The 132,606-nt window shown below is 43.7% G+C and overlaps 1 protein-coding gene across 1 annotated transcript; it reads left to right on the forward strand.

Moving 5' to 3' along the window:
* Positions 1-6,241: 6,241 nt before the first annotated feature.
* Positions 6,242-97,662, forward strand: mindy4b (MINDY family member 4B). The gene is made up of 15 exons (XM_063044814.1): positions 6,242-6,358; positions 6,458-6,569; positions 7,768-7,898; positions 8,913-9,091; positions 16,700-16,727; positions 22,640-22,810; positions 39,184-39,303; positions 42,153-42,250; positions 42,931-43,096; positions 71,285-71,350; positions 73,632-73,702; positions 74,666-74,738; positions 81,625-81,801; positions 93,672-93,852; positions 97,520-97,662. Exons 4-15 carry the CDS (start codon positions 8,979-8,981, stop codon positions 97,660-97,662), a joined length of 1,407 nt encoding a protein of 468 aa, XP_062900884.1. The 5' UTR covers positions 6,242-6,358; positions 6,458-6,569; positions 7,768-7,898; positions 8,913-8,978.
* The last annotated feature ends 34,944 nt before the right edge of the window (positions 97,663-132,606 follow it).

Consider the following 132,606-nt stretch of genomic DNA (forward strand, 5'->3'; position numbering starts at 1 on the left):
GGTTTCACGTGACCCTGATCAGGGGCCTAAGCAAGTGCCACATCTTGCCCAACGGTGACCTGCGGGCTAGCGGAGGGAAGGAGCACCTTACACCTCCTTTGGCAGAGACATATTTCCACCCCGCCACCCAACCCTGTCAATAGCCCTCATAACTTTTCTTACGCAGCTTGCCGGAAAGTCTGTTGAATTAATATCCCACTCTCTTTGATGTACCCCCATATGCAGACCAGTCCATGGTAACAAATGGGTTCCAGTTTCACAGAGGTCCATTAGTTGATTTTGACTATTAAGTCGAAAAATGCACAAAATTACTCAGTATGCTATCCGTTCTGCCAGAGCATTGTAATTGGAAATGTATAAGACTGATAAGAAAAAACAACTAGCAAGAGTGGAGAGAGTGTAGAAAGCAGTTCAGCTGTCCATAGGGAAAAAAACATATTTATGTTCGTCTGACATTTGAATGTAATAATTGTGTTGAGGGGTGGAATGCTTCTCTAACAAAGGAGGTGTAAGGTGCTCCTTCTCTCCGTGAGCCTGCAGCTCACCCTTGGGCAAAGTGTAGCACCTGCTTGGCCCCTCCCGATCAGGGTCACGTGAAGCCATGAGAGCAGGTGGTGGATGGTCGTGTGAGCAGCTGGTGCGTATGACAAGTCCTGATTATGCAGCCACTGATGCCAGACAATCTCTGAAGGGTATTGATAATGTGGGTGTGATTGGGTGGCCAGGGCTTGTTGGGCCGGAAGGATCTGTTGCCATGCTGTATCTCTGAATAGACAAATAAACTGTCTGATGCTTCCAGGGCACCACTTAATACTGAACCCACTTTAATACACTTAAAGCAGGGTCTTGACCTGAAATGTCAACTATCCTGAGGTAATGTTGCAGCTCTATAAAACCCTGGTTAGACCACTCTTGGAATATTATGTACAGTTCTGGTTGCCTCACTACAGGAAGGATGTGGGAGCTTTAGAGAAGGTGTGGAGGATGCTACCAGGATTAGAGAGAATTTCTTTTGAGGATAGGTTGAGTGAGATAGGGCTTTTCTCTTTGGACTGAAGGAGGATGAGAGATAACTTGAAAGAGGTGTACAAGATGATAAGAGGCATAGATAGAGTGGATAGCCAGAGACTTTTCCCCAGGCTAACATGTGGGGAACTAATTTTAAGGTGAGTGGAAGAAAGTATAGGGAAGATGTTAGAGTTGGGTTTTTCTTTACACGGGGAGTGGTGGGTGCATGCACCACTGATGAGAGTGGTCGCATAACCAGGACTTGTGACATGCACCAGCCACTCTCACGACCATCCACCACCTGTTGCCATGGCTTCACGTGGCACTGACTGGGGGGAGTGGAGCTAAACAGCTGCTACACCTTGCCTAAGGGTGACCTGCAGGTTAGCGAATGGAACCTCCTTTAGTAAAGACATATCTCCACCCCGCCTCCCAGAATGAAACAATACTCAACTTAATATGGCTTCTTCTTAGTTTCAGGGCATATAATTGTGAAGAACATAAGAACAACATAATTGCCCTGCCACTCAATATGAACTGTGTAGTGGAAAGTATATTGTCTGGCTGCATCACAGCCTGGTATGGAAACACCAATGCTCTTGAATGGAAAATACTACAAAAAGTAGTGGATATGACCCAGTCCATCACAGGTAAAGCCCTCCCAACCACTGAGCACATCTACATCAAATGCTGTCGCAGGAAAGCAGCATCCATCAACAGGGACCCCGACCACCCAGGATATGCTGTCTTCTTGCTGCTGCCATCAGGAAGAAGGTACAAGAGCTTCAGGACTCACACCACCAGGTTCAGGAACATTTACTGCACCTCAACCATCAGGCTCTTGAACCAAAGGGGATAACTTCACTCAACTTCACTTGTCTCATCATTGAAATGTTCCTACAAGCAATGAGTTCATTTTCAAAGACTTTTCATCGCTTGTTCTTGATATTTAATTGTATTACTGTTTCTTCCTTTTGTATTTGTTGTCCTCTGCACTTTGGTTGAATGCCCTAGTTGGACGGTCTTTCATTGATTCTGTGCCCGTTATTACTCTATAGATTTATTGAGTATGCCCACAAGAAAATGAATGTCAAGGTTGTACATGGTGACATATACGTTCTTTGATTACAAAGTTTACTTTGAACTTTGAACTTTGTGATAAAGACACCCCAGAACTTTCTAAGACTTGATATGTTCAACTTCTAGTTCAATTTCTTCTCTGTAAAACAACCCTCTCCTTGTTACATGCTTATCTGATCTGTGCACTGAAGGGTGTTGCCATCATAATAAAAAACGTTAAGAACAGTCAGGGGATCTTTTTATCTCACTCTGGCATAAACAAACTGTTGCCTGGTTACAGAAAACAAAAGGATAAGACCTCAGTGTGTAAGGAAGCGAGCCACAGGCAAGCAGACAACTGATTGATACGTCACTGTGCTTTCAGAACACTCTTTAGAGGCACTGTTAAAGTGCAGTAAATTTTGTCTTAAATTATTGTAAAATACTTTTCAAGAGTGGAAAATCAAATATGCTGGAAATCTGAAATAAAAACAGAAAGTACTGGAAACACAAGCATGACGCTGGAAATCTAAAGCAACACACACAAAATGCTGGAGAAACTCAGCAGGTCAAACAGCATCTATGGAAAAGAGTAAACAGTCGACATTTTTGGGCTGAGACCCGCCTTCAGGACTTACATACTGAAAAAACTCAGCAGGGGTGAGGGCTGTCAGAAATGAAATAATACCTCTACTTCTCCTTCTGTTGATGCTGCCTGAACTATGCAGTGTTTGCAGTATTTACTTGTTTTACTTCTATTTACTGTTTGCTATGTTGCTATTAGAAAATATGTGGTTGTCTCAACCACGGATTCAGCAGTGCAGTAGATACGGCAATTGAGCTTGTTGTCAGCTAATTATTATTTCATTGTGTTAGTATTTAACTCCATTCATTCCATCGTAGTACTTGTCGAGACTTGAACACAGCAATGCTTCGCTGTCTGCTTGCATTATGCCTTGCCTGAGAAATTGGACTGTCGAGTCAACTGACTCTGAAGACTAGCAGTATTCGTTTTATATTTAGTTGCTCTTTTCAGCTGCAGTGTAGGCTTCGTTTTCCATTTGAGAGTTTTAGTTAATGGCCCTGTTGGCCTAGTACTTATTGTTTTATTTTCCCTGTAACACTGTTTGCATTGAAGTCTGTGAATTATCGACCCACGTCAGTGTCTCTCACTCTGCTCTTGGGCCATGTCCGACCCTGGTGACAGTGGTACTGCTGTATATAATGGTGGTTTAATCAGAATCATGATCATTATCATTGACATATATCATCTATAGTCGTTCCTTGAAACAAGCCAAAACCTCTGAAACACTGGGTACGGGAATTGACATGTATGATGCACTTCCAAATAACTGAAGTCCAAGTCAAAAAAGGTATGTTCGATCTTTTATAATGAAACCAACGAAGATGAACGATATTAAAAATTAACAAAACTAAATTAGCAATATAGTGGAGTAAAAGTAATTAGCGTCAAATTCACATAATTAAATGGCCAACTAAATAAATCATCCCAGCTCTCTTCCTCTCCACCAAACTAAAACTAACTGTCTAGGACATAGCCCTCCACTACCTGTAAGAAGTTTATATGTTCTCCCCAAGACCGCGTGGGTTTCCTCAGGGTGCTCCGGTTTCCTCCTACAGTGCAAAGACGGATTAATTGGTCATTGTAAATTGTGCCATAATTAGGATAGGGTTAAATCAGGGGATTGCTGGGCAGCACCAGCTCAAAGGGCCAGAAAGGCCTATTCTGCACTGTATCTCAATAAATAAATAGAGTGTGACTACTTAACTGTATTATTCGCTTCTGCCATGACCCGACCCATGTGACAAATTACCGTGACCCATAATAAACGCGCAACTCGAAATACAATACAGACGGACAGAAAGTAGATACATAGCTCCTACCTCATGAAATTTATTGTTTTGCAACAACAGTACATTGCAATACATAGAGATTACTAAAAAATATTAATGAAAGATACAATAAGAAATATAAAAAAGTAAACCAGTGCAAAAACAGAGCAAGGTAGTGAGGTAGTGTTCACAGGTTCATGGACCGTTTGGAAATCTGATGGCAGAGGGGAAAAGGCTGTTCCTATGTCATTGATTGTAAGTTTTCAGGCTCCTGTATCTCTTCCTGATGGTAGTAATGAGAAGGAGGCATGTCCTGGGTGATGAAGGTCCTTATCTAGGAAAGGATGTGCGTGCCTTGGAGAGGCTCCAAAGAAGGATCAAGAGAATGATCCCATGAATGAAAGGGTTAACGTATGATGAGCATTTGATCGCTCTGGGCCTGTGCTCGCTGAAGTTTAGAAGAATGAGGGGGATCTTATTGAAACCTATTGAATATCGAAAGGCTTAGATAGAGGAGATGTGGAGAGCATGTATCCTATAGTGGGCTAGTCTAGGACCAGAGGTCACAGAACAGAAGGATGTCCCTTTAGAACATAGTGAAAGATTTTCTTTAGCCAGAGGGTGGCGAATCTGCGAAATTTATTGCCATAGATAGCCATGGAGGCCAATAGTTGGTTATATTTAAAGTGGAGGTTGATAGGTTCTTGATTAGTATGAGCACCAAAGGTTATGGGGAGAAGGCAGAACGGAGTAATATAAAAACTTCATTTGCCCCATCACTAAACTGTTCCCACAGCCTATGGACTCAATTTCAAGGACTTTTCATCTCATGTTCTCGATATTTATTGTTTATTTTTATTATTACTATTGCTATTATTTCTTTTTTATCTTTCCTTCTTATTTGCACTGTTTGTTGCTTTTTTGCACATTGATTTTTGTCCAACCTGTCTTCCATTGATTCTATTGTGTTTCTTGTATTTATTGTGATTGCCCGCAAGAAAATGAATTGCAGGGTTGAATATAGTGACATATATGGATTTTAATAATAAACTTTCTTTGGACTTGATGGACCAGATGGCCTATTTCTGCTCATATGTCTCATGGTCTTATGCTCCTATGAAGAAGTTTCCCCTCAAATTTCCCTTAAATATTTCACCTATCACCCTAAGCCTATGTCCTTTAATAATTGTCTCAGCCAAACAGAAGGGAAGAAGCCCGCGTGTATTCATCCCATCTACACCCCTCATAATTCTATATACCTCTCTATGAACTCCCCTCATTCTCCTATCAAGAGTCCTGACCTATTCAACCTCTCCCGATAACTCAGGTCCTCAAGTCCTAGCAATATTCTTGTAAATTTCCTCTGCACTCTTTTAAACTTGATGATATCTTTCCTGTAGGCAGGTGACCAGATTCTATCATCTGCTGCCCTTTGTTGCTTCCACCCATCACCTCCCAGTTTCTGTCACTATTTCCACTCTCTCCTCCTTCGCCTGCCTATAACCCCCAGCCCCACCACCTGGATTAACCTATTATCCGTCAGCACTTCTCCACATCTTCCCTGCCACCTCTTTATACTGGCCATCTCCCCTCTTGCCTTCAGTCCAGATGAAGGGACTCGACCTGAAACATCGACCATCCACCCATTTCCCTCTATAGATGCTGCCAGAGTCACTCAGATCGTCCATTTGTTTTTTATTGCTCCAGATTCCGGTATCTGCCATCTCTTATATCTTCAGCTATAGACTCAAAGAAAAGTGCAGTACAGAAACAGGCCCTTCAGCCCATCTAGTCAGTGCTGAACTATTTAAACTAGCAAGTCCAATCAACCTGCACCAGGACCATAGCCCTACCATCCATGTACCTATCCAAACTCTCTAAAACATTGAAATCGAACTCACATGCACCACTTGCGCTGGCAGCTCGTTCAATGTTGACACAATCCTCTGAGCGAAGAAGTTTCCACTCATGTTCCCCTTAAAATTTTCACCTTTCACCCTTAATCCATGACCTCTAGTTGTCGTCCCATCCAACTTCAGTGGAAAAAGCCTGTTTGCATTTACTCTATCTATACCCCTCATAATTTTGTATACCTCTATCAAATCTCCCCTTAATCTGTTGTGAGCAGGACAACGTTGAACTACACAGAACCCTTGGTGCCTGGTGAATCGATAATCACATTCTAAAGAGCCATGTTTCCAGTTTTACCAGGAATGTTGATCAGATTATATTTTTTCCTCTATTTTTCACATTGCTGTTTTTCCAATGCTATTTTCACAGTTCTCTCTCTCAACAGGCTCCAACTCTGAAACATGCCTCTTATTTCTTCCTTCATCACTGGATAAAAAAAAGATCTAAAAGGATTTGAACGAAACGCAAGCAAATAGGACGAGCTTAAACTGGCATCTTGTTTTTCATGGACTGGATGGGCCGAATGGTCTGTTTCCTTGCTGTATTCCTTTAGAGCTTCACTGATAACCATGGCATAGTTCCTTACCTTTCTCCAACTATGTATTTTATTTTCACTTCTTTACAGGTACAGCACAGTAACAGGTTCTTCCAGCCCAACAAACCCACGCCCCAGTGCGAACAATTAACCTGCTAACCTGTATGCCTTTGGAAAGAGGGAGAAAGCCCATCCAGTCATGGTGAGAACATCCAAATCCCTTACAGATAGTGGCGGGAATTGAACCCGGGTCACTGGCACTGTAACTGCTCTGCTGCCATGCAGAATAGCTTCCTGAAAGCTCAATGGTCCTTCAATGTAATGGCTCCTTCAAAAGATGGCGTCACGACAGTATAGCACCCCTCTGAAGCCTAGGTTATGTGAACAGGTCCTTGGAGTGGATTTGAATTCATATCCCCCCTATAGTAGTAGAGAGCCGTCAATCCCGGGGGATCATGGATTTGCACCTCTGGAGGACTGCTTCCTCTCCAGGGTGCAAGCTTGGGTGGGAAGATTTGAAGAGCCGGCTGTTGCCCATGCAGCGGGTTCCCCCTCTCCACATCACTGATGTAGTCCAAGAGAAGGACAAGCACCGATATAGCTCGGCACCAGTGTCGTTGCAGAGGTTGCCAGAAGTTGCAAACAACATCAAACTGCCTTAGGGACCCTGGCTCCAGATTTCTTCCTCAGGGTTTACTCCCAAAGCCTTTCCCATGGGTGGATATGGCCGCAAGGCAGCAGAGGTTTAAAAGCTGAGTTTTCCTTCACCTAACAGGCTGCCATCCAAGGCTGACGAGCCCCACCTGCCCAAAGCAACTGGTTTTGAGGCGCCAGTGGTTCGCCTTTGCCCCTTCTCTTGTCTGTAGGAACAGTTCTTCCGGGCCTAGTAGCTAAGCCACATGTAAAGACCAAGAGTTGGACTTGGTTGTCAGAGTCGCACGCCATTTGGAGCACTTTATCGGTAGTGGGAGCTTATCCCTGCTACTACCCCCGGCTATGACAGCCTTAGGAACCATAGATGTCAAGAAATAAACCTTTAACTCAACTTCAGATTCAGATTTTTTTATCCCATGTACATTGAAACAAGGGACGTCACAGTAGTGTAGCAGAAGGCATGATGTGTTTTGCCATTTGTGCAATTTGTTCTTTAGCATGCACTGGGTGTTTGATGTTATGTATTGCACTGTACTGCTGCCGCAAAGATAACAAATTTCAGAATCAGAATCACTGGCATATGTTGTGAAATTTGCTAACTTTGGGGCAGCAGTATAATGCGATGCATGATAATAGAGGGAAAAGCACTGTGAATTACAGTAAGTGTATATATATCCATCTGATGCACCATCAATAACTCCAAAAGACTGGAAGCAGAGTAAATACCGAAAGGCTTTTATTCGCAGTAAAATGTGACCTCCAGCATGCTGAGTATCTGCCCCTGGACTGAGAGGAGGAGCAATGGCGCAATCACCTTTATTCAGGGATCTGTGGGAGGAGCCACAGGAGCAGTCAGCAGAGGGGCGTGTCCAGACAGGTAACCCAGTTACAACATATATATATGGTTTACCACACAATCAAATAGTTAAATTAAGTAAGTAGTGCAAAACAGAAATAAAAAAGTAGCGAGGTGGTGTTCATGGTTTCTATGTCCTCTTAGAAATCCAATGGCGGATGGGAGGAAGCGATTCCAGAATCGCTGAGTGTGCACCTTTAGCCATCTGTACCTCCTTCCTGATGGTAACAATGAGACGAAAGATTGTCCTGGGTGCGGGGGGTCCTTCACAGCATATGACGGTGATATTAAACCCTGATTCCGATTCTGATGTGTCCTTCAGGTTCCATGGTCTTTGTTTTGTGGGAAGATGAATCTCAGAGTTTCATTCTATATACATATCTTGATAATAAATGTACTTTGACTCTTTGGAATCTTTGAATTACAGCTCAGAGCATCGGAGCTGAGTTCAATTCCAGTGTCCTCCACAAGAAAGCAGTTACGTTCTTCCCATGTGCACGTTGGTTTCCTCCGGGTGCTCCGGTTTCCTCCCACAGTCCAAAGACGTGCCATTTAGTAGGTTAATTGGTCATTGTAAATTGTCCTGTCGTTAGGCTAGGGTTAAGTCGGAGGGTTGCTTGGCGGCACGGCTCACACTGCGTCTCTAAATAAACTAAATTGACTGAAATGTGTTATTTGTATTAACAACCTCAGGATACACTGCGGGCAGCCCAAAAGTGTTGCTGCACATTGCAATGCCAACAAAGCATGCCCGCATGGTATGCTAACGTGCCAGGAGCACAACTTTAATATTCCCTGCTGTGACTCATGGGCTGAATTATTTATCTTGATGAGACCATATAATCTGTTGTGAATGAAAAATCTCTGCCTTCCTCTTAACTATTCATTTGGTGATGGCAGAGAAAAGGAGCAATTCTATGAGAGACAGTGAATTATTTAACGCAATGTGATCGAGTATCTGTGCTCTCAGAGCTGTCTTGATGTCAGTTGATCAGTCGCTCTGTTAAATAAATGGCCTGTCTCACCAACGTCCAGGCATTTCCTGCAGACCACGGGAATTGAGATCCTGCTCGTTGAGAGGACGGTTCCTGTAATTCACAGATGAATAAGGAGCGGAGCAGTCAGCAGCCCAAGTTCGGCGAGCAAGACTTGGATGTGATCAACAACAAGATCAGAAATCTCAGCAAATGGCGAGAGATCTTCAGCCAACGAGGGTAAAGCAATTTGTTTCCTTTTCCGTCCGATTTTCTCTAACTGCTTGGAAACTTTGGCCCACTCTACATGAGACCCTTTAGACCAAGAGTTCCCAACCTGGAGTCCACAGACCCCTTGCTTAATGGTATTGGCCCATGGCATAAAGAAAGGTTGGGAACCCCTGCTTTGACTGTGGCCAGGGGAAAAGAATACAAAAGAAGGCAGGTTTCACTTTGTCATAGAGTTATAGAACAATACAGACAGAAACAGGCCCTTTGGCCCATCTAGTCTGTGCTGAAATATTAATCTGTCTCTTCCCATCGATCTGCACCAGAATCATAGCCTTCCATACTCTTCCTATCTATGTACCTGTCCAAACTTCTCTTAAACATTAAAACCAAACCTGCATCGACCAGACTCTCACCACCTCTGAATAGAGCAGATCCCCCTCATGTTCCACTGAAGCACTTCATCTTTCATCCTTAACCCATGATCTCCAATTCTAGTCTCACCCAATCCCAGTGGAAAAAGCCTGCTTACATTTACCCGATCTATACCCCTCCTAATTTTGCTCCACCATTTCATCATGGCTGATCCAATTTTCCTCTCAGCCCCAATCTCTTGCCTTCTCCGTGTGTCCCTTCAGTTCCTGACCAATCAAGAATCTATCATCCTCTGCCTTAAATATATATAAAGACTTGGCCTCCACAGCTCCCTGTAGCAACAAATTCCACAGTTTCACCACTCTCTGGCTAAAGAAGTTCCTCCTCATCTCCGTTCTGAAAGGATGCCCCACAATTCTGAGGCTGTGACCCCTGGTCTCAGACTCTCCCACCATTGAAAACATTCTCTCCACATCCACTCTGTCAAGGCCTTTCACCACATGATAGGTTTCAATAAGGTCACCCCTCATTCTTTTGAATTCCAGTGAATAAGGGCCCAGAATCATCAAATGCTCTTCATATGACAAGCCATTCAAACCTGGAATCATTTTTGTGAACTTCCTTTGAACCCTCTCCTGTTTCAGTACATCCTTTCTGAGATAAGGGGCCCAAAACTGCTCACAATACTCCAAGTGTGGCCTCACCAGTGCTTTGCAAAGTCTCAACATTACATTCTTGCTTTTATATTCTAGTCATCTTGAAACTGATGCTGGCATTGCATTTGCCTTCCTCATCACAGACTCAACCAGCAAATTAACCTTCAGGAAATCCTGCACAAGCACTCACAAGTCCTTTTGTCTCCAGTGCTGCTGAAATGTCTTGCCTGAAACATCGACTGTACACTTTTCAATAGATGCAGGCTGGACTGCTGAGTTCCTCAGTATTTCGTGTGTGTTGAAAGTACTCCCATGTCCCTTTGTGTATCAGTTTTTTTTTATATTTTCTCTCCATTTAGAAAATAGTCAACCTTTTCATTTCTTCTACCAAAGTGCATGACCATACACTTCCCAACACTGTATTCCATCTGCCATTTCTTTGCTCATTCTCCTAATCTGTCTAGGTCCTTTTGTAGATTTTCTACTTCCTCAAAACTACCTGCCCCTACATCTATCTTTATATCGTCTGCAAACTTAGCAGCAAAGCTGTCAATTCCATCATGCAAATCGTTAACATATAACGTAAAAGGAATCAGTCCCAACACAGACCCCTGTGTAACACCACTAGTCTATGGCAGCCAACCAAACAAGCCTCCCTTTATTCCCACTCTGCCTTCTGCTAGTCAGCCACTTTTTTACCCATGCTAGGATCTTTCCTGTAATACCATGGGCTCATGGCTTGTTAAGCAGCCTCACGTGCGGCACCTTGTCAAAGGCCTTGTGAAAATCCAAATGCGCAACATCAACCAGTTCTCCTTTGTCTCTCCTGCTTGTGTTTTCTTCAAAGGATTCCAACAGATTTGTCAGGCAAGATTTTCCCTTGAAGAAACAATGCTGCCCTCAACCCATTTAATCATGATTCTACGGCCAGTTTTATTTCAGATTCTATTTTCTTTAGCCAGAGAGTGGTGAATCTGAGGAATTTGTTGCAGTGGAGACCAAGTTTGTAGGTATATTTAGGGCCGAGGATGATAGATTTTTGATTGATCAGGGAGGCTGCGGGCAGGAGATTGGGGCTGAGAGAAAAATACAGAGCAGCCATGATGAAATGGCCTAATTCTGCTCCTCTGTCTTATGGTAAATGCATGCAGGCCTTTTCCACTGAGGTTGGATGAGACTACAATTAGAGGTCATGGGTTAAGGGTGAAAGGTGAAATGATTAATGGGAGCAACACACCCAAACTGCTGGAGGAACTTAGCAGGCCAGGCAGCATCTGTGGGGAAAAAGTACAGCTGGTGTTTTGGGCTGAGACCTGATATGATTAAAGTGAGCTTGAGGGAGAACTTCTACAGTCAGAGGCCGGCGAGAATTTGGAATGAGCTGCCAATGGAAGTGGTGGATGTGGGTTGGATTTCAACAGTTAAGAAAGGTTTGGACAAGTACATGGTTGGGAGGCATATAGAGACCTATGGTCCAGGTGCAGGTCAGTGGGGCTTGGCGGAGTAACAACAGTTCGTCACGGACTAGGTGGGATGAAGGAGCTGTTTCTGTGCTGTAACGCTCTATGAAGCTCCGTGACTTGGTGCCTTTTGAACTTGAGTCTCCTCTGCAGCTGGAGACACACCTGGATCAGAACCTAACAGCTTGCTTAATGTCAGTACCTCCAGATGAACTCTGTCTTTTTGTGTGTTTTTCCCCCTAGCTGTCAGTCGGTGGTTTTGTATTGCCATGTGCTCCTGTCCCCGCTCCTGCTCTACTCCGGCCCCTGTATTACTGAGTACTCTGTCTCTCATCTGTTTCTCATTATTACCTGTATTGCTGCCCCCTGTGTCTCATTGTGCTCCACCTGTCATCTGCCTCTGTTTATTGCTCAGTGTATTTCAGTCCTGTGTTTTCACCTGTTTGTTTTCAGGGGTACAGGGGTTTTTTTTGTATAGGATATGATGGATAAACAGGAATAGGGTACTAGGATGGCCAAAGATGGGAGGATAAAGTATAGGTTTGTGGGTTTGTGTGTGTGAGAGATTGATTGATTGATTGGGTGGGTGAGGGGATTTAGAATGTTCGTCTATTGCACACTTCGGAGCAGAAAGTGGTGGTAATGCACCATTAAGCTGGGTGCCAACCGCCGTAAAACAAGACACAGACAGACAGACTGTTTGTTGTCAGATTGTGTCAGTGAATTTTTCTGAGCCTTTCCAGCACTCGTGTCTGCCTGTGTCCTGATTCTGGTTTTTGGATTTCTCTGGATGTTTTGATCTTTGCCTGAGCTTTGACGCCGACTTTGTTTGCACCTCGGGATTTGTTACTCAATTAATATCATTGTGTGCACAGTACTGAATATGTGATTGGATCCCTGCTCCAGCGTCCTGACACTTAAAGAAATATAATAGCCTGTGTGTAAGATTGTAGGGAGTATGCTTACTTCATCAGCTGAGGGCAGGTGAAGACCATAAGGCCATTGACATAACAGCAGAATTGGGCCATTTGGCCCACTGAGTCTGCTGCCCATTCCATCATGGCTGATTTATTATCCTTCTCAACCCCATTCTCCTGCTTTCTCCCCAGAATATAGAACCTCAGCATAGTATTGCAATAATACTTTTCCAATAAACCTGGGAGTTGGAAGGGAGTGAGAAATAACCAAGGGCTCCAGAGGCCAGCTGCGTCTGCAAGTCTACCCGTGGTCCTGACTCAGGTCCGGGTTCCAGCGCAGTACTAGTTGAACAATCTGCTCACGCTCAGACCTCTCACATACCAACCGTGCCCCCACCACCAATGGCTCGCAACCTGGATCAGTGAGTGAGCTCAACGCCACAATACCAGCACTTCCAATCGGATGCTGGATGTTCAGAGCCTTGCTGCACAATGAACAGTATTGCCCTGTGTTTGTGGGCGTTCCGAGGTTTACAGCACTGACGCATTGAATGGGTGGAACGTCCTATGAGGAAGGGCTCAGAGAGTAGACTTGATTTGTCGAAGGGTAGAGAAGTGAGCTGTGTCTAAACTGAAGTCTCAGTGGGGAGGCTGTGGGGCAGCACGGTGGAATAGTGGTTAGCACAGCGATTTACAGCGCCGACGACCCGGTTTCAGTTCCCACCGCTGCCTGTAAGAAGATTGTACATTCTCCCCGTGGCTGCGTGGGTTTCCTCCCACAATCCAAGGATGGACCAGTTGGTCGGTTACTTAGTCATTGTAAATTGTCCTGTGATTAGGCTAGGATTAAATCGGAGGATTGCTGGACAGCTCGGCTGCAAGGGACTTTTCAGTGCTGTTTCTCAATAAAATAAAATAAAAAATAAAAGAGGACAATTCTCTGATTTAAAGCAGGAATCACTAGGTAAAAATAAGGGGCCGTCTTGTTTTCAAATAGACAAAATAACTTGCATGAAATATAGACAAAATAAATCTCTCAGGGTTTTAGGATAAATGGATCGTTTTCAGGTTAGCAAACTATACCTTGTGGGATGCTGGGGCCTCAACTAGTTATAATCAATAATAATCTTAGATGGATAGACATGCGTACAGCAGTCAAAACTGTGCTGATAAAAAGATCAATAGCTTCTTCAGTTGTGAGGAAGCCTTGTGAGGGGCTAGGATAGTTTAAGCAAGTAGAGAAGGGATAGGCTGGTGGGGTGTAATGAGGAGAATCGTGCAGATATTTTCCTTTGGAAGGAATTCTAAAAGGAAAGCTATTATTCAGACAGAGACGGTCTACAAAATGTTACAATACCTAACTTGGGGTGGGGGTCTGAGAACTGGAAACAAATAAACTCGGTACAGCATGCAGGTGTGGCACAGTAGCGTAGTGGCTAGTTCAAGGCTTTTCAGCACCAGCTGTAAAATTGATCGGGCTTTGATCCCCGCTGCTGTCTGCGAGGAGTTTGTATGTTCTCCCCGTTACCGTGTGGGTTTCCTCGGAGTGCTCCAGTTTCCAAAACCATACAGATTAGGGTTATTAAGTTGTAGGTATGAAACGTTGGCACCAGACCATGGCAGCACTTGCGGGTTGCCCAGCACAATCCTCAGACTCCGTTCAATCACGAACAGGAGAAAACCTGCATGTGCTGGAAATCCAAGCAACACTCACAAGATGCCAGAGGAACTCTGCAGGCCAGGCAGACTCTGACTCCTCGTCTTTTTTTCTCCAGTCCTGCTGAAGGGTCTCGGCCCGAAGCATCAACTGTACTCTTTTCCATAGATGCAGCCTGGCCTGCTGAGTTCCTCCAGCGTTTTGTGTGTTTTCCTCGGACTATTTTGACCATTGGCGCCAAAAACACATTTCACTGTCTGACCTGATGTATTGATGTACATGTGACAAAAAAAGCTAACGTAAATATCTAATCAGCCAATTACATGGCAGCAACTCAATGCATAAAAGCATGCAGGCATGGTCAAGAGATCCTGTTGTTGTTCCAAACCAAACATCAGGATAGGGAAGAAATGTGATCCAAGCGACTTTGACCATGGAATGATTGTTGGTGAGAAACGGGGTGACTTGAGTATCTCAGAAACTGTTGCCTTCCTGGGATTTTCATGCATAACAGTCTCTAGTGTTTACAGAGAATGTGCAAAATAAAATCCAGTGAGCATCAGTTCTGAGGGCGAAAGAGCCTCGTTTATGAGAGAGGTCAGAGGAGAATGGCCAGACTGGTTCAAACTGACTGGAAGACGACAGTAACTCAAATAGCAACACGTTGCGACAGTGGTGTGCTGAAGAGCTTCTTTGAATGCAGGGTGTACCTAATAAAGTGGCCACTGAGCGGGAATAACTGGTGCTGTGATTATAATGGTAGAGACTTTCGTTACGATGAACAAGATCACAAGATAAAGGAAACCCTTATGTTGGAAGCACTAATAATTTAAAAGGCTGTGTTTTCATGTCCTCGGTTCTCTTTAGAGGAATTATATTACTGATAGGCTTCAGCATTGCTTAATACTGGGTGAAACTTTACACCAAGCTCATGTGAGATACAAAGCATAACTTAAAGAGGAACAGGGGGTTCCTGTATTCTGCCCAAGGTTCACCCCTCACAACAGCACCAAGGATTTATGTCAATGTCAGACTGCACTTCGAGTATTGTGGGCAGTTTTCAGCCCCTTATCTAAGTGGTGGCGGGGGGGGGGGGGTTGTTGTCATTGGAGAGGGTCCAGGGAAGGTTCACAAGAATGAAACGATTTATGTATGAGGAGCATATTGTGGCTCTGGGCCTGTACTCGCTGGAGTTCAAAAGAATGAGGAGGGAATCTCATTGAAAGCTATCGAATATTGAAAGGTCCTGATAGAGCAGACGTGGAAAGGATGTTTCCTATAATGGGACCATACAGAATCGCCTCGGTACAGAAGGTCATCCCTTTAGAACAGAAATGAGGAGGAATTTCTTTAGCCAGAGAGCGGTGAATTCATTGTCACAGACGACTGAGGAAGCCAAATCTTTGGGGACATTTAAAGCGGGGTTTCATAGATTCTTGATTAGTCGGGGTGTCAAAGGTTGCAGGGAGAAGGCAGGAGAATGGGTCTGAAATAAATCAGCCATAATCAAACGGTGGAGCAGATTCGATGATTCTATCTGCCGCTTCTCAGCCCACCTCTGAATCCCATCAATGTCCCATTGTAACCTCTGGCAACCTACACTATCCACAACTCCACCAACCTGAGATGACTGTACTGTGCAAAGGTCTTCGGCGCATATGTATAGCTAGGGTGCCTAAAATATTTGCACATTACTGGAATTTTTCAGCATGGACTGGAGAGCGAGTTTGTAAATCTGGCAGTATGTTACGAATGGTGACGATGGGAGCGCCACGGGAGGAATGTGGGACAGAAAAGGTGTACCAAGGACGGTGGGGGTGGTTGACGCAGTGCAGACACACCCAGCCCTGAGACCCCAGGCAAGGTCATTTGATCCCAAACAATTAGTTTATAGATCATTACAGAATGTTTCCCACTCCCTCCCCACTCCCTTCACCCTTCCCACTCTCACTCCACAATAGAGACCCATATAAAAATGAGATTTATCTTCACTCACATATGTCATGACTTTTTTTTTTGCGACGGCAGTACACTGCAATACGTAAAATTACCGTGCAAAAGTCCTGTATTTTGGGTGAAGGAAAACTCCCAAGGTGTTTTGTCAAGGATGGGCAGAAGAGTTTATATAAAGCAGCCTCTGGAAACCTGGCAACTGTAGACTTACTGTATGTTTTAAATACCATGGATTCTGGTTAATTGGGCCATCAGTTAATCAGGGCAAAACTAATACACAGTTTTATTGTGCTGTGGCAGTATTGATAGTGCTCTAATTTGTTCTGTATTTCAATTAAATACATAATTTACTACTCAGTTTGTCTTTTTTATGCCTTTTTAACTATTTCTGTGAAACTTCAGCTAATTGAGCCAGCTGCTTAATTGGGCCAGAATGCAATGGCCCCAATGTGTTCCCATTAACTGGAATTCAACGTAGTTCTTTTGTTATTGATTTGCACTTTACTACCAACTGGATGACGGTGGAGAGCTCATTCTGATAACAAATGCCTACTAACAAAATTGATTTGGATTCTAAATTGTAATATTTACTTTGTTTACAGGTTGCAGTTCAAGGACACTGTTGTGAAGGTAAGGGATTTAAGTGTTTAGAGTGATTTGTCAAGCCCATCTTAAATTTGTTGGTTAGGTTACTACTTTCATATATAGTCATAAGACCATAAGACATAGGAGCAGAAATAAGACATTTGGCCCATCAAATCTGCTCTGCCATTCCATCACGACTGATTTATTATACTTCTTAATCCCATTCTCCTGCCTTCTCACTGTAACCTTTGATGTTCTTACTAATCAAGAACCTATCAACCTTTGTTTCAAGAATATCCAATGTTCTCCAGGGACGTCAGAGATGAGGAGGTATTCCCTTGGCCAAATGGTGGTGAAGCTATGGAATTCATTACCACAGACACCATCTTTGCCATAGAGTCCTAGATTACTACAGCATAGAAACAGGCTCTTCAACCTACCTAGTCCGTTCCAGCTTTGTCTATTGCTAGTCTGATCTGCCTGCATCTGGATCATAGTGCTTCATGGCCCTCTCATCCATATACCTATCAAACTTCTCTCTCAGATGTAACAGTTGAACTAACTTCTACCACTTCCCAAGGCGGTTAGTTTCACACTCGTACCACCTTAAAAGTGAAGAAATTTCTGCTCAGGTTCCCCTTAAACATTTCACCTTCCACCCTAAACCTATGACCTCTAGTTGTAGCCTCACCCAACCTGAGGGGGGAAAGCCTGCATGCATTTACCTTATACTATACCCTTCATAATTTAGTACGTGTCTGTTGGATCCCTCATTCTCTTGCGTTCCAGGGAATAAAGTCCTAACCTGTTCAACTCAGGTCCTCAACCTCTGGCAGCATCCATGTAAATTTCCTCTGCACTCTTTTGAGCTTATTGGCATCTTTCCTGCAGGAAGCAAGGTAAATGACAACATTTGAGGGGTGCGCTAGCTTCCCAGTTAACACAATGAACAGGTAAATTCAATGCCTGATTAAGGGCCTGGAGATACATGTTTGAATCCTACCATTGTAAGTCAGGAGTTTTCAGATAGCTACAGAACATGTCTGGAATGGAAAGATATTTACAGTGGTGGTGACCATGATACCACTAGGCTGTTTCACCAATGAGAGCCAAATACTAGGAGCTGGTAGAGCAGGGCCAGAGAGAGGGATGGAAGGCACGATGTCAACCTACAGAGGAGGAGTTTAGAGGAATTTCGGGCGGCTTGCTCTGTGGAACTTACTCTCTCCTTGGCTTCACAAGGGCTGCAAAGCAAAGAGCTATCGGGACCGTCACAGAGGCTGCGGAGCAAGCCTCCAGGTGGCTATGGATCAAGAGGTTTGACCCGTAGACCAATGCTGCTGGGACACAAGCCGGGTCCTGATCAGCCCTGTTTGGGTCGCCTGAGCGAGGGTGTCGGATGCTGAAAGAACCAAAACACCCGATGACCCCAGGTTACATCTCTAGTGATGCGTCCCAGCGCATCCTAGGATGTATCTCAACATCCTGCTCCATACCGGACTCCTGATCCATTGCAATGTGGTTAAGAGTTAACTTTATCTTGAAATGGCAGAGGAAATCACTCAGACCAGTGGTTTTATTTATTTATTTATTGAGATACAGCTCGGAATAGGCCCTTCCAGCCCTTCGAACCACGTCGCCCAGCAATCCCCCATTTAACCCTAGCCTAATCATAGGACAATTTATAATGACCAATTACGCTACCAACCGGCACATCTTTGGACTGTGGGAGGAAACCAGAGCAACCAGAGGAAACCCACACGGTCACAGGGAGAATGTACAAACTCCTTACAGGCAGCAGCGGGAAGTCACAGACGGAAAGTACTGAGCTCTATGATGTCCAACTTCTGTGGTTTAATTCTTTTGTTACGAGAATACACATAAAATTAAGATGTTTGCTGGCCTGGGCTAGCATCAGTGGCATCAGCAGTTGGTCTGCCACCTGCCCTCAGGGGAAGGAGAGATAAGGAACAATGGAGCAGCGTCTGGAGATGTGTAATGAAGGGATGTGGGAGGAAGAGCTGTCTGGAGCGGCTCCCCCCTTTGAACCCTGAACTGTTTGAAGTGATGGACAGGCGATACCCCAGCAGGGGGATAAAAAGGGACAGGTTCGCTAAGACAGACACACGCCACCCGAGGTAACGAGACCCTGGAAGCGGTGCGCCTCTCACGAGTGGGTGAGAAGTGCCAGACAACGACAAGGGTGGAAAGGTACAATCAGCGGGAACCCGGTGTGTGTCCGCCCTTGCCTGGGTGCCGGGTTCACTGCAGAGGATCGACCGCATCTGGAGGAGGGGTCACAGTCGGTGACCTCAGGTGACATCACCAAGGACCCGCCCAAAAGCTGTTTGTGAGCAATCTCGCTGGTCTGTGAGTGAAGCTGTTCTGAATGATCAGTTGTTCCTATTCTATCTCTGTCTCTTCCCCCACCGTGTCCATCGCCATGGCAACGATTACTGTGAACTGAACTGGACTGAACTTTGAGTCATTTTGAAATTAGTCATTTACCCCTAGACAACGATAGAGCTTGATTGATGCTGTTATCTTAATGCTGTGCACATGTGCGTTTATCATCGCTGAACTGTTGCATTTATTATCCTTTCGATTAATGTGTTGCTTGTTTCTTTAATAAAACTTTCTTAGTTCTAGTACTCCAGACTCCAACTGAGTGATCCATTTCTGCTGGTTTGGCAACCCAGTTACGGGGTACGTAACACTTTAAAGAAATTCTTGGGGACACAACTGACTGCAGATGCTGGAAGCTCAAGTGAAAAAGAACAAAATGCTGGAGCAACTCAACGGGTCAGGCAGCCTCTGTGGAACGAAATGGACAGCTGACGTTTCAGGTCAAGAATCTTCAGCTGGACACTACATCATCAGTCCAGATCGTCTACTGTTTATCTTGCTCAATTTCAATTAGATTAGATGAGATTAGCTTTATTCGTCATGTGTACATCGAAACATACAGTGAAATGCGTCATTTGCGTTAACAGCCAGCTCAGTACAAGGATGTGTTGGGAGCAGCCCAAAAGTTCTACCATGCTTCCAGCGCCAACGTGGCATGCCCACAACATACTAACCCTAACCTGTACGTGTTCGGACTGTGGGAGGAAACTGGAGAACCCTGAGGAAAACCGTGCAGTCACAGGAAAAACGTACAAACTTCTTACAACACTGTGCTAGCACCAATGAATTCAAAACAACATCTACTTCGCAAGTTTAAAAGGCAAGGAATTGAAGATCTCTCTCATGGCATGGTGACAGATCAAGGAATTGAAGATCTCTCTCATGGCATGGTGACGAATCAAGGAATTGAAGATCTCTCTCATGGCATGGTGACGGATCAAGGAATTGAAGATCTCTCTCATGGCATGGTGACGGATCAAGGAATTGAAGATCTCTCTCATGGCATGGTGATGGATCAATTTAGACAACCCAGCCGCCACCACCCCCATCCACCCTGAGTGACTCCATGTTCCTTGTGCAAGCACAACATGAGAAAAGTTCTGGGAGTAAGCGTACTTTTCGGAAGCAACCTGAAGGAGGGAGAGCAATATATGTAAGAAAGCGATGATTTGCATTTACATATCTCCTTTTATGACTCAGGGATGCTTCAATATAGTGTACTTCCAATTCATTATTCTTCCAAAATGTAATGAGTGTTGCAAAACATAAAATATGGTGGGCAAGTGAACAGATTACAATCATAATGACTTGCTAGAGATGTATATAATGATAAGAGCCATGGATAGAAATGGACAACCAGAGACATTTTCCTAGGAAGGAAATGGCTAATACGAGGGGGCATGACTTTAAGCTGATTAGAGGAAAGTATAGGGGGATGACAGAAGTAGTTTTTTCACACAGAGAGTGATGGGTGCATGGGACGCCCTGCCAGGAATGGTGGTAGAGACAGATACAGTAGGGACAGTTAAGACACTCTTAGATGGGCATATGGATGAAAGAAGATTAGAGGGCTGTGTAGGAGGGAATGGTTAGATTGATCTTGAGGTAGTTTAAAGGGGGGCACAACATTATAGGCTGAAGAGCAATGTTCTGTTCTATGTTCTATGTTCTGCCCATCTGAGTAATATTCCTCTGGGCCCCATGGAACTCGCTTCTGTCCACCTTGCAATAGTGGCCTGGGACTGTTTCATGCCACCAGTGAAGGGCAGATGGTTAAGTTTAGGTTTAATATCACCGGCATATGTCGTGAAATCTGTAAACTTTGCGGCAGCAATACAATGCAAAACGTGATAAACATAGAAAAAAAACTGTGAGTTACAGTATGTATATATACATATTAAATAGTTAAATTAAAAGAGTAGTGCAAAAACAGGAATAAAGGAGTAGTGAGGTAGTGTTCATGGATTCAATGTCCGTTCAGAAATCTAATGGCCGAGGGGAAGAAGCTGTTCCTGAATCATTGAGTGTGTGTCTTCAGGCTCCTGTATCTCCTTCCCGATGGTGGCAATGAGAAGAGGGCATGGCCTGGGTGGTGGGGGTCCTTAATGATGGACGCCACATTTTTGAGCCATCTTTTTGAAGTTACCTTGGATACTGCGGAGGCTAGTCCCCATGATGGAGCTGGCTACATTTACAACTGTACAGTTTACTTCGATCCTATGCAGTAGCACGCCCCTCCCATCACACCACACCCCACCCTCCCCATCCCCACACCAGACAGCGATGCAGCCAGTCTGAGCTGAGTGCTCTCCAGGGTACATCTGTCGTAATTTTCCAGATTTTCTTTTAGCCCTCTAATCTTCTCAAACTCCAAATGAAATGTAGCCACTGTCTTGCCTTCTTTATAGCTGCATCGATATGTTGGGACCAGTTTAGGTCCTCAGAGATATTAACACCCAGGAACCTAAAATTGCTCACTCTCTTCACTTCTGATCCCTCTACGACGATTGGCGTGTGTTCCCTCATCTTGCCCTTTCTGAAGTCCACAGTCAGCTCTTTGGCTTTACTGACGTTGAGTGCAAGGTGATGTTGCGTGATGGCGTATCTGAAACCAGGCATACGGGAAAACACGGCATCACCTTGACGCTGCGATGCAGAGGGAGCATAGGTTATCCGGCAATGTAAAATCCCCGGGCACAGAGGAACAATGATTTCTTTCAGCAGTTTCGGTTTATTTCAATACTTTGATTGCCTCATTAAATGGCACGGACAAGTTCTGCATCATTTGTAAAACAGGCAATTAGAAACGTTAGGTTTAGTGATAAATAACCCTTGAAATTCCTGCAGAGTTTGGTTCACAAATACAACATGTCTTCTTGACAATTTTTGCTTCTGGCTATGAACAGTCACCAATAAATTCAGCACCATTGTTTTCCCCCAGGCAGTGATGATGAGCAATGCCTCAATTGCCTGCAACTCATGTGATTTCAGAGTGACAGTATCAACACTAAACATCAGACGGGATGGGAGAGAACAAAGCAGACTGTCAAACTGAAACCCTTCTTCCCCAAGGCTCAGATTCTCTCACACCTCTGCCAGACCATGGATGTATGTAATGATGCATCTCAAGCTAGAAAAATAACAGGCAGTTCAACACAGAATTACATTGATATACTGCAAGAGGCAGTTACTAAGAGTCAGAATGTTAGTAAAAAACATTCTCGTTGATATCAAGGATCAACTATATTTGCCGTATGCACTTACATGTATTAGGAATTTGCTGTGGTGTGTCAAAGTTCAAAGCAGAATTTATTATTAGCATGTAAACACAACATTCCACCATTCTAAAGAATAAAGGATAATACAGCGAAAAAGCAAGCTTAAGGTTAAAGTACAGAATGAAATAAAATGTGCATAAATTCAGAAAGAGCAGAACGTATTTAAAATGTAAGCAACATTATAAATATCTGTTGGATCCCACATCTTCTGTAAACTGTTCTTTAAAGTCAACGATCTTGCCTAGCAGACACTTTAATCTCCTTTTTATACAGAAACATCACGACAGTCGGAAAGTAGAAGAAGACAGTAAAGACAAGGCAGGACCTCTTCAGTCCAGCAGTTGCAAATCTAATGGGCACCTCGCCACGTTCAATTCCGTTCCGAAAATGTTCCTCCTGTCTCCCAGCCTGGGTGGTATTCCCATCACACTGGATGACGCAGTGGTAAGTCAACTCAGTTCCCTGCCACTTTTCCTCAGTTGGGGATGAAACCGGATAGCGTGCCAACAAAGAAATGGTGGAACACAATCTGTGTCTGCATGCAGTGACTGAGAGCCTGCGCTGTTTGGTGTTGGACAAAAGGTGTTCATAGTGTTCATGTTTCCCATTAATAGGAGAGCATGTCAAACTGAAACACTTATTAGTAATTCTGACTCTCATTCAACAACAACAATAACGTGTCTTTATAGAGTACACCAAAGCTAGCAAAATGATTCCCTAATGGATAGGGTAGTAGATGAACAACAGGAAACATCTAAACCAAGGGGTTACCAACCATGGAGTCCACAGACCCCTTGCTTAATGGTATTGGTCCGTGGCATAAAAAGGGTCTGATCTAAACAGGTGTAATGCCCAGCAGGAATGTATCACAATTAGAAAGAGGGATCCCAGGAGACAGAGGAACCAGCTGTGGTTAACGAGAGGAAAGGTACGCCACAGCAGAGCAGCGGTTAGCCCGACGCTATTACAACTCAGAGTGTCCCGGAGTTCAGTTCCTGCGCCGTTGTGTAAGGAGTCTGTACATCCTTCCTGTAGAATGCGTGTGTTTTCTCCGGGTGCTCTGGTTTCCTCCCACAGTCCAAAGACGTACCAGGTAGGTTAATTGGTCAATGTAAATCGTCCCGTGATTAGGCTCGAAGGGCCAGAAGGGCTGACTCCGCTCTGTATCGCTAATATAAGATAAAGTTAAATAAATAAGTTAGGATGGGGAAGGTAGGAGAATGAGAGGTCTTATGCAGGTGTACAAAATTATGAGGGAGACAGAGTGAATGCATCTTTTTCCCCTTAGGTCATGTGAGTCTAGAACTAGAGGTCATAGGTTTTGGGTGAGAGGTGAAATATTTAGGGGGTACCTGAGGGGGATCTGCTTCACTATGACAGTGTTGTGAATGTGGAACGAACTGCCAGCAGAAGTGGTGGGTTCAGGTTTGATTGCACCATTTAGGAGATGCTTGATAAGTATATGGAGGCAAGAGCAATGGTCTAGGTACAGTCAGATGGGACTAGGCAGAAGATCAGGTCGGCATTGAGGCCTGTTCCTGGGCCGTAGTGCTCTATGACTCCATGGCTCTTAAGGAGGTCAAGGAAAATACTAAGTCAAAGACTAGAAACTGTAAAAAGACAACAGCTAGTGGTAGGCCAAAGTAAATTGGTAAATTTACTCTTATTATTATTGTACCAAGGTACAGTGAGTAACTTTGTTCTATGTGCCACCCATACAGATCATTTCATCACATCAGTGTGTTGAGGTAGCAGAAAGCAGGACAATAATAAAGTGCAAAATAAAGTGTTACAGTTACAGAGAAAGTACACTGCAGGTCGACTATAGTGCAAAGGCACCACTCAAGTTTCTAATAACAGAGGGATAGGTGCTGTCCTTGAGCCCAGTGGGACGTGCTTTCAGGGTTTTGTATCTTCTGCCTGATGTGGGGGGGAGAGGAGGGAGAAGAGAGAATGTAGGGGGTCTTTGATTATGCTGGCAGCTTCACTGAGACGTATTGACACAGTCCTAGGCCCATTACCACACATCCATTGTTGGTACAAAGCTGGAGTCCATAATGAAGGACAAAGAATTAGAAATTGAGACAAGTTAAACCTAATTGGACTAAGTCAACATGGTTTTGTGAAAGATGGATGGTTTGACAAATTTGCCAATGTTTCTTGAGGATGTAACAAACAGAGAACCAGTGGAAGAAACGTGTTTGGGTTTTCACTCAGCCACAAAAAAAGGCTGGTGCACAAGATGAGCTACTGCACAGAAAGAACAGAAGTCAAAATGAACAGGTTTGTTTCAGCATTGAACGATGTGACTAGAGGAGTGTCTCAACGATATAAGGTGATTGGAGGAAAATATGAGGCGGATGTCAGGGGAAAGGATTTTACACAGAGAATGGTGGGTCTGTGGAATGTCCTGCCGGGGTGGTGGTAGATGCTGGTACATTTGGGACAGTTAAGAGTCTCTTAGATAGGCACATGGATAAAAGAAAAATGGAGGGCTATGTAGGAGGGAATGAATAGATTGATCTTGAAGTAGGTTAAAAGGTTGGCACAACATTATGGGTCAAAGGGCCTGTACTGTGCTGTACTGTTCCAAGTTCTACATTCAATGGACACTTTATTAGGTACATCTATACACCCGCTTGTTAATGCAAGTTTCAAATCAGCCAATCATGTGGCAGAAACTCAATGCATAAAAGCATGCAGACATGATCAAGAGGTTCAGTTGTTGTTCAGACTAAACATCAGAATGGGGAAGAAATATGATCTAAGTGACCAAGTTAAGAGAAAAAAGGAGGTGCATAGCAGGTATAGGTAGGTAGGAACAAATGAGGTGCTTATGGAGTACAAGAAATGTGAGAGAACAGTTAAGGGAGAAACTAGGAAGGCTAAAAGAAGGCATGAAATTACCCTAACAGACAAGGTGAAGGAGAATCCTAACAGATTCTGCAGATATGTTAAGAGCAAAAGGATTGCTAGGGACAAAATTGGTTTCCTGGAAGATCAGAATGGTAATCCATGTGTAGAGCCAAATCAAGTGAGGGAGATCTTAAATAAACCTTTTGCCTCTGTCTTTGCTGAGGAGATGGACACTAAGTTTATAGAAGTGAGGCAAGGCGGCATCAACTTCATGGACCTTGTACAGATTGCAGAGGAGGAGGGGTTTGCTACCCTAAGGCAAATCAGGGTGGATAAATCCCCAGGGACTAAGGTGTTCCTCAGACCCTGCAGGAGACAAGTACAGAAATTGCCAGGGCCCTAGCAGAGATATTTAAAACATCCTTAGTGACAGAAGAGGTACCGGAGGACTTTAGGATAGCCAATGTTGTTCTGCTGTTTTAAAAAGGCTCTCAATAGAAACCAGGAAATTATAGGCCAGTGTGCCTGACATTAGTTGTGGGAAAGTTATTTGAAGGTATTCTAAGGGACTGGATACATAAATACTTGAATAGACATGGACTGATTAAGGATAGTCAGCATGGCTTTGTGGGTGGTACGTCATGTCTAACCAATCTTATAAACTTTTTTGAGGAAGTTACCAGGAAAGTGGATGAAGGCAAGGCAGTGGATGCTGTCTGCATGGACTTTTGTAAGAGATTTGACAAAGTCACACATGGGAGGTTAGTCAAGAAGGTTCAGTCACTCAGCATTCAGATTGAGGTGGTAAATTGGATTGGACATTGGCTTTGTGGGAGAAGTCAGAGAGTGGTAGTGGATGTTTGCCTCTCTGACTGGAGCCCTGTGACTAGTGGTGTGCTGTAGGGATCAGTGCTGGGATCCATATCAATGACCTTAACGATGATGTGATTAACTGAATCAGCAAAATTGAGGATGATACCAAGGTTGGGGGTGTAGTGGGCAGTGAGAAAGGGTATGATGTTTTGCAGAGGGATCTACATCAGCTGGAAAAATGGGCTGAAAAATGGCAGATGGGATTTAATGCAGACAAGTGCGAGGGTTTTGCACTTTGGTGGGAACATCTAGGGTAGGCCTTACACAGCGAATGGTAGGGCACTGAGCAGTGTGGTAGAACAAAGGGATCTGGGAATGCAGGTACATAATTCATTGAGAGTGGCGTCACAGGTAGATAGGATCATAAAGAAAGCTTTTGGCACATTGGCCTTCATAAATCAATGGATTGAGTACAGAAGATTGAATGTTATGTTGAGGTTGTATAAAACATTGGTGAGGCCTAATTTGGAGTACTGTGTGCAGTTTTGGTCACCTACCTACAGGAAAGATGTGAAAGAGTACAGAGAAAATTTACAAGGATGTTGCTGGATCTGGAGAACCCAAGTTATAAGGAAAGATTGAAGAGATTAGGACTGTATTCTTTAGAACAGGGGTGTCAAACTCATTTTAGGTCACAGGCCGGATTGGGCAAAATGCGACTTCATGCGGGCCGGATCAGTTGTGCACGCGCGCATGCTCTCACAGTTTTCGTCGCCTTTGTTTTTTTCAACCTGCTCTCATGTGTCTCAATCTCTGCTATAACTACAAAGTGTTTCACTTTACAACTTACATTTCTTATGAAGGAGATTGCCTAGCAAGCATTATTTTTATGATTGGTATTAACTTACAGTCGTAGGCTACAAGAAAGTTGTGATGAGAGAGAGAAAAAACAATGCTACTTTGGCTAAGATTGTTTTGGGAGCCACAACCTTTCCATTAATAAACCATTTGAAATCAAACATTAGCAGACACAAATGTAGACCTAATGAAACAAATTGTAAATGTAGGCTACACAACTGCACCTAATTTTTATTAGCTTCCAGCAATCAAACTCAGACAATGAACACAGTTAGCCTCTAATTTTTATTGAAGTGATCACATTTACTCTAATAGAATAGTCAGAAAATGAATGAATCACAATATTAGCAACATACATCAAAGCTGCTGGTGAACGCAGCAGGCCAAGCAGCATCTGTAGGAAGAGGTGCAGTCGACGTTTCAGGCCGAGACCCTTCGTCAGTATATAAGTGTATTAAAGAAAGGGGCTTCCCTTCCTCCACTATCAACTCTGCTCTTAAACGCATCTCTCCAATTTCACGTACATCTGCTCTCACTCCATCCTCCCACCACCCCACTAGGAATAGGGTTCCCCTGGTCCTCATGTACCACCCCACTAGCCTCCGGGTCCAACATATTATTCTCCGTAACTTCCGCCACCTTCAACGGGATCCCACCACTAAGCACATCTTTCCCTCCCCCCCCCTGCATTCCGCAGGGATCGCTCCCTACACAACTCCTTTGTCCATTCGTCCCCCCCATCCCTCCCCACTGATCTCCCTCCTGGCACTTATCCGTGTAAGCGGAACAAGTGCTACACATGCCCTTACACTTCCTCCCTTACCACCATTCAGGGCCGCAAACAGTCCTTCCAGGTGAGGCATCACTTCACCTGTGAGTCGACTGGGGTGATATACTGCATCCGGCGCTCCCAATGTGGCCTTTTATATATTGGCAAGACCCGACGCAGACTGGGAGACCGCTTTGCTGAACATCTACGCTCTGTCCGCCAGAGAAAGCAGGATCTCCCAGTGGCCACACATTTTAATTCCACATCCCATTCCCATTCTGACATGTCTATCCACGGCCTCCTCTACTGTAAAGATGAAGCCACACTCAGGTTGGAGGAACAACACCTTATATTCCGTCTGGGTAGCCTCCAACCTGATGGCATGAACATCGACTTCTCTAACTTCCGCTAAGGCCCCACCTCCCCCTCGTACCCCATCTGTTACTCACTTTTATGCACACATTCTTTCTCTCACTCTCCTTTTTCTCCCTCTGTCCCTCTGAATATACCTCTTGCCCATCCTCTGGGTCACCCCTCCCCCTTGTCTTTCTTCCCGGACCTCCTGTCCCATGATCCTCTCATATCCCTTTTGCCTATCACCTGTCCAGCTCTTGGCTCTATCCCTCCCCCTCCTGTCTTCTCCTATCATTTTGGATCTCCCCCTCCCCCTCCAACTTTCAAATCCCTTACTCACTCTTCCTTCAGTTAGTCCTGACGAAGGGTCTCGGCCTGAAACGTCGTCTGCACCTCTTCCTACAGATGCTGCTTGGCCTGCTGCGTTCACCAGCAACTTTGATGTATGTTGCTTGAATTTCCAGCATCTGCAGAATTCCTGTTGTTTGAATCACAATATTATGACACTTAATGTTTCATAATGCATTTTGCTTACACATCACAGTGCATCGAACAGTATCACTCATTTTTCACTTCTAGACACCTGACATCTCTTGGCTTTAACCAGCCTGTCAATGTCAGGGACCAGTTTCTGGGCAGTTGTGATCTTCATAATGTCACTTAGATGTCTGTGTGTCAGCTGCGATCACAGTTTGGACTTATTAATGTTCATTATGGAGAACGCCTGCTCACAGAGATATGTTGTCCTGAACATGCAAAGGATCTTTGAGGCAAACTCTGTCATCTTAGGATACATCGGTCCCAGGTATTGATAGAATGAGTCCAGACCCACAGTCTGAAATTTATATTTCAAAGCTGAGTTACACTGAATTTCAATTAGTTCCTTTTGGATTTCCTCCAGCACATCTGATGCTGCGCTGACGGCAAACGCAGCAAAATACTGAGAATTCCTTCTCGAGCTGAGTGAAGGCTTGGAAATGATTCTGAAACTCACTTTTCAGCCGTGATATTTTGTCCTTGTACCTGTCCATGTCGTCATTATTCCCATGAGCGACACGCACAGACTGCAAAGAGGGGAAATGAGCTGGGTTGTTCTGGGATAGTTGCATCTCCCACAGGCCTAATTTAATTTGAAAGGCACAAATGTTGTCGTAGTATTCCGTAACAAGTTTGTTACGGCCTTGCATGTTAACATTAAGCACATTTAAGTGCTCTGTTATATCCACCAAAAATGCAAGATCATGAACCCAGTCTGGGTCATCCAACTCTGCCACTGGCTTCCGTTTCTCGTTCATGAATAGTCCAATTTCCGCACGTAATTGAAAAAACATTTGAGCACAACCCCTCTGCTCAACCAGTGGACTTCAGTGTGGTAGGGTAGGCCATGTCCAATATTACTTTCGGACAGAAGAGTGTCAAATTGCCGATGGTTGAGTCCCTCGGCTCTAATAAAATTAACCGTTTTGATTACTACATCTATGACATTGTCCATTTTCAGGCTCCTGGTACATAATGCCTCTTGGTGTATAATGCAAGGAAAATTCCAGAATTCCTGCTCTGGATTCTCTGTCGGAACTTTCTCTCTGAGTTTCACAACAGAACCTGCCCTTTTCCTGACCATGGACGGTGCGCCATCTGTGGCCACGCTGACAGCATGACTCCAGTCAACCCCCAGTCTGTCCAAGGCCTCGACGAGGCTGGAGAAAACGTCATTCACCGTTGTAGTGTTTGTCATGGGCACCATCTCCGCAAACTCCTCAGTGACGGTCAAAGATGCATCAATACCACGAATAAATATTCCCAATTGAGCTACATCAGTTACGTCGGTGCTCTCATCAATCGCAATACAGAAGGCAATAAACGACTTCACTTTATCTTTTAGTTGACTGTTCAAATCTCCTGCAAGGTCCCCAATTCGCTCTGCCACAGTATTTCTTGACAAGCTGATATTACCAAAAGCCTGTCTCTTCTCAGGGCACACCAGCTCAGCCGCCGTCAGCATGCGTGCTTTGGTGAATTCCCCTTCTGAGTATGGCTTCAACGCAGCAGCTATTTTGTTGGCAATAATATAGCTGGCCTTGACAGTTCCATCATGAGTCTCTCGACTTTTGGTGAACACTGATTGCTGTTTTTTCAGATCTGCTTCAAGCTCGTTTACCTTTTGCATTCTGAGTCATCCTGCGTACTTGTCATATTTTTCTCCGTGTGACGTCTCATAGTGTCGTTTGATATTGTACTCTTTTGCCACAGCATATCAGACACACAGGTTTGCCGTTGACCTCACAGAAGAAAAAACGATCTTTCCAATTATCATTGAATATCCGACCTTCGATGTCAACTTTTCTTGGATAGCATTTTGAACCACAGCAGCAAACAGTCTCAGCCTTGCTACAGGTGTTACTTACCTGAGTACTCTGTGTGTTTGTACTGTGTCTGACGACGTAAGTGGGGCCCTAGTGGTCTTCAGTGCAGGATGGTAGGTGTTGTTTATGCACAGCGGGTGGTTAACTGCTGCCTATTGTTTTCTAAGTACACACAATAAGCTGCCGGCACGGCAGGCAGCACAGACAGCGGTGGGAGAGAGAGAACGGCTGCCGTACAGATACATAATAAATGGTCATGAATATACTTTTTTATCCCCCAAATCATCCAGCAGGCCGGATTGGACCCCTTCGCGGGCCGGTAGTTTGACACCCCTGCTTTAGAACATTGAAGATTGAGAGGATATCTGATAGAGGTATACAAAATTGTGAGGCATATAGACAGGGTAAATTCAAGCAGGCTTTTTCCACTGAGGTCGGCTGGGACTACAACCAGAGATCATGGTTTTAGGGTGAAAGGTGAGAAGTTTAAGAGGAACATGAGGAGAAACTTCTTCACTCAGACGGTCGTGAGAGTGTGGAATGAGCTGCCAGCACAAGTGGTCCATGTGAGCTGAATTTCAACATTGAAGAGAAGTTTGGATAGGTACATGGATGATAGGGATATGTCGGGCTATGGTCCCGGTGCAGGTCAATGGGAGTAGGCAGTTAAAATCACTCTCTGACCGTGGTGTCTGAAAAGAGGATGCTCTCCAAGTTGCATGCCATCTTGGACAATGTCTCCCATCCACTATATAATGTACTGGTTGGGCACAGGAGTACATTCAGCCAGAGACTCATTCCACCGAGATGGAACACCAAGCGTCATAGGAAGTCATTCCTGCCTGTGGCCATCAAACTTTACTCCTCCCTTGGAGGGTCAGACACCCTGAGTCAATAGGCTGGTCCTGGACTTATTTCATAATTTCCCGGCATAATTTACATATTACTATTTAATTATTTATGGTTTTATTACTACTTAATTATTTATGGTGCAAATGTCACAAAAAACAATTTCCCTTGGGATCAATAAAATATGACTATGACTATGACTATTACAATGACTATGACTAAATGGTTTTGGCATGCAATGTCTGGGCCAAAAGGTCTGTTTCTGTGCCGTACTTTTCCATGACTCTTTGATTCTGAGTGACTTTGACCATGGAATGATTGTTGGTGCCAGATGGGGTAGTTTGAGTATCTCATAAAGTGCTGGTCATTGGGATTTTCATGCTCAACTGCCTCTAGAGTTTACAGAGAATAGTGCGACAAACAAAAAGCATCCAGGGAGCCACAGTTCTGTGGGTGAAAATGTCTTGTTAGTAAGTGAGATCAGAGGAAAATGGCCAGGCTGGTTCAAGCTGTCAGGAAGGTGACAGTAACTTTAATAACCACGCATTACAACAGTGAGCATCTCTGAACTCACAACATGGACTACAGCAGCAGACAATCATGGACATACTCTCTGTGGCCAGTTTATTAGATAAGGAAGTACCTAATAAAGTGGACATTGAGTGTATATTCTATGATCTATTTTGGCCCTTTCTTTTCATGAGTTCTATATTTGTTACTAACACAGACTCTCACAGGCAGGCAGCTGAACGGGTCAGCAAACACACTAGTGAGTATGTACGTACCTGCCAATCAGAGTTTCATTGCGGTGGTATTTAACTTCCTTCCTTCCATTTCAGTCCTGTCGAGCCTTGACCAAAACACAGCAAAAGCAATGCTCCCTGCTCACCTTGTCCTCTTTCCAGCAAAGAAGACTACAGTTTAGATTGAAGGCGGAATTTATTTAGTATAAAGTTACTGTTTCTGAGTTATTGTTTCAGTGTTAGCTTTGGTTTGAGATTTTAGTCAGCAGCCCCATTGGTCTAGCTAGTATTATTTTCCTTTTCTTCTGTCCAGTGCTTATTAAAAGTTAGTGAACCATTCAATACTCTTCAGTGTCTCGCCCTGCGCACTTGGGCCTTCATCACACATCCTTGTCAGTAAGGCTCAACCACCAAAATGAACACAGCAGAGAGAAAGCAGCTGACCGTGGCCCTGACATTCATTAGTCAGGGAGGAAAAAAGTTAAAGTCAGTGGAGGCTGGGTTGGCAGAGGTGTCTCTCAGAGCACGACAGCTACTTTCAGAGTGGCAAGCCCTGTCCAAACAGGAAGAATAGGTGTCGGCACTCACAGCAACAGTTCGGCAACTCACCACAGACAGCCAGAGTGAGCTGCCTCTCACTGCCATGGTTCATCGTCCTTCAGCCAGGACAGTCCCACTCCCAGCATCGCCCACATCCTCCTCTTTAGTGGCCGAGTCTCATCAACCTCAGCCGCTAATGCCCCGATTCCCTCAGATCAGGACCAAGTATACCTTCACTGGATAGATACAGGTCTCCCCCTCCATCTGAACGTAGAGCGTTCCTATGAAACCTTTCATAAGACGAAATGGCATAAAGTGAAGCAATTACCACTAATTTATATGGGAAAAAATTTTAAACATTCCCAGACCCAAAAAATAACCTACCAAATCATACCAAGTAACACATAAAACCTAAAATAACACTAACATATACTAAAAGCAGGAATGATATGATAAATGCACAGCCTATATAAAGTAGAAATAATGTATGTACAGTGATGCAGGCAAGTTCAACGAACGCACAATGTCTTTATTTCGTTCACCACGATCGAAACGCTTAATTACGTCCAGTTTTACGCTAAGCGTAACACCCTTACGAGCTCTCTTAGGCTTTTCTGTTACCTTAGGACACATCTTGCTGACGGATGCACAAAATAAATCGAGATAAAGCACAGATACTCACAGACACAGTTCAAAGCTATGGCGGCTTGATGCCGAGATGCTGCGTGTAGCTCCCGGGGACGGGGTTTGGCAGCGCCACTCTCACTGCTCGGGGTGCGCGCTGCCTCTATAACGGCTCGCTGCAAAACAAACGCTGAATGCTATTTTTGCTTTTCGCCTTTTTTTGTAAAAGCGAAAATCCTCCGGATTTCTTTCGGTTAGCGAAAAAGGGTACTAGTGTAGGTCTTTCGTAAAAGCAAAGTGGTGTAAAGTGAACTTTCGAAAAGCGGGGGATACCTGTACTCCAGTGACGCCGACGGCTGCTGGGATTTTATCGCCCAGCGTAAACTGAATTTCCAAGCCCAGCCAGGTCAGTTTGGTGATGATGCGTGTAAACTGGCTTACCTGGTGAATCTTTTAGATGGACCCCCAATCAGCCTGTAAGTCACTCCACACGAACAAGGTTCCCCTGCAGAAGAGTCTTTCCAGCAATCTGTGACTGAGTTCAAGCGAGTGTTACATCCTCCAGCACAGTCAGCCCTCCAACTCCTGGACCTGCGCCAAGGGAAAGGGACAGTCAGGGACTATGCTGCAAAGTTCCACCTGCTTGGAGTTGAGATGGAGTGGAATGAGAGATCCCTCAGCAGTGCTTTCGAGTGTTCGCTGATCGCAGGGTTTCGGCATGAGATCACGGTGCGTGACGAACATCCTGGATGACCTGATAAATCTGGCCATTCAAATGGACATCTGGGCAGCTGAATGGCACAGAAGGAGGATGCCCTGAGCCTCTTTAGATTACCATCTGTCCTCGTACCCTATCTCATCATCAAGTAAACAGTCTGCAGAGGAACCTGTGCAGATGGAGGGCATGCACATGTCACTGGAGGAACGAGATCGCTGCTGGAGAACAGGTTGCTGCCTTTACTGTGACACACCAGGACGATTCTAGGCATCATGTCCCAAGCGTACAGTAAAAGACGATACCCATCAGCAGGAAGGGGGAGTTCTGGCTGATTGAATCTCAGTGCAAGCATCTTTCCCTAATTGCATAACGCTCTCAGCTTCCTTGATATGAGGGTCTCAGACCCATGAGCTTCAAGCATTTTTTAACTCCAAGCTGATGGAAACTTTACGGATACCTCCCGGGCTCCAGGTTCCAGAGGGATATCCATGTGGTCTGACTCAGCAATTGAGAGAGAATATTGATATCAAGGCTCTGGATGTCGGCCTCTGGGCACTGACAAGGTCCCCCTTTCCACACACTACCCCTCCAACCTGTGACAGTGGGAACCATAAGGAGCAGCTCTCCCTCTACCTTGGTGATTCACGTGCACTGCTGCCGGTGCTTGGGCTTCCGTAGCTATCTTGACACAACTTACAGATTGTTTGGTCCCTGAAGGCACTCCAAGAGTAGGGACTGGCATACCTTCTACCTGTATGGGTGCAGCTCAATCTTCTGTCAGAATATCCCCTCCAGTGCCAACTGCTAGTGTGGATCTGCCTGGTACCCCGGCTGAATATGCTGACCTTGCTGAGTTTTCAGTAAGAAGAAGGCAACCTCTCTGTCTCCACACCAACCATGCGACTGCATTATTGACCTTTTACCCCGGACTAATTTGAAAGTGTTGAATCACTTTGTTTGTTTATGGGCAACATTCTTATCAATACCTGCTCTTTAACCAGGAATATGTCCAGCATGTCTGAACAGTTCCCAGATGGTTCCTCAAGAATTATCTTTATGGTATGCCAAGCCAGAGGGGTCTAGTTCCATAAGGAGCAGATGTTGTCCTTGGGCTATATCCTCAAAGGGGAGGAGCTTCATGGGGTTTGCAAACTTTTATCACCATGTCATCAGAAACAGCAGTTCCATCGAGGACCCCATAAATGCACTCACCAGGAAGACCTCTGTAGGATTCCTGTGGACAAATGAAGCAGACGAAGCATTCTCAGAATTAAAGTGACACTTCACCACTGGCCCAGTGCTGCAAAACCCAGACCCATCCCGTCTATTCATCATCAAGGTGGATGCGTCAGATGTCGGCATTTGATCTGTACTCTCTCAGCGCTCTTTTGCTGATAGTTGGATGCACCCCTGTATCTTTCTTTCCCATCACCTGACTCCTGCAGAGTTTAACTATGATGTCGGAAAACAAGAACTTCTGGCTGTCAAGAAGGCCCTGGAGACATGGTGACACTGGCTGGAGCAGGCAGAACACCCCTTTCTGGTATGGACAGATCACAAGAATCTCTCCTACATTTAAGATGTCAAGAGACCCAACTCCCGTCTAGCCTGTTGGGCTCCCCTCTTCACCTGGCTTAATTTCAACCACACCCACCATCACAGCAGAAGAATACCAAGGCCAATACTCTCTCCATTTGTTTAACATCACCAAGGACAATGCCAATCCAGAGCCCATTCTTCCTTGCTTGTGATTTGGGGAATAGAGTCAGAGGTGAGGGCTGTCCACCAGTCAGATCCAGGCCAGGTTGGAGGACCTCCCAACCAGATGTTTGTCCCTGCTACTGTGCATCACAGAGTGCTGGAGTAGGGTCATTCTGAAAAAGGATTTGGAGCTTTCCCAGCATATCTAAATGAATAAACTCTTCTCGGGCTTCCAACTTCCAAGGGTCGATTTTAACCGATGTTTTAATGACAAATTCTGACGTTGTCATGAAGATAGAGTTTGTCATCGAAACATCAGTTAAAATTGATACCTATACCCGTCTGGAAGCCAGAGAGGAGTTTATTCGTACGGTCACTCTTCCCACCTAGTTGTCCAACTGGGAATTCATCAGACCCTGAAATTTATAATCAGATGATTTTGATGGCCACCTCTGTCCCAGGATGTCCACGACATCATCTCTGCACCCTCTGGTGGCTATGGTATGATTCTCCAAAATTGCCCACTTCTTTGCTCTCTCCAAGCTCCTGTCAGCTCGTGAAACTGGCAATCTCATGCCTTGGCTCGTGTTTAGACTGCATCGCTTCCCTTGCCACATAGAGTCTGATCGGGGACCACAGTCCACATGACAGTTTTGGACAGCTTTCTCTTGTAGGAGTCACAGCCAGCATCTCAACAGGTTTCCACCCCCAATCTGACGGCCAGACTGAGAGAGTGAAACAGGAGCTGCAGGCAACACTGTGCTGCCTTGTCTCTTCCAACCCCACGTCCTGGAGCTCCCAAATGGCTTGGGCAGAGATAGCCCATAATAACCTCCATTTGTCTTCCACTGGCATGTCCGTCCCCCTTTGAATGCCAAAAGAGATTCCAAACACCACTTTTCCTTGACCAAGTAATTGACATGGGAGTTCCTGCTGCAAAACAACTGGTCCAGTGCTACAAGCCACATGAAGACAAGCCAGGACTTCTCTGCTGCACGCTCAGAAACTAGCCCAGTGTTCCTCGTTTCCCCGCTCAAGCCAATGAATTCCACCCCCTTTGCTCCAGTCACCTGTGCAGTGCCTCCTGGTATCTCACCGGGTACGGGACGGTGTCCAATATCTTATGGGTTGGGAGTGGTACGACCCAGAAGAACGTTCTTGGGTTCCAGCCCATGAAATCCCAGACCGTCTCTCATCTGGAACTTCTGGCGGGCACAGGTCTCTGGCACTAGGAGGGGGGCCCTTGGACAACTGTGGACTCTGCCATGGAGTCTGGGTGCCCTCAGAGGTGGGCATCTGAACGGGGTTGGCAATCATGTTCATGAGAATGCACAATCCAGCCAACTAGTGTTTCATTGTGATTGCATTTCACTTCCTTCCTTTCATTTCTGTCGTGTTGAGTCTTGACCAATGCACAGAGGCAGCAACGCTCCCTGCTCACCTTAGTCCAGGAAAGATCACAATTCAGACAGGCTTTGAGTGGAATTTATTTAGTATTAAGTTACTTCTTCTGAGTCATAGCGTCAGCATTAGCTTTTAGTTTGAGGTTGACAGTTTAGTTAACTGTACTGCTGGCCTAAAGTTTGTTATTTTCCTTCTGTTCTGCAGAGTTCTTGTTAAAACCCAATGAATTGTACAGTCCGCTTCAGTGTGTCTCCCTTCACCAAACACCCTGTCACCATTAGTAAGCTGGAGGAGGGAGCAAGTGCAAGGTACCTAACGTTACCAATGACGTGAGAATAGGTGGACTGGCATGTTGCAAGGAGCATATTTGGACTCTCCAACAAGATATAGATAGATTGAGGAAGTGGGAGAAAATTTGGCACTTTGCGTTTAACATGGGAAACAGCGAAGTCAAGACACATCAGTAGGAGGGAGCTACAGGCAGACGGTCAGAGAGGGACTGCAGATAACTGAAGTGTAGAGGAACAATAATAAATCAATTCCAGTTCCAATTCCAAATGAGTGTATAACAGTCCACCTTTGGCTCAATGGCAGAATCTTTGCTAAATCTAGGAGTTTCCTTAGAAATGCATGTTTACGGATAATTGTCACAAATACATGCTGGGATTTGTGGTTTAATTTACCCTGGTGAGCAATATGACCATAATTAGCTGTTGAGATGTGTAGCCCTCAGATGCAACAAGGGGACTCCCTTGTGGCTCATGTTGGATATTTATGTTCATATGGTCTCTATCAACTGGTGTTACTGGAAGGAAGAGAGATGTGCAGGGGGCACCTGCTCTCTGATTTCCCTCAAATACTGAGGCATTTCTTGAATCTTCTTTTCATCTGTAATTAGAGCTCCTGATGAGCTCCACATTAGGCTTTTCTGGGGGGTGGTTATTGACAAGATGTCAGGGCTAGAGGTGGGTGCATCCATGGAGATGGGGAAGTATCAAGAGAGTGGAACGAGATGGTCTTTCACGTTACCAAAATAGCTCAGTGATCGTATGACCTCCTTTGAGGTATGATTCCCACAAATAATCCAACCATTAGACTGTATGCTTGCTAGGAATGATCCTGCGAAAGCCAATAGGTGTTGTATTGCTGGTTCACCATTCAGCAACATTGAAAGGACACAATTCTTCATAATCAAACAAATGTGAGTTCAAAGCAAGTTTGTATTAGAACTGTGTTGAGTATCAAACACTGCTCTGAGGAAGATTTGTCTAAGTTAGAGAGCAGAACATAGAACAGTACAGTACGAGGATGGGGCGGGGGGGGGGGAGAAAGGCCCTTCAGCCCACAAAGTATGTCCCGACCATATTGCCAATTTAAACAAATCCCCTCTGCCTGTACATGGTCTATTTTCCATTGCCTGTCTCACGAACGTTACCACCGTAATCTGCATCCGCCATTTCCCCTGGTAGTGGATTCCAGCCAACTCTCACTCCTCAACTCTCAAATCTCTGTGCAAACAAAATCGTTTAAACTTTACCCCTCTCACCCTCATCCTCTAGTAGTTGACATTTCCATAATGCAAAGCAAACTATGAGGAATAGCTAAACAGGTCCACGTATTGATAGGACTGAAGACTGTAGGAGGAGAGCCTACGGAGCAGAAAGATAAGCACAGACCAGTTGGGCCAAACAGCCTGAAACGTCGACTGTACTTGTCTCCAAAGATGCTGCCTGGCCTGCTGAGTTCCTCCAGCATTTTGTGTGTGTAGACTTCTTCTGTGTTGGAAACTCTATACAATAGAAGCTCATACGCACAAATATTGGTTGTCCAAAAGTTTAATGAGTTTCTTTGTATTTATCTGCTTGCAATACGTAATATTACATACAAAATAACATCTCAAATTTCATAGTGTGCACCAAGAAAACCTCACTGATTGAAATCTATCCATTACTGTTTGGTCCCAAGGAGCCCAGACAGGAGAATCTACTCTGTAATTCTGTGTTTATATGAAGAATCTTTTTCCAGTCAAAGCAGTGTATTGAGGCTAAGGTGAATCTTTGCTTTCATCATAGAACCTTGGCACAGAAAGAGGCAATTTAACACGTTGCAACTGTATCTGTGAATTGAGCTTCCGTTTTGATAGTTGAAACAAGGTTTAACAAACCATGTTATACCCTTGAGTATTCTTGCAGGGGTCACATCATGACTTTTTCTCTTTGATGTAGGCGCTACGGAAGATTCTGTTTGGGACAACATTTCAAGTTTTCAATTATGAATGGAGGAAATCTCACTTCAGATTCCGAGACCCTAATTCTGACTTGTCGTATGCTTTAGAGGCTGAGAGGGTCAGTGCCAATAAATCCTTTTTTTTTCACTCAAGGCATGGTTTCTGAATCCTGATATCTGGCTCTTGGAAAAAATCTGCCACCAGTTGAGCAGAGTGTATGGTCTGACTTTCAGCTTTACACCTGAGCACTGACTGGTGGCCCGGCTGGTCAGTATACAAACGATGGCAATTTTTAAAATCCATGTTAGATGTCAGGCATTTATTGTACATGAGAATCTGATTCACAAGGCCAGCTTGTTGGAAGACCACCCTTCACCGCCACCCCCCCCCATCTCCATCAGAGCAGTTCCCAACTCACTGTGTGAGAGAAAGCTCAGTGGATGGTTCAGAGCTCTGAGCCAGCTTTACTGTTTAATGACTGACCTGTACCTCAAATTTGTTCACCTACCTTAGTATCTACAGCTAAGGAAAATATTCTCTGTCTTTAGATGGGGATTATAAATGCATCTATGTACTTTCCCCTTGTTTGAACAAGAAACATTTTATGTCCATTCCAAATATTCTCGCTCTAATTTTAAGATGGCTCATTCTTCATCATAGGAAGCAGTTTCCTGATGTTTATCCTATGAATCCTTTTTTTTTTCATTTTAAGTACTTGACCAGATCATCCTTGTTCTCTTTGCTTTTGTCATAGAATATTGAACAAACGTTCAAAAGTTCAAAGTAAATTTAATATCAAAGTACATACAGGCCACCATATTCTTGCAGGCCTACTCAATAAATCCATACTAGAATGATAACCATAATAGAATTAATGAAAGACCGCACCAACTTGGGTGTTCAACAAACTGTGCAAAAGACAACAAACTGTGCAAATACAAAAAGAAAGAAATAATAAATAAATAAACAATAAATATCAAGTTCATGAAAATAAATATCAAGCCTTTGAAAGCGAGTACCTAAGTTGTGGGAGCACTTCAGTGATGGGGCAAGTGAAATTTTTCCCTTCAATTCAAGAGCTGATGTCTGAGGGATAAAATAACTGTTCTTGAACCTGGTGGTGTGAGCCCTGGGGCTCCTGTACCTTCTTCCTGACGGCAGCAGTGAAAAGAGGGCATGTCCTGGGTTGTGGGGGTCGCTGATGATAGATTTTCTGTGACAACGCTTTGTGCTGATGTGCTCAATGATGGGGAGGCCTTTACCTATGATGGACTGGGCAGTATCCATTACTTTTTGTAGGATTTTCCATTCAAGGACATTGGTGTTTCCATACTAGGCAGTGATGCAACCAGTCAATATACTCTCCACTACACATCTATAGAAGTTTGTCAAAGTATTCAATGCACCCACCACTCTCAGTGTAACGAACCTACCTCTGATATCCCTCCTAAACTTTCCCCACTGACCTTAAAAGGGTGTTCTCTGGTATTTGCCATTGTTGCCCTGGGAAAAACCCACTACCTTTACCTCTTATCACCTATGTCCTGGAGAGTTAAATACAGGTTCTTTAGAGCTACCTTATAATAAAAGATTGAGCGAGCTAGGGCTTTTCTCTTTGGAACGAAGGAGGATGAGAGGTGACTTGACAGAGGTGTACAAGATGTTAAGAGGCATAAATAGAGTGGACAGCCAGAGACTTTTTCCTTGGGAGGGGGCACAAGTTGAAGTTGTTTGGAGGAAAGCACATGCGTACACCTTAGAGGGAATATTACTTCTACCCTCCATTGCTCCAGAGTGAAAAGCCCTGGCTCATTCAGCCTATCACCTCTGGATCTTAAAGAGTGGGGGAATGATACCAGTGAGACTGCTCAGTTAGGGGCTGGCATAGCTTAATTGGGCTGCGTGGGCTGTTTCTGTTCTGTATTGTTTTATGACCCTATCTAGGTGGGCTGAAGGGCCTGTTTCTGTTCTGTATTGTTTTATGACCTTACCCAGATGGGCTGAAGGGCCTGTTTTTGTGCTGTAGTGTTGTTTTACCCTATCCGGATGAGCGGAAGAGTCTGTAGCTGTACTATAGTGCTCTATGGGACATCGTAATTCAATGCTTCCATAATTCAATGTAGTCCTTGGAAGCCATGGTGCTACTGGCAGGTTTTTGATCTAGCAATGAAATAGAAATGATAATTTCTTGATCAGATTGGATCTGCTTTTTATTTATCACATGTATTTAAAATATACAGTGAAAAGTATCACAAACAGGAGAAAATCTCCAGATGCTGGAAATCCAGGAAGCACACTCAAAATGCTGGAGGAACTCAGCAGCCCGGGCAGGATCTATGGGGAAGAGTAAACAGTCGACATTTCGGGCCGAGACCCTGCATCAGGACTCAAATTGCAGTGAAATGCATCGCTGATATCAAATCAGCAAAGATTGTGCTGGGAGCAGCCAGCAAGTGTCACCATACCTCTGGCGGCAACTTAACATGCCTACGACTCACTAACCCTAACCTGTACATCACTGGAATGCGGGAGGAAACCAAAGTCCCCAGAGGGAGACTGTACAGGAAAAATGTGCAAGCTCCATACAGACAGCAGAGGGAATTAAACCATGAGCTTACAGATGGTGCTGTAACTGTACTAAGCTAACCACTGCACTACCATTCCACCCCAATCTGTAAAGGTCAGAATGCTGGGTGACCCAGATGTGATTGTGTATGAAAGCATCTAGTGCCCTTGTCTTTCTGAGATATAAAGGTTGTAGTTTGGAAGGTGCTATTTAATACTGAGTGTCTAAAATACCCATTTACTGGATCTTACAAGTCTAATAGAGACCGTACAACAAGATGGAATACATCTTTAAAGTATTCCACTTTAAGTGTTTCTAAAAGGACCAACAGCATTTCAATATAGTAAATAATAGCAATTGTTTTGGTTGACATGCTTTGATAAAACTCATTCTTTTCCAAGGGTGGTACAAGATGTATTCAGATGGCTGTCCAAACCTACATCCTTAAACGCTTACTCTTCACAGGAAATGGTGAACTGGAAGACACCAACGATAAATGGTAAGAATGTCTTCTCACCTTGACTGTAAATAATCACGACATCTTGCTGATTATTCTTGGATGCTTCCATCACTCTTGGGGCACTGAACCTTTGGTAAATCTCAGGGAAGAGAAGGAGTCCACTCGATAGAGTAGAAGTGGAGAGGATGCTACCTATAGTGGGGAAGTTTAGGACCAGAGGGCACATCCTCAGAATAGAAGGAAGTCCCTTTAGAACAGAGAGGAGGAGGAATTTACTTAGCCAGAGGGTGATTTATCTGTGGAATTTTTGCCACTGATGACTGTGGAGGCCAAGTCATTGGGTATATATAAAGTGGAGTTTGATAGGTTCTTGATTAGCAAGGGCTTCAGTACTTGTGAGGAGAAGGCAGAAGAATGGGGTTGAGAGGGATAATAAATCAGCCATGCAGGGATGGTGGAGATCAATTTGATGGGCTGAATAGCCTAATTCTGCTCCTTTGTCTTATGGTTTTATGGAAATGTGAGAGGAAACTAGAGCACCCAGAGGAAATCCACGTGGTCACGGGGAGAATGTGCAAACTCCTGACAGAGAGCGGTGGAAATTGAACTCTGATTGGTGACCACTGGCAGTGCAAAGCGATTGCACTAACCACTACGCCTTGGTGCTGCCTTTCGTGTGCCTTTGAGTGATGCCTCCCATCTTCTGTATTTGCCCGCAGCCTGCTGGAGGTCAGCCAAAAAGACCAAGAGAGAGTGTTGGCAGCTGCACTGTCCGACATTCTGTGGACAGCAGGGGAAGGCGTCCAGAGTTGTGTTTGCCTGGTAACCACAGAATGCTATATCGCTCCTACCATCAATTACAAATTTGACAGTTACACAGAACAGGTAAGACATAGCACAATTGTAATTAGGAATTGCTATTTATTGTCACATGCACCGAGACGCAGTGAAAAACTTTTAATGTGCCTGTCATCCAAATGGGTCATTCCATAAATAACCACATCGAGGTAGTACAAAAGCAGGAGAAAACAGAATGTCAAATATACTGTTACTTTTACAGAAGAAGTTCAGTGCAGGCAGATAAGTAAATTGCATGACTGGGAGATCAAGTGTTCCTTTTAATTATAGTATATAAAATGTCAGCATCTCATAACAGAAGCTGTCCTTGACATAATGATGCTCCGGTTTCCAAGGACATGTGGCTTAGGGTTAGTAAATTGCAGGCATGTTATTTTGAAGCAAGGCGACTCTGGTTGCTCCCAGCACGCGCTTGGACTGAGTTGGTGGTTGACGCACATGATGCATTGCATTGTATGTTTCATTGTTTCAATGCACACGTGACAAAAAAGCTAATCTAATCTAACCTGATCTAAATGTCCTTAGCCTTTTGAGGAAGTAGAAGCGTACGAGTGCTTTCTTGGACATGTATGTTTTCTCGGCCATAGAAACTATGTGGCCGGAACCAAACAAATTGTTGGTGATATTTGCATCCAGAAATTTGAAGCTCTCAGCCATCTCCAACTCAACATTATTGATACAGGCATGACATTTAAAACTTTGACAAACTTCTACAGATGTGTAGTGGAGACTATACTGACAGGCTGCATCGCACCCTGGTCTGGAAACACCAATGCCCTTGATCGGAAACGCCTGCAAAAAGTAATGGATATGACCCAGTCCATCACGGGTAAAGCCCTCCCCGCCAATGAGCACATCTACATGCAGCATTGTCACAGGAAACCAGCATCCTTCATCAGTGACCCCACCACCCAGGTCATGCTCTATTCTCACTGCTGCCATTAGGAAGAAAGTACAGGAGCCCCAAGACTCACACTACCAGGTTCAGAAACAGTTACTGACCTTCAACCATCAGGCTCCTGAATCACAGGGGATAAATTCACTCAAATTCACCAGCCCCATCATGGAAATTTTCATACAGCATATGGACTCACCTTCTAGGACTCTTCACCTCATGTTCTTAGTATTTATTATTAGTGTTTTTTTATTTTTGTATCTGCACAGTTTATTTGTCTTTTGCACACTGATTGAACACCCAAGCTGGTGCAGTCTTTCATTGAACCTATTACGGTCATTATTCCATTATTGATTTATTGAGTATGGCTGTAAATAAATGAATCTCAGGGTTGTCTATGGTGACATACAGATATGTACTCCGATATAAATTTACTTTGAGCTTTGATTTAATTTAATTTGTATATGATATTGTAACTCCTGGAAGAGGAATCTGTCTCTTTTTGCTGGTGTAAGAGAGTAATGCCGAACGGTTACAATGACCTCCTGTATCCATGAAGTCAACATGCAGAGAAAGAGTACAGTTTGTGCTGTATACCCTAACACATAGTGAGCTGTTAGCTGTGAATATTAGTACCAGGTTTCTTTAGAACATAGGACAGTACAACAATCTAAGATTGATCTTAGGGTAGCTTAAAAGTTTGGCACAACTTTTAACCTACTCTGAAATCAATCTAACCCTTCCCTCCCGCATAGCCCTCCATTTTTCTATCAAACCCATGCCTTTCTAAGAGTCTCTTAAATATCCCTAATATAGTATATATGTTGCAGAATAAGGCAGATGATCTCATAGCGCAGTTAGAGATTGGAAGGTATGACATTGTGAGCATCACTGAATTGCGTCTGAAAGAAGATCATAGTTGGGAGCTTGAAATCCAAGGATACACATTGTATTGAAAGGACAGACAGGTAGGCAGAGGGGATGGCATAGCTCTCTTGGTAAAAAATGAAATTAAATTCTTAGAAAAAGATGACATAGGATTGGAAGATGTAGTATCCTTGTGGGTAGAGTTAAGAAACTGCAAGAGTAAAAGGACTGTGGTGAGAGCTATATACAGGCTTCTGAACAGCAGCCAGGATGTGGACAACAAATGACAATGGGAACTAGGAATTATTACTAGGAAGAAGGTGCTGGGAAAGTTGAAAGGTCTGTAGGTAGATAAGTCACCTGGAACAGATGGACTATACCCCAAGGTTCTGAAAGAGATAGCTGAAGAGATTGTGAAGGCATTAATAGTGAACTTATACTTTTATACTTTATAGTCGCCAAACAATTGATACTAGAAAGTACAATCGTCACAGCGATATTTGATTCTGCGCTTCCCACTCCCTGGATTACAAATATTAAATATTAAAAATACTAAAAACAGTAAAAATTAGTAAATATTAAAAATTTAAATTATAAATCATAAATAGAAAATAGAAAAATGGAAAGTAAGGTAGTGCAAAAAAACCGAGAGGCAGGTCCGGATATTTGGACGGTACGGCCCAGATCCAGGTCAGGATCCGTTCAACAGTCTTATCACAGTTGGAAAGAAGCTGTTCCCAAATCTGGCCGTACAAGTCTTCAAGCTCCTGAGCCTTCTCCCGGAGGGAAGAGGGAAGAATCAATAGACTCCAGCATGGTTTTGGAGGACTGGAAAATTGCAAAAGTCATTCCACTCTTCAAGAAGGGAGGGAGGTAGAAGAAAGGAAATTATAGGCCAGTTAGCCTGACTTCAGTGATTGGGAAGATGTTGGAGTCAATTGATAAGGATGAGGTCTCAAGGTATTTGGAGGCACATAATTAAAACAGGCTAAAGTCAGCGTAGTTTCCTTAAGGGATAATTTTGCCTGACAGATCTGTTGGAATTGTTTGAGAAAATAACAAGCAGGATAGACAGAGGAGAATCAGTGGATGTTGTTTTCTTTGGATTTTCAGAAGGCATTGGACAAGATGCCGCACATGAGGCTGCTTAACAAGATTAAGAGCCCGTGTTATTTCAGGAACACACTAACAGGGATAGAGGATTAGCTGATTGGCAGGAGCCTTTTCTGGTTGGCTGTCAATGACTAGTAGTGTTCCGCAGTGGTTGGTATTGGGACGGCTTCTTTTCACGTTATAAGTGAATGATTTGGATAACAGAATCGATAGCTTTGTGAACAAGATCGTGGACGATCCAAAGATAGGTAGAGGGACAGATAGTGTGGAGGGGGCAGGGAGGCTGCAGAAGGACATGGACTGATTAGGAGAATTGGGCAATGAAATGACAGATGGAATACAATGTAGGAAAGTGTATGGTCACGTACTATGATAGAATGAATAAAAGCATAGACTATTTTCTAAACGGGGAGAAAGTTCAAACATCCGAGGTGCAAAGGGACTTGGGAGTGCTCGAAAAGGATTCCCTAAAGGTTAAGTTGGTGGTGAGGAAGGCAAATAAAATGTTGACATTCATTTTGCGAGGACTAAAATATAAAAGCAAAGGTGTAATGTTGAGGCTTTAGAAGACACTGGGGAGGCTTCACTTGATGTATTGTGAGCTGTTTTGGGCCCCTTATCTAAAAAAGGATGTGTTTACACTGGAGAGTGTTCATAGGAGGTTGGTGAGAATGGTTTTGGGAAGGAAAGGGTTATCGTATGAGGAGCATTTGATGGCTCTGGGACTGTACTCACTGGAATTAAATAAGGGGAGATGTTGTTGAACTCTATCAAATGTTAAAAGGCCTACATAGGGTGGATATGAGGAGGATGTTTCCTATGGTGGGGGAGTCTAGGACCAGGGGGCATGCCTCTGAATGATGATGAGGAATTTCTTTAGCCAGGGGGTGGTGTATTGTTGCCTCAGGCAGCTGTCAAGGACAGGTCATTGGGTGTATTTAAGCCGGAGGTTGATAGGTTCTTGGTTAATCAGAACGTAAAAGATTACAAGGAGAAGTCTGGAGAAAGGGGTTGAGAGAGAAAGTGAATCAGCCATGATAGAATGGTGGAGCAGACTTGATAGGCCAGATGGCCTAATTCTGCCACTATGTCTCATGGTCTTATGGAATATATCTGCACATTACACACACCTACCACACTCTGAGTAAAATGACTACCTCTGGTTTTTCCTCCACTCACCCTAAGATTATGCATCTCCATTTCCACCAGAGAAATGCTGCTGGCTGTCCACTCTATCATCTTATATTATATGACTAGTGTAAATTAATCCTTGATGGTGAGTGTGGACGTGGAGGACCAGACGTCCTGCCTGTGTGCTGTCTGACTCAATGACAGGGAGTTAACCCAGAGGCAAATTCAAAAGTGAACTGAATAAGTATCTGAAAGGAAGGAGTTTGCGGGGCGGTGCGGGGAGGGAAGTAGAATGGAATTTGTCGCATTGCTCTCACACAGACACAACAGGTCAAATGTTCCAAAGATTGAAGGTAAAGTTTAGCTTTATTTGCCAGCTCCTCCAACAGGACTACGACCTTGTCGCAGGGTTTGGAGGCTTGCGTGCCTCAATAACACGGAGAGATATGGGCCTTGTGCTTTGACTCTTGGTGGGTTCACCCATGCCAAACAGGTCAAAGAGAAGAGTGGCCAGCCTAAGAGTGATCCAACGATCCTCCAGGTTCAGGGCTAACAACACTGACTGGTCAGAAAAATTATTATGGGAACAGCACTGAAGAATCCTTCTCTTTCTGTGTGCAGTGGTATGGACAGACAGAAATGGAGGACAATTATCGCTGCCCTGAGCACCAGCGGCGCAACGGGCAGTAAGATCATTTGTCCAATATATGTGAAAACACACAGTGAGATGCGTCAGTGACAAATACGGTCGAATATGTGCTGGGGGCAGCCTGTAAGTATTGTTACGAGAATACACATAAAATTAAGATGTTTGCTGGCCTGGGCTAGCATCAGTGGCATCAGCAGTTGGTCTGCCACCTGCCCTCAGGGGAAGGAGAGATAAGGAACAATGGAGCAGCGTCTGGAGATGTGTAATGAAGGGATGTGGGAGGAAGAGCTGTCTGGAGCGGCTCCCCCCTTTGAACCCTGAACTGTTTGAAGTGATGGACAGGCGATACCCCAGCAGGGGGATAAAAAGGGACAGATTCGCTAAGACAGACACACACGCCACCCGAGGTAACGAGACCCTGGAAGCGGTGCGCTTCTCACGAGTGGGTGAGAAGTGCCAGACAACGACAAGGGTGGAAAGGTACGATCAGCGGGAACCCGGCGTGTGTCCGCCCTTGCCTGGGTGCCGGGTTCACTGCAGAGGATCGACCGCATCTGGAGGAGGGGTCACAGTCGGTGACCTCAGGTGACATCACCAAGGACCCGCCCAAAAAGCTGTTTGTGAGCCATCTCGCTGGTCTGTGAGCCATCCTGCTGGTCTGTGAGTGAAGCCGTTCTGAATGATGAGTTGTTCCTATTCTATCTCTCTCTTCCCCCACATTGTCCACCGCCATGGCAACGATTACTGCGAACTGAACTACTAAACTGGACTGAACTTTGAGTCATTTTGAAATTGGTCATTTACCCCTAGACAACGATAGAGCTTGATTGATGCTGTTATCTTAATTCTGTGCACATGTGTGTTTATCATCACTGAACTGTTGCATTTATTATCCTTTCGATTACTGTGTTGCTTGTTTCCTTAATAAAACTTTCTTAGTTCTAGTACTCCAGACTCCAACTGAGTGATCCATTTCTGCTGGTTTGGCAACCCAGTTACGGGGTACGTAACATAAGTGGGGGCTCGTCCGGGATTTTGAACGCTAAATTTGGGACGGAGTAAATTGATTGGGTTAAAATTCCCGAAAGAAAGAAAAGACAAACAGCAGAAATGGAGGTTGAGGAATTTATAAAGGCGCCGACCTTGGAGGCATTAGAGGATGCCAGGAAATCGGAATTGATAGCTGTGGCAAAACGGGTGAATCTTGCTAAGGTGAAGTCGACAATGAGGAGAGAGGAGATACACAGAGCTATTGTGGAGCACTATGTATCTAAAGGTGTGTTTCCCCAAGGTGAGCTGGGGGTGGTGTCTATTGAAAAACCTGCTGGAGACGCGGTACAGGTACAGCTTGAAAAACTGAGACTCGAGCACGAGTTCCGGGTACGGCAGTTAGAACACGAAGAGAAGCAGTTAGAAAGGCAGGAGAAAGAGAGAGAGTTAGAAAGGCAGGAGAAAGAGAGAGAGTTAGAAAGGCGGGAGAGAGAGAAAGAGGTAGAAAGGCAAGAGAGAGAAAGACAGTTGGAGAGAGAAGAGAGAGAGAGGGACAGGCAGTTGGAGAGAGAGGAGAAACAGAGGGAAAGGGAATTTGAGCTGGAGAAGTTAAAGATAAGGGCCGAGCAGGGGCTCGTGCCGAACCAAGGTGGAGGGTTCCGGGCGACCCAGGAGGTTAGGCTGGTTCCCCCATTTGACGATACCGATGTGGATCGGTACTTTCTCCACTTCGAAAAAGTAGCTATAAGTCAGGAATGGCCGAGGGATAAGTGGGTTGTCTTACTTCAGAGTGTACTGAAAGGGAAGGCCCAACAAGCTTACTCCGCCTTATCCGCGGAAGATGCCCAGAAGTATGAGGTGGTGAAGGAGGCCATCCTCAGGACTTATGAGTTGGTCCCGGAGGCATACCGGCAGAGGTTCCGGAATGCGAGGAAGCGGTGGGACCGCACGTATTTGGAGTTTGCTCGTGAGATGCAAACATATTGTGAGCGTTGGTGCGCCTCGAAAGGGGTAGAGGGGGATTATGACAGACTGCTGCAGCTGATTCTGATTGAGCAGTTTAAAGGTTGTGTCCCTGAGGGTATGAGACCCTACCTCGATGAGAAAGAGGCAGCCACGTTAGCCGCAACTGCTAAGTTAGCGGATGAGTATGCGTTGACGCATAAAATGAAGTTTGCCCCGAGTAAAGGCTACCAGAAGGGTAGTCAGGACGGCGGGGAGAGTCCACCGGAAAAGTCAGAAAGTAAGCCGGGGACTAGTGAAAAGGATAAGGTAGACCGGGAGCAGTCTGGTAGGAAGTCTCCTGGGGTCGTCTGTTATAATTGTGGGAAAGTCGGACACTTTGCGTCCAGGTGCTTTGCCCCAAGGAAGGAGACGGGGAAAGGAAAAGCGGAAATTTTGAATGGCTGTATCGAGCTGTTAAGCGAACCGCTAGGGAAGGACAGGTCTGAAAAAGTCCAGGAAGGGCGCGAGAGGTTTATCTCGGCCGGACTGGTGTCAGTGAAAAAGAGGTTAAAACCAGTTCCAGTGCGGATCTGGAGAGACACGGGAGCGTGTCAGTCACTAATACTGAAGAGTGTATTAGAGTTTAGCTCAGAGACCCAGACTGGGGAGGTAGAGGTCAAAGGTGTTGGGGAAGGGACAGAGTCAGTCCCTTTGCACCAGATACATTTACAGAGCAACCTGGTCTCTGGACTAGTCACGATCGGGGTGAGGTCCGAATTACCGATGAAAGACGTGGAAGTCTTGCTCGGTAATGACATCGCCGGAGGAATCGTGTTCCCAGTCGTGAGATTGACGGGTCAGCCTGCCAGCATGGAGGCCCCGCCCGCGATGGTGAATTTGGCTGAAACATTTCTGCCAACCTTGTATGAGACAGGGGGTAGTGAGATAAGAGGTAGTGAGGGAGCTGGGACGGACGTAGCAGTAGCCAGGAAAGAATTTGTGCAGACGCAGGAGCGAGACGAGGGGCTGATGGTTTTGGCCGAGACCGCTCTCTCTGACACAGCCTTGACAAGCTATTGTGCGGATAAGGAGGTGCTAAGGAAGAAAGGGAAATCAAGTACAGCATCCGCAGATGAGGAGTGGGGGGTGGTGCAAAAGAGTTATGGGGATGAGGTTTTTAACATGGCCCACGAGGTACCCCCCGGTGGACATTTTGCGGTGCTGGAGGAAACAGTTGGTGGAATCATGAAAGAGATTTACCGGCTGCCCAGGGGGAAGAATGTTATTGATCATGACCGACGCGAACTGAGACGGTCACCGGCTTTTGATATGCTAACAAACCTAGTCGGTGTTAGCGTGGAAATCAATGAAGCTAGGGGCCCCTTGATAAGAGGAAAAAACCATTTTGAAAAGATTAGGATGGGATCGGTCAGATGGGAGAAGGCTATTGTTTTGGCCAGGTCTACTGATAAGGTCTCTCCCTTAATCCCCGAAGGAGTAATTAAACGACTCGCACCCATGTGTTTGATTGTCCCGAGGAAATGCAAAGAACTGGGACGTTGGGTTATGTCGGTTACAATAGGGCGGCCAAGTAAACAACACCCATATTTTTTGAGTAATTCAGTGACTAAAGGGCTGATGAACACAGAGGTGTGTATTGGCAATTTAACACGGCTGTCTGAAGCCAGCGTGATAGTGAGCCTTGGAAAAAATGAATTCGGCCACACGAGAGTCACTTACCTGGGAATTGTGGTGACACAGGGGCAGCTGGCAGTGATGCAAGCTACAGTGCAGGCTATCGCTGACCTCCCAACCCCGACAGACAAGAGGGCCCTCAGAAGGCTCTTGGAGATGGAGGGGTACTGCAGGAAGTTTTGCAATAACTCTGCGGTCAATACCCGTCCCCCTCCTACTAAGCCCTTGCGAGAGAAAACTGAGTCGGAATGGGACGACCCTTGTTATTGTGGTCCGGGACAAAACCAAATGAGAGGTTACATTGGTCGCAATTCATCAGTGTTTTTGGCCACTATGAAGTTTGCTGAGTTGGAGCCTGGTCTAAGGGATTATTAATAACACGTGTAAAAGGAACAGAAAATGTGATGACTGTCTGTCAAGGTGTTGACAGCTTCAAATTCTCTGTATTAGCTAAATAACTGTTAAAGATGTATATTGTGTATGTATCAGATAATGTAGTCATGTTTGTAATTTTTACCTCCCGGTAAAAATCCTTAAAGGGGGGAAGTGTTACGAGAATACACATAAAATTAAGATGTTTGCTGGCCTGGGCTAGCATCAGTGGCATCAGCAGTTGGTCTGCCACCTGCCCTCAGGGGAAGGAGAGATAAGGAACAATGGAGCAGCGTCTGGAGATGTGTAATGAAGGGATGTGGGAGGAAGAGCTGTCTGGAGCGGCTCCCCCCTTTGAACCCTGAACTGTTTGAAGTGATGGACAGGCGATACCCCAGCAGGGGGATAAAAAGGGACAGATTCGCTAAGACAGACACACACGCCACCCGAGGTAACGAGACCCTGGAAGCGGTGCGCTTCTCACGAGTGGGTGAGAAGTGCCAGACAACGACAAGGGTGGAAAGGTACGATCAGCGGGAACCCGGCGTGTGTCCGCCCTTGCCTGGGTGCCGGGTTCACTGCAGAGGATCGACCGCATCTGGAGGAGGGGTCACAGTCGGTGACCTCAGGTGACATCACCAAGGACCCGCCCAAAAAGCTGTTTGTGAGCCATCTCGCTGGTCTGTGAGCCATCCTGCTGGTCTGTGAGTGAAGCCGTTCTGAATGATGAGTTGTTCCTATTCTATCTTTCTCTTCCCCCACATTGTCCACCGCCATGGCAACGATTACTGCGAACTGAACTACTAAACTGGACTGAACTTTGAGTCATTTTGAAATTGGTCATTTACCCCTAGACAACGATAGAGCTTGATTGATGCTGTTATCTTAATTCTGTGCACATGTGTGTTTATCATCACTGAACTGTTGCATTTATTATCCTTTCGATTACTGTGTTGCTTGTTTCCTTAATAAAACTTTCTTAGTTCTAGTACTCCAGACTCCAACTGAGTGATCCATTTCTGCTGGTTTGGCAACCCAGTTACGGGGTACGTAACAGTATTGCCAAATTTCCCACACCAACATAGCTTACCTGCAACTTACCAACCTAGACATCTTTGGAATATGGGAGGAATCCGGAGGATCCGGGGGGAACCCCACTTTCTGAGGAAGCAGAGGCACATGATTTCTTTCTTGGACTGGTGTGTTTCATTGACCATGGCATCTACGTGGCCGGAACAGTACAAATTGTACTGACAGACAGCAGCAGGAATTGAACTCCAATCGCTGATCACTGGCACTGTAATAGCACCACACTACTGTACCACCCTGATGCACCATCAATAACTCCAAAAGACTGGAAGTAGAGTAAATACTGAGAGGCTTTTATGCACAGCAAAATGTGACCTCCAGCATGCTGAGTGTCTGCCCCTGGACTGACAGGAGGAGCCAAGGCCCAATCGCCTTTATTCAGGGGTCTGTGGGAGGAGCCACAGGGGCGTGTCCAGACAGGTAACCATAGAAATAGAAACCATAGAAAAACTACAGCACAGAATCAGGCCTTTTGGCCCTTCCTGGCTGTGCCGAACCATTTTCTGCCTAGTCCCACTGACCTGCACACAGACCATATCCCTCCATACACCTCCCATCCATTTATCTGTCCAATTTATTCTTAAATATTACAAAAGAACCTGCATTTACCACCTCGTCTGGCAGCTCATTCCATACTTCCACCACTCTCTGTGTGAAGAAGCCCCCCCTAATATTCCCTTTAAACTTTTCCCCCCTCACCCTTAACCCATGTCCTCTGGTTTTTTTCTCCCCTTGCCTCAGTGGAAAAAGCCTGCTTGCATTCACTCTATCTATACCCATCATAATTTTATATACCTCTATCAAATCTCCCCTCATTCTTCTACGCTCCAGGGAATAAAGTCCTAACCTATTCAACCTTTCTCTGTAACTGAGTTTCTCAAGTCCTGGCAACATCCTTGTAAACCTTCTCTGCACTCTTTCAACCTTATTAATATCCTTCCTGTAATTTGGTGACCAAAACTGAACACAATACTTGAGATTCGGCCTCACCAATGCCTTATACAACCTCATCATAACATTCCAGCTCTTATACTCAATACTACGATTAATAAACGCCAATGTACCAAAAGCTCTCTTTACGACCCTATCTACCTGTGACACCACTTTTAGGGAATTTTGTATCTGTATTCCCAGATCCCTCTGTTCTACTGCACTCCTCAGTGCCTTACCATTTACCCTGTATGTTCTACCTTGGTTTGTCCTTCCAAAGTGCAATACCTCACACTTGTCTGTATTAAACTCCATTTGCCACTTTTCAACCCAGTTACAACATATATATATATATATATGGTTTACCACATACCCTTCCCTGCTGAAATATTCTGAGACTTCACAACTTTGGCTCTAAAACCTGGGGCACATTTGAGTTAAGATGTAGATCAGCGGTGGCAGGAGAGAGCCCAACAATCTGACCTGTACTTGCAGAACATTTAAATCTGGCAGTCTCTCTGCACATAAAAATACATCCAATACAACACTTCACTGATTCTCAACCAAAGGGAAATATTCCATCCACAATCTTGATAGGCAGCCTACTTTTAAATTGCAGGATTCTAATAACAAAATAAAGCCTGCAAACTTGGAGCATGCTGACTGTGATTTGCCTCTTTGAAAGTCAACAAATTAAACTGCAAGTGAACAATAATTCTGTCACATTGGCCAAATAGATGTGTTTATTTTCCCCACGAGCACAGGACCACAGGGAATATTTCATGTGCTTTATTAAATTTCTCAATGATCCCAGAAGTGTAGATTAATCCATTTCTACTTGACCTGTAATCAAAATGCATTTCCAGCAGAATAATTTATTTGAATTCGCAGTCGGCATGTCAGACACCATTAGGCACTCAGTGGTCACTTTATTAGGTACCTCCTATACCTAATAAAATAGCCACTGAGTGTATGTTCATGGTGTTCTCCTGTGTAGCCCATCCACTTCAAGGTTTGGTGTCTTCCGTGTTCAAAATTGCTTTTTACACGCCACTGTTTTAATGTGCGGTTAATTGAGTTACTGTCACCTTCCTGTCAGCTTGAACTAGTCTGTCCATTCTCCTCTGACCTCTGTCATTAACAAGGCATTTTTACTCACAGAACTGTGCTCACTGCGTGCTCTTTTGTTCTCTCACACCATTCTTTGTAAACTCTAGAGACTGTTGTGCATGAAAATCGGGGATCAACAGTTTCTGAGATACTCAAACCACCCCATCTGACACCAATATGGGCAAAGTCACTTCCATCACATTTCTTCCCTATTCTGATGTTTGGTCTGAACAACTGAACCTCTTGGCCATGGCTGCTTGCTTTTGTGCAATGAGTTGCTGCCTGATGATTGGCTGATTAGATATTTGCATTTACAAGCAGGTGTACAGGTGTATCTAATAGGGCCACTGAGCCACACACGGTGACTAATATCAATGACTGGGAGCATATAGAAACATCTAAGAGCCACAGAGGTAAGTGAATTATAAAGAGTAGCTGAGCACATTTCCAAACATCAGTGTATTGAGTTAGTACAAAAGGAAGAACAATAAAAGAATCCAGAATAAGACCATGAGACAAAGGAGCAGAATTAGGCTACTCAGCCCATCGAGTCTACTCTGCCATTCCATCATGATTGATTTATTATGCCTCTCAACCCCATTCTCCTCCTTTCTCCCCTTAACCTTTGAAGGCCTTAATAATCATGAACCTATCAACCTTTGATTTAAATAACCCCGATGACTTGGCCTCTACAGCCATCTGTGGCAATGAATTCCACAGATTTACCATTGACTAATGAAATTCCTCCTCATCTCTCTTCTAAAGGGAAACCCTGTTCTGAGGTTTTACCCTCTGGTCCTAGACTATAGAAACATTCACTCCACTTCCACACTTCCTTACCAACCTCAGTATCGTGTTAGTTACAGATACAATAACAAGGAAAGCACAGTGCAGGTAGACAAATAAGATGCAAGGTCACGACGAGATAGAATGAAAAATTTAGAGTTCATCTTTATCGTACTAGAGATCTATTCAAACTGTATTTTTTTTTAAATGTGAAAATTACACCAACCTCCTGGCAAATGTAATTCCTAAGTCAACCACTTTCAAAAATGGCTTTTATTAAACTAATCTTTTCCACAAGTTGGTGAACCTAAATTTATTCTCTACGACAGTGTTTCTTTAATGTTCAAATATTTCGTTGACATTGGAACCCGCTAGGATCAGGGAAGGTTCTACGCCTACACGGGAAGAGAAATAATAGTGAAAATGTAAGCTAGATGTTTGGTCTCCTTTGCCTGTCCTGAGTTTTAGAGCAATTACATTCACCTCCATCCTTTGTCCATAACCACATAAGGTTCCCAGATCCTCACAGACATCAATGATGCCATCTCAAGCATGGATCAACTGGTAACTGACCTAGTGTTGCTGTGTCATCCCATTTCTCTGGTATTTCATCCATCTCTCAACAACTTTATGGGTGGCAAGAGACATAGTCATTGTCATAGTCATACTTTATTAATCCCGGGGGAAATTGGTTTTCGTTACAGTTGCCGCTTAAATAATAAATAGTAATAGAACCATAAATAGTTAAATAGTAATACGTAAATTATGCCAGGAAATTATGAAATAAGCCCAGGACCAACCTATTGGCTCAGGATGTCTGACCCTCCAAGGGAGGAGTTGTAAAGTTTGATGGCCACAGGCAGGAATGACTTCCTATGATGCTCAGTGCTGCATCTCAGTGGAATGAGTCTCTGGCTGAATGTACTCCTGTGTCCAACCAGTACGTTATGTAGTGGATGGGAGACATTGTCCAAGATGGCATGCAACTTGGACAGCATCCTCTTTTCAGACACCACCGTCAGAGAGTCCAGTTCCATCCCCACAACATCACTAGCCTTACGAATGTGTTTGTTGATTCTGTTGATGTCTGCTACCCTCAGCCTGCTGCCCCAGCACACAACAGCAAACATGATAACACTGGCCACCACAGACTCGTAGAACATCCTCGGCATCGTCCGGCAGATGTTAAAGGACCTCGGTCTCCTCAGGAAATAGAGACGGCTCTGACCCTTCTTGTAGACAGCCTCAGTGTTCTTTGACCAGTCCAGTTTATTGTCAATTCGTATCCCCAGGTATTTGTAATCCTCCACCATGTCCACACTGACCCCCTGGATGAAAACAGGGGTCATCGGTACCTTAGCTCTCCTCAGGTCTACCACCAGCTCCTTAGTCTTTTTCACATTAAGCTGCAGATAATTCTGCTCACACCATGTGACAAAGTTTCCTACCGTAGCCCTGTACTCAACCTCATCTCCCTTGCTGATGTATCCAGCTATGGCAGAGTCATCAGAAAACTTCTGAAGATGACAAGACTCTGTGCAGTAGTTGAAGTCTGAGGTGTAAATGGTGAAGAGAAAGGGAGACAAGACAGTCCCCTGTGGAGCCTCAGTGCTGCTGATCACTCTGTCGGACACACAGTGTTGCAAGCACACGTACTGTGGTCTGCCATTCAGGTAATCAAGAATCCATGACACCAGGGAAGCATCCACCTGCATCGCTGTCAGCTTCTCCCCCAGCAGAGCAGGGCGGGTGGTGTTGAACGCACTGGAGAAGTCAAAAACTTTATGTCTTGAGCCCTGTGGCTTGCTGGAGAGCATTGGGCTTCTTGGTTTCTCAAGCACCTGTATTTACTAATTGTTGCCTTAACTAGAGCTGTTAAGCACTTGTGCTTTCTGTTTAATCTTGTCATGTTAATTGTGACTGGCATGGGTTTCTCACATTTTCGTGATTATTTAAAGAGGACTCTCGGTTAGCACTGGAGCAGGGCTGGTGGTGTTCTCCAGTGGTTGTCTTGATGTGTGAGTGTGTTTTGGAACCTGTTGAGGGAAAGAGAATGGGGAAGGAACAGAAATTGCTGGGAGGGGGTTGTGTGGGTCTGGTAATGGTGGACAAAATAAGAGGTGGGGTTGAGGGAAAGAAAGTGGAGAAGGAGAGGGATAGAGACTTGGGACCAGAGGTAGGCAGCTGGGGAGGGGTGGATTAGTGTGAAGGGAGAAATAAAGGGAATGAGGAGGTAGTGAGGGGTCGGATGAATAAGAACCAAGACAAAGGGAATAAAAGAATAAGAAATGATAGTGGAGAAAGCTCTGAAAGTGAGAAAGATGAACAAGCTCAGAGAGGAGGTGTTGTCATAATTAGGTTTAATGAGAAGGCTCACGGACATATGAAGAAAATTAACCCATTTGTGCTAACAACAACTCTGACAAATAAGATAGGGGAAATAGTATTTGCAAAAGTCCTTAATGATGGCAACTTATTGGTAAGATGTGCGAATGAGGAACAACTTGAGAAAGTAATCAAGCTAAAAGAGATAGGAAAATGCAAGGTGGAATACACTGGGAGGGTGGGAGCACAAAACAGTGGTTGTAAAGGAGTGATTACAGGGATACCAATGAGTATAAATATGGAGGAGATAAAGAGGAATATCAAAGGAGGGAAAGTAATGAATGTTCAAAGACTGAAAACAACAAAGGAGGGAGTGAAAAAGGAAAGTGAATCAGTATTGATTGAATTTGAAGAAGAAAGAGTGCCAAGGAAGGTGTTCCTGGGTTTCATGAGTTACCCAGTAAGGGTGTATGTGCCAAAGCCACTGAGGTGCTATAATTGTCAAGGGTTTGAACACGTGGCTAAAAACTGTAAAAGTCAGAGGAGATGTGCTAGATGCGGGGATGATCATGAATATGGAAAGTGCGGAACAGGAGTTCAACCAAAATGCTGCAATTGTGGAGGAGCTCATAATGTTGCATATAGTGGGTGTGAGGTTGTGAGATGGGAGACTAAAATTCAAGAAATAAGAGTGAAAAGAAAGATCACTTATGCAGAAGCTGTAAGAATGTCACGAGAACAGAATAATGTTCCTAATGAACAGGGAGCAATAGGGATACGAGAGGTGCAACAAAGAACAAATGACAGGATTTATGTAGACAAAAAGGCTCTAGTAACATTCATTGCAGGAGTGATTAATAGTACTGCTGAGGTAAAGTCAAAAAGTGACAAAATTCAGCTGGTGGTAAAAGCAGTAGTAAACCATTTAGGGTTAGTAGGACTGACATGGGAGGAAGTGAGGGAGAACCTCAGTAATCAGTCAAGCCAGGAAGTGTCATGTGTTGGTTAATACTAATTATGGTGATTCTTTTACAATGGAATGCAAGGAGCTTACTGGCCAATAGCCAGGAATTCAAGCACTTTATTAAAGAAATGGTTGTAAAACCGGATGTAGTGTGTATTCAGGAAACTTGGTTGAAACCAACTTTAGACTTTGTAGTATATGGGTATACAATGATAAGGAAAGATAGAAATCTAGGGGGAGGAGGGGGTTGTGCTATGTTAATCAAGCAAGGTATACCATATAGGGTACTGGAAAAAGGAGATGATCAGGAATACATAGTGGTGGAAGTGTGGGAGAGAGGGGAGGGAGTGGTTATAATTAACTACTACAATCCATGTAAAAGGTTGGATTTGGACAGCCTATTAAAGATACAAGGACAAACCAGACATAAAGTAGTGTGGTGTGCAGATTTCAATGCTCATAGCACAAATGGGAGGATCAGATTACAAATCCAAATGGGAAGGTAATTGAAGATTTGATGGAAGAAAGGGATTTGGTGTGTATGAATGATGGTAGCGGCACAAGGATAGATATAACAACAGGAACTGAGTCAGTGTTAGATATTACGTTAGTGTCTAATACCTTGGCTGGCATTAGTAACTGGGGAGTTTGGACTGCTTCAACAGTAGGCAGTGATCACTACCCAGTTTTGTGTTCAGTGGGTGAAAGAGTTGAAGTAAGACCAGGTGGCGGAACCCCAAAGTGGGTGTTTGAAAAAGCTGATTGGGGTAAGTTCCAGAAGTTGAGTGAAGAAGGGTTGACAAAGATTGATATTTCTGGAAATGTAGATGAATTAAACAGTCAGGTGACTTCAGCAATTATCATGGCAGCAGAAGGATCTATACCTAGGAGTAAAAATAGGATGAATAGAAAACTGGTACCATGGTGGACAGAGGAATGTTGTCAGGCTGTAAAAAAACAGAAATAGAGCATTCAGGCTAGTTAAAAGAACCCATAATATGCAGCATTTGGTTCAATATAAGAAAGCACAGGCAGTGGTGAGAAGAACTATACGTCAAGCTGAAAGGGCAAGTTGGAGGAGTTTTTGCGACAAGGTAGGAAGAACAACACCTGTGGGAGAGATATGGGGATGATTAAGAGGATGGGAGGAGATAGAAGGATATTCCCATTCCCAGTAATGATATCTGAGGAGGAAACTGCAGTCTCCAGTAGGGATAAGGCTGAGGTCATGGCCAAGTTGTTTGTACTGATACACAGTTCAGAAAATTTGTCTGAAGAAGGGAGAAGAAGAAGGGAAAGAATAATGAGCCAACACTCAGGTGTGTTAAGCAGGAGGGAAGGAACAGATGATATAATTGATGATCCATTTACATTAGCAGAAATGGTGAGAGCAATGAAGAGATCGAGACCAACCTCCCCAGGGAAAGATCTGATATGCTCTGTGATGCTAAAAAATCTAGGAGAAGGAGCGCTCTTGAAGTTGCTGCATTTTTATAACAGAGTGTGGGAGGAGGGAAGATTACCAAGTGCATGGAAAGAAGCAGTAGTAATTCCAATAAGGAAGCCTGGCAAGGATCTGTCAAAACCCACTAGCTACAGCCAATTGCATTAACATCAAGTATATGTAAGATAATGGAAAGGATGATAACAGAAAGGTTATCATATGAGCTTGAGAAAAGGGGAATGCTGGCAAGTTATCAGAGTGGTTTTAGAAAGGGGAGGAATTCCATGGACTCAGTGATTGTGTTAGAGACTGAAATAAGGAAGGCCCAGGCAAATAGAGAGTCAGTAGTAGCAGTGTTCTTTGACATTGAAAAAGCCTATGATATGATGTGGAAGGAAGGATTATTAATTAAACTGCACAAGATGGGGGTTGGTGGGAGAGTTTTTAATTGGATTAAAGATTTTTTGTTTGGTAGAAAAATTCAAGTTCGGATTGGATCAGAATTATCAAAACAGTACATAGTGGAAAATGGCACACCTCAAGGTAGTGTGATTAGCCCATTACTTTTCATGATTATGATCAATGATGTCTTCACAAAGGTACCAGTGGATATAGGTAGGTCACTGTTTGCGGATGATGGGGCCTTGTGGAAAAGAGGCAGGAACATGGACCATATAATCAGGAAACTACAAGAAGCAATTGATGAAGTGGTGGAGTGAGGTTATGATTGGGGATGTAGATTTTCAGTAGACAAAACTCAATCTGTATTTTTTTACCAGGAAAAGGGTTGAGGTAGGGAAGAAGTTAAGGATGTATGGGGTTGAATTAGAAAGGGTTGCATCATTTAAATTTCTGGGAGTTATATTTGATTCACGATTAACATGGGCAGACCATATCAGGAAAGTTGAGGAGAAATGTAAAAAAGTAATAAATGTGATGAGATGTTTGACTGGTAGGGAATGGGGAGCAAGTTGTTCAGCTTTGAAGAGAATGTATGTGGCTTTAGTAAGATCTGTATTAGATTATGGAAATATAGTATATGGATCAGCAGCTAGGTCTCTTATAAGGAAACTGGATGTGATTCAGGCTCAGGCCTTGAGAGTGTGCAGTGGAGCTTTTAAAACGTCACCAGTGTCAGCCCTACAGGTAGAAATGGGAATAATGCCTTTGGAACTAAGAAGGATGCAACTGATGGCAAACTACTGGGCTAACTTGCAGGGGCACAAAGATTCTCACCCTACTAAAGGAGTGTTGCAGGAGTGCTGGGAAAATGGGAGGTTTCAGAGGGATACCTTTAGTCGGGTAGGGAATGATATCCCGAAAGAATGTGGAGTATTTGATCTGAGGATAAGTCCTTCAGTAGTTTATCCGGTTGTAGCTCCATGGAAGCTTGTATGGCCTGACATAGACTGGCATTTGTTAGAGGTAAAAGGGAAAGAAAGATATAAAACAGATTTGGTAAATGCATTTAACTGTCATGTGATGGAAAAGTATAGTGATTATACTCACATTTATACGGATGGTGCGAAGGAACCTGAAACAGGAGTGACAGGGTTTGGGGTGGTCATACCAGCAAAAGAAATTGGAATCAGCAGAAGAACATCTAATAAGTTAGGGGTGTTTACAGTGGAGATGCTGGCGGTGTTGGTTGCATTGCAATGGGTGCAGAAAGCCAGACAAGTCAAAGCATTGATATGTTCAGATTCATCCTCAGTTCTAGCAAGTTTAAGGTCTTTTCACACAAACAGTCGGCAAGATGTACTTTATGAAGTCCTTCAGTTAGTTACAAGAATTGCAAATCAGGGAGGTCAGGTAAAATTTCTATGGGTTCCAGCACATGTAGGGGTGAAGGGGAATGAGAGGGTGGATGAGTTGGCAAAGAGGGCGTTAAAGAAAGAAAATGTGGAAATGCACATTAGTATCAGGAAAGCAGAGGTTAAGTGTGTAATCTGGGGAAAAAGTCAACCGAATGTGGCAAGAAAGATGGGACAGGGAGGGGAAAGAGAGGCATTTGTATCAAATACAAAAGAGTGTTGCAGTTACTAGGGTAGGTAATGGAAACAGAAGAGAGGAAATTGTGTGGACTAGGTTAAGGCTGGGGCACTGTGCATTAAACAAAACATTGAAAATGATGGGGAAACACCAGACAGGATTGTGTGAGGAATGTCAGGAAGAGGAGTCAGTCGAACATGTAGTTCTGAGTTGCAGGAAGTATGGGATACATTGAAAGATGATGAGAAATAAATTAAGGGAGTTGGGGATGCAGGAATTCACATTAAAAGGGTTGCTGGGCATGGGTGCGAGAGCACAAGTCCGGGTATTTTTAGCGTTTTTAAGGGGTACAGGGGTTTTTTTATAGAATATGACGAATAAACAGGAATAGGATACTAGGATGGTCAAAGATGGGAGGGTAAAGTGTAGGATTGTGTGTGTGTGTGTGTGTGATTGGGTGAAGGGATTTAGAATGTATGTCTAGTGCACATTCTGGTGCAGAGGGTGGCGGTAATGCACCATTAAGCTGGATGCCAACTGCCGTAAAACAAGATACAGACAGACAGCACTGGAGCAGCTAACTTGTAGGGGCATGGCTAACGTGCATAGGCACAATGATTCTAACCCTGCTAAAGTAGTGTTGCAGGAGTGCTGGGAAAATGGGAGGTTTCAGAGGGATACCTTTAGTCGGGTAGGGAATGATATCGCGAAAGAATGTAGAGTGTTTGATCTGAGGATAAGTCCTTCAGTAGTTTATCCGGTTGTAGCTCCATGGAAGCTTGTATGGCCTGACATAGACTGGCATTTGTTAGAGGTAAAAAGGAAAGAAAGATATAAAACAGATTTGGTAAATGCATTTAACTGTCATGTGATGGATAAATATAGTGATTATACTCACATTTATACGGATGGTGTGAAGGAACCTGAAACAGGAGTGACAGGGTTTGGGGTGGTCATACCAGCAAAAGAAATTGGAATCAGCAGAAGAATATCTAATAAGTTAGGGGTGTTTACAGTGGAGATGCTGGCGGTGTTGGTTGCGTTGCAATGGGTGCAGAAAGCCAGACAAGTCAAAGCATTGATATGTTCAGATTCATCCTCAGTTCTAGCAAGTTTAAGGTCTTTTCACACAAACAGTCGGCAAGATGTACTTTATGAAGTCCTTCAGTTAGTTACAAGAATTGCAAATCAGGGAGGTCAGGTAAAATTTCTATGGGTTCCAGCACATGTAGGGGTGAAGGGGAATGAGAGGGTGGATGAGTTGGCAAAGAGGGCGTTAAAGAAAGAAAATGTGGAAATGCACATTAGTATCAGTAAAGCAGAGGCTGAGTGTGTCATCTGGGGAAAAAGTCAACTGAATGTGGCAAGAAAGATGGGACAGGGAGGGGAAAGGGAGGCATTTATATCAAATACAAAAGAGTGTTGCAGTTACTAGGGTAGGTAATGGAAACAGAAGAGAGGAAATTGTGTGGACTAGGTTAAGGCTGGGGCACTGTGCATTAAACAAAACATTGAAAATGATAGGGAAACACCAGACAGGATTGTGTGAGGAATGTCAGGAAGAGGAGTCAGTAGAACATGTAGTTTTGTGTTGCAGGAAGTATGGGATACAGAGAGAGATGATGAGAATTAAATTAAGGGAGTTGGGGATGCAGGAATTCACATTAAAAGGGTTGCTGGGCATGGGTGAGAGAGCACAAGTCTGGGTATTTTTAGCGTTTTTAAGGGGTACAGGGTTTTTTATAGGATATGACAGATAAACAGGAATAGGATACTAGGATGGTCAAAGATGGGAGGGTAAAGTGTAGGTTTGTGTGTGTGTGCGCGTGCGCGATTGGGTGAAGGGATTTAGAATGTACGTCTAGTGCACATTCTGGAGCAGAGGGTGGCGGTAATGCACCATTAAGCTGGATGCCAACCGCCGTAAAACAAGATACAGACAGACAGCACTGGAGCAGGAGGGAGGGGACTGGAGTTCTGCATGCAGTGTTTTGCTTTGGATTTTTTCTGGTTCTTCGGAGGATGACAGCGGTTGGTTAAAGAACTGGACCGTGAATGGACGGAGGATGGCAGGAGGAAGTGACAATTCGGGAAGTGAGTTAGAGATGGAAGATAGTGGGAAAGAGGAATGGCGTGTAAAGAGTAAGAAAAGAAAACAGAGGTATGAGCAGTCAAATTCTGAGGGGTCAGGGGATGATTGAAAAAGGATAGCAAAAGAATGGAAAGAAGATGAGATTAAAGCATTTACAAGACTGAGCGAAGACGGGGCATCTTTTGGGGATTGGAACCTGATTCATTTGATGAAGGTAATCAACAAACTTATAGGCGAAGTCAAAAGAGCCAAGGTATTATGAAATGGATCGCTATTAGTGATATGTTGGGATAGCGCTCAGCAAGGCAAAGTGATAAGATTAAGTAAAATAGATGGCAAAAAAGTACAATACTCAATACTCAACAATAGAAAGTGGACTAGAGGAATTATTTCGGGGATACCAACAAAAGTTACTATGGATGAGATTAAACAGAACTTAAAAGGAGCTAAGAATATTGAGACCAAACATTTGGAAGTTACAAGAGACGGAAAAAAGTGTGATAGTTTATCGGTGATGATTAACTTTGATGAAGAGAGATTTCCAACTAAAGTTTATTTGGGGTATATGTGTTATGAGGTCAGAATATATATATATGACTTTTAAGATGTTTTAAAAGTCAGAAATTTGGGCATATTACGGCGGTCTGCAGAGGGAAACAAAGATGTGGGAGATGCACTGGAGAACATGAATACAGGAAGTGTGAAGCAGGAGCTAGGCTGAAATGTTGCAATTGTGGCGAGGAGCACAGTGCAGCTTATCGAGGGTGCATTAATAGCAAGAAGGCGGCTGAGATACAATATGTTAAAAGTAACTCAAGGGATTAGTTATGCTGAGGCAGTGAAAGGTTTCGCTGAAAAGGAGAAAGCTACTAAGCAAACAAGTACAGGGAATAATAAACCGGAGAACTGTGAGGGCTGTAATATGATAAATAAGGACACACTAATAATGAGTAGAAAAGATTTCGTACTGTTTATGGTAGATGCAATTAACTGTTCAGCGAAAACAGACAAAAGAACAGAAAAAATTAAAATTATAGTCAAGTCTGCAGAAAAATATCTTGGTATTCCAGGGCTTAGGTGGGAAGCAGTTGAAAAAACACTGAATGGAGGATCAAACAGATTACAGGCAGGGGAGGCGGGATCTTAATGGCAATATATATTTTGCAATGGAATGCAAGGAGTCTTATCGCAAATGGTCAAGAATTTAAGAAATATGTATCAGAACTTAAGGAAAAACCTCAGATTCTATGTATACAAGAAACATGGTTGAAAGCACAATTAGATTTTGTTTTACAAGGATATACAGCAATTAGGAGGGTTAGAAGCAATGGCACCGGTGGAGGAGTAGCAATATTTATAGCCAGTGGGATGAGATATAATATAGTCAACATAGGGCAGAAGTATGAATCAATAATAATCAAAATATGGATCGGCAGAGAAAGCTTGGTAATAATAAATTATTATAATCCACATAGAAGACTAAGCTAAGATACATTAAACAAAGTGGGTGGTAAGATGCAAGGAAAAATAATATGGTGTGGGGATTTCAATGGACACAGTACACAATGGGGATGTAAAAATGTGGATGAAAATGGATTAGTGATAGAAGAATTTCTAGATGATGAAAAACTGGTATGTATAAATAATGGAGAAGGTACGAGATATAATGTTTCCCAAAACACACAAACTGCAATAGACTTAACATTTGTAAGTAGAGAATTAGCAGGAATCAGTACTTGGAACGTATTGAAACAAACTACAATAGGAAGTGATCACTATCCCTTACTCACAAGGATTCAGGTTAAAATAGAACAAAATGTAGGACCTAGAGTGTCAAGGTGGAAACTAAATAAGGCAGAGTGGGAAATATTTCAAAAAAGAAGTGAAGTAAGATGCACAAAGATTTTAGATGAAAATATATCAGATATTGAAGAAATGAATGATAAATTGGTCACAGCAATTGTAAATTCGGCAGAAGAAACAATTCCGAAAAGTAAAGGTACAGGAAAGAGGAAAAATGTTCCATGGTGGAATTGTGAATGTAGCAGAAGTATAAAAGCAGGAAATAAAGCATTTAAAATGTTAAAAAGACAACATTTGGTAGAAACATTAAATCAATATAAAAGAGCACAAGCAGAAGTTCAGAAAACAATCAGACAAAGCGAGCATTTTGGAGACAGTATTGTAACAAAATTGGAAGAGAAACTCAACTGTCAGAAATATGGGGCATGATAAGGAAAATGAATGGTATAGGAAGTAGTAAAGAGATTCCTGTGCTAAAAAGTAAGGACAAAATGGCAATTAACAATGTAGAAAAAGCAGCAATATTGGCAAAGACTTTTGTAGACATACATAGCTCGGAGAATTTGATGGTCCAGGCTAGACAGCAAAGGGAGGAGAGGCTTAAGTGAAGTTCAGGAACTCTGGACAAAAGAGCAACATCAGAAGAAGTGCTGGATGCACTTATTAGCATAACAGAAACAGAAAGAGCCATTATGAATGTGCGGCCAACTTCTCCTGGGAAGAATCAAGTATGGGGTATTATGCTGAAGCATTTATCAAGAAGTGCACTTCTAGTTCTACAGAGATTGTTTAATAAAATATGGGAAATGGGTAAACTACCAACTGCATGGAAACATTGTTATTGTTCCAGTATTAAAACCTGGTAAAGATTCATCAGACCCAACAAATTATAGACCAATTGTACTAACTTCACAGCTAGGTGAACTTATGGAACGAATGATAACTGATAGGCTTACATACTTTCTAGAAAAAAGAAATCTGATTTCTCCCTATCAAAGCGGTTTTTGTAAAGGAAGAACTACAGTAGGTTCAATACTTAGCTTGGAATCTGAAATTAGGAAGGCTCAAACATATAAGGAAATAGTCCTGGTGGTATTTTTTGACATAGAAAAGGCATACGATATGCTCTGGAAAGAGGGAGTGTTAATTAAATTGAAAGAACTAGAGGTGGAAGGAAAATTATATAATTGGGCTCTCGACTTTCTTTTTGGTCGAACAATTCAAGTCAAGGTGGAAACAGAGTACTCCAGGACATATTTGGTTGAAAATGGAACACCACAAGGTAGTGTCTGCAGTCCATTACTATTTTCCATAGTGATAAATGACATATGGAGTACTGTGTCCAGTTCTGGTTGCCTCACTATAGGAAGGATGTGGAAGCATTGGAAAGGATACAGAGGAGATTTACCAGGATGCTGCCTGGTTTAGAAAGTATGCATTATGATCAGAGATTAAGGGAGCTAGAGCTTTACTCTTTGGAGAGGAGGAGGATGAGAGGAGACATGATAGAGGTGTACAAGATAATAAGAGGAATAGATAGAGTGGATAGCCAGCGCCTCTTCCCCAGGGCACCACTGTTCAATGCAAGAGGACATGGCTTTAAGGTAAGGGGTGGGAAGTTCAAGGGGGATATTAGAGGAAGGTTTTTTACTCAGAGTGGTTGGTGCGTGGAATGTACTGTCAGTGGTGGAGGCAGATACACTAGTGAAGTTTAAGAGACTACTAGACAGGTATATGGAGGAATCTAAGGTGGGGGCTTATATGGGAGGCAGGGTTTGAGGGTCGGCACAACATTGTGGGTCAAAGGGCCTGTACTGTGCTGTACTATTCTATGTTCTATGTTTGCACAAGTTGAACATAGTGTGGGGAAATCCTTATGTGCAGATTACGGGGCTTTATGAGTGAGGGGAAAAAATTTAATTTACGTGTATATACAAAGGAAAATGCAAGATGCAATAAATAAAGTGGAGGAGTGGGCAAATAAATGGGGTTTCAAATTGTCTACAAGTAAGTCGCAAGGGATATGTTTCTCAAGAAGTAACAAACCAGTTTCCATGGAATTATATGAACAAAAATTAGAGCGGGTAAAGGTAACTCGGTTCCTTGGTTTGTTATTTGATGAGAAACTTACATGGAAAAAGCAAATCGAGAAAATTACAAACAAATGTAAAAAAAATAAATAACTTTTTGAGGGGTCTTGCCGGACGGGACTGGGGTGTGAGCAGGATATCACTATTAAATATTTATCAAGCTTTAATAAGGGCTACATTGGATTATGGAAGTGTAGCTTACATGTCAGCTGCAGAAAGTAATTTAAAAATGCTGGTGTTGAACAAGCTCAGGCCCTCAGGATATGTCGTAGTGCATTCAGAACATCACCTATATCAGCTCTTCAAGTCGAAATGGGGGAAATGCCATTAAGGCTTAGAAGATTAAAGCTAATGCTAAATTACTGGGTTAACATCATGGGGCATAACTACTCACATCCAGCTAAAGCTATATTAAAAGACAGCTGGGAGCATAATAGTTCAAATTATAATAGCTTTGGATGGACCGGGGATGCAGCAGCACAAAAATATGGTCTATACGAAATGGTATATAGCCCTACAGTTCCAATATCTGATATTCCTCCATGGCTCTTTATAATGCATACAGTAGATAAAAACCTGCAACAACTTTTAAAAAAGTCTAAGTATGGAATCAAACAGATAGTACAAGAATATATAGACTCATATTTTAGAATGAACTTGTAATATTTACGGATGGATCAAAAAACCCTAGATCTGGCCACACAGGTATTGCAGTCTACATTCCTCAGCGCAAAACTAGTATCAGGAAAAGAACATTAAACCATTTATCAGTGTATACAACAGAATTAATGGCAATATTGAGTGCATTATCTTGGATAGAAGAAAATAATATCAAAAGGCTGTAATCTGTTCAGACAGTTTATCTGGATTAACCTCGATCAAATCAAGAGCCACACATGAGGCTACTTAACAAGATAAGAGCCCATTGAATTATGGGAAAGTTACTTATGTGGATAGAGCATTGGCTGATTGGCAGGAAACAGAGAGTGGGAATAAAAGGATCCTATTCTGGTTGGCTGCCGGTTACCAGTGGTGTTCCACAGGGGTCCATGTTGGGGCCGCTTCTTTTTACTTTGTACATCAACGATTTGGATTATGGAATAGATGGCTTTGTGGCTAAATTTGCTGATGATACGAAGATAGGTGGAGGGGCTGGTAGTGCTGAGGAAACAGAGTCTGCAGAGAGACTTGGATAGATTGGAAGAATGGGCAAAGAAGTGGCAAATGAAATACAATGTTGGAAAGTGTATGGTTACGCACTTTAGCAGAAGAAATAAATGGGCAGACTATTATTTAAATGGGGAGAGAATTCAAAGTTCTGAGATGCAACGGGACTTGGAAGTCCTCATGCAGGATACCCTTAAGGTTAACCTCCAGGTTGAGTCGGTGGTGAAGAAGGCGAATGTAATGTTGGCATTCATTTCTAGAGGAATAGACTATAGGAGCAGGGATGTGATGTTGAGGCTCTATAAGGCGCTGGTGAGACCTCACTTGGAGTACTGTGGGCAGTTTTGGTCTCCTCATTTAAGAAATGATGTGCTGACGTTGGAGAGGGTACAGAGAAGATTCACTAGAATGATTCCGGGAATGAGAGGGTTAACATATGAGGAACGTTTATCCGCTCTTGGACTGTATTCCTTGGAGTTTAGAAGAGTGAGGGGGGACCTCATAGAAACATTTCAAATGTTGAAAGGCATGGACAGAGTGGATGTGGCAAAGTTGTTTCCCGTGATGGGGGAGTCTAGTACGAGAGGGCATGAATTAAGGATTGAAGGGTGCCCATTCAGAACAGCAATGCGAAGATTTTTTTTTTAGTCAGAGGGTGGTGAATCTATGGAATTTGTTGCCACGGGCAGCAGTGGAGGCCAAATCATTGGGTGTATTTAAGGCAGAGATTGATAGGTATCTGAGTAGCCAGGGCATCAAAGGTTATGGTGAGAAGGCGGGGGAGTGGGACTAAATGGGAGAATGGATCAGCTCATGATAAAATGGTGGAGCAGACTCGATGGGCCAAATGGTCTTATTATGGTCTAAAATCAGAAAGTAGACAGGATATTTTATTGGAGATTTTATGCAAGTTATATACACTGACCAAAAATGGGATGGAAGTAAGCTTTCTTTGGGGTCCTGCTCATTGTGGAGTGGAGGGCAATGAAAAGGTGGATAATATAGCTGAGCAGTCGCTCAAATCGTCTATAATAGAGGTCCAGATCCCTCTTGGCAAAGCAGAAGTCAAGAGCATTATTAAAACATGTATAGAGTAGACATGGCAGAAGAAGTCAGATACAAAAGATTGTCAAGTGGATATAGAAAGATAGAAGTGATCATCAGTCATTTGAGAATTGGACACACTAATCTTAATTACACATTACACAAAATAGGGAAACATCCAACTGGGTTCTGTGAATACTGTAATCAACCAGAAACAGTTAAACATGTATTGATAAAATGTCAGAAGTATCAAAAAGAAAGAGTGAAGATGATAGGAGCGCTCAAGATAAACAAAAAAACCTGATGTGGGTATAGAAGACATTTTAACTGGGAATTCAAGAGAAATACAGGTCCGTATCGTGAAGTATCTGAAAGACTCAGGTTTATTATATAGAATATAGGGAATGCAATTCTTTTCCCTTTTCCTGTTTATCCAATGATCCACACTCCAGTCTAGCAGATGGCGGTAATGCACCTTAAAGCCGGTTTGCCAACAGCCATAAAACAACAGAAGAAGAAACACTGGGGCAGAGTCATTGTGTTTGTACGGAATGATTTGTCACAGGGTGTTGCTTGCTCATGCCTCTGATGTTCTGTTTGTGTTCCTCTGTATAATCTCGTGTTTCCTTTTCTACATGGGAGTCTGCCAGTGACCACTGTGACACCTAACTCCTTTCCAGGTTATCTGTAATCAGTCACACCTTGTTCTTATTTCTCCCTAGCTGCAGCTCTTTAACTTCACTGACAAGGCAAAGCTGCAGCAGTTTGTGACTGACCACATACACTGTGTAAGTACAAAGACAAAAAATTAACTGTTGGCATCTTGGTTGATGCTCCAGACTCCACCATCTGCAGATCTCTTGTGGCTCTATAGTTCAGTGGGTGCTTTGTTGGAACCATTGAGTAGTACAGGAGAAATAGGCCCTCTGGTCCTTCAGGGTGCCCTTACTTATCTCTCTTCACAGATTATCCTGTCAATATTCCATCGCTGTGTCTTGGAGTTTGTGGAGCACAAACTGGCGATGGTGTTTCTTCAGATTCATATTCACTCATCACATGTACATTACAGTAGCATAGCAGTTCGGACAACACTATTGCAGCTCGGGGCATTTCGGAGTTTGGAGTCCAATTCCCAGAGAATGGTGAATCTGTGGAATTCTCTGCCCAATAAAGCAGGGGAGGCTACCTCCGTAAATATACAGTAGTTAAGACAAGGTTGGATAGATTTTTGTATAGTAGGGGAATTAAAGGTTATGGGGAAAAGGCAGGTAGGTGGAGATGAGTCCATGGCCAGATCAGCCATGATCTTATTGAATGGTGGAGCAGATTCGACGGGCCAGGTGGCCTACTCCTGCTATAAGGAGCCTCTCTGTTGTCCAACCTGTGGAATGCATTGGTTTTCTACAGTCTCCTCCCACAGTCTAAAGATACCCTAGATAGGCTAAGTGGTCATTGTAAATCACCTCGTGATTAGGTTAAGGTTAATTGGGTTTGTTGTCGGGGAGGGTTGCTGGGGTGGCGATGCTCGAAGGGGCTGGAAGAGCCTACTCTGCGTTGTATGGCTAAATAAATAAAATCAGACAGTGAAGTGCATTATTTGTGGAAACAACCCGCACACCGAAGGATGAGCTGGGGCAGACCGCACGTGTTGCCGTACATTCCAGCGTTAACATAGCATGCCCGCCATGCTGGGCAGAACAACAGCAGAACACTGGGTAGCACAGGCACATAGCGGTCAGCGTAACACTCCACAACGCCAGCGACCCCAGTTCAATTCCTGCTGATGACCGTAAGGAGTTTGTATGTTCTCCCCGTGACCACATGAGTTCTTTCTGGGTGCTTCAGTGTCCTCTCACATCCCAACGGGTGGGTTCACTGTCTCCCGGGTGTTTTTGTGCAGTGTGGGCTCATTGGGCTGGAAGGACCTGTTACCGTGATGGTAAATAAATAACAATAAATATACCAAGAAACAAAACAGCAACAGCAAAACAAGTTCCATACCTCCCTCCCACCCACATACACGGGCCGTCCTGTTTCGTGCAATGGAACAATGACTTCAGATTCTCCTGAGAACTTGATAGTTGCTTTAGAAATGCTTTTATTAATATGTTTTAATAAGCTGTCTAAGCCCTTAAGGCAATAGTAAAAGTCCAGCTGCAATATTTGTAACAACAGCAGGTAATTTGACCCTAAAGTATACTCTGTTTCCTATTTTAAAGAAGACATGAAACTATTCAAATTAATTAAAAGCTTAATTATGATAAATGCTCATCGTCATCATTGTGTGCCATGTCATGTGAAGTAGGCATCATGGTCTTCAATCTGTCTTTGGCCATGATTGTTCTCAGGAAATTTTTCTACGGAAATGGCTTGCCATTGCCTTCTTCTGGGCAGTGTCTTTGCAAGATGCGTGACCCCAGCCATTATCAATATCCTTCAGAGATTGTCTGCCTGAAGTCAGTGGATGTGTAACCAGGACCTGTGATATGCACCGGCTGCTGTTATGACCATCTACCACCTGCTCCCATGATTTCATGTGGTCCTGATCGGTGGTGGGGGTGGGTGGGTGCTAATCAGATGTTACACCAGGGGCAGTTGTCCACCTCGAGTCCACGGACCACTTGCTTAATGGTATTGGGCTATGGCATAGTAAAGTTTGGGAACAGCTGTGCTGCACCTCGCCCAAGGGTGACCTGCAGAGGGAAGGAGCACCTCACACCTCCTTTGGTAGAGATGCATCTCTACCCCACCGCCCAGATAAATGCTGAAAGGATGAAAAACTAACAACTTTAGAACATTTACTACAAACATTATTATAAACAAGAGAAAATCTGCAGATGCTGGAAATCCAAGCAACATAAAAAGAAGTGTTGGGGGAAGCTCAGTAAGCCAGGCAGCTTCTGTGGAAAAGAGTATAGTCAACGTTTTGAGCCGAGACCCTTCATCAGGACTGGAGGAAAAAGATGAGGAGTCACAGTTGAGAGGGTTAGGACATTATTATAATGCGTTTATGAAATTGTGAAGTTCATGTATGAACGTCAACTCACTTTTGACTTTCTTTGTAATTAGTTTCAAGGTGAAAGAAGTCATGGAGTCATTCTGTTCCTGTACAGTTTACTCTTCTCAAGGACTCTGGAAAAGTAAGGATTTGCCAATGTGGACTAATTCAAGCATGATTTCTGCACCAAGGATTGAATTGTTTGATCAAGAAATGCAGAAGAATAGGAAAAAGCACACTAGTTTATTATTGAGTCCTTGTTGAAAGAGTAAATGTTTGTACCACTCCTGTGCCCCAAGATGTTACATTGAATCAGAATCGGGTTTATTTTCACTGACAACAAAAGTCAGGAAATGTGTTTTTTGTTTGGCTCCTGTTCAATGCAAGCACAACAAATTACTGTATGTTACAATAAAGAGATAAAGAGTGCAAGGAGGAATAGCCAGGTAGTGTTCATGGGTTCATAGACTGTTCAGAAGTTTGACAGCAGAGGGGAAGAAGCCATTCCTAAAACTTTTGAGTTTGTGTCTTCAATCTCTTGTACCTGATCGTAGCAATGAGAAGAGAGCATGTCCTAGGTGGTGAGGCCCCTTAATGATGGATGCTGCCTTCTTGAGGGAACACCTTTGGAAGTGAAGCTCCTTACCATCCTGTGCATTGGTTCCTGCATGCCAGACGGTGAGGCAATCGGTCAGAATACTCCGCATGGTACTGTATATCAGTAGAAATTTGCTCCATTAGGTTTGCTAAGTAGATACCTGCAGATACATTGTAGTACCATGTTGCAGAGTTTTCAGGCATGGGACATTACATTTGCAAGTGCTTTTAGGTTTTTCTTTCATTAATGACCACAAACTGGTGGCAATGGAGCAGGTGAAATGTATACTTATAATAGGCTTTTATCTTGATTTATTTTAACACTTCCTCGGCAATGAATGTCTTCCTTAAAAAAGACACAAAAAAGAATGCACGACTAATTTTAACGTTTGCTGTCTTAAGCAGTCTGCTTGATGTAGTGAACATTGTACAGTGGAGGGTGCTTATTCATTTCTTTGGCTTCTGTGGAGGAGGCTTAATGAGCTTCTGATGATTTTGTTCATTACAGGCTTCATAAGGATATGGACCATACAACCCCTCATCTTCTGCAGCTCAGCCTGGGGAATGTCACTTGTCGGCAAGTAAGTATTAATATTTTAACATGCATATACTATTGATATCTCCTTATTTCATTCAAAAAGAGTCAACTCCTAAGGTCCAGACTGAGAAAAAGGCCTCTTGTATCCATCCTGTCAACATTTCCCAGAATCCTGTGTGCCCAACTGAAGCCACCTCTCATTCTTCTAAACTTTGAGCGTCGTTTAATCTTCCTCAGTCACTCCCCAGAGAACAAACAAACTATAGCAGAAATTCCTGGTCCTGCAGTTCCTTTGTCCTGCAATTGCTGTCTGCTTGCACCTCACCAAGGAGACACAAGAGTACGTCTCGCTCTTGAAAGTGGTGCCACAGGTAGATAGGGTCATAAAGGGAACTTTTGGCACATTAGTCTACATAATCAAAGTATTGATTACAGGAGTTAGGATGTTATATTGAAGTTGTATGAGACGCTGGTAAGGAAATTTGGAGTATTGTGTGCAGTTCTGATTATCTAGCTGCAGGAAAGCTATCACTAAGATTGAAAGAGTGCACAGAAGATCTGCAAGAACATTAGGGAAAGGCTGAATAGGTTGTAGAGTGTAGAAGAGTGAGAGGAGATTTGATAGAGGTGTACAAAATTATGAAGGGTATAGATAGGGTAAATGCAAGCAGGCTTTTTCCACTGAGGTTAGGTGAGACCACTACAAGTCGTTAGTTAAAGGTGAAAGGTGGAAAGTTTAAGGGGAACATGAGGAGGAACTTTCTCAAGAGAACCTCAGTCAGCATCTGTGGAGGTAAATGTCCAGTTGAGGGGTCTCGGCCTGAAACATCAACTGTCCATGTCCCTCCACAAGTCCACATAAAGGGTCTCGGCCTAAAGCATCGAATGGCTATCTCCCTCCACAGATGAGGCCTGACCCCGTGAGTTTCTGCGGCATCTTCAGTGTTGCCACTACTGTTTGACCCAGCGTAGCCTGTGATGGGAGTTCATGTATTTCAGTACAGCCCAGTGCTGAGAACAGGCAGCAGCCTCAACATAGATTTGGCCCCACCACCACATACTGGCTCAGGGACTGTCAGAGTAGCTGGACCCATTGATTATGATCATGTAGCTACGACATGGAAAAAGGCCCTTTGGCCCATTGCATTCATGCTAATCATCACCCCTTCTTACAATCATCCCACCCAGCCTAATTTATTTGACACCCCATTCCCATCAGCACCCTAAAACCCTCGCTCAGATGCTAACACTCATCTCCACTGTGACTTTAATGGCTCATTAATCTACCAACCTGCTTATTGTTGGACTGAACACCCTTAAAGATACCCATGGTCACATGGACAACCTGCAGACTCCACACAGACAGCACTTGGAGCTGTGAGGAAGCAGCTCTGCCGGCTGTACTGCCTTCAAATGTCCTTTGAGTTCATAAACACAAGATCAGAAGAAATAGGAGCAGAATTAGGCCATTCGGCCCATTGACCTGCACTATCATTCAGTCATAGAGTCAGAGAAAAGTACAGCACAGAATCAGGCCCTTCGGCCCATCTATTCCACGCCAAACCATTTACACTGCCTACTCCCATTAACCTGCACCGGAACCATAGCCCTCCATACCGCTACCATCCATGTACCTATCCAAACTTCTCTTAAACATTGAAATCCAGCTGGCATACACCACTTGCGCTAACAGCTCGTTCTGCACTCCCACGACCCCTAACCCATGGCTCCTAGTCGTAGTCTCACCCAACCTCAGTAGAAAAGGTGATAGGTGAATTACGGCTGACTTTTTTTTTTGCCCTATTATCCTGCCTTCTCCTCATAACTCTTAATCCCCTTACCAACCAAGCAACCGTCGAGTTACACCCAGCATACCCGGGAAGACAAAAAAATTAAAATACAAAAAAAGTGAAATATTGAGAAAACAAGTATTGTAGTTTTTCTAAAAAAAAATTTTCTAATGAAATTGGAAATGTGGACAGGTTGAGCGAGCTGGGACTTTTCTCTTTGGAGCGAGGGAGGACGGGAGGTGTATAAGATGATAGGTGGTACAGATAGGGTGCACAGCCAGAGACTATTTTTTCCCAGGGCAGAAACAGCTAGTACAAGAGGGCATAATTTTAAGAAGAAGAATGCCCTTAACTCCTGGTGGAATCATTGGGTCGCTGTCGTGACAAACTTTTTGCATCGATCTTTTTTGGTGATTGCTCATTGCATGGCGTTTCTGTACCATTCTCCAGTTTGTTTTTTACGCGGCTGAGTTGCTAGCTCGACGCTCGACCCAGCACGGATGGAAAGCGTGCAAGGGAGCCAGCTGGATTCGAACTTGGGACCATTCGCTCCAGAGTCCAGTGCTGATGCCACGACGCCACCAGGAGACTGGTGAAATTGGTGGGAGGCTGGTGCTTACGATGGAGCCGGCTGAGTCTACACTCCTCACTGCTTTTCGCAGTTCTGTGTGTCGGCGCCTCCATACTAAGACAGTGAAACAACCAGTCAGCATGCTCTCCAGGGTGCATCTGTAGAAACTTGCCAGAGTCTAGATTATGAAGACACGCAGTCCTCTTTTATTGTCATTTAGTAATGCGTGCATTAAGAAATGATACAGGTTTGCCCCGCCATCCGAAGGTAGAGCGTTCCTATGAAACGGTTTGTAAGCCGAAATGTTGTAAAGCGAAGAAGCAATTACCATTTATTTATATGGGAAAATTTTGTGAGCGTTTGCAGACCCAAAAATAACCTACCAAATCATGCCAAATAACACATAAAACCTAAAATAACAGTAACACATAGTAAAAGCAGGAATGATATGATAAATACACAGCCTATATAAAGTAGAAATACTTTTCCACAATCATTACTGAACTGTTCTCTGTAGCGAAAATCTCACGCAAGCGCTGCTGGCAAAAACACAGCGCAAGTGCACTCCAGTAACCTTTAAGCTATGAAGCTGCCAAATCATACCAAACAACACATAAAAATACACAGCCTATATAAAGTAGAAATAATGTATGTACAGTGTAGTATCACTTACCGGAATCAGGAGAGCGCCGAGCACACTGATGATGGTGTGTTAGACTGAGTCGTCGCAGGTTGGCTGGTGCAGTGGCCACCACCCTCTGGGCCACCAACTGATACCGAACCATGAAGCATGCAGGGGTCCAGCAGTAGCCGGGAGGCATCCAGCACATCTTTAAGAAAAAAGCCAAAATAAACATGCTAATTAATTAGGTGCTGCCTGGCACGTAATTGTCGGCCCAGATCAGTGCCGATTGCCGATTGCATCGCCTTTGATAGGGGCCGACATTTACGTCTGGAGCGGCACCTAATTAATTAGTATGTTTATTTCGGCTTTTTTCTTAAAGATGTGCTGTGTGCCTCCCGGCTACCGCTGCATTCTCCGTGAATCGGTATCTGTCCATGGCCTGGGGGTTGGGGTGGTGGGACACTGGGGTGTCATCTCGTCGTCTGCTTCCATTAGAGCAGGCAGCTCATCTTCTCCTATGACTGCCCGCCTCGATGCCGAAGGTCGAGGGTCGTCGTCTGCTGTGGCTGATGTGGAAGGCTTGCTTGACTGCTGAGCCTCGCGCATTTTTCTATCACACAGTTCTTTGTAAGGACTCAAACCATGCTGCAAATATCCCCTAAACCTACGTACCCTTTCAAAGTTAAAATCGTACTTATCATTGCAGCGAAAATCTCATGCAGTTGCTTCACCTTCATTTCGCTACTGCATTCGGTTTCTATTGTTATCCTTTCCTCTTCCAATTGCATCAGCTCTTCATCTATCAGTTCTTGGTCATGGGATGCCAAAACCTCTTCAACATCATCTTCGTCAGCTTCCACAAGCCAAACTCACTTTGTCCTTACTTCATTCACCACGATTGAAATGCTTAATTATGTCTAGTTTTACGCTAAGTGTAACACCCTTACGAGCTCTTTCAGGCTTTTCCAATACCATAGAACTCATCTTGCAAACGGCTGCTCACAGGCACGTGTTAAAGCAAAACAGTTCCGAATCCGGGGGAGAGCAGCTGCTTGGGGCGCGAGCTGCCTTTTATCGCGCGCTGATATTTTTCGCGTGCTGAATTTTTTATCATGTGCTGCTTTTTTTTTGTAACAGTGAAAACACCTTCTGAAAGCGAAAACAGGATACTAATGTAGGTCTTTCGTAACAGTGAGGTTTTGTAAAGCAAACGTTCGAAAAGCGGGGGACACCTGTACGATATTTCCTCCAGTGTGATATCACAAAACACAGGACAAACCAAGACTGAAAAAACTAACAAAACCACATAATTATAACATATAGTTACAACAGTGCAACAATACCATAACTTGATGAAGAACAGTCCATGAGCACAGTAAAAAGTTCAAAGTCTCTCAAATGTCCCACGTCTCACGCAGACAGGAGAAGGAAGAAAACTCTCCCTGCCATGCCCGACCACAGTCCGACTCTGAGTCGTCGAAAACTTCAAGCCTCCGATCAGCCCTCCAACACCGAGCACTGAACACCATCTCTATCCGAACGATTCGACCTCAATCTCGCCAGCAGCAGGCAAAGCCGGGGATTTTGGGGCCTTCCCTCTGGAAGATTTCTCCATCACGCAATAACAACGGCAGCGAACTGGCGATTCAGAAATTTCTCCAGATGTTCCTCTGTGCTTTCATGTCTGTCTCCATCAAATCAGAATTGTCCACGGCCCCTATTTAATGGATACGATATCATTTTTCACCGGAGGGCTGTGCGCACACGGCACACTGCTATCTCATCCTCCCGCCATCTACGTCTTTAGTGACATATCAAATTTCCTCAAACTCCTAATGAAATACAATATTGTGCAAAAGTCTTGGGCAATATATTGCCTAAAGCTGCAGAGTACTGTAGTAACTTTATATATTGCCCTGTACTGCTGCAAGAAAACCATGTTTCATGACATATGTGAGTGCTGGTAATCCTGATTCTGATATGGCTCTCTATTCTGGACTGAGAGTGGGAAGGGGGCAGGGAGAGGGGAATCATTGTTGGGAAAAGGGGAAGGGAGAGGGGAGAAGCGCGAGGCACCAGGGAGACATTCTGTAATGATCAATAAAACAATTGTTTAGAATCAAATGACCTTGCCTGCTGTCTCAGGGCTGGGTGTATCTGCACCCTTGCCACCCTTCATATCTCGCACTCCTCTGCCTCCCTTCCCACACCCCTCCCGCAGCACTCCACCCTCACCATTCCCAACATCCTTTGCTCCCACCAGATTTACAAACTCACTCTCTGCTCCACGTTGACAAATACCGCACTATGCAGAAGTCTTGGTCTCCCTATCTATCTATATCTACTGAACACTTTTGCACACTACTGTATAGCCTTGTTTGTAATTGCATCAAAATGTTGGGCCCAGGATGTATCTTCAGGGGTATTCGCACCCTGGAAATGGAAGTTGCTCACCTCTCATCATAACAGAAACGTTCCTCCCCAGACACCATCTTGGTAAATCTCTTCTGCATCTTCTCCATATTATTTACATCTTTATAAATGTTATAATGTTCAAGATTCAAATTCAAGATTCAAAAAACTTTATTGTCATTCTAACCGTACATCAGCTCTCCAGGGCAGAATGAGACAGTGTCTCTCAGGAGCAGTGCAATCGTAACATAACAAACGCAACACTAAATAATAAACATAACAATAAATAGTAAAACACAACAGCCACATGTCAGTTAAAATCAAGTTATAAGTGTCCAGTGCAAGTTAAAAGTGTCCAAAGCAGAGTCAGGTAGAGCAGCTATTTAGCAGTCTGACTGCCTGTGGGAGGAAGCTGTTTAGTAACCTTGTGGTTTTAGTTTTGATGCTCCTGTAACGTTTGCCTGATGGCAGCAGAACAAACAGTTCATGGAGAGGGTGTGAGGGGTCTTCAATGATGTACCGTGTCTTCTGGAGACATCGACTCTGAAAGAGGTCTTGGACAGAAGGTAGGAGACCCCAATGACCTTCTCTGCTCCCCTAACCACCCTCTGCAAGGCTTTTTTGTCGACAGCACTGCAGCTGGAGTACCAGGTTGTGATGCAAAAGGTCAGCACACTCTCAACCACGCCTCTGTAGAATGTAGTTAAGATGTTATTGGGGAGTGATGCTTGTTTAAGCTTCCTCAGAAAGTGCAATCTCTGCTGGGCCCGTTTCACAATGCCAGTGGTGTTCCTGGACCAGGTGAGATTGTCCGAGATCTGCACCCCAAGGAACTTGATGTTTCCCACTCCCTCCATTGTGGAGCCGCTGATGCTGAGGGGTGTGTGCTCAGGCTGAGACCGTCTGAAATTGACAATCATCTCCTTGGTTTTGGTAACATTAAGCATCAAGTTGTTATCCCTGCACCAGCTCTCTAGGTGTTTGACCTCCTCCCTGTACACTGTTTCATCATTTTTGCTGATGAGCCCCACCACTGTGGTATCATCTGCAAATTTAATGATCAGGTTCTCCTTGAATCTGGCTGCACAGTCATGTGTTAGCAGTGTAAACAGCAATGGACTAAGCACACAGCCTTGTGGGGATCCAGTGCTCAGTGTGATGGAGTCCGAGATGTTCCTGCCAACACGGACTGACTGTGGTCTCTCTGTCAAGAAATCCAGAATCCAGCACACATGGCAGTGCTAAGGCCAAGCAGCAATGTAACTTCATTGGACATGTAATTAGGAAAGAGGTGTTAAGTGCACAGTTGTAATGGGATAGATTAAAGGGAAGAAAGCAAGAGGAAGACAAAGACAAATGATGATGGAGACAGCAGCCAGAGAACTGGAAATGAATACCACTTGACCCAAAACAGGAGTGTGTGGGCCATGGCAGTCAAAGCTCAAAATGGGCACGGCACCTGATGATGATGATGATCTTCTCCTTACAAGTCCTGGCAACATCCTTGTGAATCATTCCTCTTGCTTTCCAGGCTCTTATAAACCTGATGCTCACGGGTAGAGCCAGTCCGAACGTTTTCAATGGAGATCTTCAATACGATGACCAGGGTGCCTTGCTGAAAGATCCACGACATGGAATCCTCGCTCGAAGCGATGTGGGTTATCTCTACTGGAACAGGCATGAGCTGGACCATGAAAAGCTCCCACAGGTAGCTTCTTACTCTTCGCAGTTGTAAACCTGATTCTGTAATGACGTGTTGGGACTGGAGATCTGTCTGTGGGGATGGGTGGATGGTATGGAGGAAAGGGGCTTGTTTGATTCTTGTTATTTTGTTGCTGTTGCTTGTGTTGTTCTGCTGAACGTTGTGGGCATGTGATATTGGAGCCAGAATGTGTGGCGACACCTGCGGGCTGCCCCAGCACATCCTTGAGTTGTGCTGGTTGTTAACGCAAATAATGCATTTCTATGTCCAGTACTGTGCAAAAGTCTTAGGCACATATATACTGCTGGGGTGCCTAAGATTTTTGCACAATACTGTAGTAATTTTATATATTGCACGGTACTGCTTCCGCAAAAGAAATTATGACATATGTGAGTGATGATAAACTTGATTCTGATATGGATCTCTATTGTGGATTGAAAGTGGGAAGGGGGCAGAAAGAGGTGAATCATGGATGGGAAAAGGGGAAGGGAGAGGGGAGGGAGCAGGAAGCACAAGAGAGACATTGTGTAATGATCAATAAACCAGTTGTTTGGAATCAATTGACCTCGTCAGGGTATCTCCGGGCTGTGTGTGCCTACACCCGCACCAAGCACACACACCCCCCCACGTTTGGCACACCTTCTCCGCCACCCGTCCCCACACCCCTCCACCAGCGCTCCACCCTCACCATTCCCAATATTTTCTCCCGCCAAATTTACAAACACGCTCTCCACTCCACGTTGACAGATACAGTACTGTGCACCCTAGCTATCTATATTTGCCTCAGGCTATTTCTATTTAACAGTACATGTGATAAATCTGAATCTGATTTGTTATCTGGTTTTTCAGAGTTCTGTAAAAGGAATAAAATTTTACTTTATAGTCCCACCTCAACCAAGAGCCACTAAATCGACCTTTCTTTCAGTAAACTAACAATTTGCTTTTAGTCAGAAAAGTGGATACAGTAAGATATTTCAACGTGCTAAAAACATTATATATTATTAGAAACCATCTGCTAAAGTGCTTAAAAACATTATACAGTATATGAAAGAAAAATGGAGGGGTATGTGGGAAGGAAGGCTTAGTGTTATGCTTTGTAACTTCAAAACATTAAACTAATTCAAAGGAAAACATGGGAGTCCGAAATGTAAGTCCCACTCTGCGCTTACTTTAGGCAAAGCGCACATGTATCACGTTGCAGTGTGATGACATAAGTAATTCATGCATTTATACATATATCTCGTAATTAATTATTTAAGGAGCAAAAATGGTTAATCAAGCAAGATTACTCAAGTATTAAATACACAACAGTGAGACTGATCTTGGAGTAGGCTAAAAGTTCGGCACAACTTTGACAAGGTCCCGCGTGGGAGTTTGGGGCAGTCATTTGGCATTAGGGATGACGCAGTAAATTGGATTAGACATTGACTTTGCAAGGGAAGATGGTTGCCGCTCTGACTGGAGGCCTGTGACAAGTGATGAGTGCTGGGTCTTTTGTTGTTTGTCATCAACGATCTGGATGAGAATGTAGTGAGCGGGATCAGCAAATCTGTGGGTGACCCCACGTTTGGGGGTGCAGTAGACAGCGAGGAAGGCTATCAACGTTTTCAGTGGGACCTGGGCCAGCTGGAGAAATGGGCTGAAAAATGGCGGGTGGAATGTAATGCGGACAAGTGTGAAGTGTTGCACTTTACTGGGACAAACCAGGGTAGGACTCACACGGTGAGTGGAAGGGCACTGAGGAGTGTGGTACAACAGAGGGACCTGTGAATACAGGTCCATAATTCCTTTAAAGTGGCAGTACAGGCCATAAGGGGAGTTTTTGACACATTGACCTTCATAAATCAAAAGTATTGAGTACAGGAGTTGGGATATTATGTTGAGATTGTATAAGACATTGGTGGGGCCTAATTTGGAGTATTGTGTGTAGTTCTGATCATCTACCTGTACCTACAGGAAAGGTGCTTTGATAACATAGCAGTTAGTGCTACACCATTACACTCAGGGTGTTCCCGAGTTCAAGAGTTCAATTCTAGCTCTGTTCTGGAGGCTGTCTGTCCAATCAGTGGAACGTAAGGGTTTTCTCCGGGTCCTTTGTTTTCCTCCCACAGTCCAAAGACATATGGGGCAGGTTAATTGGTCATTGTAAATTGTCCTGTGATTAGGTTAGGGTTAATCGGGTTGTGGGGTTGCGTGGCACAGAAGCGCGTACTCCACTCTCTATGACTCAATGAATAAATAAGATATCAATAAGATTGAAAGACTGCAGAGAAAATTTACAAGGACGTTGCCAGGACTTCAGGACTTGAGGACTTGAGTTATAGAGAAAAGTTGAATAGGTGGGGACTTTATTTCCTGGAGCGTAGGAGAATGAGGGGAAATTTGAAAGATGTATACAAAATTATGAGGGGTATAGATAAGGTAAATGCAAGGAGACTTTCCACTGAGGGTGGGTGAGACTAAAAATAAATGTCATGGGTTAAGGGCAGAAGTTGAAGTGTTTAAGTTGAACGGAACAGGGAACTCCACCAGAACGCTGAGATTGTGGAATGAGCTTCCAGTGGAAGTGTTCGATGTAGGTTCAATTTCAAAATCTAAGACAGGTTTGTATAAGTCACATATGGGAGGAATATGAGGTCTATAATCTATGTGCAGGTCAGTGGGACTAGGCAGAATAATGTTTTGGCACAGACTAGGTGGGCTGAAGGGCCTGTTTCTCTGCTGTAGTGTTCAATGAATAAGCTCTAATGAGAGATTGTCAGCCTGAAATATTAACCCTCTTTCTCCCTTCACAGGTGCTGCCTAACCTGTTCAGCATTTCAGTCATCTTCAGTTTTATTTCAGATTTTCAGATCTGCAGGATTTTGCTTTTCATCAGAGTAAGCAAGTTTCTCTTGTATTCTTTTTGGATTCTCATCAGGACATTCTTCAAAGTATAATGAACAACCAGTTCATGGCATTGGCCCACTTTGAGGCACCATTGCATATGGTTTAGCAGGCCAGGCACTCGAAGCAAATTCGGTTAATTGTGCACAGGGATTGATTGCTGAACGAGTTGCCTGAAGCTAATGAGCTGAAGAGCTGTGTGTTAATGAGGCAATGCATTCCTTTTGTGGATCAGTGGAAGTCTGGTGACAGACTTTCTGCATGTAATTAATGAATTATTTATGCTGCAAAACTGTGGGATGTCGCACATGGCATATGTTATGTCATATTCTCCCCCAGGAGGGTGGAAACCGGAATCTCCAGGGCTGAAGGCCCCGAAATCCTCAGCTTTGCGTGTTTCAGCGGCCGGGGAGAGGTCGAAGGCTCTCGGCAGAGGATGGCGCTCGGGAGGCTGTATCGGAGAGGCTGGTCGGAAGCTCGGAGTTTTCAGACAGAAGGACTCAGGGTCGGCTGTGGTCGGCTGCTTCCAAGGTATCGGCAAGTTGATGGTGCCTGGAGGTTTATGGCAGGGAGTTTCTCCCTTCTGCCGCCTGCTATCGGGGACTCGGGAGTCGATTGTCTTGGGACTTTGAGACTTTTTTTTACTGTGCCCATGGTTTGTTCTTCATCAAATTATGGTATTGCTTTGCACTGCTGTAGCTATATGTTATAATTATGTGGTTCTGTCAGTGTTAGTCTTTGGTCTGTCCTGTTTTCTGTGATATCACTCCAGAGAAACATTGTATCATTTCTTAATGCATGTATGCATTTCTAAATGACAATAAAAGAGGACTGAGTGTTCTCATAATCTAATCTAATCTAATACGCACCTGATCTCTTTCTTCAACACAGTGGAAACTGTACACGATCTCTAGATTTCTGCCAGTGATTCCAGTAATCCAAGGGCACCAAAAATTCTGGGACAAACTTCAGGGCATTCCATCACAAAAACACCACACGCCAGAATAGTAAAGATGGAGATAAGCTTTATTTGTCACATGTGCACCAAAACATTTGAGAAATACAGTGAAATGCATCAATGCCAACACAGTCCGAGGATGTGCTGAGGGGCATCCAGCAAGTGTTGCCATAGTGGGGGAGTCTAGGACCAGAGGGCATGGCCTCAGAACGGAAACACATCCCTTTAGAACAGAGATGAGGAGGAATTTCTTTAGCCAGAGGATGGTAAATCTGTGGAATTCAATGCCTGAGACGGCTGTGGAGGCTGCCATCATTGGGTATACTTAAAGCAGAGGTTGATAGGTTCTTAAATAGTCAGGGTGCCAAAGGTACAAGGAAAAGGCAGAAGAATGGGATTGAAAGGGATAGTAAATCAGCCATGATGGAATGATGGAGCAGACTCAATGGGCTGAATGGCCTAATTCTGCTCCTATGTCTTGTAGTATCTTGGCCTTAAATGGGTGGCGCAGACTCGATGGGGCAGCAGGGCTATTATCATGCTGTATTTCTAAATTTTAAAAAAATATCTTAATTCCCAAGAATTTAAAGCTGCTGACCTTTTGCACCGTCAATCCACCAATGTAGACTGGCCTATATTCTAACTGAAGGAAGAGTGAGTAAGGGAGAATTCCTGTTGTTTGGCCTATATTCTCTTTCCTTCCCCTTGCTGAAATCAATAATCAACTGCTCAGTTTTACCAACATTGAGCCAGAAGTTGTTCTGGTGCATCACTCAACCAGGTTCCCTATCCCTCTACTATACATCACCACCTGTGATTCATTAAACAACAGTAGTGTCATCAGATCTCTAGGTTTATTGCTGTTAACCAAACCATTGACAAGAATGCTGTCTCGGTAAGGGCAAATATCATGCCCTCACCTCACCCACCGGCTCCTGTGTCTATACGTCCCTCGACTAACATTTTCCCTCCTGCCTTTAGTACCAGTAATAAGCCAGTGGCTCCAGGCACAGCCCAATCCAATCCAAGGACCTGCAGAACAATTCCTCAACCCAATAGGTAAGATGTTGATGAGACCACAGTTGGAATATTGTGTTCACTCTTGGTCACTCTGCTTACAGGAAGGATGTAATTAAGCTGGGAACGGCCCAGTAGTGGATACAGCCTGGTGCATCACTGGTAAATCCCTACCCACCACTGAGCACGTCAACACAAAACATTGTCACAGGAAAGCAGCATCCATCATCAAAGACCCCCACCTCCCAGCTCATGCTCTCTTCTCACTGCTGTTATCAGGAAGAAGGTACAGGACCCTCAGGACTCACACCACCCTCACACCCAGGAACAATTATTACCCCCCCCCCAGCCATTAGGATCTTGAACTACAAGGGATAATTTCATTTGTCCCATCATTGAAATGCTTCCACAACCTATAAACTCACCTCAAGGACTCTTCATCTCATGTATTGCTTATTTATGTATTTTTTACTTTTTGTATTCGCACAGTCTGTTGTACACCCAAGTTGGGGCGGTCTTTCATTGGTTCTGTTATGGTTATTACTCTAATATGGATTTATTGAGTATGCCCGTAAGAAAGTGAATCTCAGGGTTGTATATGATGACAGAGATGTACTTTGATAATAAATTTACTTAGCACTTTTTGATCTTTTTTTTATTTGCAGAAGGGATTTACAGGGTGTAGGAACAATCTGAAAGTTCACATAGAGCTGGTGTTCAAAATAACGGGCGATTTATTTAAAACTGGTTACACCAGGAGACCAGTCAAAGCTGCTGTACCTGAGCATGAGATCTGATGCAGCTTTTTACATTCTCAGTTGATGAGACAACCAGTAAAACTACATTTTGGTAACAGAATGGTGGCTCCAGGAAGACATAATTCAGTAACAGACTAGATCCTTATTACAGAACAAAATTATTGTCCGTAAGTCTAACAGCAAATCCATTTTTCAATGATAAGAATAGGTACTGTACCTGTTATAACATAATCAGTGAAGTTGCAGTGTTTACCGAGCTTGGCAATTAGTTTGCAGACGTTTCATCAAAAGTCGAGGCAACATCCTCAGTGTGCAATTCTAGACATAGGCCCCCATTTGCTTGCCTTGATCATGATTGGCTACCCCTTCAGTTGACCTATGAATTCTATTGGCTCAAGCCAACAGAGAGGGGCAGAGCATGTTGGGACTTTACTCACTGGAGTTGAGGAGAACAAGAGATGATCTTACAAAAGTGTATAAAATTATGATAGGCATGAGGAGGGATATGCACAGTCCCCTTCCCAGGGTTAAAGAAACTAGAGGGTGTAGGTTTAAGGTGAGAGGGGAGAGATTTAAAAAAGAACCTGAGGGGCAACGTTTTTACTTAGAGGATGGTCAGTATATAGAATGAGTTGCCAGAGATGGTGGTTGAGGCAACATTTTAAGAAGTACTTGGACAGGTTCATGGATAGGGATGATTTAGGTAGGTGCAGACCCACAAGAGAAATCAAATCCAACATAAAAGCCAAAGAGAGAGCATATAATAGAGCAAAAATTAGTGGGAAGTTAGAGGATTGGGAAGCCTTTAAAAACCAACAAAAAGGCAACTAAAAATGTCAAGAAGGTACAGATGGAATACGAAAGTAAGCTAGCCAATAATATTAAAGAGGATATCAAAAGTTTCTTCAGATACATAAAGTGTAAAAGAGAGTAGATACTGGACTGTTGGAAAACGATGCTGGAAAGGTATTAATGGAGGAGAATGAAATAGTGGATGAACTGAGTAAGTATTTTGCATCAGTCTTCACTGCAGAACAGACTAGCAGTATGGTGAAAGTTCCAGGTGTCGGGGGCATGAAGTGTATGAAGTTACCATAAATAGACAGACGGTTCTTGGAAAACTGAAAGGTCTGAAGGTAGATAAGTCACCTGGACCAGATGGTATATACCCCAGAGTTCTGAAAGAGGTGGCTGGAGAGATTGTGGAGGCATTAGTAATGATCTTTCAAAAATCACTAGACTCTGGAATGCTTCCAGAAGACCAGAAAATTGCAAATGTCGCTCTACTCTTCAAGAAGGGAGAGAGTCAGAAGAAAGTAAATTATAGGCCAGTTAGTCTGACCTCTGGTTGGGAAGATGTTGGAGTTGATTATTAAGGATGAGGTCTCAGGGTACTTACAGGCACATGATAAAATAGGCCATAGTAAGCATGGTTTCCTCAATGGAAAATCTTGCCTGACAAATCTGTTGGAACTCTTTGAAGAAATAACAAACAGGGTAACTAAAGGAGAATCACTTGATGTTGTGTACAGTACTTGGATTTTCAGAGGGTCTTTGACAAGGTGCCACACATAAGGCTGCATAGCAAGCTACGAGCCCATGGTGTTACAGGAAAAATTCTAGCATGGATAAGGCAATGGCTGATTGGCAGGAGGCAAAGAGAGGGAAAGAAGGAAGCTTTTTCCGGCTGGCTGCCAGTGAATAGCGATATTCCACACGGGTCTGTGTTGGGACTGATTATTTTTACATTTTCTGTCAATGATTTGGATGATGGAATTAATGGCTTTGTTGCAAAGTTTGCAGATGATGTGAAGATAGGTGGAGGGGCAGGTAGCTTTGAGGAAATAGGCTACAGAAGGACTTAGATCTGTGCTTGGTCATGCACTTTGGTAGAAGAAATGAAAGGGTGGACTATTTTCGAAATGGAGATAAAATACAAAAAACTTAGGTGCAAAGGGACTTGGGAGTCCTTGTGCAGGGTTCCCTAAAGGTTAATTTGCAGGTCGGGTCTGTGGTGAGGAAGGCAAGTGTAATGTTAGCATTCATTTCAAGAGGACTAGAATATAAAAACAAGGATGTAATGTTGAGACTTTATAAAGTACTGGTGAGTGTTGTGAGCAAGTTTGGGACCCGTATCTTAGAAAGGATGTGCTGAAACTGGAGAGGGTCGAAAGGAGGTTCATGAAAATGGTTCCAGGATTGGAATTCAGAAGAATGAGGGATGACCTCATTGAAAGCTATCGAATGGTGAAAAGACTTGACAGAGTGGATGTGGAGAGGATGTTTCCTGTGGTGGGAGAGTCGAAGACCAGAGAACACAGCCTCAGAATAAAGGGGCGTTCTTTTAGAACAAGGATGAGGACGGATTTCTTTAGTCAGAGAGTAGTCACTCTGTGGGATTTTTTGCCACAGGCGGCTGTGGCTAGCTTAGATGGGAATCTAGGTCAGCATGGCCCGGTTAGGCAGAAGGGCCTGTTAGTCTTTGAGCAGGCTGTGCGTCTGTATGACAATGTATATAGTCAGTTCTTATCTGCCTTGGCTCAAGTAGTTGGATTCTAGCCTGAGAGATCTCAGGGTTAGCTCAAAGCACAAGTCTGCATGTTCATAAATGGCAGATCTCCTGTGTAGGCAGGAGGTTGAGGATTAACTTTATTTGTCACACGTACATCTAATCATTGAAGTATACAGTGAAATGCATTGTTTTGTGTCAACAACCAACACAGTCCAAGGATGTGCTGCAAGTGTCACTTTGCTTAGCATGCCCAGAACAGTATATCTTCGGAATGAGGAATGAAACCAGAGCACCCACCGGAAATCCACATTTCACTGGGAGAACGTACAAACTCCTGCAGACAGCAGCCGAATTGAACTCTGATCGGTGATCACAGGCGCGGTAGAACATCACACTAACGGCTACTCTACTGTGATGCTCAATACAGAACAACTGATCAGTTACCACCAGAGGCCAATTGGACTCTCAGCTCGTCAGATGTGACGTGGATCGTATCACTGGCCCTTTTCAAACGCTGCAAATAAAGACACGAAAGACTCCAGATGCTGGGATTTGCAGCAATAGACAAACTCCAGAGGAATTCAGTGGGTCAGGCAGATTCTGTGGAGAGAAATGGACAGTTGACATTTTGGGTTGAGGCTCTTCACCTGACTAAAAGAGTAGAGGGGAGAGAGCCAGTTTAAGGAGGTGAGGGGAAGGGACGTCAGGAGATAGGTGGATCCATGGTGAGGAGGGTTGATAGGCAGAAAGAGGTGAAAAGGGTGGAAATAGTGATATATTAGGAGGTGATATGTGGAGGCACAAAGGGATGAAGGCGATGGAGTCTGATGGGAAGGCAGGGTGGAGCACGGTAGCAAATAAGGCAGGTGGGAAGGGCAGATAGGATCAATGGGGAGGTGATGAGTGGAGGGTGATGAGTGGAGGAGGAAAAAGGGGAAAGAAACAGGGTGGTGGTGGCTGGGGCAGGAGTCGGGGGAGCTGATCAGATGGAGAATGAAAGAGGCAGGGGGTGGGGGGGGAGCAGGTTACCAGGAATTAGAGACATACAGTATCTGTACTTGGATAACAAATTTACTTTCAATTGGAATTCAATGTTCCTGCTGTCAGGTTGTGGATGACCCAGATGCTGTTCCTCTAACCCAGGGGTTCCCAAGCTGGGGGGTCCATGGACCCCTCGATCAATGTTGGGAAACTCCTGCTCCGGTCTGTGTTCAGCCTCAGTGAACACAGTGGGAATGAAGAGGGGGATTGCAGTAAAATGGCTTAATTTCTCAATTTCTGGTTGTGCCATAAAAAACTTTGGAGCATAAAGTTAAAACGTGGGAGGATTGGGGAAGAGATGGGAAGATCTTCTTTCACTCCGCGGGAGGAGAGTGTCTGAAGCTGGCTGCCTGAAAGGATGGTGTTAGATAAACCCTCATTCTGTTTAAAAATTAACTGAAGTGACCTGAGCGACTTTTCGGGGGTTACAGGAGGTGAGCTGGCTCTTTTCCAACCAGTCCAGATGTGATGAATTGAAATGGACTGTATCTATGTCATAAATATTCTATTCTTTCTCAGTCTTTCTGGAGGCTTGCATGTGCTTAATGGGACAAATTGCCTCCTTCTTTGCTGTAGGATACTGTGACTCAACTGACACAGTCAAAAACCATTAGACATTCTACTCATCCCAATTATGTCCAGTCTGATGTGGTCCAAGGGCGGTGTGGGAGAGAGCAGAGGCACGGCAGGTACGCTGGGATCTGTGCTGGGTTGGGAGCTGGCCCGTCCTGTTCACACGTCGGAAGACAAGCTAGATTGCATTCATTGGCAGTGCATCAGAGCGAGACGAGGAACTGCTGTGCTCTTGTTCTTGCAGAAATGTGGCTCCAAGGCAACATCCCATGCACTATCAATCTTTAAACCATGCCACTCAGGGATGTGGGCTAATTTTTTTTTTGTAACTGAATGTGCTGTGTACAGTGTGTGACGGTATGTACTGTGTTTTGAGCCTTGGCCCCCAGAGGAAAGCTGCTTCGATTAGCTGTATACATGAGTATGGTTGAATGAATATTAAACTTGAACTTGAAAGGCCTTTGGATTACAAATCGTTTTACACTATTTATTTGGCGTTAGAACAGCTTTGTCAGTCATCCTTCCGCTCAGTTACAAACAGTTCTACACCATTAGATCAGCTTTATCGGTCATCCTTACACTCTTTGTGAACAACACATGAATCATTTCTTCTAGTTATCAACCTTCAGTTGTGACCTTTGCTTTCTTTCTTTCTTTCTTTTTAAATCTTTTTATAAGTTGTGACCTTTGCAGCAACACTTCGGGGAACGACCCAACAGAAATAATACTCTTCCAGGTACTCTGTTCTACTTATTGAATGGATCAATGGAACCGGGTTCCACGTGCATACCTTACTGTGTTTATGATTTATTTTTCATTCATTTATTGTGATACAGCGCAGACGGAATAGGTATATAAGTTTGCTGATGACATAATTGTAGGCTGTATCTCGGGTAATGATGAGTTTGAGTACAGAGAGGAAATTAAGAACCTGGTGGCATGGTGCGAAGACAATAACCTATCCCTCAACGTCAGCAAGACGAAGGAATTGGTTGTTGACTTCAGAAGGAGTAGCGGACCGCACGACCCAATTTACATCGGTGGTGCGCAAGTGGAACAGGTCAAAGGCTTTAAGTTCCTCAAGGTCAATATCACAAATGACCTGACTTGGTCCAGCCAAGTAGAGTCCACTGCCAAGAAGGCCCACCAGCGCCTTTACTTCCTGAGAAAACTAAAGAACTTTGGCCTGTCCCCTAAAATCCTCACTAATTTTTATAGATGCACCGTAGAAAGCATTCTTCTAGGGTGCATCACAACCTGGTATGGAAGTCGTCCTGTCCAAGACCAAAAGAAGCTGCAGAAGATCGTGAACACGGCGCAGCACATCACACAAACCAATCTTCCGTCCGTGGACTCAGTTTACACCGCATGCTGTCAGAGCAGTGCTGCCAGGATAATCAAGGACACGACCCACCCAGCCAACACACTTTTCGTCCCTCTTCCCTCCGGGAGAAGGTTCAGGAGCTTGAAAACTCTTACGGCCAGATTTGGGAACAGCTTCTTTCCAACTGTGATAAGACTGCTGAACGGATCCTGACCCAGATCTGGGCCGTACCCTCCAAATATCCGGACCTGCCTCTCGGTTTTTTTGCACAACCTTACTTCCCATTTTTTTATTTTCTATTTATGATTTATAATTTAAATTTTTAATATTTACTCATTTAACTATTTTTAATATTTTTAATATTTATTATTTGTAATCCAGGGAGTGTGAAGCGCAGAATCAAATATCGTTGTGATGATTGTACGTTCTAGTACCAATTGTTTGGCGACAATAAAGTATGAAGTATAAGTATAAAGTACTGGCCCCTCGAGCCGTGCCACCCGGGAATCTTGTGATTTAACCCTGGCCTAATCACGGAGCAATCTACAATGACCAATTAACCTACTAACAAGTATGTTTTTGGACTGTGGGAGGAATCCAGAGAACCTGGAGGAAACCCACACAGTCACAAGGAGAACATACAGGCTCCTTACAGGCTGCGGTGGGAATTTGACCTGGATTGCTGGTACAGTAAAACATTATGCTACAGTATTGAGTGTGAAAAAACATACAAAAGGGGGAGGATATACTTATCTTTCTACTTAGTATAATGGCTTTAGAGTGACCTTGGTGACATTGTTTTTCCAGGTAGGAAACATGTTGAAAACTCCAAAGCTGCCGATCTGGCTGTGTAACATCAACAATGCCTTCAGTGTGTTCTTCAGCATAAAGAGACAGCTACTGTCCAACTGGAAAATGGAACATGTCTTTGACTTGCATTTTTACACTGGCCAGCCTTCACAGACAAAATTGGTCACACTAACAATAGGTATGAACTATTCCATTCAATTTAAACCTCTTGTTAGCTTTGGCTTGGTGGCTGCACTCTGAGCCCAGGAATCTGAGCACAAACTCAATGCTGACATATTGGTGTCGGTCAAAGTCAAGTCTACGTAAAGATGTAATGCTGAGATTCTACAAGGAAGTTGTCAGTCCATATTTGGATACTGTGAGCAATTTTGCATCCCATTTCTAAGGATGTGCTGGCATCGAAGAGGATCCAGAGGAGGTTTGCAAGAGTGAGGTGTGTTTGATGGCGCTGGGCCTGTACCCACGAGGGCGAAATTTCCTTAAAGACTGTCAGATATTGAAAGGCCTAGACAGAGTGGACATGGAGAGAATGTTTCCATTAGTGGGAGAGTCTCAGACCAGAGGGCACAGCCTCAGAATAAAAGGATATCCTTTTAGAACAAAGATGAGGAGGAATTTCTTTAGCCAGAGGTTAGTGAATCTGTGGAATTCATTTCCATTTTCGACTGTGGATTCCAAGTCATTGGGTACATTTAAAGTGGAGATTGATAGGTTCTTGATGAGTAAAGGTGTCAAATGTTACAGGGAGAAGGCAGGAGAATGGGGTTGAGAGGGAAAATAAATCAGCCATGACGGAAGAGGAGAACAGATTTGATGGGCCAAATGGCTTATTTCTGCTCCTATGTCTTGTGGTCATATACACAAGTATATGTATATGTGCAATAAAAAATGTATTTGCAGCAGCATCACAGATATGAAGCCATCTTGGTTTCCTCGGCTGTGTAAGTCTAGGGAAGGCAACCTCTGGCCCCGCCAAACTCGTGAGATCCCACTCCAAACCCTGGTTTGTGTGGGTGCTGTGTCATTTGCTATCCTGTTACAAATTAATGCCATGAAATAACAGTCAGTACACTGCATACGGATAAAGGAATTAAATTTATGAATCTTAGCTGAAGGGTTAGTAAAGAATAACAAAAAGGGCCCATTCTAATCAAACAGTCAAATATGCACAAGTTGGACCTCATCTTGAACTTCTCTGTCACTCACATGCTGGGCCCTCGGTCAACGTGAAAGCACACACCACCTTCCGAATGCCAGTCAGAATCCATCTTGAACAAACGGGTCTCCCACCAGATCGTATGCTACGACCGGTTCTCCCCAGTGTCTTCTCTCTTATCTCCTCTTGAGCCAAAACCGCAAGCCCAACCTTATTGTCCCTTACCAAGAAAACCTCCTGCTAATCGGATGGTACACATTCCACATCATCCTTTATCTTCACCAATAACCCAAACCGGCTGAGAGCAGAGCAGCAGCTGCCAAATGAAATACAGAAAAGATGTGAACCAGGGCATTACATATATATACCATCATATAAGCAGAATTCATGAGAAAATCTTAAACATAGATCAACTACAATTTTTTACAGAAGAACACAATTCGAACATAAATAAAATCCATTTTAGTGCAAAGTGATCAAAGTGGTTACAGTATTGCTGAATTGTAATAATGAGTATTGTTCTGGCTGGTTCAAGAACGGAATGGTTGAAGGGATGTAGCAGTTCTTGACCTGGTCAGTGCAGAGGGAGTGCTACACTGTCAGACACGATGAAATTTGTTTCATTTCATTTCATTTTTAAAATCTTTTTATTAATATATAATCTTCTACAGCTATAAAATACAAAAGTTCAACAAATTAGTGTATATATAATTAATAAAACTGAAGAAAAAAAACTTGTACATGATAATGAAAAAAAATTTATATAAGAAAAAGAAGGAAAAAAGAGAACCCCAACTAACTAAAAAAAACCCACTAACTACAAAAAAAAAATTAGGAACCAACTCCCGGAGCAATACGTCTTACAATTATCCATATATATATAAAAATTTTAAAAAGAGGAAAAAAACAACTGCCAAATCACATTTATATAACATAAAATCGGAAGGAATCCATATAAATTAATTCAAATTAAATGATAATATTTGGCAAAAGAGCCCCAGCTTCTCTCAAAATCGAATCAGGGATCAAAAGTTCTACTTCTAATTTTTTCCAAGCTAAGATATAACATTACTTGGGAAAACCATTGAAATAGCGTAGGAGCAGAGGTATCTTTCCACTTCAATAAAATAGCCCTTCTTGTCAACAATGTAACGAATGCATTTACATGTTGGTTTGAAAATGAAATACCCTGAATATGATGCGGAACTATTTCAAATAAAACAGTCAATGATGAAATTTGGATCGAGCATTAGACCAGGGTCTGCTTTCGCCCTCTCAGGTGGATATAAAGGATCTTACAGCTTTGTTTTGAAGAGCTGGGGGAATCCTATTAACGTTAATCCTTCAAACGGCATCTCCAGTTCAGAATCAGCTGGACATGGTCTCTGCTGTTGATGCGACCTCACTGGGAATGACAATCCCATAAACTTATGTGTTGGAGATGAGAGTGTAAGTGACGGAGAAGCAATTCAGAAATGATGCAGCAGAATCAATGAACTTTACTACATTATAATGTTGCAAACATCTCTCAGGACTTCACTTATATAAGGCTAAGACTTCATTCCTTGGACCATAGGAGGTTGAGAGGAGATTTGATAGAGGTATACAAAATTATAAAGATATATACTGGGGTAAATGCAAGCAGTCTTTTCCACTGATGTTAGGGTTGACTAGAAGTAAAGGTCATTGGTTAAGGTTTAAAGGTGTAATTTTTAAGGGGAACCTAGAGGGGATTGTCTTCATTCAGAGGGTGATGAGAGTATGGTTAAGCTGCCAGCGGAAGTCATGGATGTGAGTTTGGGTGCAACATTTAAGAGGAGTTTTGATAAATATAGGAATGGTCCAGGTGCAGGTTGATGGGACGAGGCAGAATAACCGTTCAGCATGGACTGGAAGGACCTGTTTCTGTGCTGTGGTGATCCATGACTCTATGAGCTAGACCTTGATAAAGTCCCACAAAGTACATCTGGACATCCTGACATAGATGTGAAAATGAGTAACGTGTTGTGTCCGGTTTTGGTCACCTACCTACAGGAAGGATGTAGATAAGATTGAAAGAGTACAGAGAAAATTTACAAGGACGTTACCAGGGCTGGAGGACCTGGGTTATAAGGAAAGGTTGAATAGGTTACAACTTTATTCCCTAGAACATAGAAGATTGCGGGGAGAATTGATAGAGGGATACAAAATTATGTGCGGTATAGAGAAGGTAAATGCAAGCAGGCTTTTTCCACTCAGGTTGGGTGAGACTAGAACTGGAGGTCATGAGTTCAGGGTAAAAGGTAAAATGTTTAAGGGGACATGAGAGAAAACTTTGATGCGATTTCAATTTCAATGATTAAGAGAAGGTTGGATAGTACATGGATGGGAAGGATAAGGAGGGCTATGGTCCTGGTGCAGGTCGATGGGAGTAGGCAGTTTAAATGGTTAGGCTCAGACTAGATAGACCGAAGGCCCTGTCCCTGTGCTGTAGTTTTCAATGACATTATAACTCCGTGAAAAGCTCAATCCTTTTTTCTCTCCTCCTCTTTCTTTACTACATCTTGGAAATTCATTTTTTACAGTCAATGTTGATTTCATTCCCAATGTGAGGAGCTCATCAATGATTGTTCCTTCTGTCTCTGTCCCGATTCCCTCACATTCCCAACAGAATTCTCAAATGGTATTCTTTCTCCCCCTTGTCTTGCAGATACTCGCTCTCATCACTGGGAAGAGGGGATGCATGGGAAGGAAGATGATCCCGAGAAGAGGACCCCTTCAGTGCTGATGACCATTCGCACCAAGTGGGAAGGAGCTGCAGTTGACTGGAATGGCACAGTTCCGTTCTACTAAAGCCGGGACATCGCAGAACTCTGTCGGACAATAGCCAACAACTGACCAACCTTGTTGTGCTGGGAGACAGGGGATTGGCAAGCTCAAATTCTCAACTCCTTGCTACTGGTCTTTGATCCCATCTTCTGCCACTACTTGAAGAATTCTTCAAGTTTCTCTTCCCCAGTATTTTTAAAAGGGTTGGATCAATAAGTTGCTGATAACTCAGCAAATGATTGGACCTTACACAGAGCACACAAAGTAACTCAAATTCTGCAAGAGTATCAAAACACCGTGACATTTACACGTTGACAAACACACTACTGTGCAAAATTCAAAAACAAGAGAAAATCTGCAGATGCTGGAAATCTGAGCAACACACACAAAATGCTGGAGGAACTCAGCAGGCCAGGCAGCATCTATGGAAACGAGTACAGTTGACGTTTTTTTGGCCGAAACCCTTCGGCAGGACTGGAGAAAAAAAACTGAGGAGTAGATTTAAAAAGTGGGGGGAGGGGAGAGAGAACCACCAGGTGATACGTAAAATCTGGAGGGGGAGGGATGAAGTAAAGAGCTGAGGAGTTGATCGGAGAGATGAGGTGAGGGAGGGAAAAGGGGATGGGAAATACAGAAGAAGGTGAGGGGCTTGGGAGCATTACCATAAGTTAAGCATCGATTTCTCAAACTTCTAGTAATAACCGCCCCCCCCCCCCTGAGTAGTTATGTGAAGAGTAAAAGGGAGGTGACCACTGGAAAATGATGCTGATGAGGTAGTAATGAGGGAAGAAATGGCAGATGGACTGCAACTGTCTTCACTGTGGAAGACGCTAGCAGTGTGCCAGAGGTCCATGAGTGTCAGGGAGCAGGAGTGAGTGCCATTGCTAGTACAAATGAAAAAGTGCTCAGCAAACTCAAAGGTCTTAAGGTGGATAAGTCACCTGGACCAGATGGACTACATCCCAGACTCCTGAGAGAGGTTGCTGAAGAGATAATGGATGCATTGGTCATGATCTTTCAATAATCACTTTATTCTGACACGGTTCCAGAGGACTGGAAGATTGAAAATGTCACTCCACTCTTTAAGAAGGGAGGAAAGCAAAGAAATGAATTCATAGACCAGCTAGCCTCACGTCAGAGTGGGGAAAATGTTAGAGTCTATTATTAAGGATGAAGTTTCAGGGTCCTTGGAGACTAATGATAAAATAAGTCAAATTCAGCATGGTTTCTGTAAAGGGAAATCGTGCCTGACAAATCTGTTAGAAATCTTCGAGGAAGTAACAAGCAGAGTGGACAAAGGAAAGGCAGTGGACGTCAGTAACTTGGATTTTCAGAAGGCTTTTGATAAGTTCCACACATGAGGCTGCTTAACAAGACAAAATCCTATGGTAGTACAGGACAGATACTGGCATGGACAGAGGAATGGCTGACAGGCAGGAGCCTGCGAGTGGGAATAAAACGGGCCTTTCCTGGTTGGCTGCCAACATTGTTTGCCAATGATTTGGATAATAGAATTTGTTAGTCCGGACAAAGGGTCTCGGTCTGAAACGTCGACTGCACCTCTTCCTAGAGATGCTGCCTGGCCTGCTGCGTTCACCAGCAACTTTGATGTGTGTTGTTAATAGAATTGATGGCTTTGTGGCAAAGTTTGCGGATGAATCGAAGATAGGTGGAGGGGTAAGTAAGTAAAAACAAATTCTCACAGACTTCCTGAGTTAATAATACCTCAGCGATGGATACCTGGAACAGAGTGAACAGAGCAGCCAACGAGGTGTCTCCTTAATCAGCCATGAACTGGGAGGTGAACACGAGAAGGGAAAAGGAGGAGAGTGGATTCAGGAGGATCAACACAATATTAAATCAGGAACACCAAAATAAAGAAAAATATTGGATTACTAGAAAGGAAGCTGGGACAAACACATGAAACATTAGAAACAGAATCTGATATTTTTAGGAATGAGACTCCACAATTAAATTTAACTCTCAGTTAATTTGGCTATATATAAAGTTCAAAGTAAACTTATCAAAGGATGTGTACCCATATACAACCATGTGATTCCTTTAATAAAGACACACAATAGAATCCACAACATTATAGAAAAATAGGTGCAGCAGTAGGCCATTCGGCCCTTCGAGTCTGCACCGCCATTTATTATGATCATGGCTGATCATCCAACTCAGAACCCCGCCCCAGCCTTCCCTCCATACCCCCTGACCCCCGTAGCCACAAGGGCCATATCTAACTCCCTCTTAAATATAGCCAATGAACTGGCCTCAACAGTTTCCTGTGGCAGAGAATTCCACAGATTCACCACTCTCTGTGTGAAGAAGTTTTTCCTAATCTCGGTCCTAAAAGGCTTCCCCTCTATCCTCAAACTGTGACCCCTTGTTCTGGACTTCCCCAACACCGGGAACAGTCTTCCTGCATCTAGCCTGTCCAATCCCTTTAGGATCTTATACGTTTCAATCAGATCCCCCCTCAGTCTTCTAAATTTCAATGAGTATAAGCCTAGTTCATCCAGTCTTTCTTCATATGAAAGTCCTGCCATCCCAGGAATCAATCTGGTGAACCTTCTTTGTACTCCCTCTATGGCAAGGATGTCTTTCCTCAGATTAGGGGACCAAAACTGCACACAATACTCCAGGTGTGTTCTCACCAAGGCCTTGTACAACTGCAGTAGTACCTCCCTGCTCCTGTACTCGAATCCTCTCGCTATGAATGCCAGCATACCATTCGCCTTTTTCACCGCCTGCTGTACCTGCATGCCCACTTTCAATGACTGGTGTATAATGACACCCAGGTCTCGTTGCACCTCCCCTTTTCCTAATCGGCCACCATTCAGATAATAATCTGTTTTCCTATTTTTGCCACCAAAGTGGATAACTTCACATTTATCCACATTAAATTGCATCTGCCATGAATTTGCCCACTCACCCAACCTATCCAAGTCACCCTGCATCCTCTTAGCATCCTCCTCACAGCTAACACTGCCACCCAGCTTCGTGTCATCCGCAAACTTGGAGATGCTGCATTTAATTCCCTCATCCAAGTCATTAATATATATTGTAAACAACTGGGGTCCCAGCACTGAGCCTTGTGGTACCCCACTAGTCATCGCCTGCCATTCTGAAAAGGTCCCGTTTATTCCCACTCTTTGCTTCCTGTCTGCTAACCAATTCTCCACCCACACCAATACCTTACCCCCAATACCGTGTGCTTTAAGTTTGCACACTAATCTCCTGTGTGGGACCTTGTCAAAAGCCTTTTGAAAATCCAAATATACCCCATCCACTGGTTCTCCCCTATCCGCTCTACTAGTTACATCCTCAAAAAATTCTATGAAATTCGTCAGACATGATTTTCCTTTCACAAATCCATGCTGACTTTGTCCGATCATTTCACCGCTTTCCAAATGTGCTGTTATCACATCCTTGATAACTGACTCCAGCAGTTTCCCCACCACCGACGTTAGGCTTACCGGTCTATAATTCCCCGGTTTCTCTCTCCCTCCTTTTTTAAAAAGTGGAGTTACATTAGCTACCCTCCAATCCTCAGGAACTAGTCCAGAATCTAACGAGTTTTGAAAATTATCACTAATGCATCCGCTATTTCTTGGGCTACTTCCTTAAGCACTCTAGGATGCAGACCATCTGACCCTGGGGATTTATCTGCCTTCAATTTACCTAACACCACTTCCCTACTAACATGTATTTCACTCAGTTCCTCCATCTCACTGGACCCTCTGTCCCCTACTATTTCTGGAAGATTATTTATGTCCTCCTTAGTGAAGACAGAACCAAAGTAATTATTCAATTGGTCTGCCATGTCCTTGCTCCCCATAATCAATTCACCTGTTTCTGTCTGCAGGGGACCTACATTTGTCTTTACCAGTCTTTTCTTTTTTACATATCTATAAAAGCTTTTACAGTCCGTTTTTATGTTCCCTGCCAGTTTTCTCTCATAATCTTTTTTCCCCTTCCTAATTAAGCCCTTTGTCCTCCTCTGCTGAACTCTGAATTTCTCCCAGTCCTCAGGTGAGCCACTTTCTCTGGCTAATTTGTATGCTTCTTCTTTGGAATTGATACTATCCCTAATTTCTCGTCAGCCACGGGTGCACTACCTTCCTTGATTTATTCTTTTGCCAAACTGGGATGAACAATTGTTGTAGTTCATCCATGCAATCTTTAAATGCTTGCCATTGCATATCCATCGTCAATCCTTTAAGTGTCATTTGCCAGTCTATCTTAGCTAATTCACGTCTCATACCTTCAAAGTTACCCCTCTTTAAGTTCAGAACCTTTGTTTCTGAATTAACTATGTCACTCTCCATCTTAATGAAGAATTCCACCATATTATGGTCACTCTTACCCAAGGGGCCTCTCACGACAAGATTGCTAATTAACCCTTCCTCATTGCTCAAAACCCAGTCCAGAATAGCCTGCTCTCTAGTTGGTTCCTCGACATGTTGGTTCAAAAAACCATCCCGCATACATTCCAAGAAATCCTCTTCCTCAGCACCTTTACCAATTTGGTTCACCCAATCTACATGTAGATTGAAGTCACCCATTATAACTGTTGTTCCTTTATTGCACACATTTCTAATTTCCTGTTTAATACCATCTCCGACCTCACTACTACTGTTAGGTGGCCTGTACACAACTCCCACCAGCGTCTTCTGCCTCTTAGTGTTACGCAGCTCTACCCATATCGACTCCACATCTTCCCGGTTTATGTCCTTCCTTTCTATTGCGTTAATCTCTCCTTTAACCAGCAACGCCACCCCACCTCCCCTTCCCTCATGTCTATCCCTCCTGAATATTGAATATCCCTGAACGTTGAGCTCCCATCCCTGGTCACCCTGGAGCCATGTCTCTGTGATCCCAACTATATCATAATCATTAATAACAATCTGCACTTTCAATTCATCCACCTTATTACGAATGCTCCTTGCATTGACCCACAAAGCCTTCAGGCGCTCTTTTACAACTCTCTTAGCCCTTATACAATTATGCTGAAAAGTGGCCCTTTTTGATGCTTGCCCTGGATTTGTCGGCCTGCCACTTTTACTTTTCTCCTTAGTACTTTTTGCTTCTACCCTCACTTTACACCCCTCTGTCTCTCTGCACTGGTTCCCATCCCCCTGTTGTGAACTAGCCTCCTCACGCCTAGCCTCTTTAATTTGATTCCCACCCCCCAACCATTCTAGTTTTAAGTCACCTTTATAAAGACCAATAAACATTCATTGTGCAACAGAGGACAAATCATGCAGAAATAATTTGAAAAGTAAATAAATAATACTGAGAACACGAGCTGCGGAGTCCATGAAAGTGAGTCGGCTCAGCGCTCGGGCGATCCAAGCCACCCCACCGGTCCAGGAGCCGGATGGTTGTAGGGCGACAACTGTTACTGAAACTGCCGTGTGGGACCCAAGACTCCTGCACCTCACCCACCTGATGGTAGTAGTGAGGAGAGAGGGAAATGGCTTAAACTCAGGCATACAGGACGAGCTCAGGTGGTGATCTTGGCTGCCACAGAGTTAGAAATACTCAAGGTTATTAACGTTAGATTTATAAAGGCAGGGATTGAACTTTCCAGGACAACATTAATGCACAACACAGCAAACCCTAGTGTGAAGTGTGAAGTGCCTTTTTATTAAATCGGCCATTTCATACCATATTCTGAAATACTTTGTTTCAAAAGCTGCGATTTTCAATTGGCCATCCAAAGAGATTGTCCTTACAAGATACTGAGGAAGCCTAATTATTCAATTTCCAAGACCCGCAGTTTAAATGAGAATACACATGGAGGAAGGTAGTAAGGAATTGCAAGGAAAAATTTTATGATGTGTGAAATGCATTGGGAAAGGAATAATATTTACAGTCTCAAGCAACACACATCAAAGTTGCTGGTGAACACAGCAGGCCAGGCAGCATCTCTTGGAAGAGGTACGGTCGACATTTCAGGCCGAGACCGAGACCCCGTCAGGTCTCGGCCTGAAATGTCAACCGTACCTCTTCCTAGAGATGCTGCCTGGCCTGCTGCGTTCACCAGCAACTTTGATGTGTGTTGTTTGAATTTCCAGCATCTGCAGAATTCCTCGTGTTTGCATATTTACAGTGTCAGTGGTTAAGTTAGATTTTATTGAGTGAGGAAATAATCATGAAATTCAAGCCAGTAAAATAAGCTATTGCATTAAAATTAGCTATTTCAAAAAGGTCAAAGTCCAAAGTACATTTATTATCAATGTATATATACAGTACTATATTCAACTTTGAGATTCGTCTCCTTACAGGCAGCCCCAAAACGAAGAAACCTAATAGAACCCCTTTAAAAAAAAGACAATCAAACACCAAATGAGCAGGAAAAACAAACAATAAAAGTAAGCAAGTAACATTCAGAACTGACATTCACAGAAGTCAATCATCACTGCAGCCAGTCCAGGAGCCCGTAGTTGCAGGCCACAGCAACTGCCCACACCTCCTCCCTCACGACTATTCAGTGCCCCAAATGGTCCTTCCAGGTGAGGCAACACTTCACCTGTGAGTCTGTTGGGGTCATCTACTGTATCCAGTGGTCCTGGTGTGGCCTCCTGTGTATCGGTGAGACCTGACGTAGACTTGGGAGACCACTTCATCAAGCACCTTGGCTCCACCCGCCACAAAAAGCAGGGTTTTCCAGTGGCCACTGATTTCAATTCTACTACCATTTCCATTCGATCATGTCAGTCCACGGTCTCCTCTACTGCCACAATGAGGCCACACTCAGAATGGAGGCACAACACCTTATATGCCATCTGGGTAGCTTCCAACCTGATGGCATGAACATTGCTTTCTCGAATTTCCGGTAATTGGCCCCCACAACCTTTCACCATTCTCCATTCCTGTTTCCCTCTCTCACCTTATCTCTTAACCTGCCCTTCACCTCCCTCTGGTCTTCCATGGTCTTCTGTCCTCTCCTGTCAGATTCCCCCTTCTCCGGCCCTTTATCTCCTTCACCAATCAACTTGACAACGCTTTACTTCATCCGCTCCCCTCTCCCTGTTTCACCTATCACCTACCAGCTTGTACTTCTTCCTCCCCTCCTCCCACCTTCTCACTCTGACCCTTCCCCTTCCTTGTTCCGCTTGCAAGGATATGTACCAGGAGGGAGATCAGTGGGGAGGGATGAATGGACAAGGAGTTGTGGAGGGAGGAGTCCCTGCAGAAAGTGAAATGTGGGGGGGGGCGGGGGAGGGAAAGATGTGCTTGGTGGTGGGATTCCATCAGAGCTGGTGGGAGTTATGGAGAATTATGTGCTGGATGCAGAGGCTGGTGGGGTGGTAGGTGAGGACAGAGGAACTCAATCCCTGGTGTGGCGGCGGGAGAATGGAGTGAGGGCAGATGTGCACGAAATGGAAGAGATATGGGTGAGGGCAGCATTGACGGTGGAGGAAGGAAAGCCCCTTTCTTTGAAGAAGGAGGACATTTTGGTAGTTCTGGAATGAAAAGCCTCATCCTGCGAGCAGATATAGTAGAGATGGAAGAACCGAAAGAAGGGAATGGCATTTTTACAAGCAACAGGGTGGGAAGAGGTAGAGTCCAGATAGCTGTGAGAGTTAGTAGACAGGCTGTCTCTAGAGATGGTGACAGAGAGATTGAGAAAAGACCAAGTAAGTTTAAGGGCAGTGTGGAAAGTTGGAGGCACAGTTGATGGAATTGATGAGCTCAGCATGGGTGCAGGAAGCAGTACCAATGAAATCGTCAATGAGGTGCAGGAAGAGTTGGGGAGTGATACCGTTTATTTCCATCCATAGATGCTGCCTGGCCTGCTGAGTTCCTCCAGCATTTTGTATGTGTTACTTTGGATTTCCAGCATGTGCAGATTTTCTTATGTGTATAAAACATGGTTACAAGGTGGGATCTTTAGTACTCAGGGAGTAAACCCTCACAACATTAATTGATTTCTTTTGCCATACGCTTTAAGATTATTTGTCCCAGCAAATGTGTCTGGAAAGCATCACATGCAGATGATACCTAGTACAAATTTGTATAATTACCAGCATAGTTTTGGGATTGTTTAGAATGACAAGGCAAACAACAGAAAGAAGAACTAGAATTCATTCCTCAAACCTTGGTTTCTGCAAAGGACACCCTGTTCGTCTGCAACTTGTTGATACGTTCTTCTAAATCGTAGGAATTGTACCTGTGTTTGGAAATTCTTCGTAGTTTGTAATCTTTTGTAATTCAGAAATCTTTTATAAATTAGACATCCTCTGTGAGTGTTAAATGTGTGTTATGAATTATTTGTCAGAATTTAAATGTGTACGATTAAATATAGTTATTTTTAATGTTTGCAGCATGGTAGCATAGTGGTTAGCACAACGCTTTACAGTACAGGCGACCTGGGTTCAGTTCCCGCCACTGCCTGTTAAGAGTTTGTATGTTCTCTTCGTGACTGCGTGGGTTTCCTCCGGGTGCTCTGGTTTCCTCCCACATCCAAAGGTGTACCGATTGGTAGGTTAATTGGTCTTTGTAAATTGTCCCGTGATTAGGCCAGGATTAAATTGGGGGATTGCTGGGCGATGTAGCTCGAGGGCCAGAAGAGCCTATTCCGAGCTGTTTCCCAATAAATAAATCTACTTTTATCAGCTGGAAGTATCTCCTCCTTGGTAGGGGGTGGGGAAGCACCACTCGAGCTGTGGGTGTTGGCAGCTAGGCCTTGCCTCAGAGGGTAGACAGAAGTAAGCTAGCCCTTGAAGAGTAGATTGATACAATACAACCTCCCTATAGTGAGGGTACCCGTAGATATCTTGGACAGGCCTTAAAATCTACTACAACACGCATAAAAGTTGCTGGTGAATGCAGCAGGCCAGGCAGCATCTCTAGGAAGAGGTACAGTCGACGTTTCAGGCCATTTAGAGCTTTGTGGATACAGAACCCAATACTATTCCACTACTCTGTCCGCAAGAATGGTGCAACAGTGCCCAGAGTCGAAATGGCCTCCTCTAGAAATTATGTTGTTAAACTCAGGGAAAGGTTTAGGACAACATTAAATATTAAATCCTTTCAAATCCCTTACTCACTCCTCCTTCAGTTAGTCCTGACGAAGGGTCTCGGCCTGAAACGTCGACTGCGCCTCTTCCTATAGATGCTGCCTGGCCTGCTGCGTTCACCAGCAACTTTGATGTGTGTTGGTTGATTAAATATTGAGTGTTTGTGTTCTGTGAAAAATTTCTTTTGAATATCTCTTGGTCATTTGTTTTACACATTTTGGGCATGAAGCAGAGGTACAATTTGACTGTCAGACCAGAATTGTTCTGTAAGTAATGAAGACTCTGTAATTCTGACATTGAATGTGGCTGGGAATTGCCTAGTGAGTCTGAACGTGTTGGTGATAATGGTGGGAGAGTGAGGAAGGGCAGTTGGAGATGAGAGGCCATGTGAATGAAACCTCCAAGAATTATATACATCCAGATTTAGCAACACCCAATCAGTATAATAGTGAGGGATCAAGAAGGAGAAACAACATACACGCTGTGGCCATTTTAGGTACACCTCTACATCTGCTCAATCATACAAATATCTAATCAGCCAATCAAGTGGCAGCAACTCAATGCATAAGAGCATGCAGACATGGTCAAGAGGTTCAGTTGCTGTTCAGACCAAACATCAGAATGGGGAAGAAATGTGATCTAAGTGACTTTGACCGTGGAATGATGGTTGGTGCCAGAGAGGGTGGTTTGAGTATCTCAAAAACTGCTGATCTCCTGGGATTTTCATGCACAACAGTCTCTAGAGTTTACAGAGAATGGTGTGGGAAAAAAACATCCAATGAGCGGGAGTTCTGTGGGCAAGGCTGCATTGTTAATGAGAGAGGTCAGAAGTGAACAGAGAGACTAGTTTAAGCTGACAGGAAGGCGATAGTAATTCAGATAACCACACGTTACAACAGTGGTGTGCAGAAGAGCATCTCTGAATGCACAACATGTCAGACCTTGAAACCTCCAGACCTTGAAGTGGACGGGCTACAGCAGCAGAAGACCATGAACATACGCTCAGTGACCACTTCATTAGGTGCAGGAGGCCACTGAGTGCACGTTTCTGCTCACCAACTACGTGGTTGCAATGTCGCGTCCTCTACAACTCTAATACCCCATCTGTACTCCTTCAAAACAGACTATTTGCGATTGAAGTGAAAACTTGGCATCCAACCCTGTCAGCTGCCGCAGAATCTGCAGTAATGAGCTTAACTGTATCAAAGAGGTTCAACAGCATTTAGATTATAAGCGCAAAGTCTTCTGAATCCAATATCAGTCCAGATTGATCAAGCTTTATGAGATAAAGAGCTAAATCCAAGTGAATCCCAAATAGATGGCTTTGTCAATCCTTGATTGTATAAAAAGATTATAGGTCAATTTCAAGCCTTTTAAAATTGCTTTATATGGTCCATCTCTCCCTTTCACATTTCAAATGCTGGTGTTTCACCTATAGATGGCAGTAAACAGCCACTATGTGAAGGTTTAATTAAAAATTGCTTTAACACAGATAAGCTTATGCGACAACACTGCAGTAGTGATGAGCAAATTCTGCAGCATTGGAAGGGAAAGTATTTCATTATGCGGCTTAGTATTCATTCTCAGTATAGTCAAATTAATATTAGTAATTCCCTGCAATCCATTCAGCTGCAATGTCTTGTGTAATTTAGTAATCAAAGTTCAAAGTAAATTTACTGTCAAAGTACATGAGAGAGACTGGCCAAACGCAGGCAGTCAGTGCTGAACACCTGCTCACATTCCACTTTCGTCTTTTGATCTCAATTTTGTTCAACTCTTTAATCGGCAAGATCAGTGAGAAATGAAGTCGATCATGGGCTCGCACCCTAACCCCAGGCTTCTTGGTCTCCAGGCTGCACACTCTGCATGAATTTCCTCAGTCAGCAAAGCAACAGATCAGGCGGCCTGAAAACATAACATCAAAATGTAAACCACAGCTTCCAACAGAGGCAGAATCATATTTGAAAGAAGAAGCAGTTTTGCAAACTGTCTGAAAGACATCACCATTGGCCACATTGTTTGCTAGTGCTATCTTCTTCCCACTGAATTAAGCATTCTTTGCTGTTTACATAATGCATTGCGGGTTATATGTAAAAGTAAGTAAATGGCATACGTCATCATGCCACCACATGATACATGTGTGCTTCACTTTAAAGCAAACATGAAATTAGACTCACATTTCGGACTCCCATCTTTTTCTTTCAATTAGTTTAATGACTTGGAGTTACAAAACGTAACAGTGGCAACGAGTTATTTTTAAAATGAACCCCAGACGACTATCTACCTGTTGAAGTGCAGCAAGATGTTAAAGTTAAAAATAAAGAGATGGTCAAGTCAAGTTTTTAAAAAGCACAGCACAATTTTTTTGTTCTTCAGTGCAGAACATTTTCTTTGCAAGGACATCCGATGATGGAATCATCCATCACTGAGAATCCCAGTCACCTGGGACATGACCTCTTCTCATTCCTGCCATCAGTGAAGAGGTACAGGAGCCTGAAGACACACACTCACCATTTTAGGAACAGCTTATTTCCCTCCACCATCTGATTTCTGAACGGACAATGAACCCATGAACACTACCTCACTATTTTTTGCTCTCTTTGCACTTCTTGTATAATTGTAATTTTAGGTTTTTTATGTATTGTATTGTACTGCTACTATACTGCAAATTTCACAATGCGCGTCAGTAATATTAAACCTGATTCTGATTCTAACCTAGCACTGGAAATCTCACTCGCCAGTCAGAAGTCCAATGGGGACTTTGCAGGGTCCAGAAACTGCAATCAGTTAACAGCAAAGAAATGTGCCCATCAGCAGTAGCTGCTGGATATAAACAGCAGGTAAGCTGGCTTTATAAAACAATTCATTTGACATAACTCACAAGTTAAATCATTTTGGCACTGGAGATTGTACAGTAGCTGTACTGGTAGGAAAGACTTGAATCAAAATGCATATTATCATTCTCTCAAGAAAAGAAAATCAAAAACTTGAGGGCAAAGGCTTAAGGTGAGAGGAAAAAGATTTATAAAAGGACCCGAGGGGCAATTTCTTCATGTTACATAAATAGAACAAGTTGCCAGTGGGAGTGATTGAGGTAGGTACATTAACAACATTTAAAAAACACTTGGATAGGGAAGGTTTAGCAGGATATTGGCCAAAAGCAGGCAAATGGGAGTGGTTTAATTGGGCACCTTGATGAGTTGAGCCAAAGGGCCTGTTTCTATTCTGTATTACTCAATGAATCCATGAATCTATAAGCTGGGAAAGTGTGCCGATCAATGGCAGATGGCCAAGTGCAAAATGTTGCATTTTGGTAAATTAAACCAGGGCAGCACCCACACAGTAAAGGGGAAAACCCTGGAAAGTGTTGTAAAATAAGGATACTCAGGGCTAAAAGTACATACAGTAGTTCCCCAAAAGAGGTGACACAGATTGACCTGGTGGTGAAGAATTCATTTAACATAGGACCATAAGACATTTGGCCCATCGAGTCTTCTCTGCTATTCCATCATGGTTGATTTATTATCTCTCTTAATCCCATTCTTCTGCCTTCTCCGGGTAACCTTTGATACCCTTACTAATCAAGAATCAAATATCGCTGTGATGATTGTACATTCTAGTATCAATTGTTTGGCAACAATAAAGTATAAAGTATAAGTATCTATCAAATTCTAATTTAAATACTATACCCAGTGACTTGGACTCCACAGCCATCTGTGGTAATGAAGTCCAGAAATTCCCCACCCTCTGGCTAAAGAAATTTCTCCTCATCTCTGTTCTAAAGGAATGTCCTTCTATTCTGAGTCTGTGCCCTCTGGTCCTAGACTTACCCACTATAGGAAACATGCACCCTATGTCCACTCTGTCCAGGTTTTTCAATATTCATTAAGTTTTAATGAGATTCCCCTTCATTATTCTAAACTCCACAAAAACAGGCTCACAGCCATCAAACACTATTCATACATTAACCATTTCATTCCCAGGATCATTCTCACAAACCTCCTCTGGACCGTCTCCAATACCAGTCTATCCTTTCTTAGATAAGGGGCCCAAAACTGCTCATAATACTCCAAGTGCAGTCTGACCAATGCTTCATAAAATCTCAGCATTACATCCTTGCTTTTAAACATTCAGTGGCCACTTTATATGTTCAGTGTTCATGGGCTCATTGTCCATTCAGAAATCTGATAATGGAGGGAAAGAAGCTGTTCCTAAAACATTAGGTACACCTGTACACCTGCTCGTTAATACAAATATCTGATCAGCCAATCATGTGGCAGCAACTCACCGCATAAAAGCATGCAGACATGGTCAAGAGGTTCAGTTGTTCAGATGAAACTCCAGAATGGGGAAGAAATGTGATCTAAGTGACTTTGACCGTGGAATGATTGTTGGCGCCAGATGGGGTGGTTTGAGTATTTCAGAAACTGCTGATTTGCTGGGATTTTTACTCACAACAGTCTCTAGAGTTTACAGAGAATGGCACAAAAAAACAAAAAAAAATCCAGTGAATGGCAGGTCTGTGGGCAAAAATGCCTTGTTAACGAGAGAGGTTAGAGGACGATGGCAGGAAGGTGACAGTAACTCAAGCAACCACACATTATAACAGTGGTGTGCAGAAGAGAAGCTCTGAATACACATGTTGGACCTTGAAGTGGATGGGCTACAGCAGCAGAAGACCAGGAACACACACTCAGTGGCCACTTTGGCCACTTCATTAGGTACAGGAGACACCTAACAAAGTGGCCACTGACTATACACTCCAGGTTTCCTAAATGAGTCTGGAAACCTCGGTGTTTTGAGCGTAGAAGCGAGAGGGTTGCCACTGAGCTGAGGCTGATCACTAGCTTCGCTGTCACTGGGCCGCTAAAATGTATGTCTTCAGCTCTGATGCAGAATGCTAACCAACAGAGAGCACCTGATATCTGGAATGTGCTGCTGAAGGAATTGGTGGAATTGATAAAATTACTACGTGTAAGGAACATTCAGAGAGACATTCAAACAGGCAAAGCACGGCAGGATAGAGACCCAACACAGATAAATGGGATTGATATAGATCAGCAAAAGGGTCAGCAGACAGAGGCTGTGTTGAAAGCGTCGTTTCTCTGCTGTATGAATCTATGACTCAATAAGATTCAGACTCAGATTCAGCTATTTATCACATGTACGTTGAAACAATGAAATGAGTTGTTTGCATTAACAACCAACACAGCTGAAGGATGTGCTTGGGGGCAGCCTGCAAGGGTCACTACCTATTCTGGCACCTACATGGCGGGTCCTCACTGACCAGCAGAACGACACAAGCAGCAGCAGTAACAACAACAACGGTCTATTAGCTACCTAACAAAGTGGCCACTGTTCGCAGACGGGAAGCACAGCGTCCAGGGGCAGTCTCACATCCTTAGCATCGCGGGGAGAGAGGAGATCCCAGACTATCTGGACCAGCGTTTAATTTGCCCGTCCTCGCACTAGGAACCGGGCACTGCCGCGGCGAATCGCTCCAGGCCTAGATTTTGCTGCCAGGGAAGCCGTACTCAGCCTCTCCAAATCAACTCAGCATCCAGAGCAATCTAACCTCACCCGACCGTCAGCACCATGCCTTTCCAGTCTATCTGGGTCAGTGTTTAGATTGTCCAAACAGCGGATTGAACCTCACAAAGAAGCTGCTATCAGGAAGGAGGTACAGAAGTGTAAAGGCACAAGCTCAGTGATTCAGGAACAGCTACTTCCCCTCTGCCATCCAAATTCTAAATGGACATTTATACTTTATACTTTATTGTCGCCAAACAATTGGTACTAAAACGTACAATCATCACAGCGATATTTGATTCTGCGCTTCCCGCTCCCTGGAGTACAAATCGACAGTAAATATTAAAAATTTAAATTTTAAATCATAAATAGAAAATAGAAAAATAGAAAGTAAGGTAGTGCAAAAAAAACGAGAGGCAGGTCCGGATATTTGGAGGGTACGGCCCAGATCCGGGTCAGGATCCGTTCAGCAGTCTTATCACAGTTGGAAAGAAGCTGTTCCCAAATCTGGCCGTACGAGTCTTCAAGCTCCTGAACCTTCTCCCGGAGGGAAGAGGGATGAAAAGTGTGTTGGATGGGTGGGTCGTGTCCTTGATTATCCTGGCAGCACTGCTCCAACAGCGTGCGGTGTAAAGTGAGGCCATGGACGGAAGATTGGTTTGTGTGATGTGCTGCGCCGTGTTCATGATCTTCTGCAGCTTCTTTTGGTCTTAGACAGGACAACTTCCATACCAGGTTGTGATGCACCCTAGAAGAATGCTTTCTACGGTGCATCTATAAAAATCAGTGAGGGTTTTAGGGGACAGGCCAAATTTCCTTAGTTTTCTCAGGAAGTAAAGGTGCTGGTGGGCCTTCTTGGCAGTGAACTCTGCTTGGTTGGAACAAGTCAGGTCATTTGCGATATTGACCCCGAGGAACTTAAAGCTTTTGACCTGTTCCACTTGCGCACCACCGATGTAAATTGGGTCGTGCGGTCCGCTACTCCTTCTGAAGTCAACAACCAATTCCTTCGTCTTGCTGACGTTGAGGGATAGGTTATTGTCTTCGCACCATGCCACCGGGTTCTTAATTTCCTCTCTGTACTCAAACTTACCATTACCTGAGATATGGCCTACAATTGTGTCATCAGCAAACTTATATATTGAGTTTGATGGAAACTTGGCTACACAATCATGGGTGTACAGTGAGTACAGCAGGGGGCTGAGTACATGGAACATTGAAACCATGAACACTAACTCACCACTTTTTTATTCTCTTTTTTTACTACACATGTAATTGTGAGTGTATACTTACATATACCTACTGCAATTTAGTTTTTTATTATTATGTATTGCAATGTACTGCTGCCACATAACAACAAGTTTCATGGCATATGCCGGTGGTTTTAAACCTGACTCTGAAATGAGCTGCCAGAGGAAGTGACAGAGACAGGAACAATTACAACATGTAAAAGCCTTTTAGACGGACGCATGGATTGGGCAAGTTCAAAAAGATGTTGGCCAAACACAGGAAAATGCAACCAGACTTAGGGCTAACAAGCTGGTCCAAATAGTCTGTTTCTGTTCTGTTTAACGTTGTGATTCTGGGACTTCGATACAGCATCTTCCACAACCCCAAAAGTTTCGAAGCATAAATATGGAAAATCTCTGAATGTAGAAGAGCAGGTTGATAAAAGCCATATTGCCACTTTTGCAATTGTGATATGGAGGTAAGCATTGGTTGGGGGTGTTTGGGGTGTCCAGGGAGGGGGTGAAGGGGCATGAGGGACAGCCCACTCACCTTTGGTCCCCACCGGACACTCAGCTCTCACCTGTGGCTCCAAGCAGCTGTTTGCATGCGACAGCGGTCACACACCAGTAGACCGCTTCGTCAGGCGGGTTAAACCTGGTGAAGGTGTCCAGTGGGTCTCATACCCTGGTGGGTGTTAGGGATATGCCTGTCCTAGCACGCGAAGCCATCTCCGACGGATCGGGTGGTTGAGATCTACAGTGAGATCTAACAGTCAGGAAGATGGTACGGCAATGCTCCGTGGAGAGCAAAGGGGAAGTCAAGGCACAGAAGACGTCATAGTCATCCACTGCAACCAAGGAAGACCCCAGTTTATGGTACTTGTTTGTACCACTGGAGGCAAACGTCTGAGATCGAGAAAGTGGAACCAACCCAGTGCAATGGCTTCTCCACTTCGAAAACTCTCCTGCACAGGTCTCCTGTCATCTTCAGACACGACAGACATTGACTGGATTGGTTAGGCAGTAGGAAAAATCCACTACCCTTCTTTAAATCTCAGGATAATCAAGGACATGACCCACCCGGCCAACACACTTTTTGTCCCTCTTCCCTCCGAGAGAAGGCTCAGGAGCTTGAAGACTCGTACGGCCAGATTTGGGAACAGCTTCTTTCCAACTGTGATAAGACTGCTGAACGGATCCTGACCCGGATCTGGGCCGTACCCTCCAAATATCCGGACCTGCCTCTCGGTTTTTTTTTGCACTACCTTACTTTCCGTTTTCTATTTTCTATTTATGATTTATAATTTAAATTTTTAATATTTACTATCGATTTGTACTCCAGGGAGCGGGAAGCGCAGAATCAAATATCGCTGTGATGATTGTACATTCTAGTATCAATTGTTTGGCGACAATGAAGTATGAAGTATAAATTGTGCAGAGATTGAGCAATGGTATAACATTTTACACCAAAAGATGTCACCTGTGGCAACGCAACTTTCCTACAGTACTGCTTGGGAAATAACAAACTAGGTTTTGTGCTTAAGACTCTGGGAAGAGACTCATACCCACAATACTGTTGAATTCAGGTTGTGCCTTTGCTGTAATAAAATCCCTTGGGTGTTTCAATGATGTGATTCTCGACAGGTTTGAGGCTCTGCCACATTTTATTGTAAGTGACCAAAGGCAGTCGGAAAAAAAATAGGCTTTAAGGAACACCTTGGGGAGGCACGGTAGCATAACAGTTAGTGTAACGCTATTATAGCACCAGTGACCTAGGTTTAACTCTGCTGCTGTCTGTAAGAAGTTTGTACATTTTCCCCGTGACCAGTTGGGTTTCTTTTGGGTTTGCCAGTTTTCTCCTGTATTCCAAAGACGTACAGGTTAGTAGGATAATTGGTCACGTGGTCGAGTGGTGCAGACTTGTTGGACTGGAAGGACCAGTTACCATGCTGTATCTCTAAAGGCTGATTTATACTTGTGTGTACCAGCTTACGCCGTAGCCTACGCAAGTGGGCTACGCTGTTGTGAGCATTTATACTTGTGCGTTGGTGTGTCTGCATTTCTCTGCAATTCACCACCAAAACGCTAGTTGACGGTGGGGTTACTATGCCACTGTGTTGAGTTTCTTCGTGTTGAAACTCAATACGAAGAAACTCGAACTTCAAACAATGGGGACTGAAACTGAAGGAGGGTGAATTTTCTGTGCTTGTCCGGCCACTGAGAGACATGGACGAGGAAATGCATTTCAAATATTTTCGGATGTCGGCAGATAGATTTGACGATTTGGTTCATCGTCTCCATTTATTTCGCATCAGTGTACGCACAGTATACTCAGACTGGCAATCACCATTCGAGTTTTAGTTTTAGGTGGAAGTCAATAGGCTGTAGCAGCTAGCTACAAACCGACGTCGAGCACAGGGTCCTCCATAATTTTGGAGGTCTGTAAAGCTTTATGGAAAGCACTGCAGCCAGAGTTCCTTCCCTGCCCTTCAGTCGCCCAATGGGAAGCTATCGCCGCGTAGGAGGAAATGCGATGCTACCAAGCAGACCAATCACAGTTGTTGTGGTCTGCGACGCCACGACACGTAGTTACATTTTGGGAGAGCTGCGTGTTAGGCTACGGCGTAGGGTTTGGCGTAGAGTACAGCGTAGGGTATGCAGCTACACCGTACCTACAGCGTACATTTGACGCACAAGTATAAATCAGCCTTTCTTTCTTTTTCAATCTTTTTATTAATTTCATAGAATGAAAACATAACAAAACAAAAATACAAGTAGTAGGAGATACATTGTTACATTTAAAATTAGTAATTATAAAAGCAAATAGTAAAAATTGACGAAGCTCCCAATCATGTAGAATAATAATGAATAATACAAAGCAAAAAAATCTGAAGAAAAATCATGAAAAAGAAAAAAAAAGAAAAAAAAAACAAACCCCATCCCAAAAAAAAACTAAACTAAACAGAATTAGTCAACTAAACTAAAAGACTTGGGCAATACTAACAACTTGAAAATGGGAAAGAAGAAAACCTTAGTGTCGATGACTCCATTCCTCTCAACCAACAGTACAGAGAGATAAAACAAGTTTGGAAATGGTCAAATTACATCAAATGAAAATGCTGAATGAATGGCCTCCAAGTTTTTTCAAATTTAATGAAGGGTCATAAACCACACTTCTAATTTTTTCCAAATTCAAACATACGATAGTTTGTGAAAACCAATGAAATACCGTAGGAGGGTTAATCTCTTTCCAATTCAACAAAATGGATCTTCTAGCCATTAGAGTAAGAAATGCAATCATCCTACGTGCTGAAGAGGTTAAATAATTTGAATCTATCATTGGTAATCCAAAGATAGCAGTAATTGGATGAGGTTGTAAGTCTATATTCAAAACCGTTGAAATAACGTCAAAAATGTCTTTCCAATATTTTTCCAACAAAGGACATGACCAAATCATGTGAGTTAAAGAAGCTATCTCGCAATGACATCTATCACATATAGGATTTATATAAGAGTAATAACAAGATAGTTTATCTTTGGACATATGAGCCCTCTGCACTACTTTAAACTGTATCAACACATGTTTAGCACATATAGAAGATAAATTAACCAATTGAAGAATTTTTTCCCATTTTTCAATCAGTATAGTAATGTTAAGTTCACTTTCCCAGTCAGCTTTAATTTTATTGGAAATATCAGGACATAAATTCATAATTATATTATATATAATTGCCACAACACTTTTCTGAGAGAGATTTAAATCTAAAATTTTTTCCAAAGTGTCCATTGGATATGGATGTGAATTAGGAGAAACAGTAATTAAAAAGTTTCTAATCTGTAGATACCTAAAAAAGTGAGATCTGGTTAAGTTATATTTATTAGAAAGTTGATCAAAAGGCATGAAACAATTATCCAGAAATAAATCACGAAAACGTATTATACCTTTGGTTTTCCAATCAAAGTAAGCTTGATCCATAGTGGAAGGTTGAAAAAGGAAATTAGATATAATAGGACTTGCTAAAATAAATTGATTGAACCCAAAAAATCTTCGAAATTGAAACCATATATGTAAAGTATGCTTAACTATTGGATTATTCATTTGTTTATACAACTTGGAAGAAGTAAAAGGAAGCCAAGTTCCTAAAACTGAACCCAAGGAAAACCCTTGTAATGAATTACATTCAAGATTTACCCACTGTGGATTTAAAGATACATCCAAATCTCGTAACCAAAATTTTAAATATCGAATATTAATTGCCCAATAATAAAATCTGAAATTCAGGAGGGCAAGCCCCCTCCACTTCTTTTTAGGTTTCTGTAAATACCTTTCACCTAACCTAGGATTTTTGTTCTGCCATATATATGAGGAAATTTTTGAGTCTACGTTATCAAAAAGAGATTTTGGGATAAAAATTGGAACCGATTGTTGAAATTAAATCAGCCTTAAGAGACCGACAGATATTCAGATATCAAAGGGAGATAGAGAGGCTTGGCCGGGCAACTTTGGAGCTGAAGGCATTCCAGCTGAAGGCACAGCCACCAATGACAGACCAGTTAAAACCGGAGTTGCAAGAAGCCACAATTAGAGTCATGCAGATACGTTCGTGTACTGTAAGGATGGGAGAGGAGATGCCGCAGAGGATTTGGAAAAGTATGACGGAAGTATTTTGAAATCAAGGTCTTGCTCTACAAAGTGTCAATCTACGTCAGCAAGATCAGAGGTGATAAAGCAGAAGAAACAATGTGAATTAGCACTGTGGTCCGAGTGTGTGTAAAGTTCAGAGCGTATGCGTAACTATGAGAGTTATGCCTCAGTAACTGCTTTCAAGATACTGGAAATACTGATTCCAGTTAGCACTGGTTTCATTTAATTTTAATTTAGAGATACAACACAGTTACAGGCCCTCCTGGCCCAATGAGCTCACTGCACCCAATTACACCCACGTAGCTTACTAACCCGTACATCTTTGGAAAACAGGAGAAAACCAGAACACCCGGAGGAAACCTACAGGATCACAGGAGAACATACAAATTTCTTACAGCCAACAGCGGGAACTGAACTCGAGTTGCTGGCTCTGTAATAACATCAGATTGCTACGTGACATTGTTCCTCATTAAACAAACATCTGCTCTGAGGGAAAACATCTTTTCTGTGGCTTAATTCCACACAGGCAGGCTGATTTTGTCCAGATCTGCACTGAAGCATTCATAGCAAATTTGCAGGTAACCATTGAACACATAACACAATTCTTAAAGGGGTACACAGTCCGTGTTAGATAGACCACGTCTTCTATCAGCCCACTCTGGAGAACAGTAAAGTATTTGTCTGCAAGTCCCAAAGTTTTGATTGAAATCTCCAGTAGAAGGCAAGATGAGACAAAAAAAGAATCAAGCAATATTATGAGGGTGGACTTGTTACACATACAGTATGTACCCTATGATTCTGCTCATCAGTTCATCTCCTACAATAATGCAAAATGCCCCCAGAGTTGCATTAGACTGCAACTCATTTCTCTGGATCACACTTAACATTCCCACCTTCATGATAAGTTTCTCCACAGGGTCATCCCAGCCAATAAAATCTTCTCCAGCCTTTGTACCATCCTAATTGTGACCTCTTGCTGACAACTGCCAGTTTAATCTCCTCAGCACTGGCCAGAATCAGTTTGTGACTGCCCAAACTTTTACCCAGCTCTGTAATGGAACACTAAAGTTAGCTTGCCAGAAACCTCTGGCACCTAAATACAGATTATTATCATGCAGCTCACTTAATCTGCATTGGTGTGATGTCTTTCTCAACCTGTTGATACATTATGTATTTCCGAACTGCAGTCACTGTGGTGATACAGTAAATACAATCGGGGCACTGCAATGTCCCACAAAAGAGCAACATGATAATAAATAGTCTTTTTTTTAATGATGTTAATTAGCCACAACACCAAGGGCCATGCCCTATTTGTCTTAAAAATAGCATCATGCACTCTTTCACATCCATGTGGAATAGTAGATGGAGCCTGGGTTTAATATTTCATCCAGAAATTTTCACCTCTGACAGTGCAGCACCCCTTCAGTCCTTCATGGGAGGAAAAATAGATTTAAATTTTTATTTTAGAGATAGCACACAGTAACAGGTCCTCCCAGCCCAATGAGTCTGCAACGTCCAGTTACACCATGTGAACAATTAACTGGCCAACCTGTACATCTTTGGACAGTGGGAGGAAACCAGAACACCCGGAGGAAACCCATGTGGCCATGTGGAGAATGTACAAATGCCTTACAGACAGTGTGAGTTTTATAATTAATAAGTAAGTAAGTATCAAAGAAAATTTGCCACTCCATTAAGTCAACCAACATCATTTTATTTCAGTAATCTTTGCTATCAGGAATACCAAAGGCAAGGCAGAAAAGGGGAAGAGGTCCTACGCAGTGAGTATATAGAGTTAGAAAAGATGTTGAAGAGAAGGACTTCCAAGGTTGTAATCTCCAGATTACTCCTGTCCCACGGGTTAGTGCAGGTAGGAATGGAGTGATTACATGGATGAAGGACTGTCTGCAGAGATGGTGCAAGGGGCAGGGTTTCGAGTTGTTGGATCACTGGAACCTCTTCTGGGAAGGAATGACGTGTAAAAGAGGGTCGGCTTGCACCTGAACTAGAGGGGGACCAATATCCTGGCCGGGAGATTTGCTGATGCTACGGGGGAGAGCTTAAACTAGTTCTGCAGGGGGCAGAAGTATGTATAGCTTCAGAAGTTAGGATCAAGTGAAGCACATGAGGAGTTTAAAGAGCCCCAGGTCAGTAAGGGAAGGTTCTGAGCAGAAGGTAGATGTCAGGAACAGTATTGAAAGGCAAAATCAAAATAACAGGTATGATAGTCGGATATTTAGAAGTGTGTATATTTTAAGTGAGTATTATGCGTAAGGGTGATGAGCCTAGAGCATGGATCAGCATACGGCGATGCTATAGCAATTATTGAAACTTGGTTGAGAGGGGTAGTAATGGGTGATTAGTGTACCAGGTTTTCAAATTTTTAGGCAATAAAGAGGAAGAGGTCGGGGGGGGGTGGTGGTTACTAATATTACAGCTGAACTCAGGGAGACATAATGGGGGGGGTCAGACACTGAGTTCATTGGGTGGAACTCAGGGATAGGAAGGGTGCAATTACACTGATGGGATTGTACTACAAACCTCCAATGGCCACCAGGACATTGAGCAACAAATATGGAATCAGATTAAGGAAATGTTTAAAAATAAAGGGGTTGTTGTCATGGAGGATCTCAACTTCCCTAATATAAACTGGGATCTTCTTAGTGTAAGGGGTTCAGATGAGGCAGAATTTGTTAAGTGTATACAAGGAGGCTTGTTAAACCAAAATGTGGACGGTCCAACGAAAGGAGGGGCCGTACTGGACCTGGTGTTGGGTAATGAGCCTGGCCAGGTGACTGAACTTCCAGTGGGTGAGCAGTTCGGGAACAGTGACCACAATTCCTTAACTTTCAGAGTAGTTCTAGATAAGGATAGGAATGGTGTTTGTGAGAGTGCTTTAAATTGGAGTAGGGCAAATGGAAAGGGTATTGGGTAGGAACTAAGAAGAGTTTATTGGGAACAACTTTTCTCTGATAGGGAAAGGGTGGAAGCACTCAAGGATAAAGGGTGGGAACATTTGCTTGGATGCAGAGAATGTGAGTAAAGTACTTAATGAGTACTTTGCTTCAGTATTTACCAAGGAAAAGGATATGGAGGACGTGGAAATCAGTATTGAGTGTATAAATATGTTAGGGCATTTAGAGGTCAAGGAGGAGGAAGTGTTGGGCCTCCTAATGAGTATTAAGGTAACTAAGTTCCCCAGGGCCTGATGGGATTTACCCAGGTTATTGAGGGAAGCAAGAGACGAGGTTCTGGAGCCTTCATTAGTATCTTTGTGTCCTCTCTAGCCACAGGCAAGGTCCCGGAGGACTGGGGAGTGGCTAATGTTGTACCTCTATTTAAGAAGAGAATGAGGGAAAATCCTGGGAACTATAGACCGGTGAGTTTCGTGTCAGTTGCAGGGAAACTGCTGGAGAAAATTCTTAGGGATACGTTATATGAACATTTGGAAAGCCATAGCCTAATTAGGGAGGGCCATCATGGCTTTGTACAGGGCAGGTCGTGCCTTACCAATTTGATAGAGTTTTTTGACAAAGGGATGAGAGAGATTGATAAGGGTAGGGCAGTGGGTGTTGTCTACATGGATTTTAGTGAAGCATATAACAAAGTCCCTCATGGGAGGCTAATCGAGAAGATTAAGGTGCATGGGATCCCTGGCGTATTGGTTCCTTGGATTCAGAACTAGCTTGTGCATAGAAGACAGAGGATAGTGATCGAAGGGACTTATTCGAGCTGGGGTTCCGTAATTAGTGGAATTCCACAGGGATCTGTGCTGGGATCTCTGCTGTTTTTAATGTTCAATATATAAGTGCCCTGGTTGAAAATGTAGATGGGTGGGTTAGTAAATTTGTGGATGATACCAAGATTGGTGGAGTTGTGGCAAGTAAAAAGACTGGCAAAAAATACAGCACAATATAGATCAATTGCAGATACAGTATGGGCTGAGAAATGGCAGGTGGAGTTTAACCCAGATAAGTGTGAGGTATTGCACCTTGATAGGGAAAATGCATGTACACTGTTAAGGGCAAGATCCTTAGCAGTGTTGCTGAGCAGAGAGATCTTGGGACCCTGAGATTCATAGCTGCTTGACAGTGGCCACACAAGTCGATAAGGTGGTTAAGGAGGCTTATGGAATGTTTGCTTTTATTAGTCAAGGCATTGAGTTCAAAAGTCAGGAGGTTATGTTGAAACTTTATAAAACTCTGGTCAGGCAACATCTGGAGTATTGTGTACAGTTCTGGTCACCCCACTATAGGAAGGACATTGAGGCTTTGGAGAAGGTGCAGAAAAGATCTACCAGGATGCTGCCTTCTTTAGAGGGCACGTGCTATCACGAGAGGCTGGATAAACTTCGCTTGTTTTCTCTGGAGCACTGGGGGTCGAGAGGAGATCTGATAGAGGTTTACAAGATTATGAGAGGCATAGATAGGGTAGACAGAGAGCATCTGTTTCCCAGAGTTGAAATATCTAATAGCAGACGGCTTGCATTGAAGGTGAGAGGAGGTAGGTTCAAGGGGGATGTAAGCGGTAAGTCTTTTACTCAGAGAGTTGTGGATGCCTGGAATGCACTGCCTGGTATGATGGTAGAGGTGAACAGATTAGAGGCTTTGAGGAGATGTTTGGATAGGCACATGGATGTGAGGAAGATTGAGGGATATGGACATGGTGTAGGTAGGAGGGATTAGTGTTTGCGTGTTTTTGATTTGCTTTTTAGTTGGTTCAGCACAATATTGTGGGCCAAATGGCCTGTTCCTGTGCTGGGCTGTTCTATGTTCTATTGTAGATTTTTGTATTCGGGTCTCCGGGATTTGAATTCAGAGGCTTCTGAGGAAAGAACGTTAAATATCCATTTGTAAACTCAGTGTGCTACAAAGCCCTCATTCAGCTGTTAGAAAGATAGTTTTCTTCCATCTTTCTGCTAGCAACGACTTACATCCCTATCGTATTCCCAACTGAAGCATTCTTCCATTAATTCCAGATTTTTATCTCATCAACCATGTTCCATCCAATATAAAATTCATGTTGACCCTGTGAATATTGACACCTTCTGATTGGCCATGCATTACTAAGTTTATTTCAGATTCGTGGATATGTATGAGTGTCTTAACATTCCAAAGGAACTAAATATTAAAGACTTTGACTAGTTGCGGTTCAGAACTGTGGAAATTGTATGGTATGTTCTGCAATTCAAAGTTCAAAGTAAATTTTACTAATAAATTACAAAAATGCACCATATAAAGCCCTGAGATTCATTTTCTTGCAGGCATCCACAGTAGATACAAAGAAACAATAGAATCAATTTTAAAAATTACACACAAACAACCAATTTAGAAATGCAAAAAAGAAAAAAAACAGCGCAAGTAACATAGAGAACTTGGACTGTAGGTTCCTCGAAAGTGAGTCCATCGTTTGTGGAATCAGTTCAGTGCTGGGGTGAAGTTATCCAGAAGTTCAGGATCCAGTTTACTCTCCAAAATGCTTTTCAGAAGCAACAGAAATAACATTAGCTGATTCTGCAGTTAACAATTATATTTCAACATTAGTTTTGTTTGGCACATGTACATTGAAACACACGGTGAAAATGTATCATTTGTGTTAATGACCAGCATGGTTTGAGGATGTGCTGGAGGCAGCCGACAGATGTTGCCATGCTTCCAGCACCAACATAGCATGCCCACAATTTACTAACCCCAACCCATGCAACTTGGGAATGTGGGAGGAAACTGCAGGACCCAGAGGAAGTCCACAGGAGAACATACAAACTCTTTACAGTCAGCAGTGGGACTTGAACCTGGGTCACTGGCATTGGAATAGCATTAATCTAACCACTACACTACCGTATTGCCCAACACGGGTTTGTGTCAAACTTTATATGAAGAGCTTGATGAGGCGACACAAGGCAAGCACGCAAAACCAGTTCCTTGCCAGGCAGATTAAATTATAATTTACATAATATTCCAGTTCAGCCAGTGACCAGTCAATAAGAATGCTCCCCAGAAATAAACAGTTGATGATCAAGAACACAGAACATAGAATAGTAAAGGACAGTGCAGGCTTTTTGGTCCATGAGGTTGGACCAACCTTTTAACTTACTCCAAGGTCAACCTAGTCCTTCCATTCCATATCGCCTTCCATTTTTCTTTCATCCATGTGAATATATAAATGTCCCTAACGTATCTGGCTCTACCGCCACCGCTGGCAATGGGTTCCACACACTTATTACTCTGTGTAACAAACCTGACATCTCCCCTATACTTTCCTGCGATTAACTTAACATTTTGCCTTCCCATATTGGACATTGCCACCATGGGGAGAAAGACACTGTCTGTCCACTCTATGGATGCCTCCTATCCTAATGACATCTCTATTAAAATGACCTCTCAACTTCCTTTGATCCAAAGGGAAAAGCCTTAGCTCACTCAGTCATAAGACATGCTCTCTAATCCAGGCAACATCCTGATAAACCTCTTCTGCAACATCTCTAAAGCTTCCACATCCTTCCTATAATGAGGCAACCGGAACAGAACACAATCTTCCCGGTGTGGTCTAACCAGAGATTTATAGAGCTTCAACCAGGTAACCAAAGTCTCGGAGCGACTGGGTGCAGCTGGCCGGTTGAATGGGTGAACAAGGACTGTGGATGAGAGCCAGGATTAAATAGGTTACAGTTGATAAGTTGGATACAAGTGGCTGGTGACTTCTGTTAGCTGAATGGAGACCGAGAGGAGTCTGCATACGCAGCCTGAAAGGACCCAGCTCCCCCTCCCCTCTACAGCCAGCCTGTGATGGCCCAGGATGATCCAGAGGGGGTCAGTGCAATTCCTTGAAGAGCACTGGATCCAAGATGTAACTGAATGGCACCCAAGACCTCTCCTCCGGGCCATACCATTCCCAGTCGACAAGGTGCTACACACCCCATCCACAGCAATGTGAATCCATCAGCCAGCAAACCATGTACACCGGACCACCTTCCACCATCCTAGGTTCTGGAGGTGCAGGCTCAGGTGGATTGAGAGGTCTGTGGACAATGGGCTTGAGGCTGGACATGTTGAAGGTAGTTGTGATCCTGAGGAAATGGTGGCAGCTCCAGACCGTAAGCTGTTCTGAATGGAGATTTTGTTCAGTCAATGCAAGGACAACGACGCTTATCTTTCTTTTGACAAAGAGGAGGAGAAGATGGCGGCGCGACGGCAGCGCGCGCGGCCTCTCCAGTGAATGATATCTGTAATTTGTCAAGTAGGGGACCGTGCACAATTCTGATTTGATGGAAATGGACGTGAGAGTACAGAGGAACATCTGGAAAACTTCTGAAATGCCCGCTTCACTGCCGCTGCTACTGTGTGGTAACCGGAGTCTCCGGAGCAGAAAGCCCCGAATCCTCAGCTTTGTTTGTTTCAGTGGCCGGGGTGAGGTCCAACGCGCTCGGCAGAGGATGGCGCTCGGGAGGCTGTATCGGAGGGGCTGGTCAGGGGCTCGAAGTTTTCGGACGGATGGACTCAGTGTCGGCTGTGGTCGGCTGCTTCCAAGGCATCATCAAGTTGTTGGTGCCTGGAGGTTTATGGCAGGGAGTTTCTCCCCTTTGCCGCTACTATCGGGGACTCAGGAGTCGATCAACTCGGGGACTTTGAGACTTTTTTTACTGTGCCCATGGTTTGTTCATCAAATTATGGTATTGCTTTGCACTGCTGTAACTATATGTTATAATTATGTGGTTCTGTCAGTGTTAGTCTTTGGTTTGTCCTGTTTTCTGTGATATCACTCTGGAGAAACATTGTATCATTTCTTAATGCATGCATGCATTTCTAAATGACAATAAAAGAGGACTGAGTGTTTTCATAATCTAATCTAAAAGAACTCTGCATCGTCTGTGGTCTGGGATGGTTGAATGAAGCCACGTTGTAGTGTTCCAGTGATGTTGTCATCCGTGGCTTGAGTCTCAGGAAGGGAAAGGGAGAACAGACTACCTTAGGGAGGAGTGCTACCCAGGAGGAGTTTGATCACTCATGCGGTCTGTGATACTGGCTTCCCTCTTACTGATGTTGATGGCTAAGTTGTGGCACAACATTGGGAGTTGGATGAGGTTGAAGGTTTCCTCCATCGATAGTGAAGTCAACTGAGATTGCAGGCAGGGGGTCCAGCAGATGGTTCCCCAGCCCAGCAGTGAACTGGATAACCAGGTGAAGTGAGGGTCGTGAGCAGAGAGCCAGAGTAACCCAAGAGGAGAGCATGGATAAGTCGATCAGAAGGAACTGGATGCCCTCAGAAGCTCACATGCACAGGCAGTGTGCACACTCTGACCATTCCAGACCCCAAGTGACGTCCATCAATGGCCGTGGTGCAGAAGGGGTGAGAGACAGGCTCTGTAGGGAGTCTGGTCCAGACCGTTGTCTGCTGCGCCGGAATCCACCAGGGCTTCCTGTACATAGAGGCATTGGTGTGTGGAGGAGGGCAGAGAGAGCAAGTCTGTCTATGGTGCTGGAATGAGGGGACGGGAGAAGCCCCCCCCCCGTCTCCACCTGGTTGGGATGTTTGCCGGATGCAGTGGGCACATGAGGTGTGGTAACTGACTGCTCCACAGTAAGCACACAATTTTTTTCTCCACCAACACTCAACCTCTTGGACTGGCGGGAAGTCAGAGTTAAGGGAGTTCTCCCTGACTGCATGGGTTCTAGAGGCTTTGATGATGAGGATTCTGGGAACAGAACTGAGGTTCTGCCTGACGACCAGGAGGGTCATCCCATAAGATACCTGTCAATACAGGGTAAGAGTGATGAGGCTTTCAAGGTCAGTGGGCATCTCCCAGGTAGACTGCTTGTCTTTCAAGCACTCCGAGAAGCTGTGATGATTTTGGTCCAGCAATATGTCTGTATTCCAGCGGCACACTGCCACGAGGGAATGGAAAAGTATCTGATCTGCTGCCTCCCTTCCACTTCCCCAGTGGTTGAAAACCCGCTGCATGTCAGGGGTGATTCCCTCATATTGGTTGCGAACAAGTGTTTATTGTCCTGGTTAGCAGTGGCCCAGGTCAGAGCTCAACCCAGAGAGAAATGGCAAAGGCAGTCTTGGCTTGGTCCATAACATACAGCGATGGCTGGAGCTTGAAGTGTAAGACGTACTGGGACAGGGAGTTACGGCAGCAGGTTGGGAATCCATTGAGGTGTTCAGGTACTGGAATCCAGAGCTCAGAGGGAGGAAGTCGACTGGTGCGGTATTGCTGTCTCAAGACAGAGAGTTGGAAGAGAGTGGCAAGCAGATGGTTAATGGTTTCTTGTTGCTTCACGATTGTGTGGTTGGACAACATCCTCCAGGCAAGCAGACTCCACTGGGTCAATCAATGGTTCACTCATCCTGGCAGGAAACGTAGAGGAGGCTTGACCCAAAGAAAGAACAGTGGTATCAACAGCATTGAGTGACAAATAACTTTAATAATAAACTCCAAAATAACAAACCATGAGGGTGAACAAAACAAAATAACAGATCCTTAACACAACGTGGTAACTGAAGGCAAGGAGCAATTGGTTGAGGCTGGCTAGTTGACAGGAGTGAGCAAGGGACTGTGGATGAGAGCTGGAGTTTGAAAAGGCTGCAGGTGATGAGTCAGAAATAAGTGGCAGGTGACTCCTGTAAGCACGAGGAAATCTGCAGATGCTGGAATTTCAAGCAACACACATAGAAGTTGCTGGTGAACGCAGCAGGCCAGGCAGCATCTACTGGAAGAGGTACAGTCGACGTTTCGGGCCGAGACCCTTTGTCGAGACGTCCTGACGAAGGGTCTCTGCCCGAAACGTCAACTGTACCTCTTCCAATAGATGCTGCCTGGCCTGCTGCGTTCAGCAGCAACTTTTATGTGTGTTGCTTGACTCCTGTGAGCTGGGTGGAGACTGCGTGTGCAGGCCTGACAGTGGCTAATGAAGGCCAACACATTATTCACTTCCTTAACCACCCTATCAACCTACACAGCAGCTTTGCCAGACCTATGGACATGGACCCCAAGGTCCCCCAATCATTTGCGCTGCTTAGAATCATTTAACCATGTACTCTGCCTTAAAGTTCAGCCATCCAAAGTGTATCAATTCACACTTCTCTGTCTCTGCCTCCATGCCTGTAATAAAGAATATTTTAAAATCTGTTCTATGTTCTTTTCTGATTCTTCAAGGGGCATTCTCAAATGTATTCTCCAAAAAAAGTCACTACACAGGTATTAAAACACAAAAAGTCACTTTAATAGTTATATAAAGTGCGCAATACGGAAAGAAAAACAAATGGTTAATGAAGTAAGATTTCTGAAAACAAACTAATACTTATCATCCATTAAATAAGCTGATCTGCCCAATGCCAGAGAGAAACAGAGATCTGACAAACTTTCACACCTCATTGTCTCTCTTTCTGTACATCGCCCTCGCAACATATTCTCACCCTCTCAACATGCTTGTCCCTATCTTCTCCATCCCTGAGTCATGACCCAGCCAAACAGCAGATTTCCTCAGTGCACAAAGGAAAATGCCCCTTTTTATACTTTTCAACACTCCAATATAACTCTTACCCCAGTGCTTTCCCGTCATAAGGTACCATTTGGTGGCTGCACCTATACAAAGACATCACCTTCCTTAGACAAACATGTATTCATTATTTACTCTCAAGGATGTAGACTTGTACGCCTTCAACCTTCTCAAAACAATCCCACATCATTTTGTCTTACAAACTTCCATTTTATTTTAACATATACCACGGAGGATTCACATTTAACACTTTCCTTTTAATGACTTATGTATCTGAAGTAATAAGTACTCAAATCGGAGTCATTATTTAGAAACATAGAAACATAGAAAATAGGTGCAGGAATAGGCCATTCGGCCCTTCGAGCCGGCACCGCCATTCAGTATGATCATGACTGATCATCCAACTCAGAACCCTGTACCTGCCTTCTCTCCATACCCCCTGATCCCTTTAGCCACAAGGGCCATATCTAACTCCCTCTTAAATATAGCCAATGAACTGGCCTCAACTGTTTCCTGTGGCAGAGAATTCCACAGATTCACCACTCTCTGTGTGAAGAAGTTTTTCCTTATCTCGGTCCTAAAAGGCTTCCCCTTTATCCTCAAACTGTGACCCCTTGTTCTGGACTTCCCCAACATCAGGAACAATCTTCCTGCATCTAGCCTGTCCAATCCCTTTAGGATTTTATACGTTTCAATAAGATCCCCCTTTAATCTTCTAAATTCCAGCGAGTGTAAGCCTAGTTCATCCAGTCTTTCATCATATGAAAGTCCTTCCATCCCTTCTTTGTACTCCCTCTATGGCAAGAATATCTTTCCTCAGATTAGGGGACCAAAACTGCACACAATACTCCAGGTGTGGTCTCACCAAGGCCTTGTACAACTGCAGTAGTACCTCCCTGCTCCTGTACTCGAATCCTCTCGCTATAAATGCCAGCATACCATTCGCCTTTTTCACCGCCTGCTGTACCTGCATGCCCACTTTCAATGACTGGTGTATAATGACACCCAGGTCTCGTTGCACCTCCCCTTTTCCTAATCGGCCACCATTCAGATAATAATCTGTTTTCTGGTTTTTGCCACCAAAGTGGATAACCTCACATTTATCCACATTAAATTGCATCTGCCATGAATTTGTCCACTCACCTAACCTATCCAAGTCACCCTGCATCCTCTTAGCATCCTCCTCACAGCTAACACTGCCGCCCAGCTTCGTGTCATCCGCAAACTTGGAGATGCTGCATTTAATTCCATTGTCTAAGTCATTAATATACAAACATATATTGTAAACAACTTGGGTCCCAGCACTGAGCCTTGCGGTACCCCACTAGTCACTGCCTGCCATTCTGAAAAGGTCCCGTTTATTCCCACTCTTTGCTTCCTGTCTGCCAACCAATTCTCTATCCACATCAATACTTTACTCCCAATACCGTGTGCACACTAGTTTGCACACTAATCTCCTGTGTGGGACCTTGTCAAAAGCCTTTTGAAAATCCAAATATACCACATCCACTGATTCTCCCCTATCTACTCTACTAGTTACATCCTCAAAAAATTCTATGAGGTTCGTCAGACATGATTTTCCTTTCACAAATCCATGCTGGCTTTGTCCGATGATTTCACCGCTTTCCAAACGTGCTGTTATCACATCTTTGATAATTGACTCCAGCATTTTCCCCACCACCGATGTTGGGCCAACCGGTTTCTCTCTCCCTCCTTTTTTAAAAAGTGGGGTTACATTAGCCACCCTCCAATCCTCAGGAACTAGTCCAGCATCTAAAGAGTTTTGAAAAGTTATCACTAATTCATCCACTATTTCTTGGGCTACTTTCTTAAGCACTCTGGGATGCAGACCATCTGGCCCTGGGGATTTATCTGCCTTTAATCCCTTCAATGTACCTAACACCACTTCCCTACTAACATGTATTTCCCTCAGTTCCTCCATCTCACTAGACCCTCGGTCCCCTACTATTTCCAGAAGATTATTTATGTCCTCCTTAGTGAAGACAGAACCAAAGTAGTTATTCAATTGGTCTGCCATGTCCTTGTTCCCCATGATCAATTCACCTGTTTCTGACTGTAAGGGGCCTACATTTGTCTTAACCAATCTTTTTCTTTTCACATATCTATAAAAGCTTTTACAGTCAGTTTTTTATGTTCCCTACTAGTTTTCTCTCATAATCTTTATTATTTATTATTAGTCATACAGCATGGATAGCCCCTTCTGGCCCATTGAGCCGCAACCCCTGACAACTCCCCAATTTAGCCCTAACCTAATCACTGGACAATTTACAATGACCATTTAACCTACTAACCAGTACGTCTTTGGACTGTGGGAAGAAACTGGAGCACCTGGAGAAAATCCACGTGGTCACTGACAGAACATACAAACTCCTTACAAATGGTGATGGAATTGAAATCTGAACTCTGACATCCAGAGCTTTAATAGCGGTGCGAAACTGAATAGCGGATCAAAACTGAAGAGTTCACGGACCGTTCAGAAATCTGATGGTGGAGGGGAGGAACCATGACTTGCAAGACATCTTATTCACAGACCATTCCTATGTTTATTAACTTGGCATTGGGTTCCAGTTGAGCAATGTGTTAATTTTAGAAATCCGCCCTTGTTTTGCAGTAATTCCATGGAGTCAGATCAAACATACCGTTTCTTTCTCCCACATACAATCAGTGGCCACTTATTTTATGTACCTTTTGTACCTGATAAAGTCACCACTGAGTATATGTTCGTGGTCTTCTGCTGCTGTAGCCCATCCAGAAATACTTTTCTACACACGTGGTTATTTGAGTTACTGTCAGCTTGAACCAGTCTGGCCATTCTCATCTGACCTCTCTCCTTAACAAGGGATTTTTACCCACAGAACTGCTGCTCACTGGATTTTTTTGTTTTGCACCATATCTGTAAAGTCTAGAGACTGTTGTGCATTAAAATCGCAGAACATTAGCAAATTCTGAGATACTCAAACCACCTTATCCAGTACCACAATCTTTCCACTGTGAAAGTCACTTAATAGTGCATTTCCTTCCCCATTCCAGTGTTTGGTATCAGCTCTTATCTGAAGCAACAAACAATCTGCTGGAGGAACACAGTTTCTCCAAAAAAACGGCTTCTTCCCCTAAGGCCTACTGAACCCAGGTCCCATCACATATGAAACATCAGTAGTGTTCTACTATTTATTTTTAACCTATGTCATAAATGCACCTTATGCTAAATGACAATCTTCTTCAATATATTTTAATAGTTGTGGTAATATTACTTCATGTGTTGTGTCTGAGTTATATATGATGTGCTTTGCACCTTAGCCTGGAGGAACGTTGTTTCATTTGGTGGTATACGTGTACACAGTTGAATGACAATAAACTTGAATAAAGAACAGGGGTCGTGCAGCATCTGTGGAGTAGTGACGGGGGGCGGGGGGGTTATAAGAACCGTCGACGTTCACGACTTTTTCCTGATTCAGAAACTCAACCGGCAAATGCAACAGTTTCAAACACTGCTCGACCCGCTGAGTTTCTCCAGCAGATTACAGCGTCTGCGGTCTCCTGTGCCCGGCTCAGACCTGTTCTTATTTAACAGTGGAGCAACCTCAGGAGAAGTGCAGGATCTAGTCATGCTCACGTTACTTTGCATTCTTCTTCTTCTTCTGCTTCTTCTTCTTCTTCTTCTGTTTCTTCTTCTTCTCCTCCTGTTTTATGGCATTTGGCAAACCAGCTTTAAGGTGCATTACCGCCACCTGCTAGACTGGAGTGTGGATCGTTGGATAAACAGGAGAAGAAAAAGAATTGCATTCCCTATATTCTATATAATAAACCTGAGTCTTTCAGATACTTCACGATACGGATCTGTATTTCTCTTGAACTCCCACTTAAAATGTCTTCTATACCCACATCAGTTTTCTTGTTTATCTTAAGCGCTCCTATCATCTTCACTCTTTCTTTTTGATACTTCGGACATTTTATCAATACATGTTCAACTGTTTCTGGTTGATTACAGTATTCACACAACCCAGTTGGATGTT

The sequence above is a fragment of the Mobula hypostoma genome, chromosome 4 (assembly GCF_963921235.1).
Source record: "Mobula hypostoma chromosome 4, sMobHyp1.1, whole genome shotgun sequence".
In the NCBI taxonomy this organism is placed as follows: domain Eukaryota; kingdom Metazoa; phylum Chordata; class Chondrichthyes; order Myliobatiformes; family Myliobatidae; genus Mobula; species Mobula hypostoma.

Coding starts and splice junctions, on each gene's coding strand:
- mindy4b (XM_063044814.1), top strand. CDS start 8,979: ATGAATAAGGAGCGGAGCAGTCAGCAGCCCAAGTTCGGCGAGCAAGAC. Junction 39,304..42,152: donor ATGCTTTAGAGGCTGAGAGG/GTCAGTGCCAAT, acceptor TTCTTTTCCAAG/GGTGGTACAAGATGTATTCA. Junction 81,802..93,671: donor ACCATGAAAAGCTCCCACAG/GTAGCTTCTTAC, acceptor TTGTTTTTCCAG/GTAGGAAACATGTTGAAAAC.